This window comes from Brassica napus, chromosome A1 (assembly GCF_020379485.1).
Source record: "Brassica napus cultivar Da-Ae chromosome A1, Da-Ae, whole genome shotgun sequence".
NCBI classification, from domain to species: Eukaryota; Viridiplantae; Streptophyta; class Magnoliopsida; order Brassicales; family Brassicaceae; genus Brassica; species Brassica napus.
The window spans coordinates 4,571,063-4,708,072 of NC_063434.1; the positions used below are offsets into that span (position 1 = coordinate 4,571,063).

General features: G+C 35.0%; 21 protein-coding genes across 46 annotated transcripts; 10 read left to right on the forward strand and 11 right to left on the reverse strand.

The window, feature by feature from the left end:
* The first annotated feature begins 6,597 nt into the window (after positions 1–6,597).
* Positions 6,598–7,255, forward strand: LOC106381427. Its single transcript, XM_013821323.3, has 2 exons — positions 6,598–7,010; positions 7,114–7,255. Coding segments are annotated over exons 1-2 (348 nt in total). The 5' UTR covers positions 6,598–6,664; the 3' UTR covers positions 7,116–7,255.
* On the reverse strand, positions 7,178–9,002 carry LOC106381426 (probable protein phosphatase 2C 58). Its single transcript, XM_013821322.3, has 5 exons — positions 8,741–9,002; positions 8,161–8,403; positions 7,812–8,088; positions 7,585–7,739; positions 7,178–7,497 (listed from the first exon to the last, which is right to left on the reverse strand). Exons 1-5 carry the CDS (start codon positions 8,771–8,773, stop codon positions 7,360–7,362), a joined length of 846 nt encoding a protein of 281 aa, XP_013676776.1. The 5' UTR covers positions 8,774–9,002; the 3' UTR covers positions 7,178–7,359.
* Positions 9,003–13,139: 4,137 nt separating this feature from the next.
* Positions 13,140–17,834, reverse strand: LOC125610126 (ethylene-responsive transcription factor 6-like). Of its 18 annotated transcripts, none has more exons than XM_048781920.1 (8): positions 15,579–17,834; positions 15,325–15,474; positions 14,953–15,072; positions 14,746–14,787; positions 14,452–14,601; positions 14,061–14,297; positions 13,744–13,929; positions 13,140–13,644 (listed from the first exon to the last, which is right to left on the reverse strand). In XM_048781920.1, exon 1 carries the CDS (start codon positions 17,594–17,596, stop codon positions 16,658–16,660), a length of 939 nt encoding a protein of 312 aa, XP_048637877.1. In that variant the 5' UTR covers positions 17,597–17,834; the 3' UTR covers positions 13,140–13,644; positions 13,744–13,929; positions 14,061–14,297; positions 14,452–14,601; positions 14,746–14,787; positions 14,953–15,072; positions 15,325–15,474; positions 15,579–16,657. The 18 variants fall into 18 exon arrangements, with proteins under 18 accessions (XP_048637877.1, XP_048637908.1, XP_048637905.1 ...); XM_048781951.1 differs by having other exon boundaries at positions 14,061–14,127; positions 14,238–14,297; positions 14,452–14,787; XM_048781948.1 differs by having other exon boundaries at positions 13,744–14,297; positions 15,041–15,072.
* A 5,670-nt stretch (positions 17,835–23,504) lies between these two features.
* Positions 23,505–24,635, forward strand: LOC106381425 (ethylene-responsive transcription factor 1A-like). Its single transcript, XM_013821321.3, has one exon. It carries the CDS (start codon positions 23,762–23,764, stop codon positions 24,485–24,487), a length of 726 nt encoding a protein of 241 aa, XP_013676775.2. The 5' UTR covers positions 23,505–23,761; the 3' UTR covers positions 24,488–24,635.
* A 1,248-nt stretch (positions 24,636–25,883) lies between these two features.
* Positions 25,884–27,650, reverse strand: LOC106381424 (ubiquitin carboxyl-terminal hydrolase 3). 2 transcript variants are annotated; one of them, XM_013821319.3, is made up of 9 exons: positions 27,515–27,650; positions 27,262–27,393; positions 27,124–27,168; positions 26,928–27,033; positions 26,795–26,853; positions 26,636–26,710; positions 26,497–26,545; positions 26,325–26,401; positions 25,884–26,204 (listed from the first exon to the last, which is right to left on the reverse strand). In XM_013821319.3, the coding sequence occupies exons 1-9, from the start codon at positions 27,581–27,583 to the stop codon at positions 26,118–26,120; spliced, it is 699 nt and encodes a 232-aa protein (XP_013676773.2). In that variant the 5' UTR covers positions 27,584–27,650; the 3' UTR covers positions 25,884–26,117. The 2 variants fall into 2 exon arrangements, with proteins under 2 accessions (XP_013676773.2, XP_022562410.2); XM_022706689.2 differs by having other exon boundaries at positions 25,884–26,211.
* Positions 27,651–27,962: 312 nt separating this feature from the next.
* On the forward strand, positions 27,963–30,000 carry LOC106381422 (RGG repeats nuclear RNA binding protein B). The gene is made up of 7 exons (XM_013821317.3): positions 27,963–28,288; positions 28,489–28,750; positions 28,833–28,898; positions 28,982–29,111; positions 29,180–29,338; positions 29,440–29,490; positions 29,579–30,000. The coding sequence occupies exons 1-7, from the start codon at positions 28,141–28,143 to the stop codon at positions 29,801–29,803; spliced, it is 1,041 nt and encodes a 346-aa protein (XP_013676771.2). The 5' UTR covers positions 27,963–28,140; the 3' UTR covers positions 29,804–30,000.
* A 49-nt stretch (positions 30,001–30,049) lies between these two features.
* On the reverse strand, positions 30,050–32,031 carry LOC106381423 (ras-related protein RABD2c). Of its 3 annotated transcripts, XM_013821318.3 has the most exons (8): positions 31,777–32,030; positions 31,333–31,405; positions 31,126–31,173; positions 31,003–31,050; positions 30,840–30,911; positions 30,594–30,749; positions 30,401–30,504; positions 30,050–30,323 (listed from the first exon to the last, which is right to left on the reverse strand). In XM_013821318.3, the coding sequence occupies exons 1-8, from the start codon at positions 31,788–31,790 to the stop codon at positions 30,230–30,232; spliced, it is 609 nt and encodes a 202-aa protein (XP_013676772.2). In that variant the 5' UTR covers positions 31,791–32,030; the 3' UTR covers positions 30,050–30,229. The 3 variants fall into 3 exon arrangements, with proteins under 3 accessions (XP_013676772.2, XP_048637952.1, XP_048637956.1); XM_048781995.1 differs by having other exon boundaries at positions 30,594–30,911; positions 31,777–32,031; XM_048781999.1 differs by having other exon boundaries at positions 31,003–31,173; positions 31,777–32,031.
* Positions 32,032–32,347: 316 nt separating this feature from the next.
* LOC106432175 lies at positions 32,348–34,204 on the forward strand. The gene is made up of 7 exons (XM_048781980.1): positions 32,348–32,704; positions 32,933–33,021; positions 33,104–33,179; positions 33,296–33,345; positions 33,426–33,680; positions 33,771–33,809; positions 33,903–34,204. The coding sequence occupies exons 1-7, from the start codon at positions 32,509–32,511 to the stop codon at positions 34,080–34,082; spliced, it is 885 nt and encodes a 294-aa protein (XP_048637937.1). The 5' UTR covers positions 32,348–32,508; the 3' UTR covers positions 34,083–34,204.
* Positions 34,076–36,122, reverse strand: LOC106379504 (putative glycerol-3-phosphate transporter 4). The gene is made up of 3 exons (XM_013819438.3): positions 34,959–36,122; positions 34,364–34,882; positions 34,076–34,269 (listed from the first exon to the last, which is right to left on the reverse strand). The coding sequence occupies exons 1-3, from the start codon at positions 35,977–35,979 to the stop codon at positions 34,232–34,234; spliced, it is 1,578 nt and encodes a 525-aa protein (XP_013674892.2). The 5' UTR covers positions 35,980–36,122; the 3' UTR covers positions 34,076–34,231.
* A 149-nt stretch (positions 36,123–36,271) lies between these two features.
* Positions 36,272–44,552, reverse strand: LOC106373277 (putative F-box protein At4g17565). Its single transcript, XM_048781974.1, has 2 exons — positions 43,404–44,552; positions 36,272–43,278 (listed from the first exon to the last, which is right to left on the reverse strand). Exon 2 carries the CDS (start codon positions 42,024–42,026, stop codon positions 40,905–40,907), a length of 1,122 nt encoding a protein of 373 aa, XP_048637931.1. The 5' UTR covers positions 42,027–43,278; positions 43,404–44,552; the 3' UTR covers positions 36,272–40,904.
* A 4,205-nt stretch (positions 44,553–48,757) lies between these two features.
* Positions 48,758–51,939, reverse strand: LOC106432231 (GATA transcription factor 26-like). 2 transcript variants are annotated; one of them, XM_013873082.3, is made up of 7 exons: positions 51,430–51,939; positions 50,142–50,910; positions 49,977–50,049; positions 49,797–49,900; positions 49,512–49,704; positions 49,323–49,431; positions 48,758–49,229 (listed from the first exon to the last, which is right to left on the reverse strand). In XM_013873082.3, the coding sequence occupies exons 1-7, from the start codon at positions 51,467–51,469 to the stop codon at positions 49,030–49,032; spliced, it is 1,488 nt and encodes a 495-aa protein (XP_013728536.2). In that variant the 5' UTR covers positions 51,470–51,939; the 3' UTR covers positions 48,758–49,029. The 2 variants fall into 2 exon arrangements, with proteins under 2 accessions (XP_013728536.2, XP_013728535.2); XM_013873081.3 differs by having other exon boundaries at positions 50,136–50,910.
* A 3,749-nt stretch (positions 51,940–55,688) lies between these two features.
* LOC106432177 (TORTIFOLIA1-like protein 2) lies at positions 55,689–59,663 on the reverse strand. Its single transcript, XM_048782023.1, has 8 exons — positions 59,454–59,663; positions 58,474–59,179; positions 58,193–58,387; positions 58,006–58,108; positions 57,263–57,903; positions 56,473–57,129; positions 56,213–56,378; positions 55,689–56,014 (listed from the first exon to the last, which is right to left on the reverse strand). Exons 2-8 carry the CDS (start codon positions 59,134–59,136, stop codon positions 56,001–56,003), a joined length of 2,439 nt encoding a protein of 812 aa, XP_048637980.1. The 5' UTR covers positions 59,137–59,179; positions 59,454–59,663; the 3' UTR covers positions 55,689–56,000.
* A 301-nt stretch (positions 59,664–59,964) lies between these two features.
* On the reverse strand, positions 59,965–69,094 carry LOC106357027. The gene is made up of 35 exons (XM_048782021.1): positions 68,855–69,094; positions 68,696–68,774; positions 68,498–68,604; positions 67,937–68,412; positions 67,651–67,849; positions 67,256–67,558; positions 67,036–67,153; positions 66,799–66,936; positions 66,617–66,698; positions 66,200–66,483; positions 65,998–66,111; positions 65,676–65,920; positions 65,337–65,585; positions 65,090–65,245; positions 64,828–64,968; positions 64,495–64,734; positions 64,236–64,360; positions 64,029–64,146; positions 63,765–63,926; positions 63,533–63,680; positions 63,344–63,444; positions 63,103–63,264; positions 62,956–63,003; positions 62,738–62,845; positions 62,549–62,623; positions 62,423–62,473; positions 62,167–62,313; positions 61,939–62,069; positions 61,710–61,797; positions 61,579–61,638; positions 61,261–61,501; positions 61,018–61,169; positions 60,827–60,897; positions 60,445–60,601; positions 59,965–60,341 (listed from the first exon to the last, which is right to left on the reverse strand). The coding sequence occupies exons 1-35, from the start codon at positions 69,008–69,010 to the stop codon at positions 60,177–60,179; spliced, it is 5,397 nt and encodes a 1,798-aa protein (XP_048637978.1). The 5' UTR covers positions 69,011–69,094; the 3' UTR covers positions 59,965–60,176.
* A 7,743-nt stretch (positions 69,095–76,837) lies between these two features.
* LOC106414499 (calcineurin B-like protein 1) lies at positions 76,838–79,617 on the forward strand. 2 transcript variants are annotated; one of them, XM_013855174.3, is made up of 9 exons: positions 76,838–77,026; positions 77,402–77,522; positions 77,859–77,941; positions 78,246–78,305; positions 78,442–78,550; positions 78,633–78,685; positions 78,996–79,076; positions 79,187–79,299; positions 79,397–79,617. In XM_013855174.3, the coding sequence occupies exons 2-9, from the start codon at positions 77,444–77,446 to the stop codon at positions 79,458–79,460; spliced, it is 642 nt and encodes a 213-aa protein (XP_013710628.2). In that variant the 5' UTR covers positions 76,838–77,026; positions 77,402–77,443; the 3' UTR covers positions 79,461–79,617. The 2 variants fall into 2 exon arrangements, with proteins under 2 accessions (XP_013710628.2, XP_013710684.2); XM_013855230.3 differs by having other exon boundaries at positions 76,848–77,026; positions 77,408–77,522.
* A 762-nt stretch (positions 79,618–80,379) lies between these two features.
* LOC106414678 (NAD-capped RNA hydrolase DXO1) lies at positions 80,380–83,973 on the forward strand. Of its 2 annotated transcripts, XM_013855318.3 has the most exons (13): positions 80,384–80,940; positions 81,175–81,422; positions 81,513–81,578; positions 81,749–81,827; positions 81,924–82,003; positions 82,115–82,138; positions 82,248–82,372; positions 82,462–82,678; positions 82,769–82,822; positions 82,898–82,944; positions 83,035–83,119; positions 83,206–83,269; positions 83,369–83,973. In XM_013855318.3, the coding sequence occupies exons 1-13, from the start codon at positions 80,550–80,552 to the stop codon at positions 83,500–83,502; spliced, it is 1,614 nt and encodes a 537-aa protein (XP_013710772.1). In that variant the 5' UTR covers positions 80,384–80,549; the 3' UTR covers positions 83,503–83,973. The 2 variants fall into 2 exon arrangements, with proteins under 2 accessions (XP_048637988.1, XP_013710772.1); XM_048782031.1 differs by having other exon boundaries at positions 80,380–80,940; positions 82,769–82,944.
* Positions 83,867–85,779, forward strand: LOC106414855 (casein kinase II subunit beta-2). 2 transcript variants are annotated; one of them, XM_013855470.3, is made up of 5 exons: positions 83,867–84,254; positions 84,531–84,749; positions 84,836–84,945; positions 85,033–85,198; positions 85,358–85,779. In XM_013855470.3, exons 1-5 carry the CDS (start codon positions 84,038–84,040, stop codon positions 85,486–85,488), a joined length of 843 nt encoding a protein of 280 aa, XP_013710924.1. In that variant the 5' UTR covers positions 83,867–84,037; the 3' UTR covers positions 85,489–85,779. The 2 variants fall into 2 exon arrangements, with proteins under 2 accessions (XP_013710924.1, XP_022562813.1); XM_022707092.2 differs by having other exon boundaries at positions 83,956–84,254; positions 84,540–84,749.
* Positions 85,780–85,893: 114 nt separating this feature from the next.
* Positions 85,894–87,713, forward strand: LOC106414950 (coenzyme Q-binding protein COQ10 homolog, mitochondrial). Of its 2 annotated transcripts, XR_002660225.2 has the most exons (5): positions 85,894–86,415; positions 86,509–86,704; positions 86,793–86,924; positions 87,006–87,168; positions 87,429–87,713. XR_002660225.2 is itself a non-coding variant. In XM_013855570.3 (4 exons), exons 1-4 carry the CDS (start codon positions 86,117–86,119, stop codon positions 87,111–87,113), a joined length of 735 nt encoding a protein of 244 aa, XP_013711024.2. In that variant the 5' UTR covers positions 85,894–86,116; the 3' UTR covers positions 87,114–87,325. The 2 variants fall into 2 exon arrangements, 1 of the variants encoding a protein (XP_013711024.2); XM_013855570.3 differs by lacking the exon at positions 87,429–87,713 and having other exon boundaries at positions 87,006–87,325.
* A 2,081-nt stretch (positions 87,714–89,794) lies between these two features.
* BNAA01G08550D (FCS-Like Zinc finger 2) lies at positions 89,795–90,823 on the reverse strand. Its single transcript, XM_013855749.3, has 2 exons — positions 90,326–90,823; positions 89,795–90,143 (listed from the first exon to the last, which is right to left on the reverse strand). Exons 1-2 carry the CDS (start codon positions 90,592–90,594, stop codon positions 89,954–89,956), a joined length of 459 nt encoding a protein of 152 aa, XP_013711203.1. The 5' UTR covers positions 90,595–90,823; the 3' UTR covers positions 89,795–89,953.
* Positions 90,824–104,921: 14,098 nt separating this feature from the next.
* LOC106415185 lies at positions 104,922–106,926 on the forward strand. The gene is made up of 5 exons (XM_013855856.3): positions 104,922–105,165; positions 105,267–105,476; positions 105,553–106,023; positions 106,106–106,345; positions 106,434–106,926. Exons 1-5 carry the CDS (start codon positions 105,141–105,143, stop codon positions 106,811–106,813), a joined length of 1,326 nt encoding a protein of 441 aa, XP_013711310.1. The 5' UTR covers positions 104,922–105,140; the 3' UTR covers positions 106,814–106,926.
* Positions 106,927–114,978: 8,052 nt separating this feature from the next.
* On the forward strand, positions 114,979–117,179 carry LOC106372952 (peroxidase 41-like). The gene has a single exon (XM_013813205.3). It carries the CDS (start codon positions 115,804–115,806, stop codon positions 116,857–116,859), a length of 1,056 nt encoding a protein of 351 aa, XP_013668659.1. The 5' UTR covers positions 114,979–115,803; the 3' UTR covers positions 116,860–117,179.
* A 692-nt stretch (positions 117,180–117,871) lies between these two features.
* On the reverse strand, positions 117,872–122,172 carry LOC106372959 (probable transcription factor KAN3). Its single transcript, XM_013813213.3, has 6 exons — positions 121,371–122,172; positions 121,152–121,228; positions 120,277–120,322; positions 120,089–120,182; positions 119,857–119,914; positions 117,872–118,209 (listed from the first exon to the last, which is right to left on the reverse strand). Exons 1-6 carry the CDS (start codon positions 121,903–121,905, stop codon positions 118,081–118,083), a joined length of 939 nt encoding a protein of 312 aa, XP_013668667.1. The 5' UTR covers positions 121,906–122,172; the 3' UTR covers positions 117,872–118,080.
* Positions 122,173–137,010: the final 14,838 nt, after the last annotated feature.

Genomic DNA, 137,010 nt, shown 5'->3' on the forward strand with positions numbered 1-137,010 from the left:
TAGAATAATGTAGATTTGATATTGAGATTAGAAACTAGGGTAACAAAAATATTTGTTGATAGATGAGTATTCTTTTAAAAAAAATTAATCAATAAGTTTTATTTTTTAAATAAACTTTTAAAATTTTCTATTTTTGGAAAGCTATCAATTTTTTATAGAAATATATTAGCTTTTGGATTGTGATTTAGAAATTAAGATAACAAAATAATTGTTGATAGATGAGTATTCTTTTAGAATTTTCGATCAATAGGTTATATTTTTTAAATATGTTTTAAAATTTTCTATTTTTGAAAACTTATCACTTTTTAGAGAAATATTTAAATGAGTATATGTTAACAAGAATATATGTTAATAAATGAGTATTCTTTTAGAATTTTTGATCAATAAGTTGTATTTTTTAAATAAAATTTTTAAAATTTATATTTTTGGAAAGTTATCACTTTTTTGAAAAATATATTAGATTTTGGATTGTGATTTAGAAATTAAGATAACAAAATAATTGTTGATAGATGAGTATTCTTTTAGAATTTTTGATCAATAGGTTATATTTTTTAAATATGTTTTAAAATTTTCTATTTTTGAAAACTTATCACTTTTTAGAAAAATATTTAAGATTTGGGATTGTGATTTAGAAACTAGGATAACAAGAATCTATTCTATTAAAACAGCAGTGTGACCCATTGATAAAAAGTTATGTCCAACATATTTTATAACTGGATTTAAATAATTATCTAAATATATGATGTGACTAACTTCTATAACTACCTTCTAAGCATTTACGTGGGTCAAACTGCATCTAAAATACTCCTGTTTTTAAAGAGCTACGTATACATGGCAACCGCATCTAAAGTGGTTATCGAAAGTGGTTATTTTCGAAATATTTAGATGCTATATACTCCTGTTATCGAAACCACTTAGACTCCAATTTTAAAGAGCTACGTATACATGGCAACAAATCTGGATTTTAATCATATTTTTGTATTTTTTTCGTTGCTCCTTTTTGAGTTTTGATGATTTAAAATCGAATGTTTAGTGGTAGATCTATCATAAATGATTCAAAACTATGTTAATAACAAAGGAAAACGATGATAATCAATGGAAAATGACATTGACGGCTGAAAAATAGGTATGAAGGCCGCAGGGGATGAGGATAGAAGACGGGGACAAACTGGTAATTTACATCTCATTAAAGAAAAAAATGATATTTAGCAAAAAAGAATCACATATTGGGTTTTGAACCCATGTTCAGTGTATTAAAAACAACTCATGACGCCACGGAACCAACACAGATTTACATTTGTGATCCCATTATTTAATAAATACTACTTTTACGATTAACCATTTCAAGACTCATTAATTATTTATTAATAATTATTTATATTAATTTAATATTTATTAAATTAACCACTAAAATAAAATCAAATTGAATAACGAATGATTAAATCAACAAAACGTAATGCGGATCTGAATTACCTCAAATCCTTTAAAAAATAGTTTCATTTTAAAGTAAAAAAAATTAAATTATATAAACTTTATTTAATAAAATTATAGAAAAAAGTTTAAAACACACAAAAATGATTTTTATCAATACAAAGTGGGTTAATTATATAAAACATATTATTTAAATTAAAATATTAAAAATAAAATCAGTGTAAGTTTAATAACGGGCTAAATAAACAAAATCATAATATGGATTATAATTATTTGGAGTCTTCAAAAATTTAGTCATATTTAAAATAACAAAAATAATTCATCTAAATAAACTTAAGACAAATTTCATAAAAAATATAATACATCAATACTATTAAAACAGAATGCCCTTTTTTGAGGTGCCCTCCTCTTTTAACAGTATTTACAGAGCTATGCCACTGAAATATTTTAAAGCTATGATTTTTATTAAATTCTGTTTTTCCCTTTTATTCCAACAAAATATATATTTGCCCTATTATCTAACCTCTTTCATCGATAAAAAGGTTTACCTTATTTTTCTATCCTTTTCAATCAAATCACTAAAGCATATCTTAACCATCATAGATCGAGCTTGGTGCGGTGTTTTGGCTCGCTCGCTCTCCCTTTGCTCTTCTTTTACGACCATGGTGAGGTGAGGTTAGGTATATCGAATTGGTTGAGGTGAAGTTTAGACATCTTTCAGAGGCGGGTTTTAATCTTATTTTTCTTATTCTCATGTGAGGATTCTGTTGAGGACGGCGAGAAATCGAGGAGAAGGCTAGATCAGATTTTTACGAAGTTGGGTAGTTTCTTGCTCTGTCATGGTTGTGGTTTCGGATCGGTGGGTTCCATGGCAATTCAAGATGCGTATTCCACAACCCCAACGCTTTTGTAGGCTATCGCCGCCGGAGTGACCGATTGAGAACGAGCTGAGAATGAATCACAACGCTGGCTGGAGGGAGGTGGCTTGAAAGATTGCGGCTATGGGTGTTAGGAGACGGCTGACGAATCCGCTTAACTGAGGTTTGTACGTTTTTGTTTTATTTGATTTGAACCGTACAAATCATTAACTAATTCTGGTCTAATTGAAATCGATATATATATATATATATATCAGTTTACAACGTAGCTTATACTTTGTACTTTTATTCTATTTAATTAATGCAGGTTATATTTATTTCATTGATTAAATTTTTGCATAATATATGACGGTATATGTTAGTACATTACGTACAGGTTAGCTATACTTTAGTTTTGCGTATTTGTATCAAAACAATTTATTAAAGTTAGTTTGCATAGCATAGAACATATTTTGAATACAGTTAATACGAACCACAGAGTGAGATATCACTTTGAAAATCGAGAATCTTAACAATAAAATCAAAACCATTCAGTTTTCTATACAAAAGAATCAAAACCATTCAGTTTTTTATATTGTCGATAACCACTAAAACTGGGTAAGTAAAATGCCTCTTAAACCACCAATTTTTGTCTTTTTTTTCTTTTAGAAAAGCGGGTAAAATAGCATCCGATTATAGCACATTATAAACAATTTAATCTCATTAAATCAAAAAAGTTATTAGTTAATATAAGATATAGAATGATATTAGTATTTATTAGTTAATGAATAATAATGATATAAGAACATATATTTTTAATGAAAAAATAAGACTAATATATTTTATAATTATTCTATTAAATAAGAAAAAAAAATATTAATCAAATACAAATAGGCTAAACAAACATATCAAATCATATTTATAATAAATTTATTATAAAATAGAGCAGTGCAAAAAAGGTGAAAATATATCATCATATTCAGTTTTATCATATTAAAAATATAAATTAATTTAATAGTATCAAATATATATATATATATTTAAAAAATAATATTATAAAGGTTTCAGTCATACGGGTTAAGACCTAGAAATACAGTTTGGCAGTTATATTTAAAATTATTTTCCACAAACATAAACGATATACATCACAAAATAAAATTGCATATTTATTCATAAATTTAAGAGAAAAAGTTAAACTTGAAAGTTATAAAAAATTAAAATTAAAATTTTAACTCATTTCAATTATTTTAATTAAAATACTTGGACCATAATATTTTTAGGCATGGGCGTTTGGATACCCATTCGAGTTCTAATTGAGTATTTCGGATTTTAGGGTATTTCGGTATAGGCGTTTAGAATCCGTTTAGGTATTTTTAGAAATTGGTTCAGGTTTGGGTATTTTTAGTTTGGGTTCAGTTATTTCGGATTGGGTTCGAATATTTTAGATTTTGAAAAAAAAAATCAAATTATTCATCACTCTTACTGCTTATACTTAAAATTTACAGGTAACATAGCTGATTCTGTAAAATTTTAATAGGTTGAACGATTATTAAGTTTGACAACAAAATTTTGAAAATTGAAAAACACTAATTTAGTTTTTTTTTTTGAGAATTTGAATGCAACTTTTGTTAATGCATGAAACAAGAAGCTTAACATGCATTTTAAATGAATAACAAATCACTTTGTCCGCAACTATATGTATATTATATGATTTTTAGCCATTTACATAATTAATATAAACATTTTGAATAAAATAAGAGACATAAACTAAAAATACAAGGTTAAATGTACATATGCTTTGTTATTTTTGGAAATCCGTTCGAGCTTGGATATTACCTACTCGGGTTTAGATATTCAATCTCTTTTAATTCAATATCCGCGAATATTCTGCTACTTCGATTCGAATTTCAGTTCGGTTTTTTCCGACCGGGCTCAGGTTCAGATTCAGATATAGGTAAATGCCCAGCCCTAACTTTTTGAACCCAAAATTTTAGTACACTTTAAATTTATAACTTCAAATATATATATATATATATACATATATATATATATATATATATTTGAAGTTTAATTTATATTAAAAATTTTAAATAAAAATAATCCCGCGCTTTCAAAGCGCGGGTCAAAATCTAGTATATGTTAATAAATTAGTATTCTTTTAGAATTTTCGATCAATAAGTTGTATTTTTTAAATAAAATTTTAAAAGTTTTCTATTTTTGGAAGATTATCACTTTTTTAGAGAAAATAATGTAGATATTGAGATTAGAAACTAGGGTAACAAAAATATTTGTTTACAGATGAGTATTCTTTAAGAATTTTTAATCATTAGGTTGTATTTTTTAAATAAACTTTTAAAAATTTATATTTTTGGAAAGTTATCACTTTTTTAGAGAAAATAATGTAGATTTGAGATTGTGATTTGGAAACTAGAATAACAAGAATATTTGTTGATCGATGAGTATTCTTATATAATTTTTGATCAATAGGTTGTATATTTAATAAACTTTTAAAAATTTTCATTTTAGGAAAATTATCATTTTTAGAGAAAATAATGTAAATTTGAGATTTTTATTTATAAATTAGGATTACAAGAATATTTGTTGATAGATAAGTTAAAATATACTATATATCTATGTTCATGTCACTAAAATTTAGTTAAATACCATATAAAATAAATAAAATATTTGTTTTGATTTATTTACTAAAAAAATATCATAAATAAATAAGAAGTATTGTTTTGATTTATGTGATTACTCTAATTTAATTATATACATAATACATAGATGAACACAAATAAAACAAGCAATTGCGTGGGTACCGGTAGTGTGGCTCCTACAGATTGGACATTCACAATCTGTGATTGAGTAACCTCGGGGCTTCCTAATTCCGTCTTTTTACGTTTTTGAAGCAATTTGAGATGCCTTTCTGTTCTTGCATCTTTTGTTATGTTGTTACTCAAATTTGTTATGTCACGTAGAGCATTAGGAAGACGGTCTCCACTTATGTTTATTTCTTCATTAGCTATTGAAGGTTTCCGAATTGGACAATTCTTACGATATGTGTGTACTAATGCTTGTTTTCTCAACTAGGTTGAGTATATTTGTGGAGCCAAACGAGGTATTGCAATCGCATGCAAAGGTTTGGCCATGAAAAGGTCACTCTTGCTTTCTGAAATATCGATTTTATCCTCACCATGCACTGATGACCACGTGAACCCTTGAATCAACCGGGCCAGCAGCATGTGCGTCATGGCCGACCCAATGTACTCTATATCTTTTCTCTCCTTGCTTGGTTCATGATCAACTGAGAGCTGATGCTCAACGCCATTCCTAGACAATAGACATCACTGCCCTTGAGTCTCCAACATTAGCAACCACTAGCTTCTGACCATCGATTAGAATCCAGGTTACAGCCGTTGACCCGCCTTTACCAAGCTTAAGGGACTGCTGAAGCATCACTGCGTATCTGTACGCGTTCATTATAGCATTATCCGTGTCACTCCAAAACTCCTTCTGAGAAAGTGGAGTTCACAAAGGATTGATTCTACATATAGATGTTTATCTATCGGTTCAACCGTAAATTCTTATATATAAATCTCCCACGTTATACGTTCAGAACCTTACAGTATGCCTAAGTGACTGATATTATCATCTAACAATCATACAATAACTACAATCATTTTCACTGGATTCCAAATTAAGAGCTTAATCATCAATAACGTAACTTACACATGTTTGGACTATTGTTGTTTCGAAAGATATTTTCGAACTTATTAAATTTAAATATTCGTTGGTAGACATCGCACTTACATCAGATTTCTTTCTTTCTCTTGGTTTTTATCTTTGACAGCCGAATCAATAAAACTTGAATTCGATTTAACATAGATATATTATAAGAATAGACTAATCGTTTTTGCATGATTTAGTGGTGCGTCTTCTTGTTGTGTTCTTGATACTCTATATGAAATGGCCAATTCACAAGGGGGTTTATATAGTTCTTATTAGTTGTTATTTTTCACAACGAGGTACCAGTCGAGGAACCGTTGTATTAGATTCGATAACTTATACTCGTTGTATACTAAATTTTGAAGAAAACAAATATATTAAATTTTATGTCTTGGGAACGTGAAGTTTACGACAACACAGTCAGTTTTGAGATATGTTCCTTTTGAATAGAAGAAACGCTTTCTTTCTGTTTTGAAAATAGTTCGCACGCGGCCAAACAGTATTTAAAACCATGCGTGCATGCGTTACTGAATTAAATGTTCTGTTACAGACTTACAGTATATAAGATAGCGTCAGGATTACGTTTGTTATATAACATACAAGCCCACATCAAAATAAACAAACCAAGATAATTTTGTAAAATAGTTAAGATGATGATGATGATGAGAGTAGCGTTTGCGATGACGTGCATGCTGTTTGCAATCACAACCGCCGACAAGGGTGACCGTCCCTGGCCCCGTGAGTGCCTAGAGGTGGCGAACGTTATGGTGGAAGAATGCAAGCTGTTCTTCGTCGAACAGGAATCGCCTCCCACCGCCGAGTGCTGCGGCTGGTTCAGTAGCCGCCGTGAAAAGGCTAAGGACAGGAGGCGGATTTGCCGGTGTATGGAGTTTCTGACCACAGCCTTTGAAGCAATCAAGCCAAGCGTTTTGTCTCTCTCTGACCAGTGCCATTTCGGCGGGGGCTTCCCCATTTCTAAAAACCATGCATGCGCTTGTAAGCTCCATTCCTTTGACCAAACTCTTTAAACGTCACTGGATTTTGACTGAGCATCTCTAATGAAGGTGAATTGTTTGCTTGCTTTTTTTTTTTTTTGCAGAGTATGGGAGATTCGAAGATGAGAATAAGTAGACAAATAAAATCATGATGTTGTATCTCAAGGCTGTTTCAATTTCTTATTTCATTTATTTGTATGAAAATAAACCGCATTGCTAAAATAAATAAATTACATCTTCTGGGCATTACTGATTTTACAGACAACTTGAAAAAATAACTTAATCTTGCAAACTTGAAGCGATGGTTTATAGAGAAAAATTATCTGAAAAAGAAAACAAAGAATAAGAGACTAATGGAATTTTACAACAATACATGAGATGTCATCTTTGCTCTTCCTAGATATAGCTTCCTCTATCAAATGCTTTGCTGCTGCTTGTGGATCTTTGACACTCTTGATCGCATCAACTGCTTCTTGGTTCGACATTACCTGCACTTAAAACATCAACAACTGAGTAAACTGGCGGTGTAAAACCAAACCAAACCAAGAAGATACCACTGAAGTCATCTGACTTGCCTTCCAAATACCATCACTAGCAAAAACGATGAACTCAGTCTGATCATCAATCGCCTGGTGCGTAATGTCTGGTTCTGAGCTCAGATGTATCTTTAAACTCTTATCTCCAAACGCTCTCGCAACAGCTAACTGTCCATCAACTCGTGGTACATCCCCTGCAACACGTCATGAAAGTCAATATATACACCATAACTAGTCAAGTACCGAATATAAACACAGCTTTTCACCTGGCATATTTGATACAAATCCACCTCGCTTCTCTATATCTTTCCTCTCCTTGCTTGGTTCATGATCAACCGAGAGCTGATGCGCAACGCCATTCCTAGACATCACTGCCCTGGAGTCTCCAACGTTAGCAACCACTAGCTTCTGACCATCGATTAAAATCCCCGTTACAGCCGTTGACCCTCCTTTACCAAGCTTAAGAGACTGCTGCAGTATCACCGCGTCTGTTGATCTGTACGCGTTCCTTATAGCATTATCCGTCTCACTCCAAAACTCCTTCTGAGAAAAAAAAAACAAAAGGTCATTCACAAAGGATTTTACTTTTAAGCCTTGTAATTAAGATTTACTTACCTCTTTTAGAATGTTGTCGAAGAGATTAGTCTGCAAGTATTTGGCCACGTCATGTCCCAAGTGACCGTCAAAGATGGCAAACAAACCGAGTTCATGGCCGTTGACTTTCTTGAACTCGGAGACTACGTAGTCCTCCATGGGATGGCTTGACTTGCCCTTGACAAAGTGAAAACCGTGGGTAATGTTCTTCCACATCTTGCTTTTGCCTCTTCCCGTGTCAGGAGCCGATCCAAAGAACCCAGCCTTGAAAATAATAATAAATATAGTTAATACTGCAAGCACACAAGAACAAAGATCCAGGAACAAACACTGTCTGTACACACCCATGAACTATAAGCTCAGGCCTTTAACCAGGGAACAGTTTCATAACCACAACAGAGGAATTAAAACTAATATCTATGCACAGAAATCTCCAGACAGAACCATGAAGTTGAAGTTTTTATCATTAAAGGCTAAAAAGATAAACTGCTAAGATCAGAGAAGCTAAAACGAGTCAAAATCATGACCAAACAACAAAAGGGTAACCAGATCAGATCAAGGAGATCTCATAGTAAGAAGAGTCAAATAGCCAAATTTGTACCTTCATCTTATGGAGAATATCTCTGCCTGCCATTCCAAGAAAAGAGTTTGAGACGCTTCTTCTGCGTGTGAATAATGTCTGTGATGATTGAAGTGAAACAAGAACGGAGAGAGAGAGAGAGAGGAGATGGGTTTATGAAAGAAATGGTTTTGACTTTTTTGATGTAAGAAAATGTGAACTAGTGAAGGTGACTCTCTCTCTGTAACAGTATCGGCTGCTGCGTCGTCCAATGCCAACGCGTTCTCTCCAACGACTTTTCTTCTTTGTTTAATGAACGATGTCGTTTCGGTTCCTAAATATTTAAAATGTAGCGGCAGCCCAAGTAGTGTGTACAATACAATACCTTTTGTTTAAATTTTTCTTATATTCCTGTCGGCTCATTCAATAGATTCACTTTCAGAGTGTCTTCTTCGTTCCTTCCAAGTCGTCCTTTGTAGAAAAGAAAGCCTTCCAATTTTTTTCTAAGCGTATAGCTTGGTTTGTTTCATCGGATCGTATGTTTTAACAAAAATCTTTATATATTCTACGTACTCACATACGTCAGTATGATGGAAACTCAGATATATTATACGTCAGTATGATGGAAACTGTTAGAATCGGGTTTATTACGGGCTTCCAATTCAAAACCAATTGGCAATTAGTGGATTGGCTCTAACCCTTTATATAGTAGTAGATTAATTCTTATATATCCGATGTGGGATGTTTCTCATCAATACCCTCCTTCACGCTCAGACATCTAGGTCTGAAGCGTGGACAATGTGGGAATAACATCCACAGAGAGCCCAACATCGGTATAGTAGTAGTAGTTGTAGTAAATTAGGTCAAAGGATCTTATCGCTCTGATACCATGTTAGAATCGGGTTTATTACGGGCTTCCAACTCAAAACCAATTGGCAATTAGTGGATTGGCCCTAACCCTTTATATAGTAGTAGATTAATTCTTATATATCCGATGTGGGATGTTTCTCATCAATACCCTCCCTCACGCTCAGACATCTAGGTCTGAAGCGTGGACAATGTGGGAATAACATCCACAGAGAGCCCAACATCGGTATAGTAGTAGTAGTTGTAGTAAATTAGGTTAAAGGATCTTATCGCTCTGATACCATGTTAGAATCGAGTTTATTACGGGCTTTCAACTCAAAACCAATTGGCAATTAGTGGATTGACCCTAACCCTTTATATAGTAGTAGATTAATTCTTATATATCCGATGTGGGATGTTTCTCATCAATAGAAACTCAGATATATTAGTCATTTTTTTTCAAAACTTCATTTATTCCAAGTTTTTATTGAATTTGATTGTCAAGATGATTAAGATATATGATCAATAACACACATAAACGAGGGGGGCAACGAGTTGGTGGTTTGTCTAATCAAGGTTCTGTCATTGATATACAATCACACATACATATGTAGTAGTCCAATTCCAAAAGTTAGTAGTCAAATATTTAGTAGTCCATAAATATGTAGTAGTCCAAAAATTGTTACTTATCAATAGACATTATGGCTTCGAATGGTAAAATCCGTCCCGCACCGCACCGCAGTTAACAGTAACAAAAATCTTTACATATACCATATATCTATACGTTTTTATAACTGTCAGAACCGCACCGCAGTCAAACTGCTTGTCCCGCACCGTTCAATCCGCTGTTACCATTCGGAGCCTATGTCTAAAGCAAGAGAGAAATCGTACATGTGGTTCTTGGCACAAGAAGTTTCATCAGAACAAGCGAGACAGGACAGTGATGTAGAAGGAAAGGCAGGCAAAAAATGGCAACCTCCCCGCTCAACATGGATGAACTGCAACATTGATTTCTCCTGGTCGACCTCATTACAGCTAGGAGGAGGAGCGTGGGTACTGAGGAATTCGCAGGGAGTGGTTATGCTTCACGGTAGAAGGGCCTTCTCTTCGTGCTCATCCCAACAGGAGGCAGCGTTTGTTGTGATGCAGTGGGCGGTTGCAAGTATGAGCCATCACAGGATGCAAAAGGTAATCTTTTCAATAAACGACTCTTATGTCGTCGTGGTGATCACAAGACCAAGAAGATGGCTGATAAATACCAAAAAAATAAAAAATAAAAAAATAAAGAAGAAAATAAATAACAAATACCACTTGAAGCTAGAAGACAAAAATACTAAAGAGAGCTAGATTTAAAATGTCCCACATTGGAAAGAGAAAGAAATAATAAATGGTTTATAAGTGTAAAGGCACCATCATCTCATAAGCTGGCTTTTGAGAATGAATTCTACCTTTGGACTTTTAAAGTGTTAGCTAGGTTCAATTGTAATAATTGGGACAAATTAATATCTACTCTAACAATTGGTGAGCGTGGCCATCTTTTAAACTTCAGGGACGGTGGATTTTGGAAGCTTTGCAAGAAGTTGTGTGGTGGAGAATCCAAAAAGAAGAAAGAGCAACCAATAGAACTTAGAAGGGCTGATATCATTGCTACAAGTGTATCCAAAGAGCTAAGAATTCGATCTTATGTGGCAACAGGTGGTCCTGTGTGGCTCAGACATATCTTTGACAGTGAGAGAAGCTCCCCCTCTACAAGATTACCCTGACAGAGTTGTTGATGGTATGAGTACTGTTAGGTTGTGGTACTCTGTTTTTCTTACTAGGAGAAGTGATCGGAGTTATGGCGTTATGAGGATATTGTATCGCTTTAGGCTAACCTTTTGTTTTAGCTCCTTTATGGCTAACTAGAGATTTTGCCCGGGCTACGCCCGGGTATATTCAAATAATTTTATATTTAATATTTATATTACAATATATTACTTCGATGTTATAAGAGTATAAATAGAAATTGAATTAGAAATCAGTAAAACTTACAATTTATTTTTTTACTATCTAAAATATGTATGGGATGGTAAACAAATGCAAAATTAATACAAAATTTGTTAAACTGTAGTTATTATCCAAAGTATCTTTTCTTACATATTTATGTTATTAAGTAAATATATTATTAATCTCCACATCACATATTTCTTTGTATATGTATTATTTATTTCATATTTATATGTTATTTATATCTTATTTAATATTTTATTATATATTTTTATGATAATAATCTATTTTTTCAATTTTAAAGTAAAGCTAATTTAAATACTCATTGCTTTAAATAAGACAATTTTAAAAAAATTTGTATGTGTTAAATACACTGAAAATGTTAAATATAATATTATTTATCTATAAATTTTTAATGTTAAATATAATATTATTTATCTATAAATTTTTAATGCTAAATATAATATATATAAATAATTAATTTTACTTTTGCTATATTATATCCTTTATTTTTGTTATATAATATTTGAAAAATTAGGATGAAATATTTTGAATTTGCGTTTTGTTCTAACATCATTATTTATATTTAGTATATATTTTAGATGTAAAAAAATTGAAGTTTCTATTAATATTTTAGTAATCATGTCTAACTCTTTATTAAAAGTTCAAAATATTATAAAAAAATATTTTTTAAAAAAACTTTCTCTTATTTTATGTATCATATATTTATCTATACATCATCTGATTTAATTAAATAATTTAATATATATATATATGTATATATATAAATATGTTCATAAAAAATCATAAAATCTGTAATCAGTTTGGATATTTAAATATGTAAATTTATGCCAAAAAGTGATTCAATAATTTATGTAATAATGTTGATTTATAGATAAATTTTCCTACATATGGGACAACTTATGTTTGTATGAAGCCATGGTCAATGCATAGGCGATGGAAAGTATGGCAGCAAGTAAGAAAGCATAGACAGGTTCCATTGTTGAAATTTCCGAAGCATACCGTGCATGTATCGTTTTTTTTCTTCTTTAATTGGAGGCCTATTAGTTCTCTCAAGACTGGTGATGATAAGGTCGACGTCAAGTCTTATATTTTTGGTTGTAATCTGTGATGGGAAGAATAACTTGAAGATCATCAGTTATGTTATTGTCATCTATTATCATCGGTTGTTTATAAATTCATTATGTATTGGGTCGTCTCTTGGATAAGCAGTTGAGTCGAGATATTATATTTCATGGTATGTTAATATAAATTCAATACCTTTGTTAGAGTCTTTAAATTTATCTTGATTGTCGATGATAAATGGTAGCTGAAAATCAGTGATAAATTGGTCCAGGATTCTTATATTTTTTACCTTCATCAATTTTAAACGAACTATTAGCTTGGTTTTATGGCTTCACTAAAATTTTGGAAAAGCATAGTAATAAGATGTGATTCTTTTTTTATAAACTATAATCGAGGTAAGTGCATTGCTCTCGCAATTACAAAATAGTTACAGAACTAAAATCATGAATCTTGGGAATACGGCATGTAACTTCTCCTAACCTAGTACTATGCTTTGTATAAATTTAACTTAGTTTTGGCTCTATAGTAAAATATCGGATTTATCTTTATTGACATAGATAACAAAATAGAATTTGCATAAGTCATGCATCTATTAGGAATTTGAGAGGTACCATGTAGTCAGAAAATGGCTTACAATAGAAGTCTAAGGGCTTATGCATTATGTTTCTGCTCTTGGCAGCACCCGTAAATCCCACTGTACAACAACGACCTGTGAAAATTTACGACCAAACTTCCAATGTACCTTGGCGAGTAAGATTTCCCACTTGGACCAGGGTCCTTGAGATCATCAATGTACTTCCTCCAGACTATCGTACCACATCTTTCCTTTGCTGAAAGAGTTTATTTTCCTGATTTTGGGGATCTAGATGTTCTCTTGCGTGAGGACAAACTCGCCGTACATTGCAGACGTCTTTCCCTAGAATAAGAACAAAGATAACTGAGCTCGAGTATATACAGTAGCCGGCTGCTAGCAAGTTGTGCCCAGGTTGTCACGCGTTTATTATATGTATTTTTTCTTCTGACCAAAGCTGCAAGGAACACACAGCAGTAGACCAACAACATTATGAACACTGTGTATCTTTTCTGAGTGGCCATGTGGAAAGTGAAAGGGAGAGTAGTTCATTTACAGTGGAAATATCATTGGACTCGTAGGGGTTGTAGACACCAATTATGGAACCGGTGGAAACTCCAGCGATGATGTTGGAGGAACCGTCCAACTATGAAGTTGTCGGAGCAATTATTTAACATGAGCAATCAGAAAGAATCAGATCAAGAACTCAAGCTCCAAGATGGATTTCTCATCTCCTACTTCCCTATAGAAGAACCATTTGTCAATTAGTATCAGATGATTCTTCCCTATAGAAGAACCATTTGTCAATTAGTATCAGATGATTCCCAGATTTAGACAACACAACACACCCTCAAAATATTATTAACAAAAAACCATTTTTCCTTCGAACCCAAACGTTTGAAACTTTGGGTGAAGGCGGTTGGCTTCTTCGTCAAACACACTGAGATAGAGAGTTAAATCAAGGAGCAGTTGTGATGATGCAATATCCAAACTTGTAAAACATGTCCTCTTAAATATTTAACTGGTTGAAACAATTGTTGAGTGTATTACTACAGAGCCCTGACTTGGCCCAGAAGCCATGAGTTTGCTGTCCAAGGTGATTCCCAGGTCCTGCAAGAGACAGAGCCAGGAAAGTGAAGAAGAGTCATTGAACAAATATTCTAAAGCTGCAACTTTAGGTATTCATCCATATAAAACGAATGTGCATAGCTATTAAAAGTGAACCAGGAACCAACATAAATATAGCGTAGAGATTTTCATGTACCTGATCGATGCAAAAGTTAACTAAAACTTTTGTGAAACGAAGACTACTCCAGCAGCTTGCTGGTAACTCTTTGGAGCAACCCTTTGCATATTAACCTCGTGGAAGCATGACCATAGGTTTTTAAGAGTTTTCAATATCTCATTAAAAACACTGCACGTTTTAGCCGTTGATGCGTATATAAGGTGGTTATATATTGATTTCATTTCTTTGACCATGAAGGAAGTTTAAATCTAAAACAATAAAGTATTAGGCTATGTATATCACCTACGTGTATAACCATCATCATAAGCTTACCCATCATCTGTTTTACTTGAAGGCACGTGATTGTGGAATCACCTGCACAGAAAGAAAGAAGGTGTCTCGGGTAAGAAGAAGCCAATGATGATCCTTATGAAGTTATAAGCATCACATCACATAGAACATGATAAAACCCAAAAAAAAAAAATTAAACATGACAAAGCCTACAAACGTTGTAAGAAAAGTAAGTTGACTCAAAAGTACCATCATCAGGTTAAGCCATAGATTAGATTGGAAGTTTAACGGTGATGATTAAAACATACTGACAGAAAGACCAAGTTGTCTCATGCACCTGCTGTGGATTTCAACGTATTCTTCATAAGACTGCAAAAACAAACAAAAAAATAAGCACAAGACTTTGTCAAAGATTAGACAAAAAACATCACTTCAAAACTGGAGCTCATGATGCTTCTCAAGAAACATAAGAAAGCCCCTTTTGATGCAAAACTTTAGCTAAACCCTGAGATATAGTTGAATATGGATCAGATATATCCCGGATGCTTAAAAAAAAAACACTATAAACTTTTGCTACATTGGCTCTCGAAAGGCAAACCCCATGAGTTGGATCGTAAATACTTTTCTTTCTCCCGGAAATATTCTGAGGCTACACCATATCCTCTCTGCTATGCAACATGGAATCTGCTGAGGTCATCCTGGTTTGAGTAGACCATAGAAGGGTAGGCATCCGTGTATGGCCCCACATATTGTTATTGTACTCTTCGTCTCCTGAGAAAGATGGAGGTTCAACGGGAGAAAACAAAACAAAAGTTTAATTGAGCCTCAGAGAACTAAATAACTACATAACAACTTCGATTTAAAAAAAGGCAAACCTGCTTCGGCAGGCAGACAGGAATCGTAAAAAGTTAAAAAAATTTCATACTTCCAAGAAACGCAGAAGATTGCCTTACTACCGTATGTGTAATGAATCAGAAGGGTTGAATCTGGTGAAGAGTGAGATTCTGAGTTTTATGCAACCCTTTTATAATTGAACAGATTAAAGAAATTAAGAAAGGGTAACTTAAATCGACTCCATGGAAGAGAGTTAAAGGCGAATCTTAATAATGGTTTCAATGAATACAAAATATAACACCTCAATTACGTCAGAGCCGGTGGAGTTTCAAGCAGATGAAGCGCGATACGGGCTTCTCGATTCTGAACACTATCGGGCTGGTGAAACGCGAGGCCCAAACGACATAGGAGAAGCGGCTGACGTGGCGGAAATCTGAACTCCTATTGGTCGATTTTATTTGGGGACGTGGACAGCCTCCCTACTCCTCATATAACCCTTTTAGTATTAGTTAGATATCTAGTGTATGTAATCTTGAAACTTCCATTTGCGTTAATGTTAATCAATAGATGAAAAAAAAAGTTTTAATCGCTCTTTCTTGATTATACCAACCTAACTAGAAAACTCAAATCACATAAACTAAGATTTTCCATAAGATGCATCACAATAAATATAGAGAGATCTATATAGAATGGTATGTAAAATGATATGTTCCATTTTGTTTATACGTTGGCTTTTGAGTGGTATGTAAAATCTGTGATTATACGTTGTCATTTTGTTTTATATTTTTGCAGAGTATGGGAAATTCAAAGATGAGAAGAAGTAGACAAAGAACATCATGATGTTGTATCTCAAGGCTTGTAACTTGAAATCACAGATTTTACATCTTTCAAAATGAATTCAGTCACGTTGGGAATTAATAGTCTAAAGTCAAAATGTTATTTCGATATGATTTTATTGACTGCATGTTGAAACTTGAAAGTCGTATTATACAAAGAACAAATAAATGAATAAAATTTTCCCGAATGTGTGTGCAACAAAAAGAATCAAGAGATCATAAAAAACACGTGTACGCCGTAGTAATTCCACGTCAGCATACAGCAAGCTGAACCCAACAGACATTTAGACAACAGTCAATTGTGGATAACCAAACGGTGGATGTGGTGACAACGGCGAGAAAAGCGGCATGCTTAGAAACTCCGTCAAGTCCCAGTCATCTACCCCCGTCAAACTCGACGTCACTTGCTCAACGCCGTGACTCTCCTCCGTCTTCACAACTTTCGCAACAACCCTCGTTTCTTCCTCCTCAGCTCCGTCTCGCTTCCGTTTGTTCTGACCATTCTCAGCGCGTGGCTCCCACATCCCAACCTCGAGCGGGAAATTCACGATGGCCTTAGCTCCTCGGAGCCTAAACGCCGCTTGGTCGTAAGCCCTCGCCGCTTCGATCGCCGTGTCGAACGTCCCGAGCCACACCCTGGTTCCGCGGCGGGTCGGATCTCTGATCTCCGCCGCGAATTTCCCCCACGGCCTCATCCTCACTCCTCTGTAGTGCCTCTTCTCTTCCGCGGCCACCTGTGGTAAGGGAACCTGTTCTCGCTGAGGCTTTCCGGCTGCGAATTGGATCCACTCGGATCTGTTCGGCGGCGCGATCTTCAGCGGCGGTTTTCGATTCGATTGCGAGACGACCGGAGGATTCGATTGGAACGTGAAGGAATCGTTTGGTGCAAGTGGAGTATCGGTTATTTCCGGTTTAGTCTCGAATTCAGGAAAATCGAAACCGGTTTGGTCAAATGAACCGAAGAATGAAAAATCGGAGCTGGTTTCCCATGGATTGGTAGTGGTGGCATTAGGCAACGGGGATAATTCGTCGAGGAGATACTTCTTGATGAAGAAAAGAGCTGATGTTTCGCTTGGCGTGGCCATTAGAGAACAGAGGATCGGAGGAAGATGGTTAATTGAAAGAAGGAAGGATTCGATTTGACAGTAGAGGAGAGTGTGGAAATGTATATATATAGGAAGAAAGAGTCTTAGGTCAATGAGAGACACTTTCCAAGGCAACATCCTTTTGTGTTTTTAAATTGAAATAAAAATAATCAGCTGCGGAATGTTGTATATACACCCGTGTGTATTTTAATGATTGTAGACCGTTAGATTAGATATATAAACCACCAGTCAACGGTACGATCGTGTGGGTTCATCGATGGCAGCTGAGGTGAAATAAAAAACCTTTAGGCTGCGCGATATAACTTAGATGTATTATATTGTTTCTTTTGTTTTCATAGAGTTGGTAAGAATTGATTGATTCATGCATAATAAAAGGTTAATCAAAAGATTCGTACTCATAATATTAAAAGAATTGTTGGTGTTGATGTCTGACTAAATTACTTACCAGTTGCGATCGACCGTGCTGACAAATTTTTGGATAATCTTGGTTTCAACTACGATTATAAACAAGTTATTAAGGTTGAACGACGATTAAACACGTTTATTGTGGTTGGAATAATAACAATTAGTGGAGGAAGAAAAACTGGTTGAAACTTTTACCTCGAAATTATATTTGTATTAAGGATAAAATCCCTTGCAACAATAGTTATGGTTGTTTCTTTCTGTCATATTATATTTTCCTTTCGCTACAGATTTAGTGAAGGGCAGAAACTTTGTTTGTTTTTGGACGACATGCCACAGCATGCCATGTTCATTTTGTTCAGCGTCATTATTATTACATTATCGATGACATGACACATCTATTTATACAATATAGTTTTGTATAACTACGACATTAAGCAAACATGCAAGATCAAGTTACGTTAAACTCATTTCTCTTTTCTTCGCTGAATTTTTTTTTTGGTATAATTTATTCACTGAATTGATAAATATGCTAAAAAGTTAAATGATTCATAATGGAGTATAAAACTAATGGAAACCGATAATATTTCCAGAAACTAAAAGCCCATAAAAGAAAAACATAAGGGAGATGAAGCTCTATGAGAAAGAGCCAAATGACAATATTAGAAAGCTTCAGATTGCTGACAATAAAGACTCTAAATCCGAATTCATTGACCCACTTACAAGATCAGTTATCCTTTTGTGAGAAAGTAATAAATCTTTTGGATTTCTAAAAAAAAAAACAAATCTTTTGCATGTAGATAGTTAAAGTTGGACGTACAAATATGAAATATCCGAGTATAAAAATTGATGGTCATAATTGAAGCTTTGCTCAATGGAAGTCAGAATCCTTTTTTAGTGTTGGTTTTGTCTTGTGGGTTTCGTTTTTTCAAGTAGCCTTGTTTAGAGTAGTTTATGGACTTTACTCTGTTAGGTTGTATGATCGTTTATGCTAATGTTGATGCTTTCAGGAATGCGCAAAGTTTGTCTTTAGATGGGTATTTTCATTTTTCTGTTTTTTTATTTATGGGCTAAAAACATTTCTCCTTTTACTTTTAGATACAAATTTCATAGGTTTCACACAAATTTAAAAAAAAACAAATATAGTTAGTTACGTTATAAATACATCACTTACCAAATACTTTTCATAACTATTGAGCTATTTGTAAATTCTCAATAGTATTTTAGTAGAGAAAAAAGTTTGATCATTCATATATATTTTTCATATTTGAATTATTACTATCCTCGAGGTCCATTCAACCAAAATCTTCAGATCCAAACTCTCTTAATCAAATATCTTTCAAACTATTCGATTTTTTTTATGGGGGGGGGGGGGGGGGGGGGGGGGGGGGGGGAAGTAACGTCTGATAATTTTTTATTCGGAAATTGTTTGAAAACGGGTATGTGCATGTACATCTTGTCTCTTTCAAACTTATGATTGAACACGTGCGGTTATGACATTTGGTCTTTTTATTTGTAGTACAATTTCAAATTGAACAACAAAGAAATTGTCAAAATTAACCAAAACCATTACATATTCTTAATCATATTTCTGGATTTGGTTTCTCATACTTTGGAAGAACTATATTATGTTATTGGGACTTGTCTTTTTTTTTGCTAAAAGGATTACTTGTCTTGATTATTTACAAATAAAGTTTTGTGATAAGAATTAGATACATAAATGTTTTTTGGAATATTGTTGGTTTGTTGCGCAATTTCTTATTGTCGTAGGTAGATCTTTGTTGGCGAACTCGAAATTTAAGTAGGGACGCACGTGCAGATATGTTTCTTGGCTAATTTTACAAAGTCTGTTTCAAATTCAATGTTCTACGGTCAAAACTTAAAGTCTTACACGACCCATCTTGGTCAATTTTAAAGCTGACGTGTCATAGGCCTTCCATAGTATTTTGGTCAACTTATCACCTCTAAAATCTCTAATCTTCCAAAAGGGACCCAAAATTCTAAGTGAATATGGGCTTCATATGAATATTCGTTAGATAATTAAAACTTATTATGGTAAGCTGCAAGGCATCACAATTAAATAAGAAGTTTTAGGATTGAGGGAATGCTCAACTCACAAGAGATTTGACATGTGAAGAAAAATATAGTAGGTTTGGACATCAGCAACATATCATCTTTTTCTACTTAAGGAAAAAGAATCATCTTTATATTTTAGGTAATACCGTATAAAAATAACATATTGAATCTAGATCAAGTAGTATATTGTTGAGGGCGATAAGATTATGAGAGAGTTACACTCAGGGACACAATATGACTTTATATATCGCTGAGAGACACATAGTGAAGTTGAGACACATTCTGTGGACAGCTGTATATTTTATGACATAATTAACCCTGCTTTTATCTAAAGAGAAGTATGTTGTAACTAGATATATGTGATAAAGTGAATTGTTTTTGGACCACATAATTAGAAAAGTTATTTTTTTTTTCATTTTTTTTGTTTCTTCTACGGGACTGAACCAGTTTCTCTTTCTTCCACCTCCATTATCACGATCCCCCTTTCAATCACCACCTCCATCATCATATTCATATCTACCATCGCCACCTCCTCCACTATCTCATCCACCTCTGTTAACACCTTCGTTTTAATTACCACCTCCATTTGAATCACTATTTCGATATCTCGTCTATCTCTCTTACCACTTTCGTCCACCACCAAGAGCTCCATTTGCAACTCTTCTGGTCACATCAACAACATCAACACAACCACTGACCATGAGATCTCCGTCCACAACTCTTCCGACCACATCAACAACATCCACACACACAACCATCAGATCTTCGTCCACAACTCTTCCGACCACATCAACAACATCCACACACACATTGACCAAGCGAGCTACCATCACCTCCATTAATCACCACCTCCAGTATCTCTTCTCCCTCTATTACCATTTTCGTATCCACCACTGAGAGCCTCATCCGCAACTCTTCCGACCACATCAAACAATATCCACGCACACATTGACCAAGAGAGCCCCTGATCCAATCCACAACTCTTCCGACCACATCAAACAATATCCACACACACATTGACCAAGAGAGCCACTGTCACCTTCATAACTACCATGTCTCCACCGCCTCCACCACCTCCACCACCGCCTCCTTCGTAACCACCACCGCCTCCACTATGGTATCCACTGCCATCTCACCACGGTGTCCACCACCGCTTCCATGGGACTAATCGCCTCCGTTCATAGCTACCACCACCTTATTCATAGCCACCTTCGCTTCCATAGACGGTAGAGAAGACCGATAGATGTATGCTTGAGAATATAGATGGAGAAGATGTTGGCATGGAAAAAGGGGGTTAGGGAGAATTTTGGATCGAGAAGATTACGGTTCGTTTCCAGAATTTGATACGATGATAACGCGAAACCTAAATTCAGATTTGGGTCCAATTTCAGGTTTTGCCTTCTGGATCTAGAAGAAATCGGGAGAGAAATAAATTAGGGTTCATCTCACCGGTGATAGATTTGTGAAGTAAGGGGAAGAAATAAGGTCATCTGTTTTGTAAATGGTTAAAATTTTAAGATTTTGTAAAAAGATAAAAATAAGATATCGGTTTTGGTTAGTTGGGTTGGTAACGAGTTTGGTTAGTTGGATGAGATTTCTAGTTAACTCAAGATGTCACTTCGTTGAGGGTTATTTTAGTAAACTTAGCATAAGAAAGTGTGCTAAATATATAATGTGTTTCTTAGTGATATTGTAAACTCAACTTGTGTCTCTCAGAGTAAATATTTCTAAGATTATTGAAGTAAAAGCCTAGCTAAGCTATAGAGCCTGCCAAATATTTAACGGCAAACATTGCTCAAGTAAATTCAAAAATTTGTATTTTCGACGAATTTTAGACATCATAACGGCTATCAAAGTTATTAATATTTCAACTATGGTGTGAGTGAACTATTAAGGAATGAGCATGTTAATGGTGAACTCTTGACGTTTATGGACAAGTGCATAGTGAAAGGTTAAATTTTACATTATAAATTCGAGGAGGCCTATTACTTATCTTACTTTTTAAAAAAGATGGCTCCATCATGAAGCCTTAGCCTATTACTTATATCTTACTTTTTAAAAGTGATGGCTCCATCATGATAGCAATGTTTCATCTGAATTAATACCAGTTTAGCTAGCGAAAGAATGTATTATAAGATCTATAGGTAGATTTTCCATCAACGGAATAAAGCTTTTTGTGATTTCAAACCAATATATATATATAGGGGAGTGCAATTAAGTACATCAAAGAGATCTGGTATCCTCTTTATAATTAGATAAAGTTCGTGAATTTGAAAGAATAACCATCGTTCTTCGAAGGAGACTTCTTAGAAAGTTGACAGAAGGGTGAGACCTCATTCATAATATATCTTCGGCCAAGAAATTATACAAGCTAAATGTACCATTTTCTTCTGTGAAAGGATGAATTTATAATCTATTTTCAGCCAATAATTAAAACATATGTTGAAAACAGCAGAAAATGAACTGAAATGTCATTTAATGTTTTACACACGCTTTAAAAAAAATAGATACTAATTTTATATTTATTTGAGTATTAAAATTCTATAGTATTTATTATCTTTATTAATTTCATTAGAAACTAAATTAACAAAAAAAACTATTGGAATCATAAAACAATACTTCCAGCTAGGGGTGGGCACTTTACCCGATATCCGAAGTGGCACCCGAACCCGATCCAAAAAACCCGAACCGAAATCCGAACCGAAGTAGCAAAATATCCGAACGGGTATTGAATTAAGAGAGATTGGATATCCGAACCCGAACGGATAATACCCGAACCCGAATGGATATCTGAAAATAACCGAACATATGTATAATTAACCTTATATTTCTAGTTTATATTTTTCATTTTATATAAAGTATTTATATTGATACTACACATATTTTAAGTTCATAAGATATACATACAATTACGGAGAAAATGATTTGCTACTCACTTAAAATACATGTCAAATTTTTTATTTCAAGAATTAACAAAAAGTTACATCCAAAATTTAAAAACAATAATCAAATTAATGTTTTTTAGTTTCAAAATGTTATGTCCAAATCTATTAACCATTCAATCTATTAAAAATAAAAGATTAGTGAAGTGAAAGTTATATTTTTAAATACAAGAAATTTGAAAAATGAAAATTTAATTTTTTTTTTTTTTTAAATCTAAATATCCGAACCCGATCCGAAATAACCGAACCCGAACTAAAAATATCCGAACCCGACCCGAAGTACAGAAATACCCGAACGGGTTCTACACCTCTATACCGAAATACCCGAAAATCCGAAATACCCGACCCGAACCCGAACGGATACCCGAACGCCCACCCCTACTTCCAGCAAAAATTTCTTTTACAGCAGCAACCATACACTGAAGGACAAAAGGCAAAGACAAGTTGTGAGAAAGGAGAGAGACCAAACACAATATTGCTTGCTTCCGTAGATTGCATGACATCATCCCTTACGGCTACTTCACCTGTGTCTTATGTGGATAATCCGCACGTGTTTTAATTCACGAACCTTCATAGCAATGAGAAAAATCCATTACTTTCATATTTTCAACTTTTTAATTCACCCCACTAGACACTAAAATAATATTTACAAGAATAGTCTAGTCTTTGTCATATTCAAGAAGATCTTCCAGGTTCATGAACCATTTTTGTCTCGGTCTACCCTATAAATATAACGAACCATCTTTACATTGATTCCCACTGCAAATTTCAATACTATCAATAGAGCAAAGATTAGAAAGAAAAAAAAACATTTTTAACAACAAAAAAAAAAGATTCTTCAAATTTATTTCATCTCTTTATCATGGCTGTAGAATCCGACTACTCTTTTCTTGAATCGATAAGACAATACTTACTAGAAGAATCGGAGTTACGACTCACTGAGTCAATGGTGGCGCAATCTGGTACGACGGTTCACAGCGTGAGACCGGTGTACGGACGAAACTCGAGCTTCAGCAAGCTGTATCCTTGTTTCTCTGAGAGCTGGGGAGACTTGCCGTTGAAAGAGAACGACTCGGAGGACATGTTAGTCTACGGTATCCTCAACGACGCTTTTCACGGCGGTTGGGAACCGTCTTCTTCTTCATCCTCAGACGAAGATCGGAGCTCTTCTGCGACGGTTAAAACCGAGAATTTCTCGGCGGTTGATTCTGTTCCGGCGAAGAAGACGAGTTCTGTTCAAGCGCCGGTGAAAGGGAAGCATTACAGAGGAGTTAGGCAGAGGCCGTGGGGGAAATTCGCGGCGGAGATAAGGGATCCGGCGAAGAACGGAGCTAGAGTTTGGTTGGGGACGTTTGAGACGGCGGAGGACGCGGCGTTGGCCTACGACAAAGCCGCTTTCAGGATGCGTGGCTCCCGCGCTTTGTTGAATTTCCCGTTGAGAGTAAACTCGGGAGAACCCGACCCGGTTCGGATAAAGTCCAAGAGAGGCTCTTCATCCGAAAACAGAGCTCCAAAGCGGAGGAGAACGGTGGCTTCCGCCGGACAAGGAACAGACGTGGGACTAAAAGTCAAGTGTGAGATTGTTTAGGTGACACATGGTTATCAGTTATTGGTTTATAATTTTCCATCGTCTTTGCTGGATCATGTTTTTTTCCCGAAAAAGGTGGACAAAATGCATATAATGGGAAATAAAAATGTTAAGAACAAATATTCATTTATTAAATACTTCAATATCAGTGGGTTCAAAGAGTAATGTTTAAGCTAGGCCTCGGCATTCGGGGTTCCAATCGGGTTTCGATTTTATCTAATCAGGTTTCGGTTTTTCGGATTTATTAAAATCAGCCCTATTCGGATTATATGAAAGTTCGGTTCGGGACTGGTTCGGGTTCTATCGGGTTCGGATCGGAGTTAGTAAATCTTCAAAGACCCGGTACAACCCAATATACTTTCGGGTTCGGGTTCCAATCGGTTTTTCGGTTTAAAAGTACCTGATTTTTACCTATTTTATAACCAAAAAATGAGTAAAATCGGTTCTTCAGTTTTAAAATACCTGATTTATACCTATTTTGTAACCAAAACTTAAGTAAAATCGATTTAAAAATAAGGAACATCAACTGTGATCATTCAAAATCAAACGGAAAGTAAACATATTTACTAATAAAAAGAAAACCAAATAAATAAAAGTATAAAACGAAAACTAAGTTCTCATGAAATGAGAAACATTGTTTAACGAAAACCAAATCAAAATCTAAATACTTCAAGATTCAATGGTCATCTTCAACCATCAACCTTCATGTAATAGAACCACCAACCTTCATATAATAGATAAGTATTTTAGATGTTTAATATTTCTTAATGTATTTTGGATACATATTAGGAATTGAGATCATGTTTGGTACAAGATCTTTTCGAGGTTTTGAATGTTTCGGGTTCTATCGGATATCCATTTAGATTCGGGTTCGGTTCGGATAATATTCATAACCCGAAATAACACAAAACAAGATCCATTCGATATTTACATCAGGTTCGGATCGGTTCGGATTCATTTTTATCGGATCGGATACGGTTTGGGTTTTCGGATTCGGTTTATTTGTCCAGCCCTAGTGCAAAAAACGTTACCACATTTTTAATTAGTTCGCTAGTTAACTAATAACACTATTTTAAACTATTTGAATTTTTAAAAATATAATCTATCTATATGGCGTATTGTTAATGTAATCACTTTTAAATTTGTTATAGATTTTATCAGTTACAAAAGTATAAAACCCAATTATTGGAGAAGAAGACACCGTCACACATAATTAATTAACTACTAAATCATCACACAAACTGATATAAACATACGACCAAACACGATAATCTAATACAAAGCTACCCGCCAAATTTTTTTTTATGTTTCTCTTAAAACAAAAAATGCACTCTTTAAACCATGATCATAAACTCTATAAGATTTCAGAAACAAAAAAGAAGAAGAAGATTCAGAATGCAGTAAAACAGAAACCACCTAGATATTATGATTCGGTTTATATGTTTCTCTTAAGACAAAAAATGCACTCTTAAAACCATGATCATAAACTCAAGATTTCAGAAACAAAAAAGAAGAAGAAGATTCAGAATGCAGTAAAACAGAAACCACCTAGATATAAAATCTGAATGGATAGTTAAGTCATACACTCAGAAACAAGACTACTGATCTTTGCTTCTTGAAGAAAAAAACCTCAGGTTCTCTTAGAGATGGCTATCACATTGAAGTTGAGCGTGTCCGGATTCTTTTCAATAAACTTCTTCATCACTTTCGTCGCATCCTGTAAGTTTAAAAATATCACCCAATATACCATCAAAACTATGTAGAAGGTTTCAAAAATACAACAAAACCATTGGCATAGTCCCAGGAGAGTTTTAAAGACTGAAAGGGTTTATAGTACCTTCAAGAGGGTAGCTGGAGAGGAAGCACCATGTGAAATTGGTCCTGCTTTCCTTCCATCAAGTTCATAGAGCTCACCTGCGTAATAAACAATATGATTTAGTACCGATATGGAAGTGTGTTTGAAGCTTTCATTATTCTGATTTTTTTTTGGTTGATGTGCGATTTGTTACCATCAACACATGCTAAACAAATGAAATGCGTGTCTGCGTCGTCGGTAGCCTGAGGAAAAGTACAAAAAACAATGTGACATTTAGATGAACATGTTCGCATACTCATATGCATTAGTATTAATATGAGGCGGGAAGTTACCGGTGTTTCACCAGCTGTAACAGCTACAGAATGAGCATCTTCTATTTGGCTATCGTTCTCAAGAAACCTTGCACGCTATCAAAAATAAGAAACATTAAACATAAGGCAAAAAAAAAACTTATAGTCAAATCAAGAGGAAAAAGATAAAAGATAGAAAACCTCCATAGGAGTCATATTGGCAGTGGATTTGAAGAATTTATCTAAGAAAGATCCCTCAGCTGAAAATAAGCAAGGAGAAAGTGAGACTCGTTAAAAAATTAAAAAGAAGCACAAAGAGGTTCAAAAAACTCACAAAGCTTGATTTCAGAGGTAATGTTGCCAATAGCATGGAGAAGACCAATGGTTCCACAAGCATTACCCACAGTTTGTTTCATGAAGTAAACTTTATCACTATGTACCTTTCATTAACACAGCCATCAGCAAAACAGAACCATAATAATAAGACTAGGTTACAAAAAACAAGATTCCCTTTTCATAAAGAAACTCACCTTCTCCTTGATTTCCTTGTCTTGCTCGATCCTCTCTTCTTCACTCTACATACCAAAACCATCAGACTTTCAATCAACACAAGCTGAGATTTTCAGAATCAAAGACGGGTTTCAATTGATTATCACGAAAGAAGACACCTTTTTGGTGATGGGGTAAAGGAAGAGAACAGCAAGAACAGGCTTAGGAACCATCTCAAGAAGTTCGTCGTCGAATCCAAACACATCATTGCACTCCGCTGCATCTGGTGCAAGACCCAGACCCCAAAGAAACTGTACACAATACACACCAATACAAAAAAAATCACTGAACTGACCTAGAATCAATCTTCCCAATTTCGAAAAAAAAAGCCGATGATCGGAGAAGAAGAAGAAGGGAAAGTGAGACGAATACCTGATTCATAACCTCTGGGTTAGCTTCAAGAGGAAGCCATCTCTTAGCTGAAGAGCTCTCCGTCGCCATCTTCGTGATCGTCTCTTTCTGATTTTTGCACAATCAAAAACTCTTCTGTTCTAAGAAACGAATAAATTATAGAACGAAGCTACTAATGGGCCTGGCCCAATTAATCTCTCTGTTCACTAAAAAAAAATCCTACTTTCGTCTGATTCATCGTACGGTGAAGAAAATGCTCTGATTTTGTGTACGGTATAGCTTTCTACAGAGGATTAGTTCACTCAAAACCAATTTCTCAGTACAAACTCGGCCCGGCCCGGCCCAATAAGAGCGTAGGGTGATTAAATTTTAATCTCAGGGAAAATAAACGGTGTAGATTTCTCCTAAAGTAGATTCGTGTGCAGAGGATAGAACCTCAAGAGGGGGTTTATAAAAGATTAGGTTTATGGATATCAAAGTGTTGTGCAGCCTTGGCTAGGGTTTTGCTACTTATCCTACCGCAGCTTCCTTCTTTGTTTGGCTCTGTCCGAACAACCATATCTTTCGATATTCCTTAATTCTTCATCTTCGTAAACAATAACCCCCAAAACAATAACCTCGGTGACTAACTAGTTTGGTCTGGAGAAATGACGACTTTGAACCCTTTCGATCTCTTGGACGATGACACCGAGGACCCCACCCTGCTCGCTGCTGCTAAGCCGTTGAAGGTTGAGAAACCTGCTCCAGCTCAGCCTGCTAAGATGCCCACTAAGCCCACTCCTCCTTCTCAAGCTGGTGAGGCTCTCTCTTTTGATTTAGATTAATAGAGATTAGTGATAAACCTGCTTACTTTGGCTTGGTGGTTGTAGATTAAGTGGACATGAATTAGTTTCTTTATTATATTTAGTGGAAATGTTAAGACACTTGCATCTTTTATTTATATAGATTAATAATTAACTGATTAGATGTTATGTTATTCGTTGACTTTGAGTAAGTGAGGGAAGCCAGAGGAGGAGGTCGCAATGGTGGAGGAGCACGTGGCGGTGGCCGTGGAAGAGGTGGTGGATTCAACAGGGAGTCCAGGAACAGTGATGCTCCTGCTAATGAGAACGGGTACGTTGGAGGCTACAGACGCTCTGAAGGAGGAGATGCTGGGAGACGTGGTGGATACCGTGGACGCGGTGGTCGCCACGGAGATTCTGGTGACTTGGAGCGCCCACGCAGGAACTATGAGCGTCACAGTGGAGCAGCTCACGGGTAAGGCGGCTTCTTCGTTGTTTATGACTGTTGAGGTTTGATCTTACGTGGTTTGTAATTGTAAAACTTATTGTTTGAGTAGACATGAGTTAAAACGTGATGGAGCTGGCCGTGGCAACTGGGGAACCATTGAGGATGACATTCCTCCGTAAGTTGTAATTACTTCATTGTGTGGTTTTTGTTTTTGATTGGTGTCTTGAAAATAATAGTGATTGTGTTTGAAATCTATAGGGTGACTGAAGGATCCACACCAGTGGTGGAGAAGGATCTGGCTGTTGAGAAGGAAGGTGAAGCAACTGATGCAAACAAAGAGACACCTGTTGAAGCTCAAGCTGAGAAAGAGCCCGAGCCTGAGGACAAGGTACATTTTCCATCTTTTGATCTTGTTAAGAATAATGTTATCTAATTGGTAACTTGCTGTGTTTGTAGGAGATGACTCTTGAAGAGTATGAGAAGGTTTTGGAAGAGAAGAGGAAAGCTTTGCAAGCAACAAAGATTGAGGAGAGGAAGGTTGACACCAAAGCCTTTGAGACCATGCAACAGCTCTCAAGCAAAAAGAGCAACAATGATGAGGTCTTCATCAAACTGGTGAGTTATCTGAACTCTTCTTTATTTCATTTTGGTGTTGGTAAACTTCTATTTATAATGGAGTGTGTGCTTATTGAACGTTGAAATGGTGGTGGTATCAGGGAACAGACAAGGACAAGCGCCCAGTTGAGAAGGAAGAGAAGACTAAGAAGGTCTCGCTTGCTCACTACTAAGGATTTAAACCTTTTTATTCAAATTCTTTTGCATGAATTTTTGTTTATGTGATTTTTTTTTTTGTAGTCGTTGAGCATAAATGAGTTTCTGAAACCTGCCAATGGGGAGAGGTACAGAGGTGGTGGTTATCGTGGTGGAAGAGGTCGTGGACCAAGAGGAGCTGATGAGGGTGGTCGTGGACGTGGAGCCGAGGGTGGTGGTCGTGGACCAAAAGGAGGAGCTGACAGAAAGGCTGCTGCACCTGCACCAAAGATTGAAGACGCTGCTCACTTCCCTACTCTGGGAAAGTAAGGCTCTCCGGTTTGGTCCTTCCGCGTCCTTTTGGTTTGGCCTCGTTTGTTTTTGTGATCTCTCACCCGGTTCTGTTTTTGTTCTTCTGATTTCATTGTTATCGTCATACTCGCTCAAGGCTTTTTGTTCTACGAACCCGAGTTTTTGGGAGCTTTTAGTAAGTTAAATGAGGCAGAAAAAATCATTTCTCCATCAAAGTTTGTTTTTAATCTTGTAGTTTTATAATTTAATTTAAAACACTCGGCATTGATTAGCACGAAACTTTTTCTAAGGAACCGAGCTTAATTCACGTACATTAATACAAACAATATAGAAGCTTTTGGACATAAAAGTGACCGAAAAAACAAATACAAAAGATGAAGAAACAACGTTGTTCATGTGTCCTACATGGAAACATACGAGAGACTTAAGTGTCCACAAAGCGCATTAAGAAGAGCAGCAGCCTGATTGCTGGTTTACAGGTTGTCCTCGGATCTGGACTGTTGAAGGCTTAGATCCACCAGCAGGTTGGCTCGCCATTCTGAAAAAGAAGAATCTGAGTTAAGGCTACCAATCTATAAGCTCTGACAATGAGTCGATGACAATAACGAATTCTACCTTGTCTTGATTGCAGCAGTCATGGCCATGAAAGCTTCTTCGACATTGGTAGCATTCTTGGCACTTGTTTCCAAGAATGGGATCCCAAGTTCATCTGCGAAAGCCTGTGTTTTCAGAACAAACATTACAGCAAATCCTTTAGACAATAGTGTCAAAGAACCGTAACAAATTATGAAGCATATTACGATATTACCTTGGCCGTCTCAGTGGATACAACTTTCTGTGATGTGAGATCACACTTGTTCCCAACCAGTAGCTTGTTCACATTCTCACTGGCGTAGCGGTCGATTTCATTTAGCCATTGCTTGACATTGTTAAAGCTTTCTTGGTCTGTTACATCGTAAGTCACCTGACAAAGATGAAATAAACATAACGACAAAGTCTCACTGATGGATGTCAGATAACATGGAGATAATGTTAAGTGTGATAATAAGCATACAATGATCCCATGAGCTCCTCTGTAGTAACTGCTAGTGATGGTTCTGAAACGTTCTTGACCTGCTGTATCCCACTGCATAATTGGTGATGGCCAACAGGAGAGTTATCATTCTATATGCACATATTAAGCAATTGTGAATCTGACACGACTTGGGGGAACTTACAATCTGGAGTTTGATGGTCTTTCCATCTTGTTCAACTGTGCGGATTTTCTGCAAATTATCATTACAAAATGAGATCTTTAAAATGATTAATGCATAAACAATTAACAAGTGAAAGAGGCTTACAAAGTCAACACCAATGGTACTGATGTAGCTATCCAGGTAGGAATCATCCTGCACATACAAAATATTAACAGAGCAACAATGGCACTTAACTGAGAAGTCTATTATTCAATACCGTAAAGGCAAAAAAACTGAGCTAGAGCTTAAAAGATAAAATGCGTATCTAATCCTCAGAAAAAAAGTATATCGAAAGAGAGAGAGATGACTTACAGCAAACCTTAGAAGCAAGCATGACTTTCCAACACCAGAATCACCAATAAGCAAAAGCTTGAAGAGATAGTCACTGCAAAAATCAAAAGAGTGAAATGAGGATAAATCAACTCGTTCATCATTCTCCAGCCATAGAAGTACTTGCGAAACGTTTGAGAAGAAGCTCAAAGATTTCTATAGACGCAATCTCAAGCTCCATAATCCAAATCGCTCACATCCTTGAATTTTCATTTTATTTCTTTACAGATCTAATCAAAATACGATCCACGAGATCGAGAAATCGATCAAACAGAATAACAAAGCCTTCATCAAACGAAGATTGCTAAGATTCTCCAGCTAGAACGGTGATCGGAAGAAAATCAAGTAGACACTAGACCATTGAATACGTTATAAAATTCAAAAAAAAAAACGGTGAATCGATTCTGAAAGGAAAAGAGAAATTACTATTCAGGATTCATGGCTGATCTCGTAGCTGGATCGATCTACCGGTAAAAACGAAGAGACGATTCCGCCGATAAACAGAGAGTACGGCCGGTGAGGAGCGCCTGAGAGAGAGAGAGAGACGTAAACGATCGCTTTGTGTCGACGGATGACGACGTGGTTAAGAAATAAGAAAGGTCCACACGATGGTTACTCTCATTTGAATAAGTCTCTGTGTTGATTTGGTGACGTGTCATCTCCAGTCCAGAAGATGCGTGGAGGAGAGGAAGTTTCATTTTTCTGTCTTCTCAAAATGTAGAATTTTTTTAAAAAATTTTAGATTGAAAGACGTCAAAAAAAAGAGAGAGTAAATTTTAGATTTATTTTATAATTGGTTGAGTTTTTTTTACAATATTTTTGAGATAAAATTTTGTTTGTGTTTTAGCTAAAATATCATACATTTTAATAATACAGAAATTTAATTATCTTAAGAATTCGATATTTTTTTACTACAGTAGTGGGCCTTTTGAATTTTGATGATATGGGCCTACAGAATAAAGCTTATGACTAAGGCCCACTGCTCATTTTCTAATCGACCGTAGAAAAATTTGGCTAACCTCGAATCATCATCTCTCTCACTTCCTCAACAATTCGGCAAACCATGGCAATGGAAAACAGGCGGGAAATAATAGCAGTGGAGGAGGATTCTTAGCTTGTGGAAACTCCCCTCATCGCATCTTCAGTTTATCGAGAAAGATGGAGGATAGCGGGATAGGCGGCGGCGGGGGAAGAATCAGCAGGAACGGTGTGGTGATGAAGAAGGAAGGATTAGGGTTTTCTAATGAGGGATTGAGATTAGAGAATCCTTTCGCTTTCAAAGCTCTTCAAGTCTTCACTGGATTCGGCGTTGGTTGTGGAGTTGGAATCGGCAGTGGTGCTCCTTTAAATCTTGGTATAATACTCTCTCTCTTAAGGTTCTGATGAGACTGCGAATGGCGAATTAGGTTATATCTTGATTGAAATCAATTAGTGGTGTTGTTGCCACTGATGATTATGGTGGTTAAGCTAAATTATTCATAGTCCAAAACAGTGTGTCATTGCTTAGTGAATTGGTTGCTCTTTATCATGCTTGTGAATTTTATTAATCCGTATTGGTCTTGTTGTTGTTTGATATTATCAGGTAGTATTCCAATGGTGGGGGAAGTTATGAGTGCAGCTAGAGGAGCTACCAGTGCATTTTCTGGGGCCACGCACCACGTCAATGATGCTGTACAGTTGACAAACTTGTGTACTATGCTCTTCCTTGCACTGTGTTGTTCTGAATCTGTTTGCGTACTTTGGCCATCTTTAGTTGAGGAAGCTGGGGGCTAGGAACATTAAAGCAGGTGTCGGATGTGGAGTTGGTTTCGGTCATGGTTTTGGAGTTGGTATGTTTAATTAAATTCTTCTTCTCCATTTTGTTTCAAAGTATTCTTGAGACCCCTGAGCTCAAAAAAGCACTATTGCTCTCTTGTTGTCATTAACTTTTATCTATCGTTGACAGGCATCGCAGTGAAACCAAGTGCCATACACAAACTTCAAGCTTCTATTATGGTAAGCACCAATCTTTCAGCAAGTGTACATCATGTTTAGTTTGTGCGTTCACATGAAACCATGAGTATGTATCTTTCAAGGGAACTGCATCCAGCTTGATGACAAAACTCGGAAGAATGAGTGAGACCACCACAGATCAAACCGAGATAGAAGACCAGGCGCCTCAATCTCTGACGGAACACAAGAAACATGTGGACACAAAAGCATCTTACAAGAACCGTGGTTCCTCTAGTGACCCAAGAACGTTCGGTACTCGAACTGAGAAAGTAATCAACAGTTTCCTCGACAATCCAATTCTGACACAACAACAGGACACAACTGCTGAAGAACGACAGGTAACGATGCTGTCACAGCATGTTTCTCCTCTTTACTTTGATCTTAAAAAGCCGTCTGATGAATTTTCTTTTACTTCATGACGTTTGCAGGTCACACAATTAGAATCAGAGAGCTTAATGCTTCAGATGGTAGTGTCTCGTTCTATATATTCGTGTTTACACTTCATATGGTTTTAATTCATCCATGGTGGTGTTATATATCAACGTAATTCGTCTCTGTAGGTGCTGAAACATCAAAAACTCGTTAACGAACTAATGGAAGAGAACGAAACGCTTCGGAGGATAATCATAGAAGATCTCAAAGTTTCACCGGAAAAGCTCAAATCAGTTTCATCTTACGTGTACGAATCACCATGCAAAGATTGCTTCGAGTGTCGTAGAAAACATAGAAGAAATAGATGAAGAATGATGTAAGCCAAAAAAAATTTCACATGCAAAGATCACAACGAACTATGAGTTCCTCTGCATTATTACATAACATTACAAAACTCTTGCACAAGCAAACAATGGATCTTGTTCAGACAGACTCTCCAGCTACTGTCTCTTCTCCATCATCTACTCTCGTCTAAGAGTGGTTCAGACGCAGGAACTGCAGAACAAATTAAGATAAAGTCAGATCACAGTTTCTTCAAATACACTCTCATAAGCAAAAACAAAACTAGAAATGAGATTTGGTGCATTACCTTCATCAACATATCCAAGTTTCTCTCTAATTTCAGCAATAACCAGACGTGTCAACAGCAACCCAGCACAAAGAGCCCCAACGACCAACATATAGAACACAGCTTGCCAACCCAGAGTCGAAAGAAACCCTGTCAGAAGAGGACCCAAAGCCGCACCAGCAGAACCAGTCCCATCAATAATAGCAGTCACAGTGGCAAGAGCCCTTGAGTCCCCTTGCAAAGACTTATGCGTTCCGAGATCCGCTGAGACTGCGGTTGTGATGAGTGCATAAGGTCCATTGACAAACAAACCAGTAACCATCATGAGGAGGATGTTGACTGTCTGAGAGACACCTCCATAAAAATGGTACACAAGCATCGCTGGAATCGCAGCGTACATGAACGTTGCTGCGGTCGTAGCTCTTGCTTTGAATTTATCTGAAATGTAACCAGCAAGAATCCCTCCTACAATGCCTCCAACATCAAATAGCGTGGAGAGGTTCCCTGCTGTTTTCACAGACATATACTCTCCACCAATAGCTGCAAATAGAAATCAAAGATCATTTTCCAAAAAAAAAAAAAGCTCTATGATTTGATTATAAAAGAAAAAACTTACGTGTTTGGCTCAGATAAAACGGTAACCAATACAAGAACGTATAAGCGACCAACTTCGAGAAGAAGAGACACAATGCAAAGGGTATAACACCAGGAATCATACAAGCTTGCAAAAGTCCAACACCTGTTTTATGCTCATACCCTGGCTCTGAACCTGAACTCTCCCCTGCGACTTCAACATCTACTTCTTCGATGTTTCTTCTCCTTTTAATGAACTTACCGGAGTTAGAATTGATATCAGGAAACCCAACATCCTCAGGATACGCAGCCAAGAACAAGTAAACAAGAACGCCTCCTAAAGACATAACAAAACCAGGAGCTATAAACGACCACCCCCAACCGTATTCAAGAACACCCGCAGCTATCAAAGAACCACAGATATTCCCAACAGAAGTATGAGCATTCCAAATCCCCATTATAAGCGCTCTCTTCCTCTTCCCAAACCAGTTCCCGACCACCGCCACAACAGACGGCCAACCCGTCGCCTGAAACAACCCGGCCGCCATTTGCATCACCAGAAAGAACCAAAACGCGTGAACGTCCCAGAAGTAACCCATCCCAAACAGCCCCACGAAGAACCCACTCCCGATCATCCCCCAAGTCAGAAACAACCTGAGGTCCAAAGTATCCCCCAGATGTCCAGCGACGTACATCCCTAAAGAGTAACAAGCGAGAAACGCCACGTCGATCTCTCCTAACCTCGACGTACCACCTTTCCCGTTAAACGGCTCCCATCCTTTATTAACATGATCCGCGTCGGTTTCTTCTTCCTTCACGAACACGTTTCCCACAGGCCAAGGATAGGTGTTGATATGCTCTCGCGGTGGCTTAGTGCTCGGCTCTGGGTGCAAAACGCTTTTCACTATGCTGCTGGGTTTACGAGAAGCGTGGTAACAAGCGTACGCGATGAAAGTGATCAGTAGAATAGCGTAACGGAACGTCTTTGGACTCCAGTTTCTTCCTCTGATTCTCCTCAGAAGCAGGATCCCAGGTGGTGTTTTCCTCTTCGAACCCGTAGCCATCTTAACCAAAGCCAAGCTTGTTTTAAATTCAATAAACGGAAGAAAAAGTTTAACCTTTGTGGATCAAAATCATCTACCCAAATCCATGTTCATGTGTTTGAGAAACCAGAAACATGAATTAATTTGATTGAGAGAGAGAAAGATGACGTAATGTGTGAAGATATGACACGTGTCCTCCTCGTTAGGACAGAACCAAAAGACATGCAGTTGTCTTGCCACGTTGACAACTTTGGTTCGCGAGAAGCGACGGCGCGTGACCGATTAGCCTGCTGGGGTCAGTCAAATTCATAGAATATAGCAACGGCAGCCTCTGGATTAATTTGGTAATCATTTTGCATTGTGATAATTTGTTAATTCTTTTGCATTATGATAGTTACTGATATAAGAGCATCATTATAGGTGGGACTTATTTTAGGGCCTTTAACTATTATTTATTATTATTTTTTGCTTAGAGACTAAAGTAAGGGATTTAGCTAAATTAGTTGATTATTGGTGGGACTTATGTTGTCCCTTAGTTAATTTAATTTATTATTTTAATTAATAAATAATGACATATATAATATTTAAATAAAACATTAAAAATAAAAATGTAATATTAAAATTGAAAACATAAGAAAAGTACATTTTTGAAAGAAAATACAAACATCATAATAAAGAAAATAGAAAACATAAGAAAATGATATTATTGAAAGAAAATACAAATTATATATTATTTCAAGGATTTCTAAATTTAGTCCATATATTTTCAATCAAATCATTTTTTAAATATTGATGGACTTGTCTGTTCCGAACACTCGTTCGACGTGCAAGTGTACTCCCGACAGTTGAAGGCATATTGACGAAAAATGTTTCCACATCTTCATCTTCAAATTCCTCAACGTTGTAATTCGTTCTTGATGCTCGTTCATCTTCGACAATCATATTATGGAGTATGATACATGCTCTCATAATATTTCCTATTTTTTCTTTATCCCATATATTAGAAGGATTTCTAACAACGGCAAACCTAGCTTGTAGGACACCGAAGGCACGCTCGACATCTTTTCTCACAGCTTCTTGGGTTTGAGCAAATAATGAATGCTTCTGACTTTGTGGTAGTCGGATAGATTGAATAAATGTAGTCTATTTTGGATAAATACCATCCGTGAGATAATATGCATAATGGTATGGAGTACCATTAACATAGAAGTTAACTTGTGGCGCTATTCCGTTAATAATGTCATCAAAAACGGGTGATCGATCGAGAATATTAAGATCGTTCATAGTACCTGGATCTCCAAAAAACGCGTGCCATATCCAGAGGTCATAATCGTTGGTTTTCCGGTTCCTCGTGAATACATTCCTTTCCAAGCCGTGGGACAATTCTTCCACTCCCAATGCATACAGTCGATGCTTCCAATCATCCCTGGAAACCCACGTTGTTCTCCACTAGAAAGTAGTCTTTGCAGATCCTCCGGTGTGGGACGTCTTAGGTATTCACCGCCAAACAAGTCGATTATTTCCGCGGCAAAATTGTGCAAACATCTTCTTGCCGTTGTTTCACCAATTCGGACATATTCGTCAACGGTGTCGGAACCACCACCATACGCCAATTGACGAATTGATGCGGTACATTTTTGGAGCGGAGTTAGACTCGATCTTCTGGTTGCATCTACTCCGGGTTGAAAATACTCGACTTCTGTAGAGAGACGATGCACAATACGCAAGAATAATTCCTTGTTCATTCGAAACCGTCGCCGGAATAAATTGTGCGGGTATGTTGGAGTTTCGCTAAAATAATCATTCCAGAGCTTCTGATGGCCTTCCTCCCGGTGTCTCTCGATAAAAACTCGTTTTTTTCGCTCTTTTGGTGTGGGATTGAAATCAAAATTTTCAAATAAATCTTCAAAAATGTCATCTAATTCATCATCATCATCTTTGTGGTAATGATAATGGGAAGAAGATGCCATTGACAATTTTTTTAAAGGGAAAAAAATGTTTTGAAATTTAAGAGAAGATGAGACTTTGCACATTTGTAATGAGAGAATAAAACTCAATACTTATTTATATGATAAAGATGAAGTTTCTACAAACCTCCCGTGATAGAATTATTTTGCTTTAGTACAACTTGTGACTTATTGGTAGGAAGCTAAATAAACATGTGCTATGGATCATGTGACTTATTGGTACAAAGGAACTGAACATGTGACTTATGGTTATAAATGAAATAACCATGCGTACAAAATTGTGGAATGTTGAGAACAAAAGCGTCATGTGCTATGTTGTGAAAAAAATTGCTTGAAAATTACGGGTTCAAGCAAGTAAGAAAAAATATATATTTAGGTGAATGTTGAGAACAAAAGCGTCATGTGCTATGCGCTTACAAACTATGCCTATTACAAAGAAACGGAATCCATACATTGAAACAATCAAACATTAGACTAACATAACCACCAAGCCTATTACCACAACAAGAACAACTATGACTATTACAAAGCACTCAAACCCCTTGATCATACTTGATTTCTCCTTAGCCAAATCACCCACCATCTTCTGTAGGTTTCGTAGCTTCTCCTCAGTGTCATAGTCAGGTAAAAGGGAAAGGCTATCTACCTTTTCAGCCAGCTGGCCCCCGACCTCTGCTCATTTGCAACAATTGAATCCTTCGAAGTGTTGAGCCACGCACTGATCAGCACCTCATCATCTGCAGGGTTCCACTTGCATCTTACAGGACGGGCAACTTGTGCGTCTACTGGTGCGTCGACTGGTGCGTCTTCAGGTTGTTGAGAACTGAAAGCCGGAAATGTATCTGATTCTGCAAAGTTGACAGTAGAATGAAAACTTCCATAAGGGAAGTTTTCATGATAAACGCTTCCTTGTTGACTGTGAAGCAGTCCTACGTAGCTAGCGGACTGACTAGGAAGATTGCTTGGATCCATAGAAGAGAGTAAGATAAGAGATAGAATGGAGAAAGAGTTATGAGATAGAAGAGATAAGAGAAAAGAGATAAGAGAAAAGAGATTTTATAGCCTCAAGTGAAGTCTACAAACTCATAATGGTGAACTCCCAACAAGAAATGTCAAATCCTAACTTATTACACCAAAAAAAAGCTATCAACTTTCGTAACAACATCATTAATGTAAGCGGATTTCGTTTAAAACCTACTGTATACAATGTAACTAAGCAGAAAACAAAGTCAGTGTCTTTAATATACAACTACCACACACAACTTGAAATTAGTATTCAAGTTTTAAATCGTAACAACATCACTTGTATTGAATTTTTTTTAAAAATAAAACAAGAGACGACTTGAAAGATGAAGTGTAGAAGCTACATTTATTCTTATATGAACTATTACGTAAACGATTTCACATATTTGATCTATGAACTATGGCTACGCGGAGACACAAAACCAGTTATAGGATCCAAAGCATCGAAACTAAACTATCAAACAGCTCTTTCATGTTGCTAAAATCAGTTACTGATTTGTTATACATTTATTCTCGAACCATACAAATACGGAGGCTAGTTTTTGATCTCAAACAATCAAACAAGCTACAACCAAACTCAACGGTTCAATCTAAACGAAACAATCAAACAAGCTACAATGAAAACAATGGTTCAATCTATACGAAACAATCAAACGAGCTACAACGACTACAATAGTTCAATCTATACAAAACAATCAATCAAGCTACATCGAAAATAATCACACAATCCAACAATTTAAATCTTTAAAAATCTATACGAAACTAGGAAACATTTGCGAACCCTAGAATCTGTACAATTGTTCTCGAACAACATAGAATCTATACCACTACTCAGCATGCACTATTCCTAAACCCTATAATTTTCAATTTCAGATGGGAGTTAAAGAAAATACCTCGGTAACGGCTAAGGATTGAGCTCGGGTAGAGTTTCAGACGATTTGGGGAAGATGAGACCCTTCGTAGAAGACCGGAATCGAACGGAAGTCGATGGAGCTCGGGATCTCGATCTGCGGATCAAACGCAAACGGAAGCTGCGATCTCGCGTGTTGGTGAGTTGGGCTTTCGATTGAAGAGACACGCCGACAGAAACTCAGGTGAAAGAGAGATCGATCTGAGGAGATAAGCTTATCGCCTTCTTCATTTCGTATTTCGCATTTGTGTTTCAGAATGAGATTGACGCGAAGACACAGACAAACGCGACGATTTCATCTCCCAATCCCGACCCGACACGTAGCCTCACGGGACGAGTCCATCATCCCTTATTTTAGGCCCGTTCCACTCATTTTCTTTTCTTTTTGATTTATTTTCGACCCAAATTCCTTAAGGGCCCTGCCTTAAGGGACCCCGATGCTGATGCTCTAAAGGCCTATTAGAAAATATCTAAAGCCCACTAGAATTCACGTGGTAACTAGCTCAAGCGTGTCGGGAGTTGGAAGCAAAGATGTCTTCCCCGCCTGTCAACTTTCAAGTGAATACCATCAATTAATCTTCTGTTTTCGACCTCCAAAAAAGTAGTAATCTTCCGCTATGTGCTCTATTGTCTCTCTCTTCTCGTAATAATTGTTCCTCTGTTTTCTCTTTTCTTTTTCTAAGCTTCTAAGTCATGGCATGCACATTATTCTGAGAAAGCAAATCAAGACTAGTCGAGCTTCCGGTTGGTGAATGTAGTAGACCTGGTCACGATAATCTGACCTTTATAGGATAAACTATTACTGTACGTACCAGAATAAGAAAATTGAAACATTTAGCAGTTGAAGTGTGATGAAATCTAAGACAAAAAAACAAACATATGAATAACGTTTTAGCAAAAACAAAACATATGAATAACGTTTTAGCAAAAAAAAACATATGAATAACACGAATATAGAGGAGAAACGCAACATATTAATGGTGACCAGGTCTAATTAATGGTTGGTATCCGGGAATAATCCTCAATGGAAATAGAAACGAGTCTAATTAATGGTTAGTATCCGGGAAGAACCATCGAGCATCAGAGAAGCCTACTGAGGAGACAACCCATTGTGGCAAACGCTCTGTGGTTTGGGTGCCGAGATCATAGACAAATATATGTTCGGGATCCTTGCTCTGATGATCGATATTGAAGCCACTGAAATAGATAGAGTTTCTCTTAATCCCGGGGATATCTTTGGCTACAACAACAGTCAAACCCATGTCCAAGATTAGAGCCTCATCACCTAAATCATTCACTCTTTCCCGTGTATTAGTTAGAGGATCGTACGCGTAGATGCGAAACTGCCACCTGGAATCCTGCACCATACACGCTACAAGGAGAACTTGTCCAGATACTGAAGTTGCAATCATTATATCGAATTTAAAACCCATATTCCAATCAATGGCATCGACAAGGGCATCTCTCTCGACATCAAAAGGTAAAATATACCCATTTTGGCGTGGGATATCATCAGAGAAATCCCAAACAAAGACTCTCCAAGAAAGGTCTGGAGCAATGTAGACCTTGTGATCTTTGCTGTTATAGATAATTTGAGCAGCGGGACAAAGGCTGGCGGTTCTCCTCCACCCGCCATCACCTTTCCTAGTGTAAACCATACGGTCATGCAAGTTCCAAACGACTAGGTAATTTTTGGTTATCTTGTCTACCCAGAGACAAGCTAGCCGCGGTGGTCTGATCAAGACTTTAGATAAGGAAGAGTACTGTGGTAGATCAAATCTCTCTAACGTCAATGGATTGATAATGTAGAGATTCTGAAAGTGGCCAAACATCAAGAGCCAGCTACCGTAACTCGCAATACAACAACTCCGTGTAAACTCAGCACCTAGATCTCGTGTCTTGTAAAGGTTGTCTTTATCCTCTGGAATGAATAAAACACAGCTATTGTTGCTATCGGTTTGGTTCTCTCGAGGGAAGAGTATCAGCCAAGGAATCTGATTTTGCTTGGGGACGCAGCTTCTCAAAACAGAGTTCCACGACCTACAAACTGATTTAGCTCGATTGAGATTTGTGAAACTCAATCTTTGGAAAACACTACGTAGCAAGTCTGGATAAAGCTCCGACCACATGGGAGTCACTGGAGGAGGATTGCTCTCGCTCTGATCCATCGCTGAACTTGTTTTGATAGGCAAAAAGGGTTTTGGTCACAGCGCCCCTACTTCCGTATTTATAGATTATCCCTACAGACTTAGGTGGATATTATTTTATCTTTTACTTTAAAACTACGTAATTACCCGCTGCGGAATTTTTTTTATTTTTTTATTTTATTGTTTACAAATATTTTTATTTTATAAATGAATAATTATATTAATATAATTTTTGTATCTAAATATTTATAATCTAGATATATATTGTATTTTTTATATTTTGGTTATTGTATAATAATTATTTATTTGATATTAATTTTTAATAGATTAGCTTCCAAATTAATTTTTTCGCACCTTTGCTCTCGAGTTGGTGGTGTAAAATCTTTTTTTTTTTTTGGGTTTTAGATTCCAGTTTGTGGTCTAAAATTACGCATCAGATTGCAATGAAATCTTAATTAAGCACTGTCTATGCCGAAATTGTAGACAGTGCTTTGCATTGTAGTGTCTAAGCACGGTCTATGCCGAATTTTTAATAATTTCAGTGATTAATGGACATTACGCATCAGATTGCAATGAAATCTTAATTAAGAACACAAAGCTAGAAGCAAAACAAGAAACTCACAGCTTTTCTTAGTCAAAATTAAAATCTTTTTCCAAATCCAAAAACACATCCTAATCACTCTTATAAATGATTTAACTTCAGAGACAAAAAATCAAACCAGCCAGACACTCAAAAATATACACAAAACAAAATCATTGCAGGTTTTTGATTTTAAAAACATAACAGTTTTGAGGAAACTTTTACAGTGTCAGAAACTGATCAAATCAAAACTCAGATACTAAGCAGGTCAGGTTAATTTCGAAATTGTCTTACACTTAACAGTATCAATTGAAATAAGATCAATCATAAACAGAAACAGATTAATCACTCTTCTCAAACCCAAACAGAAACAAATAACACAGATTCTACAAAAGCAAATACAGATCTGATTTCTCTACGAAAATATGAAAAGTCTAAACTATGAATTGTGATCAAAGAACTTTGCAGCAACCACATGATAACTCATGATCTTAATAGTATTTAGCATCTCATTTAGTTCATTTTAATAATTCTAGGTTGCATTTAGGTCTTAATATTGCATTTACATGCATAATTGCATAAATAGGGGCTAAAGTGCACACTTGAGAAGTTTGGGGCGAAATTCAAGGATTAAATTGCACATTTTGGAGTTTTGGGTCCAACTTGATGTTAACAAGAGGGCAGGGACCAAAGCTGCAAATTCAAAACTCTCGGTTGGGTTAAATTGCACAATCGAAAGTACATTGTTGATTTGAGAGGGTGTTTCTGCAAATTCTGAAATTAAGGGCCGCATTAAAAATAACAAGAATTTCAGGGACCTGGTTTGCAAAATACTGGGAAATCACCATTGGAGTTCACGAGCTTCACGGAGCTGTAGATCCTGACGATTCCGACGGTGTCGAGGCTTGACGCGACGACGACGAGACTCACTGGAGCAGAGTACGACCGAGACGTGGAGGAGCTGAGCACCGGTGCTGCTGGCCGGAGCACGAGCTCAACCACCACCACGACTGAAGCTTGGAGGAGACGGTGGCGCAGTCACGGATATGCACGAGCCACGACGGAGATTGACGAAGATGGAGAGGGGAGGAGGCGCGGTGGCTGTGATTGGTGTCAACGAGCAGAGGCGAAGAACTTGAAAGAGAGCTTGAACCGATACATACACGGAGGTCCTTGGCTTAGAGAGACGACGCCACGACGTGCAGTTGAAGAGAAGCCAAGTACCGGAGCGACCTCGAGGCTTCTGGTTCAGCTCCTCTCTACTTTTGATTATGCTAAAGATAGCTATGAAGATGTCGAATGGATTGATTCCTCGTTGGGATGAAGTTGTAAGCTTAACCAAATACTGAGTTGTATAAATGAAATGTTTTGATTGGTTTTACAAGTTTTTTCAGTTAATGACATGTAAGCCTCTCAATACTCTAAAAGTCTGATGTGTCAACACTTGGAGAGAATCTTGTGTAATTATTGTGTTGATTTTATATTAACTATTTATCTTGACTATTATCATTTAACACAGAAATACGACAAATGGAAAATTCATTCTCCTTCTTTGCTTTTACTTACCACTAGATGATTTTCCCGTGCTCATGCACGGACATAAATATTTATATAATAAATATAATATAATAATTAATTGATATTTATTTTTAATTTTAAATTAATTTATAATTTGTGTGTATAATTTATATTAGTTATATCATATTACTTTAATTAAATATTTATATCTAATCGGTTTTGTTGTTTTTACAGTCAATTTAGTTGTCATTTGGACATATTGGATTCTGTCTATTTATTTGAATTCAACTATAATATTTATTTTTTGTAAATATATTAATATTTGCATTTTAGGTTGTTTATTGTCTTAAATACATAAGTATATTTTATTAAGATTATGTATAATTTAAGATATATTGTGATTAGAATGAAATAAAAAATAAACTAAAATGTTTGATTCCAAATTACATAAATTAATATAATGATAATATTCTAAAGTCTCATGCATATATATAAATTTTACAAAAGATCTAATTGTAACAGTGAGTTAATATTTTATTTTTCATTTGTTAATATGTTTTAAGTCATCATATAATTTAAATTGATAAAATAAATAAATTATTATAATATAAAAAATATTATTATATAAACAAAATAAATAAATTATACATTCTTATTGTAGTTACATCTATGATTTTATATATAAGTTGGGTTAGTTGCTACTAAATTATACATTCTTATTTTAGTTACATCTATGATTTTAGATATAAGTTGGATTAGTTGATAATATGTTCATTTGTTAATATGTTTATTGCTAAATTTTTTTTTATTTTTTTTCAATATCTCTTAAAATATGCAGTAAAAATGTGATTGTATTTTATAAATTATATTATATAGGTAAACTAAAATTTATTTATTATCTTGTAATTGTAAGATATTATAGTAAACTAAATATATGAAAAAACAAAAAATATTTCAATAATAATACAAAAAATTATTTTTTGTCAATTAAACCTATATACGTTTATGTTACTTAGTTATTTTGTGTAATCATCTAAGAAAAAATATATATATATAAATTCAATTACTTTGAAAAATATATTTGTATTGTGTAAAATTATGTTTTAAAAGAAAAATGTTTTTTTTTTCTAATATCAAGATCATTTGTGCAAACTTTTTTTTTCTGAAATCACATTATATACAAATATTATTTTTTCATCTAAGAAGATCAGATAAAAAAAGTATTTTATTACTTCAAAAGTATATTTTTGTTACTTAAAGATATCTTTTAAATGGATTATTACTATTTTGTGAACTTTCATTTTTTTATGAAATCATATTATATATATATATATACATATATTTTTCGTTTTTAAATTATTTTTAAAACTTTTTAAACTTTCCTTTTTATTTATATTGTTGTTTGGATAATTTTTAAAAAGTGAAGAATAATATTTAAAAGGGAAATTGCTACAAATAGCACATTCATAGTACCACTTTTCATGTTTACACTAATCACTTTTATCCTCACTTTTAATGAAGGGTAAAAGACAATTATACTTTTAGGGTTAACTAATCTAAACTTAGTGTTTAGAATTGAGAGGTGGGTGAAGTAGGGTTTTTGAAATGTGAAATTAAAGATTCTAATAAATATATAAATAAATACTTAAAAAATATATAATTTTTTTTAAAAAATAGTTTCAAACATAATTTTCGTTTTTCAAAAAGAAATTTGAAAAAAAAAATAACAAAAATTCGAAAAAACAAAAAATTCAAAAAAAAAAATTTATAAAAAAGTTTGAATTTGAAAAAGAATAATTCGAAAACATAAAAAAAAAAATTTATTTTTTTTATTTTTTTATCTTTTTATATTTTTTGTTTAAATAATAATTTATTATATATATAAATAACAAGAGCATAAAAGTCTTTTGCCACTTAATGAAGAATGTATTTTTGAAAATGTCTCTTTAGTGGTGGTAAAAATGAAAAGTGGTACCATAAAAATGGTAAACATGTAATTTCCCCTATTTAAATGGATTATTACTATTTTGTGAACTTTCTTTTTTTTATGAAATCATATTATATACACACATATTTTTCGTTTTAAAATTATTTTTAAAACTTTTTAAACTTTCTTATTTATTTATATTGTTATTTGGATAATTTTTAAAAAGTAAAGAATAATATTTAAATGTACTTTTTTTATTTTATTAGGGGTATCATAGTAATCAACCACCGTGAGAGTTAACGTGAGCGCGACACCTAAAAAGTGACTTCTCAAATAATATTATAGAGATAGCTTTTGAATTTTCCACCATAAATAAAATTATGTAAATTAATACTGTTAGGAATTCAATGTTTTATCCAGAATTTTAAATATCGTAATTAAAATTAGAGAAATTCTCTATAATACATCCTTTTAGTTTATTTTCACAAAAATAACCACAAAAATAGCACTCATTGAATTTTTATCTAAAGATTAACTAATCTAAACATAGGATTTAGAGTTAAGGGGTGAAGTTAGGGTTTGAAATTTTTTAAAAATTAAAAATTAAAATTAAAATTTTCAAAACAGAAAGTGCTAATTTGGTCATTTTCTTCTTTTAGGACTATTTTGTGAAATTTCCCTTTAAATTTCCCTTTAAATTATTACGGTGTTATATATTTATTTTTTAAAAAAAATATGTGTTGTTTTCTTTTTTTCTACTGTAATTTTGGTATATCAAGAATTTATACTTTGGAAAATTTTGGTAACAGTATATTAGATAATAGATATATTTTAGATGTAATTTGACAAAAAAATACTAAAATCTTTTAAATAACTAAAAAACGAAAAATCCAATATAAATTATATTTAAAGTAATTGCAAATTTATAGTATCAATGAGACTAAATAATTTTATAAACATCTATAACATTTATTATCTGATCAAATTATATAATGTTTTAAAATATTTATCAAACTAATGACTATTAATGAGTATATTGTGGACAGACCTGGATTTTGAATCTAAAAAACCAATTTATTAATAATTAAGTTGATTAATAGAAAAAGACTTGCATTTGATTTCCAATATCAATACTATTAAATTAGAAACATGACCAATTGATAATAGTTGAGTCCAACTATTTATTTAAACAGTCACTTATTATTTTCTTTATGTAACTGTATTTAATTATATTTAAACACTAACCACATATGATAATATCGTAACCTCTCCTTAATTCCTATATTTTCGGATCCATAGTTCTCAGTTATACTAACTAAAATCCACGGTTATGAAAATAAATGACAGTATATGTCCGACTAAATATAAACGTGATCTCTCATTTGTATTGTTTTGTGATCAATGTTTACAATAAGAAACACATTGATCTTTGCGTGAAGTTAGCTCTTGGTATGGTCAGAGAAAGGTGAAGATAGACGGATGGATTCATGTCGTATTATGGGTTTATGGTTCTCGCTGGTGGTGTAATGGGTAAATCAAACGGAAAAAAATCAGAAGCGACTGAATTATTGGAGAAGACAACCTCAAGCTTCAAGAGTTTTGTTTATGTGGAGAATAAAATAGTATACTATATATATAAAATATTTTTCACTTTTATTCTCACCCTTAATATTACTAAATAAAATAAATACTATTTTCACCAACAATTACAGTATAAGTTTAGATTATAATTAACTTTGATATATTTCAAAAAAATCATTATCACACTACAACAACATAACTTACATATCAGCTCAAGAAGTTAGAATTTATTGGACTAGACGTTAATTTGTTCTAATTCTGAAAGTTTTACACATACACTAAATCTATCAATTAACAAAACACATAATGTTAAAATGGAGTTTAACGGGTTTAAGTGGATTTTTAATAGAACCTATATTTTGACGGGTATTTTTTGTTTTATTTTTTTTGTGAAATTTAGTTTTATATTTGTATTTTTTGTTATTATTTTGTGTTTGATATTAATTTAATTGATAGAATAGATACATAGATTTGCTAAAATAAATTAAATTTTATATTTGTGTATAAATTCAAAATTGAATTATTTTTACCAAATTTATGTATATATTCTATCAAATTAAATTAATATTAGCACAAATTTTATTACAAAAAAATTATAAAAACTAAAATTTTTTAAACAAAAAATATACCCGCCCTTTCAAAGGGCGGGTCAAAATCTAGTAGTCTAGTAAAACGGCTATATATATCAAACTTTATAAAAGGGTTGTGCAACTAGAACCGGTAGACTTGACATGAATCTTTTAAGCAACAGAGTGGCTCTTAGATCTTAGATCCATTATCATTTGATTCATGTGTCCCTCTTTTATAGGGCAGTGGATACATTTTAAAGGAAGCATGAATGAAGATTAAGTATTATTTTATTTTGGATAATCTAAGGTATTTATGCAGTATTAATCCCACTAATCTTAATACATTGCTCACTTACATTTATTCCATTTACTACATTTTAAAGGAAGCATGAATGATGATTAAGTATTATTTTATTTTGGATAAATCTAAAGTATTTATGCATTAATCCCACTAATCTAATACAGTACTCATTTACTCCATTTTGTGCATTTGCGGAAGTTTACATGATATTACAGTATAATCTCATCATCCTGTTCAACAAAAAAGGACAAACTGAAATTCCAAGGAAAAAAAATGGAAGTTTCAAGTTTAAAAAGTTCATTGAAAGAGAGGAGGCAAAATGTATAGATAAGACCCACCTCAAAGTATGTATATAAAGACCCACTTTATAAACTTAACCACCAAAGAGAGCCCAAGACTCAAACTAAAGAAGAAGTAATTTTATGTATCTAAAGCAGAGACTCAGAAAGCCTAAGAGTCTCTCTCTCTCTCTCATCAATCTCAATCAAGCTTAAGAATCCTTCTTTCACCACTGAGAAGCACCATGAAGTCTAAAGCTTTTGTCCCCCTCATAGTTGGTGAAGCAGCTCTGCTTGAGGAAACGACCCATTTGACGGCAAGTCCAAAAGAAGGAGATCTTGATCAGAACTGCAATTACCTTGAGCAAACACAGAAGCCAAGCTTCTTGGTCTGAAGCATGACCCGTTTCCTTCATGGCTTGCTTTCATCTTCGTTACACTTTTGGGGCTCCTCATAAGCCCTCTTGACTCTGTAAACCAAAAACAAGAGAAAATCAACAAAAACACACACAAAGATTGATAGCCGAATCAACCTAACAGATGAAAACGTCCATAAGACTGACCTGACTTTAACTGAGTTTGGTTTTCACATCGTCTCTTAATGGTTACAATATTTTTATGTACATTTGGGTTTGAGCTTCTTGAAGTTGTAGCAGATCCTTTGTCTCCTTCCTGCAACAAAAGCATCAATGAACCTTTGGCCAACATTATTATTATTATGTCACTGTCACAATGAGATTAGGCCGCAGCACCTTGAGGAGGTTATAGCTTTCCACCAAACGAGATTTGCGAAAATCAGACAATGCAAGCTTCTTAAAAGTCCTCATCTCTTCAAGTCTTGCTGCAGAGGTAGAAGAAGGCATCTCAAAGACACCATCAGCAATAAGTTTCTGAAACAAAGAGAAGTTCTCTTTGAACTGAGCACTTTCAAACATCATTCTGAGGCTGCAAAATAAAGAAAAAAATGAAAAGATTAGAAACTTCCTTTGGTCTTAGTTTCATTGTTTTATTATAAAAAAAAGCAATGCAGTTTGAACCTATCAGGAAGGTTAACAGAGTCAATCTGAGGAAGTAATCTCATCAGTTTCTTCTGTTCTTCCTCTGTAAACTGTTCTATGAACTCATCAAAGTTGAAAATATCCTGCAAATAAAGTAAATATTTATTATGCCATTGTCACAAAGTATTCAACATACTGAACATAGTGCTTGATACTTACTTTCAAATCTATGCTACAAAGTGGTGAACCATGGCTCCCCAGGACATGCACTCTTCCATTTTGAGACTTGGTCCTAACCAACCATTAAAAATAAAATTTGATTAATGATCTTTCTTGAGTTAATTGTGAGCTAATGTGCAGAGAGTCTCTTGAATATACATTAACCTCTTGAGTTGCTCTTCCTTTACTGCTTGTCCAACAGACACTGAACCTCTCTCTGCTCCAATCTCAGCACGCTTCACGGAATGTGAGGAGTATGCATCACTGATGGATGACTTGTTCTCAACCGAAGAGAGGCAGCTGGCTTCTTCAGAAACCTCTTCCCGAGCAAACGAGTGAGGATTCCTCATCAGAACACTCCCATGTCCAATCTCAACAGAGACCATTGACAACATCTCATTCTCAAACAGAAGATCTTCTTCCCCTGATGAAACTGACGATTGCTGCTCTTGTAGAATATTGTAAAGGTCCTGTGTGAGCTTTTCAACTGAAGATGTCTTTGGTCGGAGGCCCATACACGTCCTCCTCTTGCAAGGAACAGTTGTGTCCCACGCGTTAGATTGTGATGGACCTGTTAACTCGCTCCCATCTGCACTGCTAAACTGTGCACAGCTCTCAGAGTTGGATATAGCAGAACCAGAACTCGATCTATTACTAGCATCCTCCTCTACCACAGCCTTTTTGAAACCGTAGTTGAACTCCAAGACCGGTTCTTGGATTGCTTTCCTCTTGAGCGTCTTAGTCTCTTTGTACTTGTTATTCACAGAGATGCTCTTCATTCTTTGGTACCTCTGATGATCCTTGTTCTCTTCACCATCAGCACGAGAGTGAAGTGGAGTGTAGTTCACAAGTGATCCCTTTGTTCTCCAACGAGACCCACACGCATTGCACAACACTGGCTTCTCTGGTGGCCCGTTTCTCCACAGGGGTGTGCCTGTTTCCAAAGAACACAAATGTCAGCAAAAAAAATTCTCAAACTGGAGCTTCGTGAATTATGACTTAAGACAGCAAATTCAAACTCCAAACTCATATGCAGGAAGAGACAATGATCTAAAATTTACCAAACATCTTAAAGTCTTAAACTTTAAAGCAAAGCAAAGCTGAGAATCATAACACACTAACTCAGATCCCCAAATCAACTGAGAAAGCTTGTCTAAATCCATTGACCAAGACCCAAGTGTTGCTCTTAAGATCATTGATCAACAAACAAACCAAATACATAAATTTTAAAAAGCAGCATAATTTCAAGAATGCTCATTTTATATGTTCTTAAGTACATGAAAGTCTTTGCTAAATATCTTCAATAATTGTTAAAACTGAAGCATGTAATCAAATCATTTTCCCCAGCAAGAAAAAAATGGCATCTCATCCAGAAACAGGAAAAAAGAAAAGTGAAAATCTTTCATACAAATTTTCTCATAATCAAATCGAAATTGGAGAAACAAGAACTCACTTGTAACGCCACAGTGGTAGCAAGGTCCTTGCTTCCCCATAATCTCTCTCTCTCTCTATTGTTTTTTTTTTTTTTCAGAAATGAAAAGTATAGTTTCAGAGAAAAGTTGCAGTTTTTATAGACTAAGCAATGAGATTTATGGAAATAAATTTAAACTTTATAGATTTTGTTTAATATTGAGCTATTAATGGGATATACCAAACTGCATAGGAACAAATTAAACCCAAGAAGGAAAAAAGAAAACCCAGAAATTTTCCTATGAGAAAATTCCAGAAAAGAATCTGAAAACTCCAAAACAGTTGCTGATAATTAAAAATAAAATCAAGGCTGAGAATTTTTTTAATTTAAAGAGATAATTTTGTTTTTTCTTTCTTTTCTCCGTTTTGTTTTTGGTTCCTTGAGCTATCAGTCTAATTACAATCCAATAAAAAGGAGAAGAAGACTCTTGAGAGGAGAAGAATCTAATAAATGGGTGCGAAAAACTGGCTTTTTCAATCTTTTATCTGTATTGTTATGAAATAAATTTTTGCAATTTCATTTTTATATAAAAAAGTATATAATTAGTTGAGTAAAAATAAACGAATGTAATGGCTTTAAACTAAAATGATTTTGGAGGAATATTATTGCTTGTGCCTTATGGTTCCTTCTTTCTTGTTGACTTTAGACTTTTAGTTCTTGTTTGTTTTTCTTTTGGTATTGCCAATGCATATAATAAATATTATAACGACAATTATATATTAATGACTCTAAAAGATAAAATGAGGCAATAGTCGTTTGATGTCAAAAAAAAAAAAGATAAAATGAGGAATAAAGATAAAATGGTTCCAGTAATACTTAAGCCAGGTATATGTAAACAGGTATCTAGCTCTCTCCTCAAAAATGGCTGCTAAATGGTCAACATGAGTGTATGCAAATCTTTTATGTTGTCGACAGTATGTGAAATTATACGGGAATATATCATATATAGCCAAATGAGTAAATGTAATGTGTTGTAAAAAAGATTTAGTAAATATCAGTTAGTAAGAATTTGATTATTGATTTAGTAAACAGGTATGCACATCTAGGATTGGAAAAAAGTATCTATAGATTTTTATTTAATCCAAAAAATCTAGATATTTTAATTTTACAAATCAATTAAAATAATAAAATCTAATATCTGTCAAAAACGGATCAAATAACAAATACTATATTTTAAAAAATAGAGATCCGATCCAATCCATTATATCCATGTTTATATACATGTATAGAAAAATATATAATATATTATTTATATCTCTATATATTTTATAATATATTTATTTACTAAATTAATTAATTATTTATTAAAATTTTCAAAAACATGTAGTTTTAAAAAAAACGTAATGAAATATTGTTACTTTATATTGGATTTTTTTTAAAAGGTAATAACAGATTGTAGTTTTCTTTAACTTAAGAGTTAAGTTTATAACAATTTTTTTTGTCAGCGACGACTAGATGAAGAGATTAGTTTTCTTTTGCTCGTTCTTATGACCTTATTCATGTACGATGACACAATACTGGTAAACATAAATATGTATTTTTCATAATAGAAGAAGAAGAAAGAAATGGAAATGTAAAGTCACCGTCCACCATGACGATCATGGACGCAACTCCTCTCTCCACCGTCTGATTTAGGATAAATAAATTTTAAAAGATTTGTCCCACTTTTTGTATTTCTTTTTGTGATTGTGAATGTCATTAGGGAACTAATTCTGGACGAGCAACCATACATTATTACGTGTTTTCTTTTGGATTCAACTACGGTACATGGTATGACTTTGTATTGTGAAATCTCAGATTCTTTGTTTTCTTTTCCGTTAATTAGAAAACCAATGTGTAAACGAAAGAATAATATTTGAAAAGAAGATAGTATCACATCATGCATGAGTTTTTTTTTTTTTTTTGCTAAACTGTATAAGTTTGAATATCATGCATGAGTTTTTATTTCGAACTACATAATGTGATGTTGATGCCTATTTTGATTGAACGCTGTAAATTTTAGCAAAATTTAATTTTAGTTTAGCAAAGACCAAAAACAGGGATAACTAAAAAATAATGAAATCTTACAAAATTTATGATTAGAAGAAAAAATAGAATCATGGTGTTTACTACAAATGTAAAATTAATAATGAGAATGATGAATTTACAGAATAAGTCAAAAAAATATCTAACATCTCAAGTTGTGATATATGAAAAAGGTTTAAGAAAATTGATTTGCATATCTATATCACTAAAGTTAACTTATTTTTTTCCGTTACACATTTGTTTAAAATTCCATTGTTAAGCGTGCTTAGACTGGAGCAGTGAAAGTATGAGTGACCTATCAAGAAGTGATTCGCGATACCGTGTAAGTGAAGACAAAGCATAGAGAAATGTCGTGTGGTGATTGAAGGATTAGTAAACAAGATTTTTAGACCTTACAAAAATTAACGCACCATTCGTCAGACAGAATATAGTCCACGGGTCGAGAAAGCAGGCATAGATCGGTGCCATTTAGCTGTAGATGGTTGGAACGTTATAGATTAGTTACAAAACCAATCACGTCTCTATATTCCATTTTTATAACAATGGTAATGAAATAATGTGCAGACACAAAAAATGGAGGAATATCAGACGGCTGAGAAGATGCGATGAGTGCGATTAGAGATAAAAGACCGAAGCTTTGTGCCTAAAAGCCAGTCGTGCTTCCAATTTTATTAAGAGGATGATTGGTTGGGGCTGTAGATGCTCTGGACAGCCAAAATTTAATCTACAGCTATATATGTCAACCAATCGAGCTTTGCTTTTCTTAAAAAACTCACAGCAAAAAAATCTCTGCAAAATCAAAATATGGCTGTAGAGAGCTTTATTTTCAGAACAAAAAATTAGTGGTTTAGAAATCTACAGCAAGGAAAGCTACAACAAATAAATCTACAGATTAAAATCTATAGCAAAAAATATAAAGGTACAGCACTTACCAATCATCCCCTAAGTTCTTGGTTTTCATACGCTCATAAAACAAATGCCAATATAATAGATTTATTATGAAAAGTAAATATTTTTTCTTAATATTTGTAAAGACACCAAAACTTAAATCTCTTAGATAACTATTGGATAGGATTGATAAGAAAAAGAGTAAGTAGTAGATAGTAGATACTAGATAGCATCTTGTGAACTTGCATTATTATTCTAGCACTCTTTCTGGTAATCTCTGATAACATCTCTATTCTCTACAGAGTCAAATGCGTACTGATTCACATCTCAACACTATAAATACGTATTTAATTACTAATTTTTAGTCAAATTATAAAACGTAGATTAAAAAGTTCCAAAATAAATCGTCTACACATGTTAGACCTAAACATAACTACCGGACAGTAAAGAGGAAACAATGCAAAAAGTCATTTACAATTTGAAGCTCTGACGTATTTACGGTAGTATAGAAACTAGTCAAAGAGTTATGTTATCGGGAAAAAGAGCCTATTTCAAACCCAACTTTCCGGATTATGCATATTTCATCATGAATTTTAGTATAGTGCATATTTCATCAAGAATTCAACAAAATTTTAAAATGTCTACACAAACTTTTACATATATATATATATATATATATATATATATATATATATATTGATTATAACGTAGTTAGTCAACCGTGACTAGATAGCTGATATGACATTTTTTGTCAAAATGACGTCATTTTATAAATATCACAAAATTAAAATTTGAGTCTTACAGAATTCGAACTCACGTCTTGACGAATAAAACTACTTTGAAACCACGTCTTGGCAGATAAGTATAAGCTTTTTATCCGTCAAGACGTGCGTTCAAATTCTTTGTTTTAACGAAAATATCATGTCATGTCAGCTATATAGTCACCCGAATAAACGGTTGACTAATCACCGTTATAGTCAATGTATATATATGCACATATGTAAAAGTTCGTGTAAACATTTTAAAATTTTGTTGAGTTCATAATGGAATAGATACTATACTAAAGTTCATGATGAAATAAGCACTATCCAAACAGTTGGGTTTGAAATAGGCCATTTTAATGAAGTATTAACGATAGTACACATGAATTATTATGTTATGGCACCTACTTCTCAATTCTCCGACATGCCAGACCATGCCTCGGAGGAATCCAAAAGTTGAAGTCCACCAATATTCTAGAGCATATGGAGGTAAGCTCCAAAAAGTAGACTCAACAAAAGGAAACCATCAGGTGAGATTGCTACAAAATTTCCAACGAACATAGAATCAAAAACAATGAGCAGAGCAAAATATCGCCTCATGAACACCAGTTTGACATGAACCCAAGAAATGAAATACTCTTTACATTACACGAATCAAATCATCGCCTAGATACCAACGAGCAGAACAACATCAATCAAATCAAGAACAGTGAGCTCAATCGGCTCATGAACGAACACCAGTTTAGCAGATACCAAAGAAATGAAACACACGTTCCAGCGTGGAAGTTTCTTAAAAATTCTCTCTCTCTCTCTCTTCTCTCTCACTGTGTTTCTCTTAACTTTCTTGCAGTGTCTTGTCTACTTCAGCACACCTAATGATCATGAGCACTTTCCTGCAAAAAAAAAAAGAAACAAAAATTAGACTTTAATTTGAAGTTAAAGATTTATACTTACTGCAAACAGACCCACATGGGACTTTTGATCATTACGAAGATTTTACAATGTAACAGTTTAGAGATCAATGTTGCATTTTTTTTTTCTGTGCGTGATTCTTCGACCAAGTGTTAGTGCAAGGAAATATTTTAGCTTACCCCAAAGTTTGCGCAACTTCATTGCTAATTGAGTAACAGCTCTTCTCTCAGCAAGATTCGAAAAGCCCATGCACGAAGTCTCCTGAATTGCAGACAACACTTGAGCTCTCTTTCTTGCTGATGGAATCAGATAATTAGCTCCATTTGTAGTGCTCAAGTCAGCGACCTATTAGAAGAACAAAACAGTGAATTTTTAGTAACACTTTCCAGTACAAGTAGTTGTAGCAATTCAAGCATGATTTCAAATCCAATAAACTTGCCTGATGCAGCCAAGGAAGTATTGAATTCATGAATCTTCTTTCAAGTAGATAGGAGAGAAGTATACTCAAAAGCTCATTCATGGTATTTGACGACAAACTGTCCAGCACGGGGCCGGTTCTGTCAAGAAGCTCAACAAGTGCTAGCTCATCACCACCAGAGAGCACTTCTAAATACTCTGATTCAACCACATCTTCACATGAACCACCTGGTCCACTCATCACCTCTGCATAATGCTTTGTTACGCTTTCAGAACTTTTCCGGGTCTGGCTCAATGTTTGTCTTCCTTGCCCAATGTTATTCCAAATGTCTTCCCTTGTATGTTGCTGACCAGTCTCACCAACAGCACTTCTTGGCGTCTTTTCTATACCCTGAGATACATTTAGTTTGCTTCTTCCATGTGTTTTGTTCTCTCTTGTCACTGAGTACTTGGAAGATGATAATGTTGATTGTCGATTGCGGATTTCCGTTGAGTTTCTCGAAGTGCAACTAGAGAGCCTCGGTGACACAGTACTACCTTGGTTTAGCTTCACAAAATTGGAGTTTGATATATCTGAATGCAAGGCAAAGTTTTGAGCGATCCCTTCCACTGCATATTCTAAGCTTAACACCTTGGATTGAAGAGCCGAAAAGTTGTTCATTATTCCTGTTGAAAAGACCTATAAAGGCACAAGGAGATCAAATTAGTTTGCACTCCATTGTGTCAAAAATCTAAATACAAAGCTGTTTTGAGAACTTGCATCTTCAAAATACAAAGATAAGACAATAGATTGTGAAAGAAAATCCACTGACCTGTAGCTGATCTATCAGTCGTGACTGTTTATTCTCGATATCTGAGAGCTGTTTACGTACAGAAGCCATTTCATTTGAAATCTGAGCACAGCAGTCATGATTGATTTCAGAGCTTGACACTGTTACAGTAGAGTCAGTGCTTGTACGATTCTTCAGTTTGGTTGAGAATTGCTGTCCCTCAGAGTAAGTCTCTTCATCTGCGAACTTCTTACTCGTTATGGCTGGATTCACCATACCACTCGCTAGGAAACTGTTTGACGAAACTGTAACAGATTTGATATCGTCGTTTTCATTCACAGCGTCAGTTACATAACAATCTGCCTTATCTTCCATTGGAATGTACTCATACGTCACTTCTGGGGTGTTTGCCGCTTCTGCAAATGTTTTGGTGATGCAACTGCCCTCTGATTCTTCATTGTGAAGATTAACCTTGGAAACAACTGGAGATTCCGAGACTGCGATTTCGATGCGCCAATTATCTTGTTTAGTCTTTTCATTGTAACGTGTAGGTGCATTCCTGGCAGAAAACGGAACCTTCTTCCTTGCTAAATCTGTTACATATTTGTTCGATGTAACATCCTTCGATTTAGAGTCACTGGTGCTGAATAGTTCACTATCCCCTTGAGCTCCACTATAACTTTCTGTGATTACGAAACAGATTAACAGAAAGAGCATCTATGAGTCTATAAGAAGCACACAAATATGAAAAAGATTTGAGGAAAGAAACCATGTTCTTAACTCACCCCTTACGGAGGATACAGTTTCAGACGGCTCTTGACTATCAGAACCAGGGACACCTTTCCAATATTGCAAGGCGATGACAATTGAGTCCCTCACCGGTTTCACCTAAACAGAAAAGCTCAAAGTTATAATATTTTACTTCAAACATTATCATCTATAAGATAGTGAAATTTAAACAAAATTTCATACTTTGTCAAAGCGACATGACTCTAGAGAGCTAATGCAAGAAGCCTTGTGGGGGCCAAGAAACTTTTCACCAGTAGCCGCTATTTCCATAAGTGCTACAGAGGCTGCCTTACGAGTAGTCCAATCTTTGTTTTTAAGCGCATCTTGAAAGCTACTCATTGCTGAGATAAGCACACTCTTTGTCGTTGCCCCACCAGCCTGGATTAGAATCAGTTCCCCAAACTATCGTTACACAATCACATTTACAACAAATATGAGATTAATAACAGCAAAACAAAACTAACCAGGATGATACTTCGGTTAAGCTCAATAACCGCTGGCTTTGCAATGAAATGCGAGCTGTTAAGCAGCTTCACAGTTTTGGTAAGCATCCGTTGTATAATCGCAACCGGAGCCTCAGGACTACTATCAATAACTCTCGCCAAGCACAAGGCTGCACCTGACTGCACGCACTTATTCTGATCACCAATAGCTTCAAAAAGCGGTTTCACCAAGGAAACGAACACACCATAGCTCTCGTCCTCATAACAGCTCATCTTCGAAGCCAAAACACCCATCGTTTCAATACACGCGTCTCTCACAACAGAATCCTGATCCTTGAGCCGCTTCACCACACTAGAGACCATCTTAGCGAGATACGGCGGAACGAGTCCGTGATGAAACCTAGCCAGAGTCGCCATTAACCTGATACACTCCTTGCGCACCGCGCTCTTCTGCTCGGAATCAGTATCCAGTATACACGAGAGGAAACAAGAGATCTTGTCAGGTGCGAGATGCTCGACTGTGTTCTCGAGCTCGTCGACTCCTCTCTGGTGCGTATCTCTATCCGCGAGCTTGTTTAAAGCGGTTACGACTTTCTTCTTCAGCTCAAAGATAACCTGCTGTGGATTCGCCGCCTTCATGTTTCCTCCTCCTCTTCCTTTCGCATGCATGCTAGTCGTCTTCATATCGCCTCCTCCTCTCCAAGATCTGCTGGTTGAATCTCAACACCTGCGAATATAAAGCAACGAAGATCTCGCATCATCAATATATGAAAGATTAGGCGAATCGTATCAATTTCGTGAGAGAATAACGCGGAGCAGATTACGATTTTCCTTAAAATTGATTCAGCCTAGTGTTAAATTTGGAAAGTAGTACAGTTAACAGCTAGTCGAGCTTAAACATTCCTAAACGAAGAAGATTGAATCAATCTAGGATTCGCTACATTCTCAGGGAAGTACGAAAGTAGAATCGAGAGAGGAAGAGAGTAATAGCGGAAGCATACACTGAAAAGCTATCACGAGGAAGGTGGTGGTGGTGGTGGTCAGGGAAAGGAGTGAGAAGCCATGGATGTGGAAATGCGATTCAGTTTTTTCTGTTAGGTTTCCGAGAAAATGACGGAGAGAAATCTCTCAGGTAGTGGGAGAGGAGTTGATATGTCTTTCACGGAGCCCAGAGTATATTTGGCAGAGAGGGAGTGAGGCGCGTGTGATTCAGTTGCCATTGATCAGCGTGTATTTAAATTTAAATTAAGTTTTTTGAATCTCGCGCTTGCTAGGTTTTTCGAATTTTGTTTTGTGGGGTCCACTTGATTTGGAAATTTAAATGTTTGAAACGCGAAAAGGGTTGACTGTAATAGCTTTCTAACTGGGCCTTTGCGGGCCGGGTAATGTTGCCAATTTACTATCACCATCGCATTTATATCCTTAATGATGTTCAATGTCACTGTTACAGTGATGATTTCCACATGCTGCAGTCTGCAGATACTCAACATGTAGTATTGAACAGTGATGGACTTACAGAAATCGAAAGATCACAATTAATTAGGAATAACATGTGTCACTGTCAGTCTATCACAGACAAAACTGTAGATGAGTAGTAGTGTTACCAAAATTTTAAAATAGTGATTGAAATGCCGTAAACATCCCTATTTCATGTGAAAAAAGCGTTGGTCATAACGTTTAATGCTATAAGTGTTTAGGCAAAATGATGGGAGGGAAGATCAAAGCTATTGAATGCGTTGTTGGCGAGTGTATTCCCAGAGAGCAATGGCGCCGCTGACGTGGACGTTGAGGGACCTAACAACTCCTAGTTGTGGGATCTCCACACAAGCGTCCAGTATATGGATTATATCCACAGGTATGCCTTCCTTTTCCCGACCCAGCACCAAAACCTTTTCGAAACAAACAACAGACACAACATTGATCATCAACAAGATCCTTTTTTACTTCCATGGGGAAAGTGAGAGAGAAGTAAAAGAAAACTTCCAAACTTACAGTCTTCTTTGGGAACTGATACTTGTCCAGAGACACACTGTTAGCTGTCTGCTCCAGTCCCAAGATTGAGAAGCCTTCTCTTTTCTTTTTCTCCAAGAACAATTTTAAACTGTTCACTGGGACTTCAACGATTGGAACCCATTTCTCAGCAGTCACGCTACAGAAAAGAGAAAGAGAAAAAACACTTGTAAGTAGCCTGTCTACGGTTCTAACCATTCTGTTAATTCAGCAGGAACGTTAGGTCCATGTTTTCAGGGTGCAGATTTTTCTTGGCTACTTCATATTTACTGATCCATTTATCTTGTATTCTAAAGCAGACCCAACAACAGCATGAACTTGTGCTGTCCTTATACAATGAGGACTTCAATATATATGGCCTTACCTGATTAGTTGGAACTGTTTGTCGTGTATTATGCTTGCATCTCCAACGACAAGACCCGATGCTTTAAATATCTGGAAATTATGCAGCGAGAGAGGCATTGTTAATACTGAACTAAATACAAGAAGTACAAAACACCTAACTTTTGTTCTCTTCCTTTACTAGTCTAAATGGAAAGAAAGAGGTCGCTATACCTCGCATGTCCGGGCTAATCCAGCAAGATTAGGAATACGATCAACCAATGAAGCCACAAGGATCAAACTCTGTCGGCCAGATTTCAACCTCTCCACCTCCATGCTTCTAGATCGTAAGAGCTGACTCACAAGCTCGTCTTCTTTCTCCATTTCTGAAAAGGTTACCCGTGTTGGTATGGTACCGGGAGGGTGTACTGATACATAATCTTGCGAAATAGACAGCTACGTAAAAAAATTGCATACCAAAGAGCCGCTTGTAAGTTTCTCCATTTTGCAGCACAGAAGTTGTTGAAGTAGCATCTTGCTTCTCATGTTTAGTCAGAGTGATCTTCTTCTGGAAGTCCAACGAAGATGGTTCAGAAAGCCTTTCTTCATCTGATGTGGTCGTCAACCGACGGTTGGGCTCTTCTTCGATCTTGAAGCCTTCATTCTTAATGGTAACAATGTCTTTTGCCATGGAAGCACGAAGATCTTCCCTAACATCCTGCAAGACCTCAAGATTAGACAGAAACACACATACACAAAATGAAAAGTAGTTCTCAATTATGTTTGTTTGCTTACATTCAGAAAAGAAATCACGTTATCCATGAGGCATGTTGGAACACATTCAAATTCACTCTCCTGCACCCAACCATAAAATATAAATGTTATTACTTGGCTGTATGATACAATTTTTAAGTGTCTAAATGTACCTCAACACGATTGACAAAAACACCAGCCGGAGTGGCAGATGTGGTGGGATCATAGGCATCAAGATATCCTTCCATTGATGATCGCAATCTACACCAGGAAAAACAAAAACAAAAAACACAGCTGAATGTGTGTAAATAATAAACCAAAACCCTTGCTTTGTCCACAAAACTAAATCCTTATTTTTTTAAAATATGAAAAATTATAATCAGACTGAGTAGAACAACACACCTCGAACAATCAGGATTCTTGTCCAGGTAAGACTTCAAATTCTCAAAAGAGAGCTTCTCCAACGGTATTGTCTGAGAGGATGTGGACTCCAAGGGGGGAAACAGTCTAAAGAGTACCCGATGCACTAATAACTGCGCCACTCGAAAAGAAAATGGAACAAGATTGATATACAATTGAAGGCCAACGTTTACCAAAAGAAGACAGAGATGACATCTATATAAGACCAACCTGAGTGAAACCTCGTAAGCTATGATGATGAGAAGTTAATAACGGAATTATTGGTGGAAGAAGTTCTCTCAAATTTGTCTGTTGAGCCATCTTTTCGGCATGAAGGATGACATTGGCTGCAATGAAGACATAAGACGAGAGAGCTTGCTGCATATTTACAAGACAACATCTATCAATACATTAAACAGAGAAACTTCTGCATTGTATTTTTATTTTAGTAGTAGAGCGTCTAATGTGTATCTTGCACATGATTTACCTGAGCTTTAGTGTCATAATTTTGCAGTATAGGAACTAACTGCTCTTTAACCTGTGATACAACAACCAAGTAAGACATGAAAACCATTTAGAGTTTGCTTACAAACCACATTATAAAGTTTATTACCAATGGTGGAAATTTCAGGTAAATGTTTATGGCAAATGTTTCCAGGTATTGTCGAACAGCAGGCAGGTTATTTCTCTGCAAGCAAATCAAACACACAAACAATCAGCTTCAATTTAAGTTGAAAAGGAAAAAAATTTATCCCTGACGCTTGGATAGTCAACAAGGCAGGCTATCTTTTCCTAAGCTTACATATAAGCAAATGTGCACACTGTCCATGACTTGGCCAACAATGTCATTGCTGACAAATCGCGACATAATGCATATCATCTGCCAAGCGCGTATTTTCCGTCTGTGGATCTGTTAAAGAGAAACCAGCAATTACAGTCAAATAGTAGTTTGTCACTTAAACCAAATGTCCATCTAAGAATTTAACGAAGAAAAACCAAGGACAAGAATGCAACTCTTACAGCACTATACTTCTTGTAAAGCTCCTTTGCCAAGTCTTTATCATGCACCTGTACCCTCAAGAAATGGACCCATTTAGATAATAATCTCAGTACATCTCATTTATTAATCAGAGTGTCAGACAATAAGACTTGGCAAACAATAAGTACCGCCGCATCAAGAAGCTCCAATAGAAACAACTTTCCAGCCACAATAGCATCCTGGTAATCTTGATTTTGACATGCTGGTTCGGCCATATTGGCCAAATCAGCCAGCTTCTGAAACAGACCAGCGACTGACACACGCGCATACAACTCCGTGTTGATAAAAACCTGAGGAAAAAAATGCAGAGCATGTCACTTCGCTGAGTCAAATAAATTGAATCTATCATCTGCAAAAACTGACTCTTACTTCTGTCAGTTCAGGGTCTGGGTTCTTTGCCAGTAACGATACTTCAGTTCTTGCATCACTATTGTCAGATAACTCAGCTTCAAAATCCTCATCAAATGCAACTAAAAATCATAAAGTTAAAGGATAAGCAATTCAGTATCATACAGCGATCGCAGTGATGGCTTAATGGAAATAAAAGCTATTACAGACCAGAACCATAGAGAGTCAGAAGCTTCAATTCTTTAATGTAGTACTTGATCGTCCTAGGGTACATGAGCCACAGTCCTGTTAGGTGCAAGGCCGCAAGTCGAATTGTGCGTGGACTTTTCTGACCTTCCTCAAGTACTTTTTCAACAAACTGTGAAACAAGACATTGCCAATAAAAGACACATTTTCCCTTCTGTTCTTTCAAAACATTTATTTAAGAAGGATAGATGCATACCCACTTCAGCGGTCCATCTCCATCTTCAGCTACGTGCATGTCTTTATTACTAAACAAAGAAGAATGCAACACCGAAGACAATAGCGCAGCAATTGGTGCGACCCTTCTCTTCTTGCAGCTGATATGCAATATCCAACATGATTTGACCAGCTGCCACATTGTCTGCTTGCAAGGCATCACAAGAAATGAGATATAGATTAATTATTCGAAAAGGATATAGAAAAAAAAAACTCAATCAAATCTGTTTCAAACTCATTACAAAACCTGAGTATCCACACCCGAGAAACCATCCAAAGATGATTTCCCAGACGCAAGTATCCCCAAAGCAAGTCTGACAGATTTCAGCATAGGCAAAGCAGAACCCTCCCCAGCATTTTCAAGGCTGCCAAGTCGTATAGGGAAGTTAGAAGCCACAAGAATGATAAGTATGATAAAGTTCACGTCGACTAGAGTCACTAGGTCACATCTCACCTCTCTACAATATCATAAAATATGCTTTTGACTGTATCATCTGAGAAGAAAGAAGTTATATCTCCTGGAATACGTCTGACATCAAGAACATTCATGACTGATAATAGAGACTCCACACAAAGCCACTGAATCAAGAACATTAGGATCAGAATATTTCTTTTATCCCTCCAGAAGCAAAAGGCCACTGATAATAAGATCTTGTAACATGTATAATTCCACTGGTAAACAGCTATATCAATAGAATAAAAATGTGCATTACCTTCCAGCTAAGCAGAACAGCCCTTCTACTTCTTGCCAGAAGTCCTGCTGTGAGAAGATGGTTAATGTTGTGGAGGAAAGCCGGAACTGAAGCTTGTAACCAATATTCACCATCCATCATGGCTAATAAGGTATTATCGTTTTCTAAAAGGTTGAAAGCTTTAGCTGAGCACAAGGACACAAATGCATTCAGTACAGCAGCTAGCGCTTCAAATGCTGCAAGATAGATCTCAGCTTCAGCCTGGTAAGAAACATTCGTCATGAATTAGTACATTGCGATCCCATACAGTTCATGCATCACATCAAACTTGAAAACTCAGGAGAATGGCATTACCTCAGAATTACAATTTTGAGATGATAGCGTATGCTGGACGAACTTCCAAAAGAAAGCCAATGCTAATTTGAGTTCAGTAACACCACTAGTGACTTGACCACAGAATGACGAGATCAACCCAATAATTTTCACCGATGTTACCTGCTCATCAAAAAGCACTGAGATGAATCTCTTTTCAATGTTGTAGTTGTAGACGTGTTACTACAGGGAACTGGCCTTAAAGAAATTTGTACGCAATTTTCCTTAAGATAAGAAATCATACAGCTTCTAGTACAGCTGTTGTAGTAGGAACAGATAGTCGGCGTTGACTTGGACCCCCTAGTTTTCCTATGATAGAACCAGACAGAACACCATTCTCCACAGTAGTGTGAGACCAGAATATTGAGCAAGATGAATCAGCAAATGAAACCAGCTGCTTCTGTATTGTCAAGCCAGGAAGAAGAAAAAATCATAGTAAGCCAAGTTAATGAGAAGATAATTATATCATCGTCTGTCAAGAAAATGTTTACCAGTATCGATAAGAGAACAGCAGCAAACTTTTCATTGATAACTGAAGCACTACCAACGATCTGCTTGCCAGTTTCCTCAACAATGCCGATGCATGACTTGCTTTTCACCGAAGAACTAAGTTCAGAGACTCCATCTTGCATGTTCTGGAGCTCTATGAGCATACTCAAAATAAAGATTAAAAACTTCGCAGGTGCTCGTTCTAAATGGTTCTTCTCTTGGAAAAAACTAACGCCGCTATTTTGCACAAACTGCAGAGTTACAGGGGACTGTCAAATTAGCAACGCAGTACACCTAAAAGAATCCATTGTGGAAAATAAATTTTAGCTGCTAAGTCAAACCATTATGATATCGGCGAGATGTTCTTCATCATTAACTGTAAGGAAAAATACTCTTGCCCATCGTTTTGTTTGGGATTCCCATGCTTCCAAGTCTTCATCATCAAAACCCTCAACATGATCACTGACAAATTCTTTCAGATACTCGTGAAGGCTCGCTACAAGACGAGTGCCATCAGTACATAAACTGTCGGAAGTGTTTCTGTTGCACCCCTGGAGCCATTCTAGCATCGTTTTCCGCAATGAACCTGACATGGAAGAAAGCAAAGGATGTTAGATGATGAATTTGCATTTAATCTCCGTATGTAAAACGTCTCACGCTCACCATTATGGTCAGTAAACTCCCGAGGAATTGCTGAAACAAACTGCAATAGTGTTCCAAGAGGAACTTCACAAGGGTTCACCACTGAAGCAGCAGTTTCCAACACTTTTTGGCAAACTAGAAAATGAAAAAAAAATGTGGTTAAATATAATGAGGGAGCCCCAAAAATTATAATTACTACCGGTCAAGCTAACTGATTACGGACCTCGAGTACGGTATTTGTGATTAAAATGTTGCCTGCTGCTCTCTGCAACAAACTTCAAGACATCCAGTATATGTGACATCTCATCTTGGCTTAAATGTTCACTAGAAGGTTCTAGAGGAGTCCCAGAGAATCCATTTTCAAGATGCTCCATCTCCTTGTTCCCATATCCTCCAACCACATATGCTGTAGAAACAATGCATTGTACCAAAGCCATAAATCCAGCCCTACCAAAAGACTGTTTCTTTGCAAGAGATGCCAAGTTGATCAAAAATCCAATCCGATTCCTATGAAATGAATAAACTATTAGAAATGTATAACCATAAAACTTTATGATTTCATAATTTTGCAGACCCTCGAGAACAGATCTAGTTAGTACTTCACCAAAATAAGATGATATAACAAACTGTGACACCTTACCTTGGGTTGAGGCAACTTGTGTACGCACACACATATTGAGTTGCACCTTCAATTGTTCTTGAGGTATAGATTCTTTTCAGCCCTGGGATAGTAGAATAAGCAAGAAATAATTCTAGTTAGTACTTTACCAAAGTGACAGTAAATGAAAGACAATGGAGTACATTTCTCCAAGAAGCACCTACCGAAGTCCTTGTGGTGTACAGAATCATTCAAAGCCTCTATGAAAGGCCCAAGAACGAAAGTTTGGGACATTGATTGTGTACACGTTTTGTATCTTCTCCACTCAATCCCCATAAAAGACTCCATGACCGTGCACCTGACTAAAATTTTAGGATAGATGAATTAGCCAGAGAACTGAAATGAAATGCAGATCTGGATCAGTCAAAATGTGTTGCCAACAAGGAGGTACACAACAGTACCTAGAGGATTATCATGACGAAAGCCTCGATTCCAAAGAACCTCTAACCAATTAAATATTTCAGTTTCCTCATCTGGAGTTTCTTCATATCTGAACGATGATTTGATTAACAAATCAATCTGCGAGGTAAATTTTTTTTTTTTTTAAAAGAACCAATGAGCAGAGGAGACAAAGCATCAAGCGCAGAAAATTTAAAATTACCAAAGGAAAAAAAAACTGACCTGGTTACTCCACACTGCTTCTACGAGATGAGTGCCGTACTCGTCAAGCATCTCATACAAGAGCACAAAAGCTTGCCACTGCTGCTGCTGACTAGTCAAAGCAGATTCAACAGAGCCATACAATTCTCCCACACCAAGTGACTTGGCTTCCTTTTCTGCCCACATCTCCTTTTTCGTCAAAGCACGATGAACTGAGTTCCCTTCTGGCTTCTTCTCAGAACTCGTCTTACTCACTTCGCTTATGGATAAAACTGATTTCAGTATATGCAATGACTGCTTCCTTACTAAGCTCTCATCAAAAACCTGAAAGGAGATTTTTTTTTTTAACACTCATGGATGATCCATATTGTATAAACTGAGAGAATCTGTAAGAATAGCGGATGCTTTTGCCATACCAGGCCTTTCTTGATTTCTTCCCAAAACTCTTGATCAGACCTAAAGTCAAAATCGACAGGGTCTTTTTCTGAGACATAACTTAGGGCTCCGTCAGAAGAAAGACACAAAGAGAGAACACTGTAAGCATCCCTTCTCTCTATTGATCCAACCGAGAACAGCTTCTTGCAGCATTCCCAAATCCTTTTCTTGAAGCCATTCCTGGAGTTTTAAACATCAGAACAAAATCCTTACGGAGAAAACTAACCAACCCAAAGGCGAATAATTGTTTGGGTTCATTGACCTCACCTTGAAAGTATGTACACATTCCCTTTAAGTGAAATCTTCAGAGAAGACTGAGCTGAAAACACCTTGAAAACAGCAGGGAGGAGGAAACTAACAGCACACGAACGATGCTCCACACTTTGAGACAAAAGCCTCTCAGTAGTATTACACAAATCCCAAAGCAAACCAGCTGCAAAATCCTCAGCCTCTGGAGCTTCTTGGTGACTTTGAAAAGCAGCGTTCAGAATCAGATTCAAAAGATGGCACGACAGTGGAATCGGAAATGACTCAGACAAAGATCCAACGTAGTTTCCATCCTTATCATTTATATCCAAAGAGCCACCACGCAACAGCTCTCCCCACCTGATGAAATCCGATTCTTCATGTTGAAGCAATCCCATCGAAACCCCAACTGATCTCAGTAGAAAAGGCACCAAACTCACTCTCAATATATCCAATGCACTAGTCTCGACCACAACATCAAAGAACGATTGTATTATCTAATACAAAACAACAAAAGAAAAAAAAAACAATAAGCTCAAGGAGATGTGACCAGCAGGAGGAGGAGGAGGATGAAGATTCAACCTTATTAAGCATATCCAAGTCATAAGCACGAACCATCTTCATAAGTGGAATAAACACTCTCCACACAAACAACTGCAACGCATTATGATTATCCTCATTACCAAACCCTGACTCAACCACCACAAAAAAAAAAACCTCAAATTAGTTTAATTCTTTGAAACCTCTAACAAGATTCATTTTTTTTTCCGAAGAACTCACCAGAACTCTTTAGTAGATGACAAAGACCAGCCACCAACGAAGCAATGTGGTTGCAATCATCAGAATCAAACTTCTTCTCCTATTACAAAAAAAACATTGAAACCTTTTCAATAAAACCCAATAATGGAGACGGAACTGAACTAAAGAAAGATCGTTTACCTCCGCGTGAAAAGGCAACTCTTTGATGAGGGATTCGAAGAGGGAGGAGGGAGACACGCCTGTGGAGCTTAGGACACAGTCGAGAAAAGCGGGAACAGCTGTTGGAGGAACTTGTTTGAAGCTCAGCGACAGTGAAGTAATCAGAGAGGAACTCATTGCTCGAACTTCCGAAAACAATGGCTGCAGCTAGCAGCCGGAGATAGATATCGGAAAAACGTAAAACGAATTTGAAATTAGATTTTCTTCCGACGAATCCCTCTCTTAAACCCTAGTAGGTATCTGAGGGGGAAAGAAATTTCAAACAGGTCCCTATACTTCTTTTTCCTTACATATATTGCCTAATAAATTGGATTCTTTTATTAATTTGGGATTAATTCGAGTGTTGTTACTTGTTATGTTTTAGCTGAAGCAAATTTATTTTAAAAAAATGCAGTTATCTAAAAAAATATTATTGAAATTGTAAATTAAAAATTATCCAACTAATTACAAAATAGAACTATTCAATTTGATTGGTTACACAATTTTTGATAAATTTAAAATTACTTAGAACAATGAAAACATAAAAAAATTCTAAACATTTTATATTGAGAGAGTATTTGCCAAGATTGAGTTTTCAATCTGTCTATTGATTTCTTTCAGATCTGTCGGAAGAGAGATATACAAATAAGATTATGGAATCTGTTGGTTATCATATGTGGTAACTAATGATCGAGCAACAGAGCTTCCTAAGAATATTGGGAGATATATATATGTGAAGTTTTGTTAGTCCGGCTAGTAAGGATGTGGATGATTGAAAAGTGAATGTAGATAGTCGAAGGCGCAATTAGACTTGCATATTTGCTAGCTAAATTCGCAAATCAACAGTAGATGAACTCTCATTTTCCCTAGAGACACGCATGCATTCCCCAACCAACTAATCTACTTGTTATCTAAAAAACTATCCAAACGGACAGTCCACACCATCAAAAGCATGGGATGCCATCATGCACAGTGCCGGCTTAGAAGGATGGCAAAGGGGGCATGAGCCTAGGGCCCAAATTGTTTTTTGTATAAATAGTATTGAAAAAGGGCCCAATTTTTTGTAAAAAATTAAAGATTAAAGCCCAAAAAAATTTAAATTAGCATAGATATTTATGTTTAAAGAAAATATTATACCATTTTGCCACGGGTCCAAAAGTTTTTTGAGCCGGGCCTGATCATGCAAAGACTTCATGATATTTTTGTAAGGATCCAAAGATGTCCAGAGATCATATTAGAAGCTTGCCATTTGACTATTTCCAGTTGAACACTTCATGAATCTCAAATAGAGTAAAAGACTTCTAGTTCCAAGAATCGTGGTTTGATTCGTCAAAGCCCATGTTTTTTTTAATTACGAGAAGGTTTTGAACCAAAGTTGATGTGTGACTGACATCAGTTTTGTTTTAAACGTCATTGGATCATGTGACACAAAGGTTTTCTCTATGGTGTTTTCAGTTGAACTAACTAATACTTACCCAACTGCGTATGAATTTGATAATGTTTTTTAGTAAGGTTTAGCTTTTCGTTAAATATGATAGAAATAATATTAAAAATTTGTGACTGATGACTTCTCAACTTTGATACACGACCGGCAACTTGGTTTGTTTCCATGGAGAATAATGAAACTTATCTTCCAACTGCCCACATCAGTGGATTCCTACACTCTTGCTCATTCGGCTTCATTCGTTCATCAGTTAGTGCTTAATTTTCTAATCTTATAATCACCGCAAGCTTTTTCTATGTTTTGTTCTTACTTGTATGATATAACGAATCACTTTTTTATAGGTCATACATCATTTTAATATTCAAATTCAATCACATTTAAATAGAGAAAGAAACTTTTCTCTCTATATTTAACCGAAAAATAAGTGCAGTTTGATGATATAGATAATTAAGACGACTTTAAAAACTTTTTAATATACAATATCATATATCACAAAGAAAGATGTTACAATCACCCCCACCACACACCGCAATGTTCTCGTTATGCCCCAAGATTGTCGCTCATGTTAGTGCGAATCGATACAAAAAATTCACTCGTCTAGATCCGGTTTTGATACCATTTAACACTCACACCGTCCACGTCAGTAGGCCCCTACTTCTACTCACCCATGGACTCCATCACATGTGTGACGGTGCAATATTTTTTTAGAAGCTCGGAAATTTTATTTATTAGTTTTGCAATCAGCACATAATTATTCAAGTGTTTTGATCTCATTTTTGTGGTTCTCTGAATTATTTTCCAATAGATCACATATCATTGTATTACTCCAAAATTAAAGTCAAATCACATTTACTTCTGAAAATTTATGTGCAAGTTGCTGAAAAATAATTGCACTTTAACAAATAGATAGTTACAGTATTATATAAGACAAACTGGAATGTAAGCTCCACTTCTCCGCCCCAGCATGTACCGTCCTTTACCCTTAACGGTAAGAGCCTTACCGTTTTCTCTCATGACAATCGATGTATGCCCGCAAAAAACTATATACCTAAAGAAAAAACTATATACCTTTTACTTTTTTTTGAAAAAAAAACTATATACCTTTGATCAAAAAAATAACTATATACCTATATTTTAAAAATAATTCAAATATAAAACATTGTTAACCTTTTACCGACGCGTGCCCGACTTGTCCGGTGTTTATGTGAAAGAGACAATTCAAGCCAACCATTATAGTAGCTTAATGGATTTCAACACTAAAAGAATATCTTAAGTAAATCGTTTTTACATTGATGATTTAAACATTTAGGTACCGATTTCAGTCTTGTATAGTTTTCTTTTTAGCCGGCCTGTATTTTTATAATAAGTCTATTTCTCATTACTCATTTATCCACTTTTGTAAATTCATCTGAATATAATCCAGTAACATACTTTGTATATCATTGAAAACATCAATAATCCATGTAAACTCAGCACTGGGAAATAATAATACTTTTAAAACAATTTCAACAAACAGAAACCGGGGTATGACGTGAATATGTTCGAATTAAAAAAATGTAAGTTGCTTTAACATACAGAATATAGAGTTTTTTGCTTTCCAAAAAAGAACTTCAAAACTTCAAATTTGAAGTTTTGAAGAGTGAAACTCCAAATATAGAGTTTCACTTTTCAAAACTTCAAATTTGAAGTTTCATCTTTTTATTTGCATTTTGGTCCTTACAATTATACATCTTATTTATAATTCTTAAATATTTGTTTGTTTATTGTTTTAATCTTTAAAACTTTTATATCTCATAAATATTTCAAATTTGTTTTATAAATTTAAGTTTTACACATGAAATTAAAAAAAAAAATTAAAACAAGATTTATAATATTTTAAAACTAGAATTAAACAACGATAATATTACAAAAAACCATAATAAAAACTTATTAAAAAGGCACATGAAGACATAATTATTACTCAAATTTAAATATTATAACGACACTAATAGTCTGGTAAATTTGCTCCAGAACCTCCAAAATCTCCAAAATATTGTCCAAACAAATTTTGTGTAACCGAAGATGATTGTTGTTGTTGCTCTTGACGTATTTTTCGTATGATTTTTTCTTGTTCAGATCGAATGTATTCACATATATTAACATCATCGATAGAAGCTAAGTTTTTTAGCAATATTTTATTTTTCTCTTTTACTTCTTTAAAAGTTAACTTTTTTGCTTCATTTTGCAGTCGTAATTCAATCATCTCATGACATTTTTCTCTACTTGTTGTACTTTGGTTTAAAAGATCAAGGATTTTTTGTTTGATGATATCAAACTATCAGCAGCCATATTATGAGGATGTCCGATTTGAACAATTTTTGGCTCGTAATCTACAAATAAAAAATAAAGAGAATCATTTCTTATTTCGAAATGCACTAATTGATCATATATGAGAGCATTATGGAAATGATTTTATGGAATAATGTAATATTTGTTTGCAGTTTAATATTTAATTTTGTACTTTTATTTATAACTTTATATTTTAGTGTAAGATTTTTTTAATTAATATTTTTGTAATATTTATATATATGTACTAGTTATTTATAGAAGTTTTATGAATTTAAATCAACTATGAAAAATATAAGGACCATAGTGTAAAATATAAATAATTTTGAAGTTAGGTTTGAAGTTTTATTTTTGGAAAAGAACACATTGAAACTTCAAATATAGAGTTTTGGAAACTTCAAAATAGAGTTCCTTTTTGGAGATGCTCTAATAGGCTTGGGCATTCGGGGTCCCAATCGGATTTCGGTTTTATCCAATCGGGTTTCGGTTTTTCGGGTTTATCAAAATCAGTCCCATTCGGATTATATGAAAGTTCGGTTCGGGACCGGTTCGGATTCTATCGGGTTCGGGTCGGGGTTAATAAATCTTCAAAGAACCGGTACAACCCAATATACTTTCGGGTTCGGGTCCCAATCGGTTTTTCGGTTTAAAAGTACCTGGTTTTATCTATTTTATAACCAAAACATGAGTAAAATCGGTTTTTCAGTTTTAAAATACCTGATTTGTACCTATTTTGTAACCAAAACTTAAGTAAAATCGATTCAAAAATAAGGAACATCAACCGTGATCATTCAAAATCAAACGAAAAGTAAACATATTTACTGATAAAAAGAAAACCAAATAAATAAAAGCATAAAACGAAAACCAAGTTCTCATGAAATGAGAAACATTGTTTAACGAAAACAAAATCAAAATCTAAACACTTCAAGATTCAACGGCCATCTTTAACCATCAACCTTCATGTAATAGATAAGTATTTTAGATGTTCAATATTTCTTAGTGTATTTTGGATACATGTTAGGAATTGAGATCATGTTTGGTACAAGATCTTTTCGAGGTTTTGAATGTTTCGGGTTCTATTCGGATATCCATTTAGATTCGGGTTCGGTTCGGATAATACCCATAACCCGAAATACCACAAAATAAGATCCATTCGGTATTTACGTCGGGTTCGGATCGGTTCGGATTCATTTTTATCGGATCGGATTCGGTTCAGATTTTCGGGTTCGGTTTATTTGCCCAGCCCTATGCTCTAATTATTCATTCACAAGATAGCCAATTTTATATTTTATATACCTTTGGAAAGGTGATGTTCAGCTCGAGCAACGGCGGGAGAATAAAAGATATTAATCATAATCAATCCAATTAATATAATACAATTGTCTTGTTGTCTTGAACGATAATCATGGTCAGGTCGTGATTAAGGTCTTAAATATGTCAAAATTTGCCTGCCATGTTGCAGACATGCGAACGAACTCACATCGACCGGTCTGCTACATTTTTTTTTTTGGTAAAATCTGCTACATTATTTAAAACATAATAAATTCCTTTTGTTTCTAAAAATGTATATTTATATGTTTTACTTATATTAAAAAACAAAAAAAAATATATTGTTTTTCTATTTTCCAAATTTCCATCATTCTAAACAATACTATTCAAAAAGAATTTTTTTTGAAAGTTGCAAGATAATATTATTAAATAATAAAAACTGCATAGAAAACTTCAGACATACATTTTTTGAAATGTTTTTTTTACTGTAAAACATTCATCTTTTAGGAATATATGGAATAATACATGATAATTAAATGATTCAAAAATATTGTAATCATTTGGCTTCAATATTTATTTGGTTGACAAACTAAAATGATCCGACTGTCTAAACAAATAGCTACGGTTAAACCTGTTAGAGTATTATTATTATTGGTGAGAGACTTTCTCATTTTATAATTAAAGTGTTCTCATTTTATAGTGATATATCTGTTAAAGTTTAATTATTTTACTATTAATTTACAATTGTCTCAATAATGTTTTAGAAGATTTTGTGTTTTTAAGACTCGGTTTGGTTTTTCTCAATTTTTAATATTTTTATATTTTCATTTGAAATTCTACAAAATTATGATGAATTTAATAGATTTAAACTCTTTATATTAAATAAACACGAGTTAGATAAAAAAAACTCAATCATTGAATTATTATAATGAACGTTAAAGTGATGTGTTAATATGCATTGAAGCATTGGTTGAAGTGTGAAATCCATATCATATGAATGAAAAGGTATGTTCACGATTGAATAAATCCTTTTAGATGTGGAATTGAACAACTATCTCATGAGAGATTAACAACTCAATTCTACTATTTTTTTGATATCTTCAATATGTTTTTTATGTTTAACTTATGAGATTATGTTATATGTTGTGTGAAGTATGGATAAGCCTGATTCTGATATCCAAGGAATTTAAGGGTCGAAGTCTTTGTGTCAACAATCTCGATTACTTAAGCAACTTGTTACGATTCAAAGTTTTTTTGTCTCTTTGTGTGTTTAATTTCAAAATTGATTTTTTTAACTCATCTGCATTTTCGGCGTCATGGTTTGAATATTATACTCTCTTTTTTTTTATGTTTAAGTTGATAGATTAATTAGATTTATTTCAGTTTAACTGAATTTCGGGTGCACTTAAAAAGTTTTAAGCTGAAACGAAAATTTACTCATTCATTGTCGGATATAATTTTCACTACTCAAATCGACTAAGAACCATTAATATCCAATCTGAAACCAAACGAAATTTCATAAAGTATCTATTGGATATTGAATTCATTTGTTCGGTAGATCTGGACCGAACATATCCTGCCTGAACCTGAACTAAATCCCCCAAAAATCCAAAACTTATTTATACACCTATTAGATCATTTATGAGTTTTAGACACTAAACCAAGTTGGTTTGTTTATTTACAAGAATCAAATGATGTTGCACCGAGTAAAAGACCAGAACCTGTCTCGTGACTAATTCATATCATTATAAATAATAAAAAGCTGCTAAAATCAATAATCTACTGACACTAGATTTTTAAAAATTTAAATACAAAGTCCCTTCAATAATCTACTGATAAGGAAAAAAAGAAGGAAAAACAGCGTCGACCACCAACACTCAAGTCTCAAGGAAAATCACACTATAACACTATGACATTGGCAAAACGTTAGCATTATGCTCCTTGTTATCCAATTAATATTTATTAGAAAAGCATTTATGCTAATGTTTTTCAAATTGTATTTGCTCAATGCTCTCATTTATAACTTAGTATTTATAATTTATAAATTTAAGAAAAATATCAAATTAAAAAAATTAATTTTACAATTAAAATATTTTTAAAAATAATACTATTTCACAATTACAATATAATTAATTTTAAAATAAAAATTATAGAATTATATAAAAATTTTAATGTGGTATATTATATAAATTAAATTAAATTTTAACATATATGTAGACTATTTAAAATATATATATATATATATATATCATATATTATACATTAGTTTTTATAATAATTTCGTATAGCATACTGCTACTGTTTTGTCAATCGTTTTATTAAATAGTTTAATGAAAACATATAATTTTTGCAGCATACTGAGTAGCAGCTACTTCTTTATCATTAGCTCTGCCGATCAGGGCCTACGACCAGTCGAAGAAAATATGATGTTTCCCGAATTTATTGTTGGTATTTTCTACATTAGTTTCCAAATTTTTAGCTCAAAGGCTGGGCCATCCGTTCTTTTTTAATTCCTAGAAAAATATAATAGTAGTCGGGACTACAGAGTTTCGTATATTCTGAATATTCCTGGTGAGGTGCCATTTCTACTTTTTGAGTTTTGACTATTAAAATGGACGTATCTTTGAATTTCCATGATGTGAAAGAATATATATTCGAATTAGCTGAACTTTTGAATTGCTTATGTGTTTTTTTAGACGGTTAATAATTTCGTGAATGCTTACGTAATTTAGAAAAAATATAAACTGTATTTTTGAAAAAGACAGAAGAGAAATTGTACAGAATGAAAAGGAACAGAAATGAAATAGGTGTGTTCAGGTAGGGGTCTAACTGAAAGACACACGAAGGATCTATTAACTTCCAAAACTGACTCGTCTTCCACGCGCTTACGACCTTCCCACGTGCGGCATCCCGTTTTATAAAGCCAGCCGCTACTTCATTCTCAATTCTTCCAAAGAAAAAAAAAAGGTAAATTGATTATCAACCGTCAGATTATTCATATTGCCATCAACGTTAACCAATATCTACACAGATCATCTGCCTTCTCTCTATTTTTTGCTGTTTTTCGCTCCTCTCCCTCTCTGTATCTCTCCGGCTAGCCGTTCTCTAACGTGGTGGTGAGTGTTTTTGCTTTTGATTCTACTTTCTTGGTGTGCTTACATTTACCTTCTTTGATTCTACTTTCTTGGTTGGAATTGTGTTTTCTGGTATACTTTTTGGATGTCATATTTTCTATGTTATGGATTCGAACAACGTACGTTGTGTATTTAAGATATTGACTTGAAGAAGATGATAGAGATTCTAGACTGATCTCTTTCGTTGTTGTTGCTGTTTTGTTTCTAAGACGGTTCTGCAAATTTTATTTGTTGGTCTGTTCCTATTTAAATGGAGCTTGTTTTATTCAAAGTCTTGTGTTCTGTTTCCATGTAGATGTTTTTTTTTTAACTTTAATATGTGTAGATTTTAAAAAGAATGTTTGTGACTATGGGCAGTAACAGTAGCAGCCGTTGGATTATCGCGGTTTCCATCTGTAAATGGGCTGCTTCCACTCAAAGGTAGCTAGAGAATTCCGAGGACACGAAGACCCTGTTAAGCTTGCCTCCGAGACTGCCTGTAAGTTACTACTTGTGATTCCTTTGCATGTTCATTTGTTTCCTGATATGAAATTCATCTGCTTCATTATATCTTGTCCTTCTTCTCTGCTCGTTGATCTAGTTTAAATTGTTCCACAGTTTTAACATGTTTCTCGTTACCAATACCAATTACCTAATCTTTATTCTTGTTCACAACCGGCTTCAGTTTTACTGGCTTAGTATATTTTAATGCAAAAACCTGTCAAGAATGGTTCACAACCGGTTTATGTAAAAACTTCATTGATGTTTTTGTTGGGTTCTTGGAACTTTTTGTTTAATCTTGCAGTGTGGCTTGTTTTTGTTTCTTTTTTTTCAGTTAGTGTGAGTGAGGTTGAAGCATTGTTTGAGCTCTTCAAGAGCATAAGCAGTTCGGTTGTTGATGATGGTTTGATTAACAAGGTACATACAGATTCAATTAATTATGTTTCTTTGACCCCACTCTAATAATATTTTTCCTCTTTACGCTTTTCATCTATAGTATTATACTATTATTCCACTTAGTTGACTTTTCACCAATATCGTCCATGCTATCTGTCTATAATCTAGTCTATATTGCACCACTAATTCGATGTATCATAGCCCTTAATGTTTGACTCGAGTTTCCTTTATTTTATTGGTCGTTTTTGGTTTTGAATTATGAGGCTTTCATGGCCCACGTTTCTTATGTTTTGTTTTTTAATTATGTCCCTTCACGTGTATGCAGGAGGAGTTTCAACTTGCTTTATTCAAGAGCAGGAAGAGGGAGAATATATTTGCTAACAGGGTAAATTTCTAAGTTCCTCAGAATTATACAAATTTGGTCTTCTGGAAGATTGATCTGAGCCTAGAAACTCTTGTCTTAGTCGAAAAGATACTTATGTCCTCCATTAAACTAAACAATTATGCTTCCTTCCTTGCAGATATTTGATATGTTTGATGTTAAACGAAAAGGAGTAATTGATTTTGGAGACTTTGTAAGGTCGCTCAATGTGTTCCACCCCAATGCTTCTCTAGAAGACAAAATTGATTGTAAGTTGTGACATAAAAGAGTTTGTTCATATCTTTGTATGAAGAGCTTTATTGATTCTTTGTCAACGTTTTTATTTCTCAGTTACGTTTAGGCTTTATGACATGGACTGCACGGGTTACATTGAACGTCAGGAGGTAATAATAATATTCATTCTGGATATTTTGGACCACTTGCAATATTTTATGTAATTCAATATTCCAATACCGACATATAGCCTGCCTCTGTTTAATATACTGAGACCAGTATTCAAACCGTCTAAACGACTTGTAAAAGAAAGTTCAGACTAATCTCAGAGTCCTCTTGTAGTTTAGGTTTAATGCTTGCAAGCTTTGATTGCTAATCATGAAATATATTTACTATGTTGGCAACATGTTTCTGAATATGCATCCCTTACTTAAAATGTCCTTGCAGAAAATCATTATTATGTGTGATATTTTTGTGCAGGTTAAGCAAATGTTGATTGCCCTTCTCTGTGAATCTGAAATGAAGTTGGCCGATGAAACCATAGAGATAATACTAGATAAGGTTTGTGGTCCGTTTAGTTACAAAGTTTTTTTGTCTTTCTTGAAGTTAATACACATCTAAGTTAAAGTTATAACATGGTATATGTTTCTTTATTTTCATAAATGAAACAGACATTTGAGGATGCAGACGTCAATCAGGATGGAAATATTGATAAACTAGAGTGGAGCGATTTCGTGAACAAGAACCCATCATTACTTAAGATCATGACACTCCCATATCTCAGGTACTTTTTTACACATTATGGAAGCAAAACAAAAAAAAATTGATAAATGAGAAAAATGAGAGATACTTTTTCTTAAATTAGACGTGAATCTATGCAGGGATATTACGACAACGTTTCCGAGCTTTGTATTTAATTCTGAGGTCGATGAGATTGCCACATGAAGAAAGAAAGAACAAGACCAGCGAGTGTTTGCAAACACAGTAGAACTAGAGAACATATATTTTTTTCTTTTAATTGTTTCGTTTTCTGGGTTCCTATTTGCTTCTCAGAACAGTTTTGAAATCCTAGCTGAAAAAAAAACAAAGAGCGTATCACCAATCCAATCCTGTACGTCATATGTATACTTAGGAAGTGTTAATGAGTTTGTAGTATTGTACATACCACACATCATATACGTTTGTTCAGATTTGTTAAAAACCCAAGTTGTGGTATACAAGTGTTAAAAAAAAAAAGTGTTAAAAATTGACTTGGGGGCAAAACAAAGTTTTCTATTTATAAAGAGATGATGCTACTTTTACCAAAAAAAGAAGAGATGATGCTAGAAACAAAAAGTCGTCGGTCTACAAACCTTAAAATGGCTGTGACTTTTCCGAATTTTCAGGAGCAACAATTCCACTTCTTGGGGTAAACCGAAGTATGGTTAAACTATTTGAATTGAAATAACGAGCATGTTATCGGGTTAATCGCAAACCGGATCAAATCTCCTGTCTTGTGTGCGCCGAGATGGAATCCCAACAACATTTGAAAGACAAGTGTCGAATTATTTATTCTAAGGACCTTTTTTTTGGGACAATAATACTCTAAGGACTTATCTTACAATAAACTGGAGAGAGACCAGACCAATCGTTAAAAAATAAATTATATCCCTTGAACAAGAGGGCACATAATTCACCATCAACTTCGTACAGGCACATGCCGAATTCAGATTGAATATATGAAGCTAACTAAAGTTTAAGGTTCGTTACGAATATTATTTCAAGTTCAGGGAGTTATTTGGTAATTTCGGTGAAATTATTATTATATCAAATAATGGGCCTTTGATAAATGGATCTGATCCAGCGATTCACTTCTACATTTACACTGAAAGCCCAAAGCGCAACAGAGTCAGCAAAACCGAGTTAACTCGTGAAACTCGCTCTGCCGTAGTACTTTCTAATTCTCGATTCCGAACCCTTTCTCTATCGGAACCTCTGCAACAGAAAGGGAGTGTGTAGAGAACAAACCAAAACCCCAAAACCTTGGTGTGAGATATGGATATACCGCCGATGAAAAACCCAATGGACGACTTGTTCGGCGAAGACTCCGACAACGACTCACGATCCTCGCGTTCGAAATCCTCCTCTTCCGGCAATGCTTCTTCCTCCTCCTCCTCCTCCTCGTCTGGCTCAGCTTCCTCTTCCGGAGCTTCTTCCTCTAAAGGCGGAGATGGAGACGGTGGTGGTGCTGATTCCAGCAGCTCAAGCGATAGCGGAAGCAGCGGCGGGAGAGAAGACCACGGAGGTGATAGCTATAGGAGCAACGATAATGTAGATAGTGGAAGCTACCCTTACGAAGAAGAGGAAGATGATGAGAGAGATCTTTTTGGGTCTGATAATGAAGACTACACTAAGACTCCTGCTTTAAGCACTTACTCAATCCCTGGTACGTTTTGGCTCTCAGTCTCTATGTAAAGGTTGAACCTTTTTTGTTTGTGTACTTACTGGTTGCGACTGAATTGGCTTCTGGGTTTTGTCTGGATACTAAATTTGTACTTTCTATTTGTGGCTCAGTCTCTATGTAAATGTAAAAGTGGAACCTTTTTGTTGTCTACTTACAAAATTGTGTGTTTGGGCTTTTGGGGTTTTGTCTGGATAGTACTGATGTGAGATATGACAGTTTTGCCTGCGGGATGGAGCAGTGACAACAACGGTGGGAGAGGAGGAACGGGACGTGGGCGTTGGGGAAATGGGAGAGGAGGAGCTGGGCTTCTTCCTCGCCCTGGGCCTTTCCCTGGAGGACGTGAAGGCCGCGGTGGGTTTGGTGGGAGATACCAGAATTATCAGCGTGATGAGCGGTTTGTTTCTGAGCTTAAACTTTCGAAAAGCAAAGAGACATTGTCTAGAAAATCCACCGTCTTTCAGGAGGTAACGTTTACATTTGTTTTAGATTATTTAGAAGCAGAATCGTTTTGCTTATTGATAGGTAACACGTTTCTGCATGTTTGATATTGACAGCCATGTGAGCTTACTAGCTACAGTCGTGTAGAAGGTGGAGAAGTGTTCTTTGATGAGCGAGGTTTGGTGAGAGTTTTTGGTATTGTTGTTCTTTATGATTCTCGCTTGTTCTTTTCCTCATCCCACTAAACTATCTATTTGATTGGCTTGTAATGTATATACGCAAGCACATACATATGTGAAATATACAAATCGACAATACCTTAATATGTATCCACTTTGTTATTGTTTTCCAGAGGCTTTTCAAGCGTCATGTTTCTGAAGACATTGGAGCGGATTTAAATCAAGGTTATGATACTTTTATTGAGAAAATAGGTAATGGTTATCATATTTTGTCAGAACTATTAGATCATGTGCAAGATGTCGAAGTTTGAGGTATTAAGCTGCTGATTGTTCTCTATGTTGAGGCAGATCTGGGCTCTGAGGGCTTTGGTGACTTTCTTGCCAGCATTAGAGCAAAAAACATTTCGTTGGAGAACATTCATTTTGTGGTACGAAGTGCTTGTCTATCAGTCCATTTCACTGCCAGTTTCATTACTATTTGTAGACATGCTCCTTAATGCTCTCTTTTTTCTTTTTTTTTTTTGCTTTGTTTTCGACAGACATTCCGTAATAATCTAAACAAGGTTAAGGAAGATCCCCCAACATTTATATTATGCTTTCTTCTTGAAGCCAATTAACTCCATAGTTCTGTTTGCTAAATCACTCGCTTTCCTTTTGGTATATCTGTTTCAGATACTGGGTGCTGCTTATAACCGGAATGAACCGTGGGAGATGGGTGTGCATAAGAGGAACGGGACCATTTATCTTGATGTGCATAAGCTGCCTGAAAGGCCACAGAGTGACTTAGATCGCCGCAGGTAAGTCTTCATTTTTACTTGTTTTAACGGAAAAAAAAAGGGTGATTCTACTAATTAATATAAACGCTGCTCTATTAATTAATCATCAGATGTTACTGGGGTTACTGTTTCGAAAGCCTAGCGACGGAAGATCCAGGAAGAGCTTATGGGGAAGATATACATCACGTGGATGCAAACGTTGAATTTGTATCTGTTGTCAAGACTAAACTCGGAGCTCACCGTGTTCTCATGGGTGCTGAAATGGATTGCTGTGACGAAACTGATGAAGGAAGGAGGATTTATATAGAGTTGAAAACATCTCGCGAGGTATGCCACTTAATGCTCTATAGTTTTCCTTAAAGCTCCATTGTTACCTCAGCTTCTATGTTTTCATTGCCTATTGCTTACACTCTTTAGTTGGATGATCGTACCGTAGAGAGATTTGAGAGAGAGAAGCTGCTTAAATTCTGGGTAAGCAATGATATCTCACGAGTCTTTGTTTCTCGTTGTGGATTCTTAGAAACAACTATGAAACTATTGCTGCAGATACAATCATTTGTAGCAGGAGTGCCATATATTCTCGTTGGATATAGGTAAAAAACCCATCAAACGGTTTGGGCTTATAAATTCATGAGTTTCTCCTTTTCGAGATTCAAGTAAACATTTCCATTACTTGGTTGTAGAGACGATGGAGGGAGGCTAGTACGCACAGAGAGACTGAGAACAAAAGATATCGCACACAGAGCCAGACTGAAAAACTATTGGCAGGTCAGTGTTGTATCCACTAAACTCTCATTATATATAATCCAAGTCTTATTAAAACTAAACACAATTGAGTTTTTTTGGGAGAATAGGGAGGAGTGTGTTTGGCATTTGCTGATGAGGTTCTTTGCTGGCTTTACGGCACTGTTAAAGAGAGTAAGTCTTTTATTTGTGTCTCTCTACATAGAAAGAAACAATGCAAGACAAACATCCTTTCAAAATAATATATATATTTCCGGAAAAATGTGTGTGCAGACGAAGATTACACACTACAGTTCGTGCATCCATTCATGAGGCTAGAGCTTCTTCAAGCTCAGTCTTGTCCTGACGCCATCACTAATCATGTTCACCTTCTTCAACATCCTTCATCACCACCACCACCTCAGTAACTCTTTAATGTAATCATTTATAATCTTGTAGTACTTAGTTTTTCCAAAATCAAATTTTCCTTTTTATACAAAGTTTTTGATTTTGGATTCCTCTTGTAACATTACCAACACCAAACAATGAAAAAAAAATATTTTTGGATTAAATCTGTTTTTCAATTCCACCAATGAGAAATGAATTTAACCTGAGCCGGGGGCCTGTATAACTCGGTCCAAGCCTTTCCACGTGACCGTCACGTGTCTCTCCTCTTTACCGGAGAGAACCTAATTTTATTCCCGTTTTGCCCTTCCCTCTTCTTTTATTCCTTTCTTATCTAAAAAAAAAAAAAAACTCCGAGCAAGAACAAAAAAGAAGGAAAGGAAAGGAAAGATCTGTGTATGTATGTATAATACAATACCACCACGAGAAGCTCCGTTTCGAAACCCTAGCGATTCCGAATCTTGACCCCTCTCCTCCTTTTTTTCGTTTTTTTTTAATTTTTTTTTTTCGATTAACCGGCGTGGATCTCCGATAACTGTGGAGAGAGATAATTAGATCATGTATAAGGAGAGGGGAACGCGTGGATCGAAGTCGGAGGTGGTGGTGGTGGATCAGAAACGCGTAAACAAGGCTCACGATAATCATCGAGCGTCGCATTCCATGTCTCACGCCGTCAACGGAAAGGGCAAGGCCGTCGCGATTGGGAAGCAATTGCATGACCTCAACGGTCGCAATTCTCGCCCTGCTTCCCTCTCCAAACCCGCCATTTCCGACGGTAAATCATTCCTTCTGTAATCGCGATTCAATTCAACTCCGTAGCTAGGGTTTGATTTGGGGATTCAACTTTTTTTTTTGTCAGAAAGTTCCGATTTTGAACCTCGTTGTTCGTTTTTCTTGTAATGAAACGTATGAAAGCTAGAAACTTGATGTAAAAATGATTTTGGTTGAATAAATTTTACATTCCAAAAAAATAATCCCTAAAATAAATGAAAGCTAGAAACTTTGATCCATTGTTCTTGATTCTACCAAATCTTTCTTGTATTGTCTGTAGATGTATCAGACACAGACAGCGAAGAATCTGAGGTCAGTGGTTCTGAAGGGGAGGACACCTCATGGGTATCTTGGTTCTGCAACTTGCGTGGGAACGAGTTCTTCTGCGAAGTTGATGAGGATTACATTCAGGATGACTTTAACTTGTGTGGCCTCAACCATCAAGTTCCCTACTACGACTATGCCCTTGATTTGATTTTGGATGTTGATTTTTCTCAGGGTAAGTCTGTCTTTTTTTTACCCATATGATTACTATTACTATGTTTTTTCATGGCATTAAAGTGTGATACTTTTTTTTTTTCCCAGGTGAGAGGTTTACAGATGAGCAGAATGAATTGGTGGAGTCAGCTGCAGAGATGCTATATGGGATGATTCATGCTCGTTACATTTTGACCAGCAAAGGCCTGGCTTCTATGGTAAATTAACTCTTTTTTTTTTGTAAGTAAGTAAATCCTAGTTGAGCATAGTCTAATTTTTAGTGTCTTTACGAATGGTTTTTGCAGTTAGACAAATACAAAAACTATGACTTTGGAAGATGCCCAAGAGTTTATTGTTGTGGCCAACCTTGTTTACCGGTCGGTCAGTCTGACATCCCTCGATCAAGCACCGTAAAGATATATTGCCCCAAATGTGAAGACGTTTATTACCCACGATCAAAATACCAAGGAAGTATCCTTTTTTTCTTATTTCATTCACACCTCACTTTATGCTACAATGCTTAATAAAGAGTATATAGTCTGGTTTTGCTTTGCTTTGTCTCTCGGTGAATATTTCTATACTATGCTGTATTTGTGAGTTGTTGTGCTTTAACACGAGAAAAAAAAACAGACATAGATGGAGCATACTTTGGGACAACGTTTCCACATCTGTTCTTGATGACGTACGGGCATCTGAAGCCACAAAAGGCAGCGCAAAGCTACGTTCCAAGAGTTTTCGGGTTTAAGTTACACAAGCCGTGAAGGAAAGAAAGAAGAGGAAGCAGGTACAAAGAGTATCATGCGTTTTGAGAAAAGCAAGAGACTTGTGGAGACAAAAAAAAAAAGGAAGAAAAGAATGCATGTTTGTATCACGAAGATGAAACTAGTTTCTCTCTTTTGTTTTTTTTGTGTCCTTAGTTGGTTTGGACACAACATTAATTAGCATATCATGAATTGGTGAAGTAAAAATCGCATATTAGCATTGTCTTACCTTATTTGTTCTCTTTTGTTTTCGTTGCTCCAGCACTCGAATAATAAAATTGTTCCCAGTAATGGCTACTATTTTCAGGATTTTGGTATAAGCTCAAAGCCCATTGAGCCCAAAAAGAAACCCAATAACACACGGGCCAGTGACGAAGAAAACAATTCTGAAATATTTTAATTTTGTAGAGGTGCGTGCGTGTGTGTTCCTGCGAGCATATAGATTACGTCTCTCTCTCTCCCTCCCTCTCTCTCTTTTGCTTGGTGAAGAAGAGGGGTCTTGTAATTGATTTGTTCCTACCGAATCGAAAGCAAAGTTTTGATCTTTTGTCGTCCGTTGGTTCTGTTTGCAACCCTAAACTCTCCCGACACACGTTTGTTTTGGATCTATTCGCTTGTTTTTGTAATAATGCGACCGTTTATGTCTGGCACGAGAGCTTTGTTCAGCCTAATATCATGTCGAAACGCAATCAGGAGTCGTGGCGGGATCGGTGAGAGGAGTTTTAAATCGAATCGAATTGGGTCTCTTTCGGGGGTAGTAGAGAGATGCTCATCACACGGGTCCATGTCCAATGAAGACGATGCTAGAAGATTCTCTCTCGGGACAGGGAGGTTAATTCAGAGACGGCATTTTCTGGGTTGCGGAGATGGGGAGGAAGGCGGTGGTGGTGAGTTATCCAAGATCTACGAAGAGCGTCGTGTCTTGGGGTAAGCAATTCAAATCAGCATCTAAAGGCTATTCATTGTGCATCAATGATTTCGTTATTGTTTCACTCTTTGCGGCTTCCTTGTTGATTGCAGGTATTCTCAGGAGCAATTGTTTAATGTAGTTCTAGCTGTAGACTTGTACCACGGCTTTGTTCCTTGGTGTCAACGCTCAGAGGTTCTTAAACAATATCCTGATGGCTCTTTTGACGCTGAACTGGAGATTGGTTTCAAGTTTCTCGTTGAGAGTTACATCTCCCATGTTGAATTCGAGAGACCCAAATGGATTAAGGTAAGTAAGGACTTGCTTTCTTTTGTTTATTAAGCTTTTCTGCTTTGTTTGTTTGAGGGATGGAATCTTTATGACATGTACTTTTCAGACAACAGCGAGGGACACCGGCCTGTTTGACCATTTAATCAACCTCTGGCAATTTAAGCCAGGTCCCATTCCAGGAACCTGCGAGCTTTCTATCCTTGTCGATTTCAAATTCAACTCTCCTCTCTATCGCCAGGTACTAATATTTTTTGCAGCATTATTGACGAAACCTTGAAAGTAGATTGAAAGTGTATCTCCTTTTTTTTTTCTTCTGAAGGTGGCTTCGATGTTCTTAAAGGAGGTAGCAACAAGACTCATCGGGGCATTTAGTGACCGATGCCGACTTGTGTATGGTCCTGGAGTTCCAGTCGATGAAAACTCATGAACAAAAAGCTTGATACAACATATATATTATTATATAATGGAACTAACAATATCAGGTTAGTTTTCATCTTGTTTGCTAGAGAGCGAGATTACGCCTCTTACGCCAGAGCTTTTGTTGCATTTTTTTAATTGCTTTTGCATAAGAAGATCCAACACATAAGATGTCTGTTTAATGTAAAAACTGAAATTTATTATATCCGTTTCTCTTTTCTTTTTTGGGAGTCATTTCTTTTATTCGCAACATGTCCTTTTTTAGTGTAGATAGTGTGATTGATTACAACACACAGGCTGACGTATGTGGTGGCATAACTTGTAGGAATAAGCTTTCAAAAGCTAAAAAAATGAAGTAGAGAGGAATTCAATTAGATGGAAATTGAACACTATAAAACGAAATCAAAGATGTTAAAGTCCAGTCATAACCATTGAACTCAATGGTTTCTTTAGTCCGGTGTGTTAGTCTTTAAGATATGTTTTTTTCCCTTAAAACCAATGTTCCGTTTGATTGTATGTGGTTAAAATAAAGTCTTTTAAAAGATATAGAAACACAGCTTACATATTTGGAAGAGATTGATATTTCGAATGGCATAAGTTATGTGCCCCATTTGTGCCTATTCTTATCTTCCATGTCTGGCGCAAATCAAGAAACTAGGAAATGGATGAAAGAGGTCTTGCTTAACTACCATGCTTCTGTTGATAGGTTATATGAATCTATATAAATAAGTATAAACCTTAATCCCACTCACGTTCTTATGAATTCAATGCGCTTGGAGAGATTGGAGCCCATATATTCTGAACCATGTGTTTATTTCATAGATGCTAAAACAGTCCTGTTTTTTAAGTTGTCGCTGCCTTAGCGTCAAGCGGCTATAATTTAAAAGATTGATAAATATATCCAACACATAAGATGTCTGTTTAATGTAAAAACTGAAATTTATTATATCCGTTTCTCTTTTTTTTTTTGGGAGTCATTTCTTTTATTCGCAACATGTCCTTTTTAGTGTAGATAGTGTGATTGATTACAACACACAGGCTGACGTATGTGGTGGCATAACTTGTAGGAATAAGCTTTCAAAAGCTAAAAAAAATGAAGTAGAGAGGAATTCAATTAGATGGAAATTGAACACTATAAAACGAAATCAAAGATGTTAAAGTCCAGTCATAACCATTGAACTCAATGGTTTCTTTAGTCCGGTGTGTTAGTCTTTAAGATATGTTTTTTCCCTTAAAACCAATGTTCCGTTTGATTGTATGTGGTTAAAATAAAGTCTTTTAAAAGATATAGAAACACAGCTTACATATTTGGAAGAGATTGATACTTCGAATGACATAAGTTATGTGCCCAATTTGTGTCCTATTCTTATCTTCCAAGCCTCGCGCAAATCAAGAAACCAGGAAACAGATGAAAGAGGTCTTGCTTAACTACCATGCTTCTGTTGGTAGGTTATCTGAATCTATATAAATAAGTATAAACCTTAATCCACGTTCTTATGAATTCTATGCGCTTGGAGAGATTGGAGCCCACATATCTGAACCATGTGTTTATTTCATAGATGCTAAAACAGTCATGTTCTTTACGTTGTCGATGCGTTAGCGTCAAGCGGCTATAATTTAAAAGACTGATAAATATAGCAGTACATAATTAAAAAGAGGTCGCTGCGTTTATTTTACGGAGTGTTATCGGAATTGCCTTCGTAATCAAACGCGGGTGTCGCTGCCATTTGGCATTATTTGTATGCTGACGCTGCCATCCTTTACCGAACAGGGCTAATCAACTCATTTAATTTAAACTAATGTTCTTCCTTGTGGATGATGAGTCGATCATCCATTCAATTGCTCATTCTCTATTCTTAGAAGCCAAACAGTTGGTCCAAATTTACAAGTCACAAGATCTCGTCAATGATGAGGTTTCGGATTACTGATAATGTCCATCAAGATCTGGTGATGAGTCATATTTGGAGAAGACACAAGGATCACATCGCACATCTCACTCTTTAGCAACTCTTCATGTCCTAAGGATACCTTTATCACAACAACTGAAAAATGCAAATCATGACCACATTGAGTCTCATTTTGTTTTCGTCATTATACTAACCAACTCTTATCTGTGAAGAAATTGTGGTTAACAAAGACCTACGTTTGTGACTTGTAAGGCGGGAGATGAAAAGTTTATTAAATGTTTAAATCTTTGCCTGAAAAAGAAAACTGTACTGCAGTTCTCATTTAACCTCTTTGTACTGCTGTTTCAATGAACTGGAAAAAAAACTTGTGTACTGCACAAAATGATCTCACAACAAAACATGCTCAGAAACAAATGTCTAATAATAATACACCATTACATAATTCTTTCTGAGTCATCATGACATCAAACCTACTCCACACCAGTCAGAATTGATTCCACTACATCACAATTTATTCCGAATTATAACTGCATCGTATTTTGAATTTAATAACGAAATTTAAACAACAGACAATTTATGAGAATTTATTATTACAACATTTTTTTTCAAACAGCTTTGCAGAAGATGTTAGTAATATACATATATTTTTGTTTTCTTCACCTACTAAAAAGAAATAAAAAGATTTACCAAATTCACATTGACATTTTCTTGTACTCCCAAAATTGCATGTTTTTGTAGAAAATGTAAAATAAAACTAATAATAAAAAGAAAAAGAGACAAACCCTTGAAAAAGAGAGGTTTCTTCACTTTTTATTTTCTTTTTATCTTTTTATTTTGTTTTCCTGAGTTTTTTCAAACCATTAACCAGCTTTTACAGCAATTGACGTTAATGGATTCTTCTCTTTTTTTTTTATCTTCCAGTTTTAAATAAAGAGGAATCGAACTAGGCAGCAACAACAGTTCCAGTGTGTAAAGCATAGTCACGAGATCTAGTTGGAGAAGAAGAAGAGCTTCTCTTTTCATTTCTTCTCATAGCTTTCACAGATGAAGACAGATTACGTTTCTTCTCTTTCACTTCGTCTTTATTTATCTGTTCTTCTCTACACTCTTCGCTACAGAACGGTGTGTCTCCTCTGTTATTCCCACAAAATCAAACGTTTCAAAATCAGACACAATATATATCTTCTTGAATTCACAAAAAAATGTAAATCAAGAATCAGGGTTTCTTCTATCATTGACTAAAAAGTATCGAAATCTAACGAGACGTATACAGATGATTGAAATAAGATATAAAAGAAAAAGAAAAGGTATGTACCTGTACATAAAGATGTCTCTGTTGTCACCAAGACGCTTCTTACAGAGAGAACAAGAGTCCAAGAAGTGAGGAAGTGATTGTTGTCCGAAATAGCTATTGTCGGCTCTATAATAATGGAACTTTCCAGGAACAACAGCAGATCTAGGTGAGTTCTGATGGTAATTGTAATAGCTCTGGGGATGGTACTGATTCATGTTTTTGTAACAGGGAGTGGAAACTCCAGCATCCATCTCAGCTTCTTCTATAAAATAAGGCTTTCTCGAGTCCATTCTCTTTATTTTTTTTTGTCTTTCTCTTCTTTCTTTTTTCTTGTTGTTCTTTGAAATGAGAAGAGAGAGAGGTTTGGTGTGGAGGAGTGGTTGAGGGGAAATGGAGTTTACTTTTATAGCAATAGAAGGACAGGTTTGTTTTTGTTTTAAGAGAGAGAAAGTAAGGAAATGCAGCAAAGTTTGAGGAAAGAAAGTGACGAGAAGAGGAGAGAGAGAGAATCTATTGGCTTCTTTGTTTTACAAAACCGCTTTTTCTTTATTTCCTTGACTTTGTTGAATTTCATAGTAATTCAAAGAAAAATTCAAAAACTACCTAACCATTGTGAGGAACAGTTGAGGGTTGAGGCAGTCACATAATGATAGTAGTTTTCCTCCGTTTATAATTTTTTTCTAAATCAATATCCAAATAGTAAAATTGTGGAGCAGTGAAGGCTCTTTTATTTAGAAAAAAACACAGCTTGGCTATTAAATTAAAAGTATTTAATTTACATGATACAAATTGATTTAGTAAAAAACAATCAACCTAGAAAATTGGATCAAAGTCTAACCTTGTGCTTAAAATAATCTAAGTTAAAACGGAAACATAACTTAAAATATTTAAATTCTGAATAAAAAATACAATAACCAAAAAGTAACTATGGTATGAACGATAACAGCTACTTAACTATAGAATAGTATATGAATTTAATGTACTACTGTAAAATCTACTCAAATAAATTTATGTGTGCGACATGATAAATTTTGTAAACTGAAAAAAAGAAGATAAATTTGATTTTTTGTCAACCTTTTCTTTTGATAACTAATTTTTTTTGTAAATAAGAAACAGTTATTCAGGTACTTGCATTCAACTAAGCCATTACTTATTTATCTGCTTAGTGTTTATACTATGTAAACAAAATCTGCATTTGTGTATTTTTAAACATTTTATAAATGTATTGATTAATAAAATATTACAACATCAGTTCACACTATTCGGCATGTTTACCAGTCAATACCTTCATTTTTTTTTAAAAGTCACCATGATATAAGAGGGTTACTATTAAAATAACTTTTTCGTTGACCCATTCACCATATCAGTTATGTTTACTCCAGGCTAGACGATACGAGCTTCGAAACGTGACTGCGGTTTAAGCGGTGCGGAACAAGCTGTTTAACTGCGGTGCGGTTCTAACAGTTATAAAAATGTATAGATATATAGTATATGTAGAGATTTTTGTTACTGTTAACTGCGGGGCGGGACGATGGTCACCATTCGAAACCGCAATTTCCTATGATCTAGGACAAATATTTAATGACTATTGATATTGTTGTCTGTTTAATAATTATAGTGTTAATAATACTACTAAATATCATCATTAACCTAAATGCCAACGCAATTGGATTCCATGTAAACAGGTGGCAACAGTGTTATTGAAGCTAAGAGAGAGGGACATAAATGTAATTCAATACCTGCAAGAAAATCTTCGAGGGTCGTCGGGGGGGACCACAAGCGCGTGATCTTGCCCGTTACGTAAACTATATACACCACTTAAATCTTTTCTTTATTGGGAGGATACGTAATTTATTAATAGAATTAATACGACGTCTTTTTCTCGCTTTTTATAGATTTTTCCCACCGTGACAAGTGACGTTCACGAAGACTTTGGAGAAGCTTTGTGACGATACCACCGCACTTGAAGATTTTTAAAAATCATAATTGCTTTAGCTTATTAATGAAAAGCTTAATTTGATTTCTAACGTGTACTTACATTTACCTTTTCCTTTTCCCCATAAACAAAAAAAAAATGAATATAAAGCTGAGATTTATGTGAAGTCACGATTGGTTTAAATAATTCGATCAAACCGGAAATTTAATTTAATATTTTACCAAAAAAAAAAAACCAAAAATTTAACTAATGAAGGACCCTCCTTGAAGTGTGAAACACGCGCCAAATGATGCGTGTAAGCAATTATTCAAACATGTAAACGTCGTACAGGTCGTTCCAAAAAAAAAAAGGTCGTACACTTGCGCAAGACTCGGAAGTTCGCAAAGTTCTACCCAACCCGGTCCCTCAATCGTCTACTTTTTGTTTCTTATATCGATTTTTATTTCACTTCAAACTTATTGATTGTTAAATAGTTTTGTAAGTGTTATTTATCGTTCGGCATTAACAAATTAGTTTTCATTGTTATAAAGCGCCTGCAAAAACTATGTATTATACTTGGCTATTCGTATATACAATTCTGGTGCTGAATTTTTATTTTTTTGTGAGTATATATTAAGTTTTCATTTACAATAATCTGCCAGAAAATGTCTGTATGGAACCACGTCACTCTCTTTCATTTTAATACGAGAAAAGTTATTTGATTCTCTCTCGCTCTCGAATTTTCTCTAATTATTAAAAGGAAATTAAATGTCATTATCTCTCAACAGCATAAATACTGTGGACTCATTCTCCCTTGCCCATAGGATGGATGGTGCTTATTTACGTGCCCTGCCATTGCCGCCATTGGACCGTTGTTTGGTTTCTATTTTTTTCTATAACACCTACGAGTACTATTAATCGTGGATTGTCTCTGCACAGGGTTATCAACGAGGATTATATGTTGAATCTATAAGATTAGTGTTCTAATGGTGCTTAAAGGGAAGTCGACTATATTATTATTTATTTGATTGAGTTATACATTAGTATAAAATATTGTGGTTGTTGAACGGCTAAAATAAATTGGAATACAATAAACAACAAGTTTTATTCACTGACTAATTCGTTGCTTATGTATACAAAATTCCAAAACAAAACAATTTGTTGGTGGTTTTACTACATTTCAGGTTTTGGTTCTCAATGGCAAAGCCTTGTTTGAGTCTTTTCTATGGGTTAATTACGAGTTTTCAATAATAAAATTGATTAGAAAGTTTAACTCAAAGTTTACTGATTTTTGTTAAAAAAATATTGATTTAAAAATAAATGGACGCTTTAAACGGTAAGAAAACCCGAATTTTTATGAATTTTATGGTGATTAATCTTTGGGCGTAGAAAGATTTTAGGCACATCATGGTTATAAAGAAAAAATGAGTTTTATCAGAAAGAAGAAACCCCTTTTTTTCTTACAAGCCTTTCAAAACAAACAAGCAAAAACGTATAGAATTTGTTCAAGAAAATTTAGTTACATTTTTTGAATGAAATCTACTTTGGTTTTATTTTACTAGATGCAGAATGATTCCCTCGAGATTCACAAGAAGCACACGCGTGTCCCGATACTCTTGGCGCTTCACGACACGTACGCCTTATGAGCAGTGGTCGACCATTACCAGATCAATCTAACAGTCGAGTTCACAATATTGTATTGGTAACACTGTTTCTCCATCGTCCGATTCAAAATTGATTCTTCTGGGCCTCTTTTAACGAATCTGCTCAGTCAAGTCTCGCCCTAATTCTACTGTTCTTTTCTTCATATCTTGTCAACATGGAGGGAGGATTTTTCTGTGTATGTGCGTATCAACATTCAACAATTTTTTTGAGGTTTTTGGTAAAATTCAACAAAATATTTTGACAAAACCATAGGCAACGGTGCGGTCTAATTATAAACTTTTCAGCTCTGATATAATCATCTTATGAAGAAAGTCTTATCAATAATAGATCAAATCACAGGTGAACACATCACATGAGTATATATTTATATACTAAACCCACGCTTTTGGCGGAGTAATATCTACTTAAACAAGGTATTAATTAATCAATTATGAAACGTTACAGATTCTGAAAAACACCAACATAGGCTCGTCGAATGAGTTAAAACGTCTGATATCTTTAATAAAGAACTTAATAAGAGTAAACTTCTAAACTAAAATAATATGTTTGTTACGGTTTTAATCCCATCAAGTATAATCACATGTCTCCGTGCGATAGTTTGTAGACATATATATCTCTTTAAACGTTAGTCATAATTATAGTTTGTAGTAATCGTCCAGTTTGTCACATCCTCACATGGCATAGTTCAGAAAGGGAACAACATTTGTGGCGCACCATGCCACTAATTATGGATATAATATATAAATATAGTAGTCTAAATAATTAGCAACTTGATCAATATACGTTATTCAATAAATAACTCTAAAAACAGGCTTGCTCTACAAGTTTTATGGAATCGGATCATTAGGTTCATTGTTCACAACAAGAGATTTAGAAACTGCCACGCGACAACAATGTCTCCTAAGTCGAAACACATCGGTTATCGTATTAGATTATCTCCCTACGAAAAGAATGGATTGTTTATCATAACATGAAAACGACTAGTGCTCATTACATTATATTTTATTGGTTTGGTTAATCCCACACCTAACATTAGTTGTTTAAGTACTACTATTAATTATGTATCAGTAGGAGTCAGAACGGCAGCCTAAGATACTTATTTTGTCGTTGATGAATCAAGTTCTTATAAACTAGTTTATATTAGTAATTAGCTCGACCATCTACTTTCTTGTTTATTAATCATGAATGATGGTTGATAGCGTATTCACAGCAGCACCTTGCACATTTCTTGTCGAGAGGAATATTTTATTATGGGCTTGAAAACACTCGGAGAATTGAAAGGTTGGGCTATTGGTAATATTTTTACTATCTATTTTGGGGCACTGAACTTGTGTATGTCAGATCAACTTCATAGACGGAGCTCTCCATATCGCAAAATCTTACATTAACAACATAATTGCTAAAATCACTAATACCTTTAAAAATGATTATATTTATTAAAATAGATAACTGATTATAAATTAAATGTTAAAACGGTAAAAATGTTGAAGTTTTATACCTAAAATCATTGAAACCTTTAATGAATAATTAAATTTATTTACTAAATTAGATAATTAATCATAAATGTAAAATCAAATGTATTTATAATTTTTCAAATGAATTTCTATATTATGTTGATATCCGGAACAAATATTTTTCATTTATAACTTTCTAAAAATTAGAAATTCAAAAGACGCATAAAACACCAACTAAAAAACTTAGCTTATTCCTATAGCTAGATCACTAGCAGAGATAAACATTAACTATACTATGTGTATGTTTCAGTTTTATAACGCAATAACAAAAATATATATTTTGATATTTTTAATGCCAAATGTAAATTATATGATGCTTATTTTTTAAAACATAAAACTAATGTACTCTCCTGATTTTCGAATTGATAATGCTATTCATAAGATGATTATTATGTACGCATGCGCAAACAAAAAACTTAAGTGATTTTTGTTATGATTTGATATATTTATACTATGTGAATGTTTCATTTTTAACACAATATCAATCATGTATATTTTGTTAATAAACTTTGTAAGAATATAAACTATTTGATGTTCAATTTAACTTTTTAAGAGAATATATAACAATGTATCATGCTAGTTTTTAAGTTAATAATGTATGACATAAGATGAGTATACCTAGTTAAATATTTAACCTTAAGAAAAAAATTCGATTTGCAGGTTCCTAGTTGTAACACGTTAGTTTTTATATTTTTTTAGGGTGATTGGTTAGATTATATAATTGTATTTAGCTTTTATTTTTGTCTACAGTCATAAATCAGGAATCATGTTTTATTTTATTCTTAAAGATAATGTTTGCTCACCAGCCAAGCCTTCCATATAAAGAAAATAACCAAAAATAAAGAAATAATTGTAAAAGACTTATTTTCTAAAACATTATTTACTAAGATGTAGAAAAATCTTTGATGTATGGTTTTTTTTCTTTTCTTTCTCATTTAATTTTTACATCTACATTAAATATAGCTAAATAAAAATTGCAGACTAAATTCTAGAATAATATTTCTACATTTACAATTCAACCAATCTTTGATGTATATATGTACAAATACGTATCCCTCATAAAAGTTGTATAATTAAAAAAAAAGTTGTATAATTAAGAAACTGAAACATCATAATATTCAAAACATGCATACGTTTAAATCAACAGATGTGTGAATATTTTACCTGTTGACGAAGAAGAATCTTGAAGCATGCTGATTTCGAACCGCCATTGATTACCAATGAAGTCTTGCTAAGTTTTATTAGATAAATAACATAAGGGCGTGCATGTGTTATGAATGATGATGAAAATATCTTCAACAAAAACTGGAGAAGGAATTGGAAAAATAATTAAATGGGGAAGCTGGAGGTTTTAGAGAGGAAGGGACGAGAGGGAGGGATACAGACTGAGACTTGTGGGACTTTCCAAGGCTCTCCACATTGTATGCATGATTTTCACTAATGTTTCTTAACTTTTTTGTATATGGATACTAGTATATTTTATAACTTTTTTCTCCAACATACTATTGATATTAAAAAGATTTCTGTTCTGCTCAATTTTATTTAAAATACCACTATAAAATGTATAATATTCTCGTCGAATATATATTTGGTTTGAATGTTTTTTTTATAAAATTTGCTTATTTTATATTTTAAATTGAAATATGTTGCAAGGTGAGGTGGGTCGTTTGCTCTTCGGTTAGCACTACCAAGTTTTTTGGTTAACAGCCATAAAAATTAAAGTTTCAAAAGATAATTACTGTACTTTTTCTTTTTGGCGCGGATGAAGCTTACTATTACTACATTCTAATGAAAGTAACAATATAGTTATGGAGATTAGAGATACATTACACATTTTTGTTGTTACCTCTTTAGAGGAACCCACGCCAACCAAAATCAAGAATTCTTAAACCAAAATTTCTTTTGATTAATGGTCACCTCTTCTCTCTTATAACATAGCCTGAAGTTTTGCATATTGCAAATGAACAATCCGTAGCTATGTTTGTGAAACCTCGTAGTAGCTAAGAGTTCTACTTCGACGTAACAAATTCATTTTCCACATTGTTATATTCAAAACAAAAAAAAAAAGAAAAAAAATAACGGTATTAAGAATCACGTTTAATTAATGCCCACGGGCCCCGCCCCATTTGACCCGCTGCGGGGCGGGTGCGGGTCAAAGAATTTGAAAATTTGCAATGGCGGGTGCGGGTGCGGGTCAAGATTATTTTAAGCGGGGCGGGTGCGGGTCAGTCGAATTTGAGTCGCGGGTACTCGTTAACCCGCAAATTTAAGAAAAAAAGATTTTTTTTTTTTTAAAAATGTTTTTTTTATAAACAATATATTAAATCTCGTAAATATTTATATAATTTTAATTATTAATATATTATTTTAATATAATTTTTTTAAAAATAATATTTTTTTAACTATATAATAATTATTTTTAATTAAAATAATTATTTTTAATATAATTAATATTACCCGCGGGTTAAGCGGGTTACCCGCGGGTTTTTGCGGGGCGGGTGCGGGTAGAAATTTTTTTGTTTGTGAGTTATGCGGGTCGATTTTTTGAATCAAAAAAATGATTCAACCCGCAGCGGGGCGGGGCGGGTCGGGGCGGGTTGACCCGCAAACCCAGCACTACTTGAAAGGTGTAGATGGCTATACACATAAAGCATTGGAAGTCATTTATTCCCGAGTCTTTATTCCCCCAAACAAGAATTTCAAATTATATTTCTCCTCTGTCCACTTCACGTTTACTCATGAATAATATGCTTCACACTTTGTAGTTGCGTATTATACTGTTTAAGTCTTCTTCATCAAAACGTTCGATTTATATACATATTGATAGGTGATTTGTTGTCATCATTGCAACTTGTGTAGTACATTTTATACGAGAAAGCAACTACTATATATATACAAAGAAAAGTAAGCCAATCAAATGCAAGGAATAATATGTACAATAAATAAACTCATAGTATATACACTATGATTTATTGATAATCACACGTTAACAAAAATTGATATCAAACAGCAAATCAGTTCGTTATTTAATTTTCTAGAAAATGCTGGTCAGAAAGAACGGTAGGATTTATAGAATAATGAATGTCAGCAAGATGACATAAAACTGTAGAAATGTGGTGGCAAGGTAAACAACAAACTGATTTAAGAGGGATGGCATGTTAAGGGATTACTTGATTTTGTTGGTCACAAGTCAACATTTGTATTCATTTAGTTTTGTTATTAGTCTTGAAATGAAGATCAACATTATCTTCAGAGTCGTGTCTACCATATTTAGAAAGGCATTTACCACATGCGCCCTCGATTATGTTGTGGATAAGCTTCAATAAAAATAGCTTAGGATACAAGTTATTCATTAAGGAAAGTAGAATAACTTATAGATTAGGATAAAGATAAGATTCCTAGTCTCAATTGTATTAGGACAAGTTAAGAGCTCCTATATAAAGAGATCTATAATGTAAGTTGATCTCATAAGTTAAGAAAGAAATAAAACGAAGGTACTGTTTTATTAAGAGCTTTGCACACACATACATACGATCCTTGGCGACTAGATTTGGTATCAGAGCTCCAGGTTATTGTGAGTGCAATGGCTGATACGAAAGCATTGACAGATATGAAAGCACTAGGAAGAAGAGAAGACGTTCCGCGTGCAGTAGTCTGTCCGATGCTCAACTCGTCCAACTATACCGTTTGGGCGAAGAGGATGAAAGTCCTACTAAAAGTTCATAAGGCTTGGGAGACAATCGATCCTGGTACAGATGAAGAAGAGAAGAATGATATCGCAACTGCACTTCTGTTTCAGTCAATACCTGAAAGCTTGATCTTACAGGTAGGAGATGATGACTCCCCTAAAGTTATTTGGGAAGCCATTAAAACCAGAAACCTTGGTGCCGAACGCGTGAAAGAAGCTCGTCTACAAACCTTAATGAATGAGTTCGACCGTCTAAGAATGAATGACTCGGACACCATTGATACTTTCTCTGGAAAGATATCTGAGCTTGCATCAAAAGCAGCCTCGTTAGGTCAAAACATCGATGAACCTAAAGTCGTGAAGAAATTTCTGAATAGCTTACCTCGGAAATTTATTCACATGACTGCATCTTTGGAGCAGTTGCTAGACTTAAATAAAACTCTTTTTGAAGATATTATTGGGAGACTTAAAGCTTATGAAGAACGCATTAAAGATGAAACATCGTATGATCAACAAAGCAACCTTCTATTCTCAAGTTCAGAGAGCTCGTCTGATCAGAACTCGAGAGGACAAGGGAGAGGATCAAATCGCGGTCGTGGTCGAGGAAACAGAGGAAGAGGACGCGGGAAAAGCAGTTCCGGTGAGTGGAACAAAGAAAAGAGGGACTACTCGCAAATCACCTGCTTTAACTGCAAGAAGAAAGGCCACTTTAAATCAGTTTGCCCTGAGAAGAAAGAAGAAAATCAAGAACTCAACAAGACCGAAACAGAGAATGCAGATGTTGCGCTCTATCTACATGAAATAGTTTTCCTTAATGAAGAAAAGGTGCTACCAAAAACACTTGAACCGAGCAAGAGAGAAGAAGGAATGTGGTACTTAGACAATGGCGCAAGTAATCACATGACTGGTGAGAAATCTTTCTTTTCAGAACTCAATGAAAACATTAAAGGAAGGGTAAAGTTTGGAGATGGTTCATGTGTGGAGATAAATGGCAAAGGATCAATCCTCTTTGAAGCAAGAACAAGGGAACAAAAGCTACTGACTGATATATATTACATACCTGAGTTGAAAAGTAATATAATCAGTTTGGGTCAAGCAACGGAACAAGGCTGCGACGTTAGAATGAAGGATAACTATCTAACGGTGCGAGATCCAAGTGGGAAATTATTGACAAAAGTACTAAGGGCTTCTAACAGACTCTATAAAGTCTTTCTCAAGGTTGGAAGCCCTATCTGTCTACTCACAAAGATCAAAGAGGAACCGTGGAGATGGCACGCCAGACTCGGACACATCAACTTCAAAACCATAAGGAACATGTCGGCTCAACAGATGGTAGAAGGATTGCCCGAGATTACAGAAGTAAAGCAAATTTGTAACTCTTGCTTGGTTGGCAAGCAAACAAGAAAATCGTTTCCCTCTACAACGTCTTTCAGAGCGACTCGTGCACTAGAGTTGTTACACGCAGATCTCTGTGGCCCAATTTCTCCTGCAACGCCATCACATAACAGATATACCTTTGTTATAATTGATGATCACACAAGGTACATGTGGTCTATCTTGTTAAGAGAGAAGAGTGATGCTTTTGAGAGATTTAAGATGTTTAAGAACCTTGTGGAGAAGGATGTCGATAAGAAAATATTAACGCTTCGTACAGACAGAGGAGGTGAGTTCACTTCTAAGGAGTTTCAGGATTACTGCAATAAAGAAGGCATCAAGCGTCAGCTAACAGCTCCTTACACACCGCAGCAAAACGGTGTGGTTGAAAGGAGAAACCGTACGCTAATGGAGATGACAAGGAGCATGTTAAAAGCAATGAATGTTCCAAACTACATGTGGGGTGAATCCGTTCGTCACACAACTTATCTTATCAACCGTGTGCCTACTAGGGCTTTAAAGAATCAAACGCCATATGAAAGCTTGAAGGGAAGAAAGCCTAGTATAGGCCACATAAGGGTTTTTGGATGCGTTGCACACGCAAAAGTGGACTCTGTTCACTTAAAGAAGTTAGACGATCGATCACATACCCTTGTTCATCTTGGCATCGAGCCTGGCTAGAAAGCCTATCGACTCTATAATCCCAACACTAAAAGGATTATAGTAAGCCGAGACGTAATCTTTGACGAGAAACAAGCTTGGGGTTGGAAGGGAGCTGATGAAGAAGACAAACGTCCTGGTGGCTTTCACATGACGTGGGGATCAATACTCGATGAAGGGAGTGGTCCGTTTGTGTTAGGCTCACATCAAGAAGAAGAAGTTGCCGCAGACAGCGATCAACAAGATGATCCAGAGCCAACACAAGAAGAAGAAACTAATGATCAGAACTCAACTCAAGCAACAAGACGTTCAACACGTCAGACAAACAAACCAAGCTACCTTGAAGATTACATTCTATTTGCAGAGTTAGAATGTGAGATGTTGCTACTCTCTATCAACGATGAACCTATCAATTTTCAAGAAGCCAAAGCTGACAAGAGGTGGACAAACGCCTGTGAAGATGAAATCGATTCTATCTACAAGAATAATACATGGAAACTAATAGACAAGCCAGCCGGTGTAAAGATCATTGGTCTCAAGTGGGTTTTCAAACTTAAGAGAAACGCAGACGGATCAATCAACAAATTCAAGGCTCGACTTGTAGCAAAAGGATATGTACAAGAGCATGGAATTGATTTCGATGAAGTTTTTGCTCCAGTGGCTCGACTAGAGACTATAAGGTTTCTAATTGGTTTGGCTGCAGCAAATAAATGGGAAATCCATCACCTAGACGTCAAGACAGCTTTCTTGCACGGAGAGTTAAATGAAGATGTCTATGTATCACAGCCTGAAGGGTTTGAAAAGAAGGGAGAAGAGCATAAAGTTTTCAAACTCTCAAAGGCTTTATATGGTTTAAAGCAAGCTCCGCGTGCTTGGAATACAAAGCTCGACCAGATTCTAAAGAAGCTGAAGTTCAAGAAGTGCACAAAAGAGAGTTCAGTGTATCGAAAGGAAGATGGAGATAGACTACTTATTGTAGCTATATATGTGGATGATCTATTTGTTACCGGGAACTCTATCAAGGCAATTAAGGACTTCAAAGTGGCAATGTCTCAACAGTTTGAGATGTCCGACTTGGGTATATTAACATATTACCTAGGTATGGAAGTAAAACAGAGTTCACAAGGCATCACAATCAAGCAAGAAGCATATGCACTACGGATACTAAAGGAAGCTGGCATGGACGATTGCAATTCAACTCATATACCGATGGAGTTTGGTCTACAACTTTCCAAGGCACTAGATGAACCAGAGATCGATGCAACCTTATACAGAAGAAGGATAGGATGCTTGAGATATCTAATGCATTCCAGACCAGACTTGGCATTCGCTATTGGAATTCTCAGCAAGTATATGCATTCACCGCTCAAGGCTCATGGTGACGCATTAAAACAAGTACTGAGGTATCTGAAAGGAACTCACGGGTATGGACTGGTGTTTAAGTGTAGTGGATCTCAGAAACTCATTGGATACAGCGACAGTAGCCATAACACAGATCCAGACGATGGTAGAAGCACGACAGGACACTTGTTCTGTTTCGGAGATACACCTATAACTTGGTGTTCAGAAACAAGACACAGTGGCTCTATCCTCTTGTGAAGCTGAATTCATGGCGGCAACAGAAGCTGCAAAGCAAGCCATATGGCTTCAAGATCTTTTGAGCGAGATCACCGGAAGAAAGACTGAGAAGACATTGATCCGTGTAGACAATAAATCAGCCATAGCATTAGCCAAGAACCCAGTGTTTCATCGTCGAAGCAAGCACATTCAGAAACGTTTTCACTTTATCAGAGAGTGTGTAGAGAGAGATCTTATTGACGTGGAGCATGTACCCGGAACAGAGCAGAAAGCGGACATCTTAACTAAAGCATTAGCAAAGATCAAGTTCAAGGAGATGAGGGAGAAGATACAAGTTCAAGACCTAAGTGAAAATGCTTTGAAGCTTAGAAGGGAGAATGTTGTGGATAAGCTTCAATAAAGATAGCTTATGATACAAGTTATTCATTAAGGAAAGTAGAATAACTTATAGATTAGGATAAAGATAAGATTCCTAGTCTCAATTGTATTAGGACAAGTTAAGAGCTCCTATATAAAGAGATCTATAATGTAAGTTGATCTCATAAGTTAAGAAAGAAATAAAACGAAGGTACTGTTTTATTAAGAGCTTTGCACACACATACATACGATCCTTGGCGACTAGATTTGATCAGAGCCAGGTTGGGATTGCGAAATCCCGTATCCAACTCTATCTTATCTTATTAGTACGATATTGTCCACTTTGGGCCTAGGAGGCAGGCCCGCATGGATTTACTTTTGGTTTCCTTCCCAAAAGGCCTCGTACTATTAGAGTTGGATATCTCTTTATATATTAGACTTTCCTTTGTCTAATATCCAATGTGGGACTTAACTTGTTATCTCACATTCTCCCCCTCAAGCTAAGGATCACATCCATCTCGAGTGTTTCCTTCGGCGAATCATCTTTGGCACCACCTTGTACCGGTAATCGCATGGCTTCCTTTGAGAATGTTTCTCCCACTACATCTCGGTCCTTTGAGATCGTCATCGCAGGTTCCATGATCATCTTGACTGTTTCTGCTGAACCTCCCTTATTCTTACTTGAAGGGTATTTTGGTCTTCTTGCAGATCTTCGTCAACCTGGTGCTCTGATACCAATTGTTGGGATTGCGAAATCCCGTATCCAACTCTATCTTATCTTATTAGTACGATATTGTCCACTTTGGGCCTATGAGGCAGGCCCGCATGGATTTACTTTTGGTTTCCTTCCCAAAAAGCCTCGTACTATTAGAGTTGGATATCTCTTTATATATTAGACTTTCTTTTGTCTAATATCCGATGTGGGACTTAACTTGTTATCTCACAGATTATACAAAAGTTTTTAAGTCCCCCAATTTAGCCTAAATGAGTTGTATAATAGAGGTTTTGATTTTGAGTATCAAAACCCATTGTTAGTAACCTACATTCGAATGATTCAATACATTTTTGTTTTTTTTTGGTTGAATTTCAAGATTTTATGTAAAAGCAACCAATATTTTTAAACCGAAAAGAAATTACAAATAGAACAAAAGATTTGAATCCAAAACAATAAAAAGTAATCTGTTAAATATTTTGAATTTAAAAACAATTTTATGGGAAAAGATTAGGAAAAAAAAACTTAAATAATTTAAATATGTTTTCATTGAATTGTCTTCAATCATTCGGTGACCATATTGTGCATTGTTTAGTTTTCGTTCAGTATCATCATCCTTTTAACACAATTATATTTCTTTTCTTCTTTTTCGTTGTTGGTAATAGTATAAAAATTTTAGACTATACTTTTGTTTTCATTCTTTTATATTGTTTGAAAACTATATCAAATACATATAAAAATTTATATTGAAGGGTCTTGGTTTTAAAACTTGCTTTAGTTCTCTAGAAACCTTCACACGGCACTGATTATATTACACAAAACCGTAATTGTATGTTAGCCTATATATCAATATCTGAAAATGAATCCAGGGACCATTTTGTTCGTTGAATGTTCTTACTCTTCAGAAGTCTGGTCTCGGATTTGTGCTCAGTTTAATCATCAGGCTCCTCCATTTGCTTGGAACGCTGTATTGCATTGGCTAATGGTAGCTTCCTCTGATTCTCTCAAAACCACTGCCCTTCTCCAAGGGTTGCAAGCTTTCGTTTATGGGTTGGGATTTAGAAAGACATAGCTAAACTGTATAATAGAACAAATAAAATATTAATCTACATAAAACACTTTCATATCGCAAAATGTTTTTTAAAAAAAATAGTGCAGGCGGTGGGGTTCGAACGGACGTTAAGTCTTCTTCTCCCAAAAGCTGCTTGTAGACCAACCAAATAAATCATACGAGGCCCTTTTCTGGGCCCACTTTGGCAAGGATTTCGAAAGAACATGCATGTTTTTCTCAGCCACGAGAGAAGAAGAAAAAAAAAACCCTCTCTGATTCAAAGGCTCTCGAGAAAGTCTCGGATCATCCTCATCGTGGAACCATGGGCGAAGGCGAGTATTTCTCCGGTAAAGATCTCTGTGTCCATCTCTAAATCTTAGATTGAAATTGTTTGTTAGATTTGGATCCGTCGTAGTTATGTTATGCCCCCCCTTGTCCTTTCTCTTAGGGAATGATTATACAATGGTCTTCTGGAACATGGATGACTATCCAATCCCTGTTGGCATGGATGATTTTGGTTCTATACGTATCAATATCGTAGAAGCTCTTGAACGATTTGGATATCATGGAGAGATTAGTATCGATGTGCACTGTGAGCAACTCGAGTGCGACGTAAGGGATGAGTTAAGCAAGGCCAGAATCTATTACTTACCTGAGGGTAAGCACTTTCTTTAATTATTATCATTATTATGATTATGTCCAATCTGTAACTTGTAGTTGTTGTTTCTCTATAGCTACCAAGGTTTACCTGACTTCGACTGCTGTTAACAAAGTGTGTTCTCTGGATATGACTGCTTTTTTGGTTCGCATAGCGTTACCTCAACCTCCAATTAATATCGCAGTAATCGCAAAACCAAAAGCGGAGTTAGTTAGGGTTCTCAAGTGTTTGAAATCGAGGGGTCACACCCTTATGCTAATTCATCCGCCTGATGGTGAACAACTTAGCTTTAGTGTAGATACGTTGCTTGCTCATGCACATCTCGGTGATAGCAAAGAAGAAGAAGAAGATCATCCCTCCCAGGGCGAAGAAGAAGATCATCTCTCCAAGGGCGAAGAAGAAGATCATCTCTCCAAGGGCGAAGAAGACACCTCTGTTGGACTTGGCCCCTACTACTACTACTGCCAATACCTCTCTCAGAAGGCTGAAAAAGAAAAAGAAAAAGAAGAAGAAGTAGAAGATCCCTACAAGATCTTAGATTTCCTCGGTAAGACCATCATCCCAATTTGTTTTAGATTTCATCTGTCAGATAGCATTTAAAACTCGTTTTTTTTTTTGCATGGATCCAGAGCCTATCAGACCCACCGTCAAAGGGGCTATGACAGCCGTCTTCTGGGATGCTCAGTATTGCCCATTCCCTCCTGGTTCCACTCCTGATGAGATCTACCACTCTATCGAATCAGCTCTTGTGGAAAGGAAGTTTACTAATAAGACTACAATCTGGGCCTATCTTGGTGATGGTGACAAGAACGGTTCTGCCTTACTGGGTGACAAGACTTGGGCCTCCAGAATCTACTTTTTTTCCGCAGGTGATTTCATTTCCACTCGTTTTCTTCTTTATATCTACTACTATGTAACCCTCCTATACTCTCTCACTTCCATTTATCTTTATGTCAGGGGATAAAGCCTCGAGACGTATTAGAATGACAAATGACATTTGTTTTTGGGCACATGAATCAAGTCGTCAACCAGTTCGTGAAAGTTTGTTCATAGTCTCTGATCAATTCAGAGGTCATCTCTACTACGTCGAGCTGCTTCACAATTTGGTGCCCGCATGTTTGCATCTTTTCTGCATAACTCCGACTCAGGACATCAATAAACCAGAAAGCCCTGAATGGCCAGGATTGTTTTTTGATCAAGGAGCATATCGTTTGCTGTTGGAAATAAGCGAAATCCCTGCTGCACGTTGTTGTTCCAAAAAGCGTAAAACCGATGCAGGAATGCTCTTTATGATGGAGGACGAAGAAGAAACAAGTGGCATGGAGTCTAACAAATGAGCAGCGCTTACAGTATGAGTTTAGTCTCTATGTTTTATTGGGTTTACGTGGTGTGTTTTCTGTTTTTGGTTTGGACGTTTCTATTTTTCTTTTTTTGCAATGGATTATCAGAGAAAATAAAGTTTGTAAAGATTTGAAGATTTTACGCATGCAAACAATAATATTAATGTTTTTCATTAGAACACATTTCATTCATTGATAACAACAAAGATCAACACCATAGAAATACTAAACAGACAGGATCAGGCACAATCATAATCGAAAGGCAACAAGAGCCACCAATAGCTTCTTTTTTTTTTGGGACAAAAACCCACCAATAGCTTATGATTTAAAACCTTGTTTCTCCATCATCCGATTCAAAGCTGATTCTTCTGGGCCCACTTTAACGAATCTGCGCAGTCAAGTCTCGCCCTAATTCTACTCTTCTTTTCTTCATATCTTGATCAACATGGAGGGAGGATTTTCCTGTGTATGTATCATGTGTTTATCAACATTCAACAAAATATATGTATTTTTGACAAAACCATAGGCCGGCGGTGCGGTCTAACTATATAAATTTAAAACATTCCAGCTCTGATAAAATCATTTTATGAAGAAAGTCTTATCAATAATAGATCAAATCACGGTTAATACATCACATGAATATATATTGATACCAAACCCACGCTTTTGGCGGAGTGTAATCTAAACAAAGCATTAATCAATAATGAAACGTTAACAGATTCTGAAAAACATCGACATAGGCTCGTCGACTGAGTTAAAACGTCTGAGATGATTAATAAAGAACTTAATGAGAGTTAACTTCTAACTAAATGATATGCTTGTTACTGTTTGAATCCAATGAAGTATATATAATCACATATCTCCATACGATAGTTTGTAGACATATATATCTTTAAACGATAGTCATAATTACAACTTGTAGTAATCGTCCAGTTTGTCACATGGCATGAGTTCAGAAAGGGAACAACATTTGTGGCGCACCAGGCCACTAATTATCGATATAAATATAATAGTCCATATAATTAGCAACTTGATCATTGATCAATATACATTATTCAATAAATAACTCAAAAACAGGCTTTCTCTGCAAGTTTGTTGGAATTATCGGATCACATTAGGTTCATTGTTCACAACAAGAGATCTAGAAACTGCCACGCGACAACAATGTTTCCTAAGTCGGAACACATCGGTTATCGTATTAGATTATCTCCCTGCGAAAACAATGGATTGATTTATTATAAAGTGTTCAACCAAAATTTTTTATTATTACAAAGTGAAATCCACTAATGCTCATTACATTATATTTTATTGGTTTGGTTAATCCCACACCTAACATTAGTTTCTTAGTGGTTTAAGTACTACTATTAATTATGTCAGTAGGAGCCATAACGGGCAGCCTCAGATACTTATTTTGTCGTTGATGAATCATATTCTTATAAACTACTTTAAGTTAGTAATTAGCTCCATCATCTACCTTCTTGTTTTATCGTCATGAATGATAGTTGATAGCGCATGCACAGCAGCACCTTCCACACTTCTTGTCGAGTGGAATATTTCATTATGGGCTTGAAAACACTCGGAGAATTGTAAGATTGGGCGATTTGTAATATTTTACTATTTCGTTTGGGGGCAGTGAACTTGTCTATATCAAATTTGTTTGAGCATCTCCGACTCCAATATATAATTTATTTGAAAATAAAGTTTATATTAAAAAAATGATTTAACCTCAGCTTATTTTTTATTTTATAATAGAGTAAATATGAATTTATTCAATAAACAGAGTACTCGTTTTTCATTACTCTATTTTCACAAAAATGGAGTAAACTTGGAATAAATTCAAATATATTATGAAACTATTCCATTTTAAAAAAACGATGTGTTTATATTGGAGATGCTCTTAGACTAATTTTATAAGCATAGCTCTCCATATCGCACAAAGTTAAAATAGTGCTATAATGTAGTTCTGTTATATGGTTAAATTTTATTTTATTTATTAAAATAAACTGTTTGCGAAAGCTAAAAATAATGAATTTTAAAGCTAAAGTCATTGATATATTTAATGAATATTTATTAGACAATTGATCATAAATGTAAAATAAAAATATTTTTAAAAATGAAAATACAATTTTATATTGTTTATGTGATAACTGAGACAGAAAAAATCAATTATTATTTTTAGAAAAATAAAAAAATAAAAGATGTATAAATACTAAGTAGAAAACTTAGTTTATTGAAACTCCCGAATCTCTTGAAGATACTCCCTCTGTTTCATATATATTAAGTGTCGTTTTAGATTTGTGCACACGGATTAAGGAAACAATTAATTTTACATGTTTTCTATATAAAAACACAATTACCTATACACCTAACCATATTTCAACCAATAGAAAAACAAATAACAGAATAATAAATTTTGCATTAAAAACCGAAAACGACACTTATTTTGTAACAATTTTTTTCTCTAAAACAACATTTAATATAAAACGGAGGGAGTATAAATTATAATTATACTATGTGAGTGTTTCAATTTTTTAAATGCAATAATAAATAAGCAATTATTGTTTTGCCAAATATAAATTATTGATGTTTATGTTTTTTTGAAAGCATAAATAATAAATTATCATCCTATTGAATTCATAAAACCAGTCGTAAGATGATTATGTCTGAATGGTCGAACAAAACACCAAAGTATAAAGTATGAAAAACCTCTCTCTGATCCACAGATTGAAAGGCTCTCTCGATCATCTGTAACCCTAGCTTGAGAAAGTCTCTGATCCTCATCGTGGAGCCATGTGCCAAGGCGAGTTTTCTTCTCGTAAGATCTCTCTCTCGATCTCTTAGATGAAATTGTCTGTTAGATTTTCGATCCATCATAGTTATGTCTTGTCCTCTCTCTCTTACTTACTCTTAGGGAATGATACAACGGTCTTCTGGAACATGGATGACTACCCAATCCCTGTTGGGATCCATGATCTTGGTTCTATTCGTATTAATATCGAAGGCGCTCTTCATCAATTTGGCTTTCATGGAGATAAGGATATCCAAGTGCATTGTAAGCGACTCAAGTGTGGCCTAAAAGAGGAGTTGGGTGATGCCGGAATCTTTTACTTACTCTCATGTAAACACTTTCTCTTTGCCATCGTCGTTTCTACTTATTATTATTATTATTATTATTATTATTATTATGTCTCTCTCTTTTAATATTTAGAGTTATTTCTCTCTCTCTGTATAGGTACACTGACTTACATGGCTGTTGTTGACAAAATGACTACTCTGGATATGACTAGTGAATTGGTTCAGTTTGCATTGACTGCTCAGTTTGAGGGGTCACACTCTTCTCCTAATAGATCCGCCTGATGAAGAATGTAGCTTTGCTGTAGAATCTCTGCTTGCTTATGCTCATATTATTGTACGTGCTAGTGATAGTATGGTCGAAGACGAAGAATATGTTGAAGAAGACCCCTCTAATGTTGAAGAAGACATGTACCCAAATTGTTTTGTTTTAGATTTCATCTTTCATTATAGCATGATTAATAGGGGTTCTTAGGGTGCGGTTCTTAACGAAAAATAAGAAATCGTCTCTTAATATTTAACTAAAAAAGCTAAGAACCGGCTCTTAAATATCTTGTTTAAAATAATCAAAAAAGGAAAATCAATATAGTTTTTACCTCTATCACCTCTGTTGTCTACGACGAGTCTCAAGCAGTATGGAACATGAAACTCAGCTTGACAAGCCATGGTTTCTTTGATGGTAGATACATTTTTGTTACCGTGCTCGTTGATTCCGAGGTTTGGACCATAAGCTGTAAGCTTATCTAGCATAAATCTTGTGCATAATGAAATATTTAATAAACGTAGATTGAAAAGGTATCAAGTTATAATGATTTTGTTAAAAGATATATAGTTTATTGATAAGGACTTTTTACAATCCTATGTCAAAATAGTAAAGATAGATGTCAATCCAATCCTAAGTGATCATAAAACAAGAGAATGCAAGTAATGCTTAATCTAAGTACAATCAAGGTACTTAAGTGATTTCAATTTGAGAACCAAACAAACAAAAACAATATCTAAAGTTTTCAATCAAATGATAATATAGAACCCATGGGCTTAAGGCAATTGATTTAAGACAATTAGTTTCCAAGTCAAGGTTTTAACTTTAAGCAATCACAAGTTCTTATAGGTCTAGAACACAGATAAAGATCAATTATTTCCCAAGGTAAAGATCCCTATGCAATCATGAATCAAACATCAATTCTCATTGGTTCAAATCATTCAAGCATGCATTATATTCAAGTTTACTAACCATCTAGCAATCCTAACATCAAACCCCTTTGGTTATTCAAGCTAGAACAATATTAAGTTTAATCAAACATTTTTTTTTTGAATGAATGCTAAATTTTATTCATCAAAAAAACCTTTACATCATATGTAGACCTTGCCATATAAGATTTCTACTCTCAAAAGATTTCTACTCTCAAAATGCAACACAAAATCAAACTCTAGTTCCAAACCAAAATTGGAGACCCCCTTCCATACCCTTCCTCCTTTGCATTCTTAATAAGCTAAGCTTGTTCCTTATCGCCTTGTCCACCAATTTCTTCATCATCGAAATTCCCATTGGCTTCTCCCCATGTTTTATCTTGTTTCTTTCTCTCCATATTGCATAGACTGCAACTTAGAATGAGTACCTTACACAGAACAATCTCTTCTACTCCATAGAACTTCATGATATCAACAACACTATGACAGACCAGACATTGGAATGAGTATCCCGCAAGATACCAGCAGTGAGATGCTCCCATAACTGTAAAGAGTAGGTACATTCAAAGAATAAATGATTCCTAGTCTCTACAGCACCCTTGCACAACACACAAGTTGTATCAGCTCCCAAACTCCATTTAGAGACCATATCCATAGTAGATAGTCTATCCAACATTGCTAACCAAGTTATAAATGCAAACTTTGGAGTCGCCATAGAAAACCAAATACCTCGGGCCCAAGAGCAGTGCGCATAGTTTTCACAAAGCAGCAACCAAGTCTCAAGAGTCGAGAACACATGTTTAAACCCCATTCTACATCTCCATTGATTAACATCCTTCTTCTCATGCCTCATCTTCCCTTGGACAATGATCACCCCTGCTTCTATTTCATTAAAAACCACAACTCAATGCTTCCTTTTACTCCTAGAACTCAGAACAGCTTCCTCCATAGTAGCTTCTTTCCTAATACCCATACCCATTATGCCCCTTTCACCTAGCAAATCAATAAGCACACCCTTGTCTGACCACTTATCAAACCAAAAGGAAGTGTGACGACCATTCCCCATCTCTTTCCTATAGAATGTCTTTGCAACATCCCTCAACTTCAACATCTTTCTCCACATCCAAGAACCAGTTTGAGTGCTAGCCTTGACTTCCCAAAACGACTTCTTCTTTAAAAGATATGACTTGATCCATTTTCCCCAAATCAAATCCCCGACAACATTCTCCAGATGAGCTTCAACCCATAAACCTTGTTAACATCTTAAAGAGCTCTGATTCCCAAGCCACCTTCATTCTTAAGTTTATTGATATCTTTCCACGCAACCTTCGCACCAGTGGACTTCAGAGTAGGCCATGTCCAAAGAAAGGAAGCACATAGTTGCTCTACCTCCTTTATACCATTAAAAACCTTAACTCTTCACTAATCACCATAAATCTACCTAACCCATAGATTCAAAAGACAACTACTCACTACTCACCATGATTGACTTTAAACCATTGGTTAATTTAAGATTAATCATGATTAGTGATCAAGATAATCGTCTGCGAAGGTTGCATGCGATCGAGAGCATGGATTCGTCATGGCTTAGCCGCGGCTGGCTTCATCCGGCGAAGGTCGCCCACAGTGATGCCTTCTCTTTGCAGCCACCATCTGGTCGTGGTTCTCGCCTGCTACCCCGCCAATCTTCCTCATCTTGAACGTTTTAAGACCTCTTAAGCTCCAAAACTTGACTAGCACTTCTCCAAACCTGCAAAACATACAAATGCAATGCAATGCAGTCTAAACAATATTTAAATGCATCTAAATGATTAATATATGAACTAGAATGATGCTTAGAACATATAAGTATACAGGATATCATTTATATTTACAGGACATACCAAAATTTTAGAACGATTATTTTCATTTTGAGTTGAACATTTATATCTATGTCTACTTTTGATCAAAAAAGTAACTGATTGTATGTCATACACATGAATTGGTGTTAAAAAAAAAGAATATAACATGCAAATGAAAAACAAGTTAGTTAAAATCATAAAGTCTTCACCAAAACTTGGGATTGAAAGAAAGTGAGTGATGGAATTAAAGAGGAAGAGTGAGTAACGAGACACACCAAATAGAGCACTCCACTGATTTCTTTGGACACAAGTTACTGATATGTGTTGGGAATGTACACTATCCTTAGCCATTTTATTGCCATCGTAGTGAAGTAAACACCTCACTGTTTCTACTTTCACCATTATTTCTTATATCTTCTTCTCCTTCTGTGTTCCAAGAATCAGAGAGACTAAGTTGATATATGGTATCAGAAAGATATACGATTTAAGGCATTTTGTTTCTACTATTAATCTCTTTCATTACTGTCGACAAGGCGGTCTCACACTTTCTGAAGTGTCAACTGCCATGTCAAGCAACATGTGGATCATTCTCTGGCAAATCGGCCGCTGTACTAGCTTTGTGATACACCGAAAATGTTTGGCTATTACAAAAAACAAGGCTTCTTGAAATGGACAGCTACACATTAATCCACTATTCAGCTGCATTTGTGTCTTTTGAAGAACTCTGTTTCTGAAAGTTTGTTTCCACATGGACACACTAAGGCTCAAAAGATTACCATAATTTTGCGCATGTATTCCTTAGATGTGGAAGCAGCAGATTTGACAAGCAATTGAATAGCAATATCTGCAAAGCAGCCAGATGGCAGAGTGATGTCCTCAAGTCATGAAAACATGTATAGACATGTGAAGAAAAAGATAAGTATTTCATTGAATCTATATATAATTAACAAATCCACCTCATCCCCTAATTACACGTTGGATGTTTTCTTCTCATGGCCATTTATCATTGAGAGGAGCCATTAACCAAATGTTCTGAATGCTCTGACTGGTTGTCTCCCTTAACCGTCAAAGAAGAAAAAAAATATCATTTGGCGCATACTTCCATGCTTTCTGGACTGTGAGCTCCGTCCAGATAAGATACTACATCCAAAAAAGAATGTTGGAAAAAGGATCAACTTCAGAAACAAACGAAGGTTTTAGATGCAGCCTAAAAAAAAGTTCAACAAAGGCTAGAAACAGCAGCTTACCATCTGAGTCAGACTGGGAACTTCAAGTTTACCAATTTGCTGAAGCCAGGTAGAGGCAAGAGAAACTTAACTGCATTGCGGTTAGTGGTTGCACCACTTCGAGATTCACCTGTCAATACGATGTTAAAAGCTTATCCAAAAACTAATTGGTTAACGCATACAAGAATGATAAAAGTAAAACCTAAATTACTACAATCAACCAAGCAGCACAAACATTTTCTGCCAAATTTGATGTAGAGTTCAATTATTAAAAATTGGCGTACATCTAATTCGAAAGCTTTCCCTTCAAGGACACGCATGGCCTCATCAGGTTGTTTGGGGGTACTTTGAAAGCTGGAACTCCAAGCTGAAATAGGAACAAGGAAAGATTAGGCAAACCATGGAGAGTATTACTAAGTTACAAAAAAAAAAGGAAGGATCCATTTTAAAGATACAAAAGTTATAGCCACCTTGAAACTTCCAGCCTTACTCACCAGCAATTTTGCCATCCAAAGAGAGGAAAGAAGTCATGGCATAATATTAGAAAGGAAATAGAACTGAAATATCCTTGCCATTTTCATAGCAGCATTGGTATGCCATCATGCATAAGAGGATTCCAAATTAGAAACCTAGAATTTCCATGTTGTCATAACCAAGTGAAGAAATACCACATGCCACCAGTGAGTCAACAAACTTTTATTGTGAGTTAAGAAAAAAACTAAACTTAGTTGCATCTTCACTTGGATCTATGAACGTTACATCTAGAAATGAAAACAGAGTAATATGTTTCAATAGACAATAATAAATTAAGCTCTGAAAAACGTATTATGCTTACGAAGAATTGTTTGCAATCAGGTTCCTGTTTCTATAAAAGCACATACATATATTTTCCTTTCTCAAAACTTTCAAAGAACTTAGATAAAATACTTACCCATCCAAACGATATCTTTCAAGTTCGGAAGCCATAGATAGCTTCGTAAAATAGATGCGGATCCCTTCAGGCCAGATAATAAGAAAGAGAATTAACATTATCTCTTGCCTGTTGGATCAGAAAGTAATCAATCGTGTAGTAACTACACGTGCTACTGATTACCCAAAAAAAAAACTACACGTTCTACTGCTGCCATGATCTAGGTGATGATTGTTTTACTTGTTTTTAGTTTTTGGATTTTAGTTTTGTTTTGTAAAATATTTTATGCTATTAAATACTCCCAACTTATCTCCTATTTTATCTCCCCCCACTAACCCATATCTTGGCGAACGCCCAAAGTCTTGTTCTTTTTCTACTCTTACAATTTTTTGTTAAACTCTTTCAACACAGTTTTTAAAAATATTACAAATTTGACTCTTTGTGGCTTGGAGTAGCGCAGTCTGGCGTCCATTCTCATCATGTGGTAAAAAACCTCATTTGAATTACCAATAAGATTGCTCTAATTACAATATAATATACTATATATAGAGGAAATACAAATATAGGAAGTAGAAGAAACATAGGAAAGTCCAACCACACGAACATGCTTCTACTTTTTCTCGACAACAATCAAATAGAGAGGTCTACCTCGTAGATATCTCTTAATATAGATTACACTTACATATTCAACGAAAAAAAAAAAAAATTCAACGAAGCATCTTATAATTGTAGATCGATATACGTCTCATGATATTCACAATGTCATCGTTTCCTCCCGTTATCTTCCTCGTCCTAGTCTTTGTCCCTTCCATATTATCAGCACCGGTGACAAGTTTAACCAAAGACTATTACCAAGAAACGTGTCCTGATTTCAGTAAAATTGTTCGTGAAACCGTTACGACCACGCAAGGCCCGCAGGGGAGGACAGCTGCTGGAATACTCCGTCTCTTTTTCCACGATTGTTTCTTAGAAGGATGTGACGCGTCCGTACTAATCGCTAAAAATGCTTTAAACAAATCTGAACGCGATGATGAACTCAACCATTCTCTTACGGAAGAAACGTTTGATATCGTGACTCGCATCAAAGCAGCTCTTGAAGAGTCTTGTCCCGGTGTTGTGTCTTGCGCAGACATCTTGGCTCAGTCCACGCATGACGTTGTCACAATGATTGGTGGGCCTTCCTACGAAGTCAAGTTAGGTCGTAAAGATGGGTTTGAGTCGAAAGCTCATAAAGTTAGAGAAAACTTACCATTACCAAACCACACGGTCGACGATATGATGTCGTTATTTCAAAAGAAAGGTTTCACTCTAAAGGAGATGGTTGCACTAAGCGGCGCACACACTATCGGAATTTCTCACTGCAAAGATTTCATCAGCCGGGTCATTGGGCCACAGCCTGATCCAGATATCGAAGCACGATATGCTGAAGTTCTTAAAAGTCTATGCAAGGATTACACAGTGAATGAAACGAGGGGCTCGTTTCTTGATCCGGTGACGCCAGACAAATTCGATAATATGTATTACAAGAACTTGGAAAAAGGGATGGGACTGTTAGCTTCCGACCACATCTTGTTTAAAGATAATAGTACGAGACCGTTCGTGGAGTTGTATGCGAAAGACCAGACAGTTTTTTTCGAGGATTTTGCACGTGCCATGGAGAAACTAGGCATGGTCGGTGTTAAAGGCGACAAAGATGGAGAGGTGAGACGCAGATGTGATAACTTAAACAAACCTAACGGTTCAGTGGCGGAGCCAGAAAAAAGTTTTACCGGGGGCAATATAAGTTTTGAACTTAATTTATAAGGGGCAATAGTAGAAATTTTACCATCTAAACCATATAAATTTTGAATAATCAATGAAAATGCACAAAAAATCAATATTTTATAAGGGGCAACTGCCCCCCTTCCTCTCTACCTCCCTCCCTCTGCCACTGACCTAACGTATAACTAACGTTAAGAGTATAATTGAGTTCAGTTTTTGTTTTGTTTTGAATGATGTATATATAAGTTAACGTAACAGTTCCCATAGTGTAATGATATATATGTTTTGTATTGGACTTTGAATTTTTGTATGTTAATTGAAAGTTCTTAGTTATTAGTTATTACTTTGCGGAGGAATATAAAAATTCAAGTTTCTTGACTTACCTCGCCATATATCTTTCAAATGGCTTCACGGGTTGGGGCCTTTTTTAACAAGACTACAAGAGACAACGAGTGTCCCTTCAAACTATTGCTGGGCCAAGCTTAACCCGTTAGAAATCAGGTCAGGTTATACACATGTATTTTAAACAAGTCAACTTATGACTATGTAGAGGCCTTCTGTAGGTCTGATCAAGTTTTCTAATTAATTTCCTTCTGGTGAAAGAACTATCAAACTTTTGTTCAACGAATGGTCTTTCACTTTATTTATCTAAAATATTATTTTTCGTCTAATAAAGTTTTCGTAAATAATTAAGAATGTATATTGATGTGTATTGGTAACATATTATTCGTTTATTTAAGCGATTCTGTTTGCCAAAATCCCTCTGATTATCAGGTTATTAGCATTTGGAGTTGTGGATGGATTTTATTCTCTTTCTTTGTCTTTACATAATATCGAATATATGTAAAAGTCTTTGGTGCGTCAACGTCCAAACCATCTGACACTTGTCAGACAACCATGTGTTCAGTAATAAAGCAGACCGATCTAGACACGTGAAGCAGTCGAAGCTTTGCATCGCTGTAATGATGACCAAATAATTTTATTCCATATTTTCTCTTATTATTCCATATTTTTTTTTGGCACACGAAAACTGCCAATGCCGACAAAAAAGAAGAAGAAGAAGTCTGCATATCTATATAAGCATCTCAAATTAACGACCCCGTAAACAAAAAGGCTTCTAAAGTTTACAGGAAAAAAATAACAAATATCTAGTCGGAGAAGCAAACATCATTTCATATTTTTTCCACAACGCAAGCATAACTTTAAAGTTTAAATTTGTATATTTTAACAGTTTTTTTTTGTTTTTGTCGTATATATAGTAAACTAGGGAGGAAGGTTTGGTATAGCTAAAGTGAACTCGAGATTGGGAGTTTCAATCTCTGGTCTTGTCCCTGTGAGACTTGACGAATCCGACGACAATCGTTCGTAGCTTGGACATCTTTGATCCACATTCTGATAAAAAAATTTAATCAAACAAAAATATGATAAGAGATCATATAATAAAATCTTATATACATTTGCAAATTTACAACCCCCCTCCTGATTTGTACTTGGCCATATCAAATTATTTTTGAAGATTTTAAAATCTTTTTATAAAAGCAAAGTATATATCACCCCAAAGTCTTTCTTTTCTCCTCTTTTGAGACATAAAAGTACACTTTTTAATTGCCAAAATGAAAGACAAAAGGTAAATTAAAAGTTCTTTATACTAAGGTGATGATTGTTTTCCTAGTTTCTAGATTTTAGATTTTGGTTTTTGGTTTTTAGTTTTTGGTTTTTGGATTTTAGATTTTGGTTTTTAGTTTTTGATTTTGCAGTAGATTTTAGTTTTTTGAAAAACATGAATGGTGATTTTAGATTTTGGTTTTTAGTTTTTGGTTTTTGCTGGTAAAATAATCAAAGAAATTTTTTGTTAATAGTACAATACTATTCTGGAAATAATAGATATAAAATATCATTACCCAAACACACAAGCTTATTTTAAAATAAATAAAAACAAAATAATTTAATTCTATGTTTAAACATAAATATAAATTTAATTTGTGTTTAAACATAATTATATATATATATACTTTATATTATAAACTTGTACATATAATATATGTCAAAATCCATACTAGAAAACTTTAAGTAAAATGTGTAGACATATTTTTTTAATAATTTTTTTCAGAACTATAATCTATATATATTCATTAATGGTTAACTACAAAAAAATTTAATTCTATGTGTAGAACTATATATACATTAGTTTTATGTAAAAATTTGAATTAAATAATTGGAGATAAATATTATGTACAAATTTAAATTAAAAATGTAACAAAAAATTAACAACTATTTCCAAAATTTGTAGCAAAATAAATCTAAACATGTGCTATAGTACATATTATTAGTTAATTTTTTTAATAATAAAATAATAAATTTCATTAAAATATTTTACATAAAAATTAAAAAAAAAATTTAAATACAAGACTAATTAAAGTGTAGCAAAACTATTATACTTTTTTTTTTAACTATTATACTTATAATTGACAAATTTAACCAATTCCCTATAAAATTTATGGTACAAAATATTTATTAACATTAATAAATTAACTTACCTTAATAGAAATTTAATTGCTTTGATAAATAGTGAAGATATAATTAACTCCAACTGCAGAGAAAGTAATGTTGTTTTTTTTAGAAAGAAAGGAATGTCGTTTTACGTTTGTGTCTGTGCTGTTTGTTTCTGTGTTGTTAAGAGTCATAATTGTAGGTTTTACATACTACATTATTTATCTAAATTATTAATATCTTAAAAAAAAATACTTTTTAGTTTTTGCTCGTAGCAAAATATAGGGAGAAACCAAGAAAAAAGAGATTTTGGTTTTTAAGTAGAAAAGAGTGGAAAGAATCAAAAACTAGTTTCCCTAAAAAAATAGGAAATCTACTTTACCAAAATCATGATTGGGTAAAAAATGGATTTTGAAAAATCAAAAACCAAAAACTACTTTAGAAACTCCAAACAATCAACCTCTAACTTTTTTTTTCCTTTTCACCCTCGAATTTTGCAGTCCCATTTCATTTCAATGCTCTTTTGTTTAAGTTTTGAATGTTTGATACCTTATTTGATGACATGTCTAGACCTGATGCCTTTGCCTTTAAGTGGAACCGAGCTTCACTGTTATACAGACAGACATCACAGTTTTATTACAAAATATATGTTACATTTCTCATATGATGCAAATATAGAAAATAGCTTAATAGTTGTAGCGATCTGTCCGACGAAAACAAAATAACACCATAAAATAAAACGAATATAATTGAATAATATTAAGACAGATACATAACATACCTTGAGGAGTTAGTCCACAGACCTTGGAGATCTCTGGCTTGTCTTTCACTGTTTACTTTTAATTCATTCTCGCAAGTATCTGATTGCCCTATATCTACATTTATACACACACACACACACTTATCATATATTTAATAATGTTTAAGAGAGAAATTAATTTAAAATCAAAACATAATTAATCAAATAACCTGATGATGTTGTAGGCTTCTCAGTAGATTTGATGGTCCGATACATCTGAAACATTATATTTGATTACAAGCCTACTAATATATATTAATGATAGTTATAAGAATAAGTTATGTCGATCTTGTGACCAAAAAAAAAAGGTTATGTCGATCAATACATATACTATATATGCGCGCATGTATGTAACTTATTCTATTCACGTGTGTGTATACTTCTCTCTCTCTATATGTGTGTGTATGCACGCACACAGAGATGGATAAAGTAAGAAAAAAGAGAGCAGAGTAAATAAGAAAGCATTTACGATTCATGAAAATGTGCAGCCATACACAGAGATGGGGTATGTGCATGGGTCTACGTGTCTTTTTCTAACCATAGTCAAAATATGCAGAAAAGTAATTTATATATTATCACTGAATAGTCATATGCATATACATATATGAATCTTGAGAAAGACATATATATCATCATTGACGAATTATGCCTTCTTTGTACTTTACTTTTTCTTCAACATCTCTTAGTAACAATGCAACATATGAAAGGACCCCCTTTCTCCAAAAAAAACATATGAAAGGACTCACTCTTGGTCTCTCGGCTATATCTAGGTTTTGATTCCTTTTCCTATGTTTTGTTGTTGCTAGTTTTAATTGTTTCACCTGCTATATATTTTCTCTATGGTAGAGACCAAACGATTTATCACAGAAAATGTTTAGTCAATTCATTAATAGTGCAGTGGGTTCGGTTCATTTGCACATACAAATACAATACAAGGAAATCATGTGGTAGATTGTTATTCTATCTACACATTTTAAAGGTTTAACTAATTAAATTAGACTAACTAGATACATTGTATAAGCTAGGAACTAATGGATAAAATTACCTGTAGATGAGATTTAACATGAGCCAATGTGAGATCTTGAACATCCATCAACTCAAGTACTGATTTTGGAGTGGCTCCTGGATATTATTCAAAAGCACAAAATCCATAAAAATATAATCATATATTGAGATCCCATACAATAATTAGTTAAAAAGGAGAGAGATATAGTATTCACTGAAAAGGAAAAAAGAACAGGAAATAGTGAAAAAAGGACAATACTTTCATGACCACCCAATAATTGAACAGCATGAACGAAATGGGCATGGAGGGTCGTCGTCCACCGCATCCTCGGAGCCCTTACTCCTCGTTTTGCCGTTAATCTTTGCGCCTGCGGCTGAGCTTGACGATGATGACGGTGGTGAAGATTATAACTATAACTAGGGTTTGTGTGTTGACCGTTGACTTCACTGAAGAAAAAAGGAGGAGTGGGAGAATAGTAGTAGTGGTCAAGGATTTGATTTTGGTGAAGAGGGATTCCTCTTATTGGTCTCACCATAAAATTCGATCTCAAATCTTGATCTAGAGATTCCATGTGTTCTTGATTATGATCAATCTTGGTGGGTTCATTGTTTGATGTGAATTGGAGGGTGTGGATGAGATGATCAGAAGCCTTTCTGTCTGAATCTGAGGCTTTACTACCAAAGAGTAATCTCCTTTGGACTTCTTCTTGTTCCTTATAATCTTCTTCTTCTTGTTCTTCTCTTCTTCTGTTTATCTTCAAGTACAAGTCAGGTTGTGAAGGGAAAAGCTCCATAAGAGAGAATTGGGAATGAATCAGCGATAATATTGATGAATTTTGGGGAAAGGGGAGGTGGGTGTAATCTTTATTTAATTCAGAAAGTTTTTTTTTCTTCCTTAATGAATGTTTGTTCTTGGTGAGAGGAGAAAATCAGTTGCAAAGGCTTAGAGAGAGAAATAGAGAGAGATAGAGGTGGCAAAAGGTATGAGGAGAATGATAAGTCTCTTTCGTCTCTGTTCCCTTTGAGAAAATGACACTGTGAGAGTCTAATAAAGAAGTTGGGTGAAACATGAATTTTCATTCTATTTTTTCTTCGTATATACAGGAAAATATTAATTTTAGTGGCATACTTTGTTACAATGTATATATCATCTATCACATATCAATATTTAATGAGGGTATAACAATAATGTATGAAAATATTCCATTATTTGTGTTCAGATTTACATGTGAAAATGACACTTGGGTTTGAAACTGAAATATGTGCGTGTTATTATTGTTATTTTTTAAATAATTATTCATGAGAATGAAAAATAAAATGTATCAAATGCTGATATTTATATAAAAACCCGCACTTAGCTACTTATTTAGTTGTCGATAAAATGGTACAATATAAATGGGAAAAAGCTATTAGGAATTCAAAAAGATGGAGATAATTTTTTTTTTGGACAAAATAAAAAGATGGAGAGAATATGTCTCGTCTTTACTTGTTTATTTGTATTTCTTTCAATTGTTACTTCTCTGAAGTTAGAGTTTGGAATTATACCGAACATTTTCTTGCTTTACCGTATTGTGGCTGGTTGCCTAAGAATTTATTGATTCTTATAAAACTTGGAAATATTTATTTTCTATTGTTTGTAGTGAAGGTGATTTTAGTTTGTTTACGTGATAAATGCAGGAGCTTAGAAAAATAAAAATTGGAAACATAATATTACCTTGAATTTTTTTTATCTAATCATAAAGTTCATGATAGAGGTCCATATATCTCGTCTGTGAATCAAGAATTAGATGACTGAAAATATCATAATACAATGACAATCCTCTTTCCTAAAAGAGAAGAAACAATCATTGACATCAAAATACATATACAGACTATAATCTATTCTATTAATTTTTTTTTTGTCGACTGTAATCTATTCTAGAATAGAAAATCTATTCTATTAATTTAAAATCCTATTTTTATCTACTATTAACAAGTCATAGAAAAATTTGTTAATATGCTACATTTGATTATTTACATTAATAAAAAACCAATTATAAATTTGATTATTTAACAAAATTTGTTGAAAAATAATCTAACAAAATCTTACTTAAAATTTTAAATATTTTTATAAATAACACATTAATTAATTTCGTAAATAGTAATATGATATTATTATAAATAAATGCCAACTAAAATTTTATATAAAACAAGAAAATAAAAATTATATACCATTTATTTAAAAATTATATAATTATATTCTATATTATATAAAATAGAAGTGCTATATCCTATATAAATTAAATATGAAAAAATTATATTAAATATTAAATTCACATTTTTCATTTAAAATTCGTAAACTACATATAATTTTATACAAAAGTAAATTTATTAACATAGGTTCAATTTAATATCTACAATTATATATTATATTTTTATTTATTTTAACACTCTCTCTCAACAATATATTGTTTTAAAATGTGCATATACAAAAATATAATAGTATATAATAACCTTTAATTCATATACTATTTAAAAAATATGTTATTAGAAAACAATGAAATTTTATTAATTCATTAAAAATATTATTGATAAATGAAATTTAAAAGTAAAATTATTTTTATTTTTGTGATTTTAATTATAACAAAATATGTTGAGAAAATTTAGAAAATATTAACAAAATTTAAATATTTTAATAAAACAATACATAAATGTAGTAGCAAAAACAAATTTAAAATTCATGTAATCTTCCAAACTCAAAAAGTTGTATAATTTTCTAAGTTTTCTTGAGAAAATATAAAATTTTGAAAATAAATATTCAAACTCAAAATAATGATATTTCAAATTACAAAATATATAATCATATCTAATAAATAATAACTTTTTGAAATGCACCACGAAAAAAAAAACTATATATGTTGTAAAAATTAAAACAATCTAATATTTTGAAATATTAATTAAGAAAAGGAAAATTTAATATCATAACATTCAAAAATATCATGTATCAATAAAATTTACTAAAATAATATGATAGATGCTACTATGTATAAAATTTACTAAAATATTAGGGCTATATTATCTAAACAAAATAGTGTTGTACTTATAAATCCCGTAAATTACTAACATTATATATGTTAAAGTATTTTTTTAAATACAAGATGTAAATGATTATCTTAAACATATTTCATTCTATATTTTAAATAAATAAAAATTTAAAATGTATTATATATAAAATGTATAAATTAAGGAAAAAAATATTTTGAAAGAGAATCTCTATTTGATTATTTCAGGTTGTTATTTTATTGTACCTATTTCAAAAATATATTAGTAAGTAATTAAAATTAATAACAAAGTAAAATGTATTAAAAAAATCACTACATATTAATAATGCTGAATATGAAATATAAATAATAATATTATAGAGTTACACAATAAATAATACTAAAATTGAAATTATATATTTAAATTTTTTTAATAATATCTAATACATTTATAAAATAAAAAATATCTGCACGGACCTGCGGGTTAAAATCTAGTTTTTATTAAATCGTGTATTTATATTGTTATCATGTTTCTAGGGGAAAGAGGATCCTTAACATACATGTTAATTCTGAAATATCTTTCATTTCTGTGTGCAAGTAAAAAAATTAGTATTTGTTGGGCCGAACGTATGTGTTCATGAAAGATAAATTCATTATTAAAAGTTGACATCTGAGAGGTGTAGGGGTCAAAAGCCTCTGCAGTACACTATGCTTTTTAAGTTTAGAATTTTTTTCACTTTTTCGATATTAAGATATTTTTCTAAACATGAAAATAAATTTAAGTTTTGATACTGTTATAAACACGGGTTTAAGGAATTGTAATTTTATTTATTCACATAATCAATATATAACTTCTAAACTAGTATTTGCCTTAATTATTTTAGTTTTTTTTTCAAACTTAATTCGCATTTGTTCACAACAATGAATCTTTTCGCAAGCTGGAGTTAAAAAGTACAACTATCAACTAAGTAATATTCAGTTTCTTCTCTGAGATGCAGTTATCAAGGCAAGACTATAACTCTTGTTTCTCGATGTCGGCGACGGCGTAGCTTGCCAACATAGCCTATAATCTTTGTTAATCAAGTTCTTCTCCAATTGTTATCTCTATTTTGGCTCACATTCTACTCTTTTTGAAATATCCGATTTGTATCTTTACTCTTCCACTCGAGTTAGCATGGTAAACTGTTGTTGTTGTCTGCTCCTCTCTGGATTTTGGATCTCCGGCTTGACTCCCCATTATTATCTCTTCTTTTCTAATTCCGCTTGACATTATGCCTCACAAAAGCTTGCGTTTTGTCTCGCTGGTCTTCCTCATGATGACCACTCACCATTGCTTACCGTCGTCGTGTCTCGGTAGATCTGTTAGTATTGCCGTTGGTTTTAAGTTCATTTTTAGTGTGTTCTTCCGAACATCTGCTCTAAAATTTCAAGTGGTGTTCACCAGGTTTTTTCTTTCTTTTGCCATTTTTGCCATTTTTACCATTCTTCATATCATAATGTTTTTTTTAACGCTTTGTCGTTATGTATCTCTTTTTTTTTTTTGATCAAATGTCTTTATGTATCTCTAGTTGTACTCATGTATCTTTGGTTGTACTTGTCTAAACTTTTAAAACCTTTCATTTTAATATAAGAATTTAGGGTTCGAAAAGGAGTTAAAAGTCCAAGTTACCAAAAATAACAGATACAATAGTATCTACTATCTTTTTTTTTTGTCACATTAATAGTATCTACTATCTAGTTTTTGTTTTTGGAATAAACCATATATATATTTGAGTGTAAACACTACAAGAAAACACAAGTTTTACGAGGGCAGTTTTCCTCGCTAATTCGTCGTAAAAGCAGTGTTACGACGAATTAGCGAGGAAACCCGTTTCGTCGTTATATGTTTGTCGTAACGCATATATCCTCGCTAAATCGTCGTAAGTTAGCGAGGAAATAATTTCGTCGTAAAAGCGAAGGAGGATATTTCGTCGTAAAGACCACGTAAAGATTCCTCGTAAGGACGTCGCTAATTTTCCTCGTAAAGACCACGTAAAGATTCCTCGTAAGGACGTCGCTAATATTCCTCGTAATTACCACGAAAATCTTTCCTCGTAAGACACACGTAAATAAATACTCGTAAAATTGACGTAAATACCTTGAAAACTTTCCACGTAAAGAAAACGTAAAAACCTTGATAAATTTCCAAACGTTTCCTCGTAAAAACCACGTTAAGCTTCCACGTAAAGAAGCCGCAAAATTAGCTACGAATTTACTTCGTTTCATTTTATAGAAATATAAAAAATTATAATTATAAATATAATTTAAATTATTAATGAAATTAAAATTCTAAAAAAATCAAAACCAAAATATTTTATTTATAAATAAGTTTTGAATTCATAATACAATAACCGAAATTAAAAAGAACTTGGGTGGTCGTTAATTAATCGCCTCGTAGAATTCATCACTCCTCGCCTGAACATCCGCCTCGGCATGTGAGTCGTCGGTCGGTGACTGGCCTGGGATAGGATTTTGTTGTCGCATGGTCCTCAACAAAGTCGCCCATTCCGGATTTGTGGCCGCTACAACGTCCAAGAAGCCCTCGAGTCCACCCATACGAGATCGCAGCTGAGTAGAATCTCTACGCAGCTCAGTAGACTCTCTACGCAGCTCTTCGGACTCCCTACGCAGCTGAGCGACTTCATCATCCCGTCGCTGAACATAAGACGATGTCGCTATCGGAACATCGTTGACGGAACCAATCCCCAACGTCCGTCCCTTTTTTTTAGGGACAACCTTAAAAACAAAAAATAAATTTTGTTAGTAAAAATTTAAAGTTAAATTAAATGAATATTTAAAAAAATTAAAATTTTAGAAAATTTACCTCCTCGTAAAGCTTATCCACTTCAGGTGTGGATAAGGTGACGGGTAATCCATCGGTGGACTGTTGGGTCAGCTGGGTCTGGCGTTCTTCAACCCGAGCAGCCAAATCGTTGTAGATTTGTTCGGACTTGCCATCTATAAATCGGCCCGCCTTGTTCTTGTGGGTCCTCTCGTAAAGTTGCATAAGAGACGGGAATTCTCCCGTCTCTTTGGCCTAAAAAAACATTTAAGAAAGTTGTTAATTAGAATATATATATAAAAATATACTAAAAATTTAATATAATTAAATTTTTAATTACCATTTCCAAACGGACACCAGCGTGAGGTTTTTGGCCCGTAGTGTGAAGCATCGGCCCGTTCCCGTGCTCATCGACTGTGTTACGGGAGTTAGAGCAAGACTGGGCGATTCTAATGGAATCAGGAAGACGCCAATATCGGATGAGGCCATCCCAGACATCCGTGGTGAGCTCAGCGGGTTTGCCACGCTCATACCCCTTCACGATCCAGTCACCCTTCCAGTTGGAGACCGTGTCCAACAAGCGAACTTTCGCCTTCGCTTCAAACTTCTTCCTCACCCTCTCAGTGATCCCGAAGGCCCAATTATATTTTTGCTGTTGGAAAAAATAATTTCTAATTAGTTTTTCAGAAAAAAATATATATATAAATAATTAAAAAATTTAAAGATATATATTTAATTAATAGAACTTACAGCGTAAATTTTGAACCACGTCTTTCTGACGTAGTGGGGCGTCATTTTCCAGTTCGGATGTGCCATGGAGAAGTAACCTTTTATCGTGTCGGTTACGTCCGATGCAAGACATCCGTCAATCCCCCACCTGAAAAATACAAATTTAAAATATAAATTATTTTTTAAAGTTATAAAATAATTTAAAAAGAATAAAAAAATAATGAAACATACCATAAAGTTCCGTCCGGTCGGTCGGGGTCGATGACTGGTAAACCTTCTCTGCCTGGCAGACGGAGAATGTCCTCTACGGTGTACTGCGAGTAAGGAGCACTCGGAGGCACCATCAAATCGGGATGAATCTCGGCCGCGGGCATCGGAGGTGCCGGCATCGTAGGAGGCACAGGAGGAGGAGGCATCTGGGGAGCACTAGAAGAAGGAGATCCAATGACTCTCTGAGTGTACTGAGTCTCGGGGACAGTCTCCTGACCCGAAGAACCGGGAGCTGAAGAAGACGACGGGTCTAAACGACTACCCGGCTCTCCGAACATCTCTCTGTAATGGGCAGTAAGTCTACCTTTTCGAACCTGAAAAAAAAATTTAATTTTTTAAATTTTCGTAAACATATACTTCCCAAAACTATCCACCTAATCAACACTAAATAACATAAGATCCGTAAACCTATCTAAATTCCCTATACTAACCACCTAATCTATCCTAAACTAATCAAACTAGAGAGGAATTAGGGAGACTTACCATTGCTACGAATTAGGGAGGAAGTGGAGAGGAAGTGGAGAGGAAAGACGGAGCGAGCTCGCTCGGGATATATATAAGATTACTTGTCCTCGTAATTTCCTCGTAAACTTACGAGGAATTACAGAGGCCCGCGTTTTCAGTTACGACGAAATAGCGACGAAATACAAAGGCCCGCGTTTTTGTTAACGACGTTTTTACGACGAAAAGGGTTACGTGGAATTAACGAGTTAACCAGTTACGAGGAATTAGCGAGCCTTTATTTTCTATAAATACCCACAACTTTCCTTCTCAAACCACCCACACAAACTCACAAAACACACCCTATCTCAAATCACACTCCTCACCAAAATACTTTTCAAATTAGAAATATTTGAAAAAAAAAGAAGAAAAGAAGATATTAGAATTTATGTGGGTGAGACTTAAGTCTCGCCACATATAATTCCAGTATCTTTCTTTTTTTCTTTTTTTCTAGTTTTTATACTCCCGCTTTTCACCAATTTAGAAAATTTGGAAAAAAAAAGAAGAGAAGAAGATATTTGGAACTCATGTGGTCGAGACTTACGTAAGTCTCGCCAAATGTGATTCAAGCATCTTTCTTCTCTTCTTTTTTTTAGTATTTTTTATATTTTCGTCGTAATATCGTCGTTATTTTACGACTCTTTTACGACGATTTTGGCTTACGTGGAATTAGCGTGCCCCGCTTTTTTAATTTCGTCGTAAAGTCCTCGTGGCCTTACGAGGTGTTTACGACGATTCTGTCCTACGTGGAATAAACGAGTGCCACCTTCGTCATTTACTTTACGTGGCATTTACGTCAATTTAATTTACGAGGTCTTTACGACGATTCTGTCCTACGTGGAATAAACGAGGATTACGTCGTACATTCGACGTCAGGTTACGAGGAATTAACGAGCAGTACGTTTAAATCCCTAAAATCCGAAACCCCAAACCCCAAAACCCCATATTCCTTATCTTCTACTTCATATATTCCAAACCCCATCTTTATTTTCATTCCAAACCACAATTCCCACATTTACTTATTTATAAAACAAACTCCCACAATTTCTTATTCATAAAACAAACTCCCACATTACCTTATTCATAAAACAAACTCTCACATTACCTTATTCATAAAACAAACTACACAAAATCAAATACATCAATCGGATACATCGACATTCTCGTCATCACTAGAAATATCATCATTTTCATTAAACTCGTCTTCTACAGCTTCGTCTGTGGCATCATCGGTAAGATCTTCGTATTCGTGATTATGCGGATCAATGAGAAGGATGTCATCAACTTCTTGTTCAGGTTCCTCGACTTCATTTATCTGTTCTTCTTGCAATGGTGGTTCTTCTCCACTGATGATTCGTCCTCGAGGTGTAACTTTGATCACTGCTAACCAATTTATACCCGAATCTCTCATCCGAGGGTATGGAAGGAAGCTAACTTGGTCTGCTTGTGAAGCTAAGATGAAAGGCTCGAATTTGTTGTACCGACGTCCACCGTTGACATCAACTACACCAAATTTGTTAGACCGAACACCTCTGTTGACGACGGGGTCAAACCATTCACATTTGAAGATGACGCATTTCAGCTTCAGTATCCCTGGAAATTCGACTTCAATAATCTCCGTCAAGATCCCGTAGAAATCTGTTTCCCCTTTCACACATATTCCATAGTTACTGGTCGCCCGCTGTCTACCATACTCATATGTGTGAAAAGTGTAGCCTCGTGTGAAATACATCTGTGATGTGGTGACCTTTACAAGTGGAGATTGAATTACTTCGTGTAACCACTTAGGATAATCTGCATCGTCGTCATAATCAACCTGCAAAAATAAAGAGAACATTAAAATACAAATCATGTATGAAAAAATAGTTTGAGTTATAATACCTGATTCCGCAACCACTTAATGAAGTGCTGATCTTTCCTTTTGTCTACGTCACTTGTGGATATACCAGGAAATGTTTCTTCGACTTGAGAAACAAATAGGCTGTAAAATTAATCACATTTCATAGGAATGAATCTCTTGCAATTATATAATTAATTATATGTGTTTTGAAGTGTCCATATATGTTACCTTTCAAAATAACGCATCAATGGATCCTCGCAATTGAGTAGAATATAGGTGTGTGCACTATGAGCGTCTTGTTCACTCGACCACCAAACCTCTTTAGACTTCCCACCGAGTCGTCCAATCTGGCTAAAGATGTCTGGAACACCAGCAACTGCATATGTTGGCGCAACTCCACCATCATCATATCTTCTTGGAGCTCTTCTACGGGTACGTACTTTTGACGCAAAGTAGTACGATGTGAAGTGAGAAACTTCTTCCGTCAAACTTCCAGCAATTATAGAACCTTCAACTTTGGCGAGGTTCTTTGCTTTTCCCTTCAAATATTTCATGGCTCGCTCATACTGATACATCCATCCGTAATGTACAGGTCCACGAAGCAATGCTTCATATGGGAGGTGGACAGCTAGATGCTCCATGACGTCAAAAAATCCAGGAGGAAATATCTTCTCCAAGTTGCACAATAAGATGGGAATGTTCTCCTGAAGCTGTTCTACAACTTCTTCTTTAAGAGTGCGTGTGCTCAGATCCCTGAAAAATGCTCCAATGCCTTTTATATTCCAAAAACAATTAAACACATTGTTAGTCGTATATTATTTTGAAAACTAGACCGTTATAAAATTATTGTGATATAAAACACTACGAACCTGCAAGTGCTTCATGTACGTTTGTTGGAAGTAGCTCCGCAAATGCAAAGGGCAGTAGTCGTTGCATAAAGACATGACAATCATGACTCTTCATCCCAGAGAACTTTTGACCCTTTTCAACACATCTAGAGAGATTTGAAACATACCCATCGGGGAACTTCACTTCTGATGCCACCCAGTTGAACAACACCGACTTTTTTTCTGAAGACAGTCTGAATATCGGAACAGGAACTTGTCCATTGCTTTTAATATGTAACTCGCTTCTTGAGCAAATATCCGGCAAGTCCAACCTCGATTTTATGTTGTCTTTTGTCTTCCCTGGGACATTCAATATTGTATTCATGATGTTCTCAAAGAAATTCTTCTCTATATGCATCACATCGAGGTTGTGGCGCAGAAGAAGATCCTTCCAATATGGCAACTCCCAAAATATACTCTTCTTGTGCCAGTTGTGATGAACACCGTAAGAATCAGGCATATTACGAGGGACATGCCAATTACCACCCCAACGAACTGTTTCGTTAGCTCCGTAGTAGTCGATTTGTGCTTCAATTTGTTCTCCAGTTAGATATGGTGGAGAAGTGTCTCTCACAACCCTTTTGTGCCTAAACAAATTCTTGTTTCTTCGGTAAGGATGGCCAATGGGAAGAAATCGACGATGACAATCAAACCAACTTGTCTTCCTACCATTCTTCAGTTGAAACGCATCTGTCGTTCCATTACAATATGGACAAGCTAATCTTCCATGTGTAGTCCATCCAGACAACATCCCATATGCAGGAAAGTCACTTATGGTCCACAAAAGCATAGCTCGCATCGTAAAATTCGTCTTCGTTGAACAGTCATACGTCCTCACCCCTGTTGACCACAAATCCTTCAACTCTTTTATCAGTGGTTGTAGGAAAACATCCAGGGACCTTTTTGGATGGTTCGGACCAGGTATCAATATCGTCAAGAATAGCAACTCCCGTTGCATGCACATCTCCGGTGGCAGGTTGTATGGCGTAAGAAAGACTGGCCACAATGAATATTGTCTCCCTGACATTCCGAACGGACTAAATCCATCTGTGCATAATCCGAGATACACATTCCGGCTATTGCTAGCAAAATCCGGATGTACTTTGTTGAAATGTTTCCAGGCTCTTGCATCTGATGGATGAGTCATCTCACCATCCGTCTGAGTATGCTCGGCATGCCATCTCATCTTTGCAGCAGTCTGCTCTGATTGATACAATCTTTTCAATCTGTCTGTAATTGGTAGGTACCACATCCTTTGGTACGGTACCCTATTACGTCCCCGTCCTTGCGGCTTGAATCGTGGCTTCTTGCAGAATCGACATACTTCTAGCTTCTCATCATCTCCCCAATAGATCATGCAGTTGTCGATGCAGACATCTATCATCTCCGAAGGCAACCCAAGACTATAAACTAATTTCTGAATCTCATAATAAGAATCAGCAGACACATTGTCTTCCGGCAAATACTCTTTAAACAAGTCCGCCCATTCGTTCATGCAACTTTCAGGTAGATTGTGATCAGTTTTAATATTCATCATTCTAGCAGCCAACGACAATTTAGAGAGACCTTCTCTACAACCACTGTAAAGTGGTTGATTCGCCGCGTTTAACATTCCGTAAAACTTTTTTGCATCTATATTAGGTTCTTCATCTTCATCATGAGCTACGAATGCATCAGCTACCATATCATGAACCCTATCATAATCTACCATCTCCTCCTGATGGTAACTATGTTCATTATGCAAATGATGATTAACCGGTTCTTCCTGAAAATTGCTATTACTACTACTAGCTTCATTCTGATCATAATTATAACCTTCCCCATGTTGAAACCAGATATAGTAATTTGGCGTGAAACCTCTATTTATTAAATGCTTCCAAACATTTTCACGGTTTGCCAATTTCGAATTGTTGCATTTCCGACAAGGACAGAACATCTTACCACTTTCTTGGGCGAGCGGTGTTGAATCTGCTTGGTGCATAAATGTCTCCAGCCCCGCAAGGTATTCTTTCGTCACTCTCCCGTTAGCATCTCTATGCATATACATCCAATTCCGCAACTCGTAAATAGTCCCAGAGCCAGCCATTTTTTTTTCTTTCACGTTTTTTGTTGTTGGTGTGTTTAAAATGATGTTCCAACATCCATATTTATAGAAAATTTCGAATCTGGTAGTTGTAATTTTACTATGAAATTACGACGAAAATTAATTGTATGGCCAAAAAAAAACGTGAGCCACCTACCAAGTTGGTGGATTCAAAATTTCCTCGTTAAGTACACGTAAAATATTTCGTCGTAAAGCACTCGCGAAATTTACGTGGCTTTTACGAGGAAAAATTATTTCCTCGTAAAAGCCACGTCAGTTTACATCGTCTTTACGACGAATTTTTTTTGTCGTTACCTTACGACGAAATAACGATGCTTTTCTTTCTCAACGTAATTTCCTCGCAAAATCAACGTTTTTTTACGAGGAATAGTTTTCCTCGTTAAACTTCCTCGGTAAAGATACGTTTTCTTGTAGTGAAAAGCGAGGTGTATTTTCTTTTTACAAATAGGTATATTGTTTATTAGATAATTTCTACAACAAGTTAACATTCAAGGTTCTTATTCAGCTCTACTACGCATTAACTCCATTTTATCAAAAAACACCATACGACATCAATTTAAATTTTGGCCCTATGCCAACGATGGACAGTCCAAGATTTGATTCCCGAAATACCCTTTGATAATACATGTCCCCTTAGCCCATACATCGACAGATAATGTTGGGGACGATCCATTGATTCGTTTAATTTTTCACCCACATATTTAATAAAACTTACTCAGAAAATCGTATAAGACAAGATATGCATATATGTAATCCAAAAATAATTGAAGTCGATCGTCCAGGTTAGTGCGGCACGAGGAACGATATAGATAAAGAGAAAGGAATTTTAATTAAAATCTAAAAAAAAAAAAAGATTAAAGAGTTTAAAATGCATATCGTTACTTTATTGGAGTTGCTACCGACCGACGATGCATAAGACAAAGTTAGAAGAATTATCGATTTAAGTATTACTACTTATTCGTGTCTTCGCAGAGAAAACTAAAACAATTAAAAAAAGAATTTAAAATCAAATTTATTGGTTGTTTCCAGGAATCAGCAATTAATTATTTTTATTTTTATGAATACTTCTGACTTATGATCTATTACGGATTTACTCCATTTTACTCCGCATGGGGACTAAAGTGAAAGAACATGCTGTCTACTTCATGTGTAAACTTGTAAGACATTGAAGGCCAAAATTAGGGTACTTGTATATGCTAGTTTCTTAAAATGCATTTACGTATCAGTGTTTCTTATGTATATAACAATCAATTTAATTTTGTTGCGGTTGAAGTCTATCTCTCGATGGTAGTTATTGTTAAAGAAAAACTGTGATCAAATACAGGAAACATAATTGTAACGAACATATAACCAGTAGTAAAATACGCAAAGCCGCAAAGATAGAGATAAGACTAACAAATACTTATATGAGTTTTAATTTATCAATCCAACATACTGTCCTAATCTCACGTTAATATCCTTATACATCTATCATAAACTACCCCGCAGCACTTGGACAGAAAAAGAAACTCCACCGAAATGTGAAAAGAAGAAGTACAAACAGGAAACAGATTGATTGGAACGAAAAGGTAGGAGGCACACTGGATCTTTTATTATAAAGGAGTAGATGAAGAAAGATTTGGAGCTTGTTAGAATAACTGGCCCCATGAATCTTTTTTGGGAGATTTTTTTAAGCACATATAAACTTCGGCCAGTTTGATAATCAAGACAAATGAGTTGCTTTCAAATTTAACTCGAAATATGAGCTAAAGCTGCATGAAAGAAAAAGGTAAAAACCCCAATATAGCTGGTTTTATACGTGTCATTTAATACAAGAACAATTATTTGACTGTTATAGGGGTGTAAATTCGTAACCTATTTCTACAATTTTAAAATTGTATTATTATGAATTGTTATATTTTTAGTGAATTCATCTGTTATTGGTTTGGTGATTTTTAATTTTATCAACTTTTTGTTACTGTAACTATTTTCTATATATTTTGGTAATTTTACTAAATGTAGTGGTGCCGAGATATATATTTTATACTGTTTTGTTTATACAACACAATTTTGAAATTCTAAAAATGTTATAACTAAACAAAAACAAATATTTGATAGTATTGTTAAACATAACTTTTTTTTTTAAACATAACTTTTTTCTTCATAATTCCTAAAACCAACCGACGAACTATTTTCAGTTAAATCTAGACACCATTTAACCGATATTAATCGTCCATATTTAGTTTGGCAATTGAGAGAATAAACGCAATATACAAACTTGACAAAAAAAAAAACGCAATATACAAACCCTGTTCATTCTATTCGTGTTATTACTAAAATGAATTCAATTTGACTAGAATACGTTTTGTGAGTTGTAATTTCGTCCAACCTAGGTTTTGGCAGATAAAAGTTCAGTTTTGGAACCTAAGTAAACCAGAATCGTACTACTAGCCAAACTCGCAAAACTATTACGTAAACACAAAAAAATTCAAGTCGTGTGCTCAACATCGTCTAGAAAATACTTTGAAAAAAAGAACGGGATCGAACTTGTGATATAAACATATATAGAAGCTTTCTCTCTCATATACCAATATGCTATACCAGATTTTAAGTCACTCAGTTTTAGCTTCTGTTTATCTAAATCTTCTCTTGTGTTTAAAGCTTGATAGAATACCCAGCGGGAGAGGAGCGGAGGAGATATGTTACAATTTAGACGAAGATAGCTGGATAATACTGAATTGATTCTTGATTGTTTATAAAACAAGAATCCACAACTCACCTAACTAAAATTATCGCGGCGTTGGTGCCAGGTCCTTGGATAATGAGTATTAGTACCGGTTGGTTCTGAACCAGGGAGATTAGATGGTTGACAATCAGAAACCACGTGCGGATTATGGATTTTTGGGCAAACGGAAACCACGTGTGGATTACGGGTCACCTTTGAACTTCCTGTTAAAAAAAAAAAAGACTCGAAAATGGACAATCCAAACAGAGATGAGGAACAATGAGTAATTTTCCAGAAAATACAAAGAAAAAGAAATACAGACGAGAGCAAGTGTCAACTATATATACTTTCATTTTGACTTTTCTTTTGATGACGTGGTTGTGGTCGAATTGGCATACTCTTTTTTTTTTTTTTTTTTTTTTTTTATGTATCGAGATACGGTTGACAAGTGTAAAATTAAGCCCCCATTGTTGTCGGCTGGAGGCTGGAGCACATGACGGGGTGCTCACTAAGACAATCAAGATAATTTCATAGTTTAAAGAGCAAGTGTAGGGATAGCAAAATTCAGAGCCTGATGCCCAATCACCAGTTAACAAAAAAGTTTCGACATAAGGAACTTGATAGTTTATTTATAACAATATATGAACCCGTTGGGTTGCAACGGTTTTGTGTGATGTTTTAATTTGATAAAAACTATAAAATAATAAATAATTTTATTATAGTTTTATGATTGTTTTTTGCATATGTTGTTTGAGATTTATTTTATAATTAAAACTCATTTTTACACATAAGATTAAGTTAATATTTGAATTTTATAGTCATGGTACATAGATGAATTGTTATAAATTTTGTACTTAGGATTAGATAAAATAATATATCTAAACGTTTAAACTGAACACAATCCGAAATAAGAAACTGAATAAAAAGCAAAAAGAAATGAAAGTCAAATACATCAATCAAGTCAATGACAACATTATACATGTTCTTATGTAATAATTTAATGTTTTATTAAATAATTCTTTA

Excerpts from the sequence above, each read along its gene's own strand:
- LOC125610126 (XM_048781968.1), bottom strand. The coding sequence starts at position 17,596 with ATGTTGCCTTGGAAAGTGTCTCTCATTGACCTAAGACTCTTTCTTCCT.
- BNAA01G08550D (XM_013855749.3), bottom strand. The coding sequence starts at position 90,594 with ATGGACTCGAGAAAGCCTTATTTTATAGAAGAAGCTGAGATGGATGCT. Across the intron at positions 90,144-90,325 it reads AGAGACATCTTTATGTACAG|AGGAGACACACCGTTCTGTA; the intron begins GTACATACCTTT and ends TGGGAATAACAG.
- LOC106414499 (XM_013855174.3), top strand. The coding sequence starts at position 77,444 with ATGGGCTGCTTCCACTCAAAGGTAGCTAGAGAATTCCGAGGACACGAA. Across the intron at positions 77,942-78,245 it reads ATGATGGTTTGATTAACAAG|GAGGAGTTTCAACTTGCTTT; the intron begins GTACATACAGAT and ends ACGTGTATGCAG. Across the intron at positions 79,077-79,186 it reads TAGAGATAATACTAGATAAG|ACATTTGAGGATGCAGACGT; the intron begins GTTTGTGGTCCG and ends TAAATGAAACAG.
- LOC106432175 (XM_048781980.1), top strand. The coding sequence starts at position 32,509 with ATGGAGGATAGCGGGATAGGCGGCGGCGGGGGAAGAATCAGCAGGAAC. Across the intron at positions 32,705-32,932 it reads TGGTGCTCCTTTAAATCTTG|GTAGTATTCCAATGGTGGGG; the intron begins GTATAATACTCT and ends TGATATTATCAG. Across the intron at positions 33,681-33,770 it reads CAACTGCTGAAGAACGACAG|GTCACACAATTAGAATCAGA; the intron begins GTAACGATGCTG and ends TGACGTTTGCAG.
- LOC106414678 (XM_048782031.1), top strand. The coding sequence starts at position 80,550 with ATGGATATACCGCCGATGAAAAACCCAATGGACGACTTGTTCGGCGAA. Across the intron at positions 80,941-81,174 it reads AAGCACTTACTCAATCCCTG|TTTTGCCTGCGGGATGGAGC; the intron begins GTACGTTTTGGC and ends GAGATATGACAG. Across the intron at positions 81,828-81,923 it reads TACTTTTATTGAGAAAATAG|ATCTGGGCTCTGAGGGCTTT; the intron begins GTAATGGTTATC and ends ATGTTGAGGCAG.
- LOC106432231 (XM_013873081.3), bottom strand. The coding sequence starts at position 51,469 with ATGGGGAAGCAAGGACCTTGCTACCACTGTGGCGTTACAA. Across the intron at positions 50,911-51,429 it reads CTACCACTGTGGCGTTACAA|GCACACCCCTGTGGAGAAAC; the intron begins GTGAGTTCTTGT and ends CTTTGGAAACAG. Across the intron at positions 49,432-49,511 it reads AAAGCTATAACCTCCTCAAG|GAAGGAGACAAAGGATCTGC; the intron begins GTGCTGCGGCCT and ends CTTTTGTTGCAG.
- LOC106414855 (XM_013855470.3), top strand. The coding sequence starts at position 84,038 with ATGTATAAGGAGAGGGGAACGCGTGGATCGAAGTCGGAGGTGGTGGTG. Across the intron at positions 84,255-84,530 it reads CAAACCCGCCATTTCCGACG|ATGTATCAGACACAGACAGC; the intron begins GTAAATCATTCC and ends TATTGTCTGTAG. Across the intron at positions 84,946-85,032 it reads GCAAAGGCCTGGCTTCTATG|TTAGACAAATACAAAAACTA; the intron begins GTAAATTAACTC and ends TGGTTTTTGCAG.
- LOC106381425 (XM_013821321.3), top strand. The coding sequence starts at position 23,762 with ATGGCTGTAGAATCCGACTACTCTTTTCTTGAATCGATAAGACAATAC.
- LOC106415185 (XM_013855856.3), top strand. The coding sequence starts at position 105,141 with ATGGGCGAAGGCGAGTATTTCTCCG. Across the intron at positions 105,166-105,266 it reads CGAAGGCGAGTATTTCTCCG|GGAATGATTATACAATGGTC; the intron begins GTAAAGATCTCT and ends CCTTTCTCTTAG. Across the intron at positions 105,477-105,552 it reads AATCTATTACTTACCTGAGG|CTACCAAGGTTTACCTGACT; the intron begins GTAAGCACTTTC and ends GTTTCTCTATAG.
- LOC106414950 (XM_013855570.3), top strand. The coding sequence starts at position 86,117 with ATGCGACCGTTTATGTCTGGCACGAGAGCTTTGTTCAGCCTAATATCA. Across the intron at positions 86,416-86,508 it reads GAAGAGCGTCGTGTCTTGGG|GTATTCTCAGGAGCAATTGT; the intron begins GTAAGCAATTCA and ends TGTTGATTGCAG. Across the intron at positions 86,705-86,792 it reads AGAGACCCAAATGGATTAAG|ACAACAGCGAGGGACACCGG; the intron begins GTAAGTAAGGAC and ends TGTACTTTTCAG.
- LOC106357027 (XM_048782021.1), bottom strand. The coding sequence starts at position 69,010 with ATGAGTTCCTCTCTGATTACTTCACTGTCGCTGAGCTTCAAACAAGTT. Across the intron at positions 66,937-67,035 it reads TCGTCATGATAATCCTCTAG|TCAGGTGCACGGTCATGGAG; the intron begins GTACTGTTGTGT and ends CTAAAATTTTAG. Across the intron at positions 61,170-61,260 it reads AACTTACAAGCGGCTCTTTG|AAATGGAGAAAGAAGACGAG; the intron begins GTATGCAATTTT and ends TAACCTTTTCAG.
- LOC106381423 (XM_048781995.1), bottom strand. Across the intron at positions 30,505-30,593 it reads TATCCACTGAGACGGCCAAG|GCTTTCGCAGATGAACTTGG; the intron begins GTAATATCGTAA and ends CTGAAAACACAG. Across the intron at positions 30,324-30,400 it reads ACTGCTGCAATCAAGACAAG|AATGGCGAGCCAACCTGCTG; the intron begins GTAGAATTCGTT and ends CTTCTTTTTCAG.
- LOC106381426 (XM_013821322.3), bottom strand. The coding sequence starts at position 8,773 with ATGGCAGGCAGAGATATTCTCCATAAGATGAAG. Across the intron at positions 7,740-7,811 it reads ATTTGTATCAAATATGCCAG|GGGATGTACCACGAGTTGAT; the intron begins GTGAAAAGCTGT and ends GACGTGTTGCAG. Across the intron at positions 7,498-7,584 it reads CTAGTGATGGTATTTGGAAG|GTAATGTCGAACCAAGAAGC; the intron begins GCAAGTCAGATG and ends TTTTAAGTGCAG.
- LOC106381427 (XM_013821323.3), top strand. The coding sequence starts at position 6,665 with ATGATGATGATGATGAGAGTAGCGTTTGCGATGACGTGCATGCTGTTT.
- LOC106432177 (XM_048782023.1), bottom strand. The coding sequence starts at position 59,136 with ATGAAGACGACTAGCATGCATGCGAAAGGAAGAGGAGGAGGAAACATG. Across the intron at positions 58,109-58,192 it reads AGTCATGTCGCTTTGACAAA|GTGAAACCGGTGAGGGACTC; the intron begins GTATGAAATTTT and ends TTTTCTGTTTAG. Across the intron at positions 57,130-57,262 it reads GACTGATAGATCAGCTACAG|GTCTTTTCAACAGGAATAAT; the intron begins GTCAGTGGATTT and ends GTGCCTTTATAG.
- LOC106372959 (XM_013813213.3), bottom strand. The coding sequence starts at position 121,905 with ATGGAGCTTTTCCCTTCACAACCTGACTTGTACTTGAAGATAAACAGA. Across the intron at positions 120,323-121,151 it reads ATGTTAAATCTCATCTACAG|ATGTATCGGACCATCAAATC; the intron begins GTAATTTTATCC and ends ATAATGTTTCAG. Across the intron at positions 118,210-119,856 it reads TAGACATGTCATCAAATAAG|AATGTGGATCAAAGATGTCC; the intron begins GTATCAAACATT and ends TTTTTTTATCAG.
- LOC106373277 (XM_048781974.1), bottom strand. The coding sequence starts at position 42,026 with ATGGATCAGAGCGAGAGCAATCCTCCTCCAGTGACTCCCATGTGGTCG.
- LOC106381424 (XM_013821319.3), bottom strand. The coding sequence starts at position 27,583 with ATGGCGACGGAGAGCTCTTCAGCTAAGAGATGGCTTCCTCTTGAAGCT. Across the intron at positions 27,034-27,123 it reads ACAAGGAAATCAAGGAGAAG|GTACATAGTGATAAAGTTTA; the intron begins GTGAGTTTCTTT and ends TGTTAATGAAAG. Across the intron at positions 26,854-26,927 it reads TACCTCTGAAATCAAGCTTT|CTGAGGGATCTTTCTTAGAT; the intron begins GTGAGTTTTTTG and ends GCTTATTTTCAG.
- LOC106372952 (XM_013813205.3), top strand. The coding sequence starts at position 115,804 with ATGATATTCACAATGTCATCGTTTCCTCCCGTTATCTTCCTCGTCCTA.
- LOC106381422 (XM_013821317.3), top strand. The coding sequence starts at position 28,141 with ATGACGACTTTGAACCCTTTCGATCTCTTGGACGATGACACCGAGGAC. Across the intron at positions 28,751-28,832 it reads CACAGTGGAGCAGCTCACGG|ACATGAGTTAAAACGTGATG; the intron begins GTAAGGCGGCTT and ends TTGTTTGAGTAG. Across the intron at positions 29,339-29,439 it reads ATGAGGTCTTCATCAAACTG|GGAACAGACAAGGACAAGCG; the intron begins GTGAGTTATCTG and ends TGGTGGTATCAG.
- LOC106379504 (XM_013819438.3), bottom strand. The coding sequence starts at position 35,979 with ATGGCTACGGGTTCGAAGAGGAAAACACCACCTGGGATCCTGCTTCTG. Across the intron at positions 34,883-34,958 it reads GTTTTATCTGAGCCAAACAC|CTATTGGTGGAGAGTATATG; the intron begins GTAAGTTTTTTC and ends TTCTATTTGCAG. Across the intron at positions 34,270-34,363 it reads ACTTGGATATGTTGATGAAG|TTCCTGCGTCTGAACCACTC; the intron begins GTAATGCACCAA and ends TTTGTTCTGCAG.